A 144,179-nucleotide genomic window follows, 5' to 3' on the forward strand; every position below is an offset into this window, starting at 1 on the left:
GGCGGGTTCAGTCTCAGAGTTCTGCCTTGCTTGGTGAGGAGATGTCTCTAAAGAGAGAGGTGCCCAGTGTCAGAACAAGCAGGCTTGGCATTTGGACCAGTGTCTGAAAAGAAAGACAGAAAGAGGAAAAACAACAGTTATGCTTTCTGAGCGGCTGAGCAGGGAAGAAACTGCACCGACTGAGGGAGGGCGTCCCCGTTCTCTAAACACACAGCCTGCCAAGGAGACAGTTACTCCTCCCATCTTTCAGCCTTTTTAGCATGCCACCTTTCTTTAAGATACAACTTCCCATCCAGGTGACTGACAGGCAGGTTTGGGTGAACTCTAGAGGGAGGGGACAATGCCATTGTCTTTTATAATTTAACCTCTGAGCAGTTTAGAGTGTCATGTCTCTACCCAGGGCCTGAGTTACAACCACCAGAAATTGTGTAATAGGATAGATTCTTTGTTGGCACCCATGGGAGGCTTGTCCCTTTCTGAACAGAGATAGAGGAGGGGTGGATTGAGGTGGGGCAGAAGGGAGGTGGGGGACAGTATGGGAGGAGGGGGAAAGGAAGCTGCAGTCAGGATATAAAATAAATGAAATAAAACTTAGTTAATAAAGAAAAATAAACGCAAAAGTCTCTGACATAGTGACACCTTAGCAGGAGGAAATAATGTTCCTGCCAGTCCTGAGCAGAGCCTGTAACCTCCACCTTCTCCCTTCTTCTGACACTTTGGAGACAAGACCGGCTGTGATGTCCCTCCTTTCCTCCTTGGTATTTAGAATTCTTTCTTTCTTTCTTTTTTTGATTTATTCAACTTATGTGAGATATGTCTGGTGCCTATGGAAGCCAGAAGCGGGAGTTGGATGCCCTGGAATGGAGTTACAGATGGTTGTGACCAGCCTTGTGGGACTCAAACCCAGGTCCTCTGTGGAAGAACTCTGTGGTGCTCTTACCTGCTGAGCCATTCAAAATGCTAAAAGCTCCTGTGATGAATTCCCCTTTCTTAAAGGTACAGAGACATCAATGAAACAGAAAGTGGCCCCAACGCTATATGTGGGGGAGGGGTTCACGTTCAGTGACTCCAAACTTCCCCCTTCTCTGCTTCATGAGATGATCTGGGTGCCACCACTGGTTCCCTGCTATGGGAGATGCTTCAACACAGGCCCCCAGAACACCACTCTACCTGAACATTAACAGAAACCTCACAGATGAAAACCTAAACCGGATCTCTTTATAAGTTGGTGACATCCGGCATTGCCTTAATTGAAAACTGACTATAACTGTAAGCTGAATAATCTTTTTTTTAAATTTTTTTTAGATTTATTTATTATGTATACAACATTCCTTCCATGTATGCCAGCAGGCCAGAAGAGGGCACCAGATCTCATTGTAGATGGCTGTGAGCCACCATGTGGTTGCTGGGAATTGAACTCAGGACCTCTGGAGGAGCAGTCAGTGCTCTTAACCTCTGAGCCATCTCTCCAGCCCGCTGAATAATCTTAAAACAAAAACGTTTTAAAATTTTTGTCATTATCTCTGCATCCAATGGCACTGTCTCCAAGTTTTTAAAAAGAATATTAGTTATTACGGATTTGATTTGCAGTTTCTATTTTGGGCTTTAGAAAGCCCTTGAGAACATTTTACAATGTGATTTTCAATTTCAACTATGTAAAGAACAGGGAAAACCATGTGTTTGGTAGCTGGTTTAGTAGTGTGTTCATGCATATATGTAGAATTCCTTAAGAAAAAGAGTGCACTCAGGAGGCAGAGGAAGGCAGATCTCTCTGAGTTCAAGGTCAGCCTGGTCTACAGAGTGAGTTCCAGGACAGCCAAAGTTACATAGAGAAACCCTGTCTCGAAAAAAAAAAGAAAGAAAGAAAGAAAGAAAGAAAGAAAGAAAGAAAGAAAGAAAAACTGGCAATCAGAAGAAACCATCAAAGCTAAAAGAACTGAATTTGGTCAGTTTTGAAAGTGAAATTCAGTTATGCATAGCCAACTTTGGGCTATATATACCAAGTTTCCTTCTGCAAAGAGGTATTTCCAGGTATATTTCCACACTGCTAAAAATTAAAACAGATGCACCGCACACATACACACACACGCATGCACACACATGCATGCACACATGTGCACGCATGCAGAAACAGACACACATATGCAGTCGTCTCAGTGTATTTGCACCAAGGACAATTAGCAGAGCAGACAAATGAATCTGGCAGGTAATTTACCATTCCTGCTTGATTTCGTCAGCGGAGCCTCGGTGTGTTATGAACCAGGGAAATTAGACTTGTCAAGAGGAAGATAGCATCAGTGTTTAATGACTGTTTTCCTTTACCTGACAGCACAATTACTCTCAACAAAATACACTGTTATCTAAGAGAAAAAGTTTAAGCAGTCCAATAATGAAAACAGTATTGCTAAAGTTTTAAGCAAGCTTGACATCTTGGAGCAGCTGGTATATGTCCTGGTTTTTCTTTCTGTAGATTTGACACGTGCTAGACTAACCTGGAAGAGGGAACCACAACTGAGAAGATGCCTCCAAGAAGACTGACTCATGGGAAGCTTGTGGAGAATTTTCTTAATTAGTGATTAATATGAGACAGTCTCCCACTGTGGGCAGTGCCTCCCTGGGGTATGTGGTCCTGGGTTATAAGGAAGCAGGCTGAGCAAGCTACGAGGAGCAAGCCAGTAAGAAGTGTTCCTCTGTGGTCGCTGATTCAGGTTTCAGTTCCTGCCTCCAGGTCCCTGTCTTGAGTTCCTGCCCCAAGTTCCCTCCATTAATGACAATGAAGCGAAATGGACCCTTTCCTCCCTTTGGCCACTGTGTTTTTTATCACAGCAATGGAAACCCTAAGGCAATAGGTATCCTCTTATGATGGGCACAACACTGCATCACTGCATTTAGGGGAGGCAGAAAAGCCAGCATACTGAGTGTATTCATGGAGAGATGTTTCTCTCCTTTCCTTCTGCATGCTGAACAAAATGTAGACATTTGAACAGAGTTAACACTCTGTGCTGGTTATGCCAACCCAGAACTACACAGGATCACATCACTGAAAATGCTATGTTAGCTGGGCAGAGTGGCTCATGACTTTAACCCCAGGCCTCTCAAGTGAGCTTCTGGCCAGCGTGGTCTACATAGTGAGTTCCAGGACAGCCAGAGCTACATGGTGGAACCACAACTCTGAAAAAAGAGAAGGACATCAAAGGAAAGAGAAAGTCCTGTGTCAGCAGGAGAAGCCTCAAGTCCTCCGGACCCAGGTGTAAGCTTGCCCAAAGATGATGGAAAAGGTTTTAATATGTCCCTTTGCCTTCAGAATTTGAAATTATTTCATGTGGGGGTGGGCAGTGTGGGCATACAGCTGTGTACACACACGAGAGACCACAAAACATAGGCATTATTCTTCAGGAACCATCCACCATGGTTTTGAGAGTGTCTTGCTAGGCTCGCTGGTTCTTCAGCTATTGAATGCCACCACACACAACTGATCTTTTTCAGTGGGTGCTGGGGACCACACTCATCCTTATTCTTATGTAGCCAGCACTTCACCAGCTGAGCCATCTCCCTGGCCCCAATATAGATATTTCCGATATTTATACTGAAAGAATAAATAAATACACCTTTTGGAGGAAAAAACTTTAGATTTCTTAGACATCAAATGTATCTCATTTTAACCAGTCGCCAAGAAAATCACCTTATTCCGAGATGGTGTTTTCCTAGAAATGAAAAAATAATAATTAGAACAGTTCCATGAGGGAACTAGATTCATGGACTGGATAATTATTGCCCAGGCACCCACATACTAACAGACTGGTTCCAGCATGGTACTATAGGGAATAGGACTCTGGGGTATCTTTTGAAAGGGTATTGGGACTCTGTGAATTCTTCCTCCAGCTCTTTCTCTGGGGGGCTGCCATGCGGTGAGCAGTTTTGATCCACTGCAGTGTCTGCCTCATACACCACCAAGCGTGCTCTTCAATATTGCGAGTCAAGGTCACCTTTTCTGTCTGTCAGTGATGGCTAACAGTAAAGCTGCTATCACAGTTGGAATTAGATCACTAAACTTTGATTGTACTTTTTGAAAAGTGTTGATTAAACCATTTTATGAAGAAACTAGAGGACAGGGAGGGGCCCAATAGCGAGGGTCTCTCAGATGTCCTTCTCTGTGAAGTTCAATTACTTCCTAAAGCCTGAGAAGGCTAGTCCTGTCTCATCCTACCTCAGAGAAGAACCTCTAAGAGAGATGACGTGATAATAATGGAAGTAGGGCTGGTAGGACGGCTCATCAGAAAAGGCGCTGGCCACAAATCCTGAGGACCTGAGGTTCGTCCCTGGAACCCTTGTGGTGAAAGGAGAGAAATAACACCAGTGAGTTGTTCTCCAATTTCTACATGCACATTGTGGTGTATACACATCACACACACAACACACACATACACACCACACAGACACACATATCACACACATACACACACACCACACATACATATACACCACACATACACACACCACACATCATGCATATACACCACACACACATATGCACACCACAATACACACATGCACACACACATATAGCACACACATATACACCACCACACATCATGCATACACACCACACACACATATGCACACCACAATACACACATGCGCACACACACACATGCACTCTAAATGTATAAAACAATGGGGACAGTAGCATTAGAAACAATAAGGCTAACAGAAGCAGGGATGCTGGTGCAATGGACTGGGCTGTGAGCCTCCTCATCTGTTCTTTTCACTCCATAGTCAGTGCTCATCGAAAGCAAACTGTTCGGCTGCCCAGTGCTGTACTCAGGCCTCTAAGCTACAGTTAATTTTACAGTTCATCCAAAATGAAAAAAGTAGTTTAGGTGAAATTATGCCTTTGAATCTTGAAATAACTCTGTAATTGCACCTTTCCTGGTTGTCCTCAACTTCGAAAGCTGCCAGTCAACACTCTTCACCTTCTGATGGAGCAACCATCCCTTGCTTCTCCTTTGGGGTAGTCTTCAACCAACTACAGGGGTATTTCAGCAGGTCATGGTCCAACAGACTTCGTGTGCCCAGTGCTTTTGCTCTGCCATAGGCTCATGCATTCTGAGCTCTTTTAAGGCATGCAAGGCTGTGCCACAATGCCTAACAGGTTAGGAGTATTGGGTATTGTCAGGCTACAATGTGTTGATTGGGACATAACACAATATTCTACTGAGTCTCTCTCTCTCTCTCTCTCTCTCTCTCTCTCTCTCTCTCCCTCCCTCCCTCTCTCGTCTCGGAGCTATCAGAACAAAGCCATCTCTCAGTCTAGACAGTAACTTCCTGCTAGGCGGGATAGATACTAGTGAGGTAACAGAACACGGAACCATCTCAAGAAGCAGGCTCCTTGTGAATTTAGGTTGGAATGGAATTTCTCCATTGAATTACATTGAACTCGAGAATAATAATAATAGTAATAAATACTGTATTCTAATTTCGCCCTCTGCCACCATAGTATAAACAAAGCAACTTATACAGAGTGACAGCCAAAGCGGATGACTCAGCTCCTACATCATGAGTCACATTGGCATGAGCCAGAGCATTTCCCTCTGCAAACCACAGCTTCTTGCATCCCTGATCATAACCATCTTAGGTGGTGACAGAGCTGGCAGCAAAGCACAGGCTGAGACACACATTCCCCCGTGCAAGGCATTCACATGAAAATATGAGCAAGTAAACCAAGGGCATTGTTGAAAGGAGAGCTAGCAGGAAAGGGGAAAGCGGGCTAGAAAACTATACCACAGATTTCAATGGGTACACATGAACTGATAGATCGCTGGCTCAAAGAAAATGTCCAAAGGCAAAATATATGCAGAATTCAGTATATGATAAAGATGTCATCTCAAGTCAGTGGCATCATGCTCACTTCAAAACATAGCCTATTTGGGGCTGGAGAGATGGCTCAGCAGTTAAGAGCACTTTCTGCTCTTAACTTGGATTTGGAGGACTTGGGTTTGCAGCTCACAACCATCTGTAACTCCAGTTTCTGGGAATCCAATGCCTTATTTTTGCTTCCATAGGCAACAGGCATGGCACTTCGTACACACAAAATAAAAATAATTTTAAAATCAGTTACATAAAAATTAAGATAAATAGAATAAAATGTGCTAAGAAAATCAATTGACCAAAAATAAAATAAAATTCAGTTATTTTTCATGGGATCTCCGGGGCATCAGCCGCATCAAGATGAAGATGAATGTTTCTTTCCAGCCGCCAGCTGCCAGGAAGTCCTTAAAGGGGACAAGCCCACAAGTGTCATACTGCCCATGAGAATAAGTAGCTGCTGGTGCTCTGGGCGAAGAGTGGAAGGGTTATGTGGTCCAGATACAAGGTTTTCCATGAAGCAAGGTGTCTTGACCCTCTGCAAAGTGCTGGTGAATAAGGGACCAAAGAGAGCGAGAGAGAAGTGTGAGTCTGTTAGGGGATGTATTGTGGATGCCAACCTGAGTGCTCTCAATTTGGTTATTGTGGGAAAAACAAAAGGAGAAAAAGAAAGTCCTGGACTGGCAGGTGCCACTGTGCCTCAGCAGTCGGGGCCCACAAGAGCGAGCAGAATTGGAAAGTTCTCCACTCTCTCTACAGATGATGTCCACCAATATGTGGTCAGAAAACCCTTAAACAAAGAGGGTAAGTAGCCCAGGACCAGAGCAGCTAACATTCAGCATCTTGTTACAACACACAAAGAAAAACAAGGAGGAAGCAGCAGAACATGCTAAACTTTTGGCCAAGTGAATGCAGGAAGCCAAAGAAAATACCAGAGTTGGAGGTTGTCCTCCCTGGGAGCTTCTCCTTCTGAATCCAGTTAAAAAAACAACCACTAGTACTTAGACCATGAAGTTCACACCTATGATTCCAGCTTTTGGGAGGCAAAGGCAGTGATGTTGCAAGCTCAAAGTCACCTGGGTTACAATGAGACTGCTCAGAATGAAAATTGCTTATCTAGATTTTTTTTATCAATTGCTGTTGATCATATTAAAAACAAAAACACAGAGTATTAAATCAATTTCATGTCAACTCTTATGAAAACAAGCATGTTTTCAAAACAACAAAGCTATTATTTTATACATGTATAAATTTACTTTCATAAATTTTATTAATACTTGGACCAACAGGAACTAAGGGTTGTCATGTCTATTTCAGTATTTAATGTGTTGCTCTGATTGTGGGGGGCACTTTAACCTCCCATAGCTAGAGAGAGAGTGTTTAAACCACTTTTCCCAATAATTGTAGGCAGCATTCTTTATATCAAACCAGAACATGGCAAGTAGAAGTTGAAATTTCCATACTTTACTTACAAATTAAAATCTACCTTGCAACTTAAACAGATCTTAAAGCTATCTTCAGTTCCTTTATCGTCATACAGTGGTCTCCACTTGATGGTGTTGACTGAGCTTCAGTATTGGCACATCCTGTGTGTAACACAGCAAAACAGTCAGCTTCATTAATATCAGCACAGCTCCCATGAGGGCATATTTGTGGCAGCTATTACACCAAGAAGTACCAAAGGCTAAGACATTGGGTACAATTTCATGGTGTGAGACAATGGTCTGCATTCTGTCAATTTTATTTTAAATAAACGCTGATTGGCCAGTAGCCAGGCAAGAAGTATAGGTGGGACAACCAGACAGGAAGTAGAGGCAGGTCAATGAGAACAGGAGAATTCTGGGAAGAGGACCCAGTCCTGTCCCAACCACAAAAGAAGATGTGATTACCCCGCTGAAAAAGGTTCTGAGCCATGTGGCTAACACAGATAAGAATAATGGGTTAATATAAGTTATAAGCATTAATAAGAAGCCTGAGCTAATGGACCAATCAGTTTATCATTAATATAGACCTCTGTGTGATTTCTTTGGGGCTAAAAGGCTGTGGGACCTGGTGGGAAGACAGAAACCAGGCAGGACAGAAACCCAGAAAAAATTTCATATAAGGCCTTGTTGATTACAATATTGTTCAAACCCTTTGTTTTTTTCTTTCAGAGTCTCACTCTGCAGCCCGCCTAGCCTCAAATTCACAATCATCCTGCCTCAGTTTCCCTAGCCCTGGAATTCATGTGCCCAACCCCATACTCAAGTGTTTTTCTTCCTGAACTGACGCTCGTGAATGCTCTCTCCACTCTTACACAGCATCACAGACATATTTGGGGTGTTTGTCAGCAGGTTCTTCAAAAGGCAGAAGAGCACCAGCGTCAGTCTGATTCTGGAGATGAGCCCATCTGAGCTGCTGCCTTCTCTCCATGGCTTTCCTTGACTCTGGCATCCATCCATCTCTGCCTTGTTTTATCCAGCACTGCTTGCTGGGGTTCTGCAGCTCTTTCTTCATGACAAATTTCTAATAGCCTCATACAGCCACACCATTGCATGAACATTTTGGTGACGCACTCTATCCGGGCAACTTGAGCTGTTTGTCACCTGTATTTGTCTGAGAGCTTCACAGACAGGCACCTCTTTATTTAGTCACTCTTCTCCCACTCTGCTCACTAAAAGTGTATTTGTAATCTCACCTCCTAAACGCGTTCCCATGGGATGATTTTTGGAACTCTCAGGCCTCTGAGTTTGCTGAAATCAGGCTCTGCGTAGCTGGCTAACCTAGCACCATAGTCTGTTTCCTATGAACTTTAGAAGAAAGGGACCCTGGCTCCCGAGTTTACTCTCATTTCCACACCTAAACTCACATTGCTAAAAGTAACCACACATCTGCTCCCTTCTGAAGGTCAGCAGCAGGATGGGACTTGATTTCAAGCTGCTACTTTTTGTCAGGATGAATGAAAGCCCTTGATTCTGTGAATCACAGCTACTGAACATGTTCTATAGTCCGTACTAAGTAAACAGACACCAGCAGTCCCCTTTGTGACATGCTTCACTGTAGCAAAACTCCATGTTCTGTGCTAACTTGCTACTCTGTAGCTGAAATAATTCTATTACCTTGCTAACAGCAAAGCAAGTAACATTTATTACTAATGTTTACATTTCCAGAAATGTGCTGCTTAATAGCTAGCACAAAACACACACACATAAGATAAAATAATTTAGTGATGCATATTTGATTTATAACCTCTTTATGGCAAATTCCACATGAACAATTTATTCTCGGTGTTTTTATTGACTTTTCCCCAAAATTCTTGTACCTGCAGCCATGCCAAGGTTACAACTGATTAATGAGTGTAATCTGGCATGCATGTTTGCAGATATTTCATTTGCATCAACTAGAAAACAAAAGAGGACAATTAAGGCATGTGTCAGGACTTCAGTTGTGGGTAATCTGTCTTTCTCTACTGAATGAAGCCATCGTTGTTTTGGAGTACTGGGAGAATATTTTGTCAGTTTTTGTGCCGCTCACAGTGTGAATCAGACAGCATCTTTTCAGTCCTCATCAGCACCACACTCCTTCCATCTGCTGCTTTGACAAATCAACCAAACAATACATGACTCCAAGTTGGTCTAAGTACTACCATGATGTCATTACACACTGATCAGAGGAACTATGTGTACACATCATAGAGGAGTTCCATTCCACCACAAAGTGCCCTCAAAGTGCAGAAAAGCTGGACAAGGTGACAAATGTCTTTGAGCCCAGCACTAGAGAGGCAAAGGCAAGTGAATCACTGTGGGTTTAAGTTTATCCTGGTCTACATAGAGTGTTCCAGGTCAGCCAAAACTACTTCTGTCTCAAAAAACAAACAAACAAAAAAAAAACCAAGGAACAATAGAATAGTGCAGATAATAAGAGAACTGACAAAAATGTCAAATACCTAGATTTTGGCCATTGACTTTGTTTCTAACTCATGCCTAATTTTCAACTGAGGAAAAAAAAAGATACACAAACAAATTTATCATGTTCTTCTCCACATGTTCTTTTCCTACAGTTTCTACAGTCTGGGTATTCCTCGCATGGGCTCATGATTTAGTTTTTCAGGAGTTTACCAAGGTCAGGGAATGTGAAGTCAAAGCACGGAGTTGGGTTTTGTTTGTTTCTGGTTTGTTTCATTTCTGTTTTCAACTGGGGGGTGTAATAGAGAGAGAAAATAACTCTGAAAAGAAAAGCATAAGAAAAGTAGAAAAAGAAGTGCAGGTGAAAAAAAAACGAGAGAGAGAGAGAGAGAGAGAGAGAGAGAGAGAGAGAGAGAGAGAGAGAGAGAATGAAAGCTGTCAGTCCCCAGTAATAGAAAGGTTTAGGACAGGGGCAGGGAGCCGCTAGCTGAACCTCGCGCTCTGAGTTTTCTGGGAGCTGAATTCAGACCTTGGCCCAGACTCAAAGTCTACTTCCTGTGTGATAAAATCAAACAGTACAATAGTTATCTCCGAATGATGACAGTAGCAATTCCTTGCACCGAATCAACTCAGTTTATAACTGAATACCTGGTATTTTCTCACTTCCTTGTCCATCATTAGTCGGTGCTTCCCTCACTACCATTGGTCTCTCGTCCACCATGGATAGGACAAACTGGATTTTCCTCCATTACTTACAAGATGACAAGATTCGCTCTCACCACCCCAATGTGACCAATCTAGTTTTAAATGAAGTTGTTTATTTGAGCATAGGAAGAGCTTTCCGTTCATCGCAGTTATTACTGAAGCTGAAACTGTCCTGCTTCTGCTCAGTGGTGTTCCTTGCGCTGTCACAACGCTCTCGACAAAAACCTTGTCACACTCATCAGGTTCTCTGTGGTGATACGACCTTGCAGGATCATCTGTATACTTCTTGCTTCACACCTGGAACCAGCTTTATATCCATAATCTGTGCTAGCATTGAATGAGAGTGGACTTCAGAGTGCAGGTGCTAGGGTCTCCTCCTTAGCTGATCATGTTCTGTAGGTCTCTTTGGTAGGCATAGTTAATAAATTACTGTGTCTTCTTTTCCATACATAAGATGGCTTATGAATCCTACTGTGACTGCCAATTGAAATTCAAGAGCCTAGACTTTTGTTTTAACCAGACTGTTGTAACTCCTTTATTCCATTTTGAGAATCTGGGTAAAACCCAAATATCCCACATGAACACACTTGCTCAATTTCATATTATATGTGCACCAGAAAAAATACACCAATATGATGCTGAAAGCAATTTTAAAAATTGTGTATTCATTGTAAAAAAAAAGTATAAAATTTTCATTTCTGTGACAGCATATAGCACAGTTTCTCCCTCATCAAGTTCTTATTTCTATGAGCAATTAAATATCTCATGTTCAAGGGCTACAATCTGGATGAGTGCCCTCCATAGACAGTGTATAAAGGCTGGTCCCCAGGGTATGAATTGGGGTAGGCGGGACCTAGCAGAGATTTTTGCACGACTAGGGCACGCCCTGATGAGGATTGTGGAGTCTTATCTCTACTGCTTGGCTTTGGGGGTGAAGTTTGCTCTCTTATGTGCTCTGTGCTCTTGGCAAGAAGTGCAGCCCTTGTCAAAGTCCCAAAGGTAATTCCAGGTGGTAGACTAGAACTCCAAGAATGCTGAGCCCAAATAAACTTCTCATAAGCTTGTTGCCTCTGTATTTCATTGTAGTGATGGCAAGTTTATACATCAGAGATAAGAAAGAAAGAAAATGGGAAAATGTTATATTTTCTTTTACTCTAGCCCCATGTTGACACACCAAAATGAAGGGGAGGAGATTTTTTTCTTATTCTCTTTGGCTCTTTGAGGGACCCGCCACCCAGCTCCCAAATAAATCACACATGGAGTTTTATTCTTTCTTATAAACACCTGGCCTTCACTTGGCTTATTTCTAGCCAGCTTTTCTTAACTTAAATGATCCCATCTACCTTTTGTCTCTGGGCTTTTACCTTTCTCTATTTCTTATATAGCTTACTTTCCCTCTTACATTTTAAATTTGATTGTTATAGGTGACTATTGACCTGTGTTTCTTGATTATCATAATTAGTTCACAATAGCTTTCAAAAACTAGAATTTTACCTTACATTTCAAAAAAATTACATAGGTACAATACCTTAAACAAGAATAGAAATATATGTACAATATGGTATAACAAAAATAACCTTAAATTTATAATACACAAAATTCTTTAAACAAGAGTAGAAACATATATACAGTGTGTTGTAACAAAAATTACCTTAAATTTGTAGCAGTACACAAAAGTCCATACCAATACAAAATATTTGATATTAATATTTGTTTTTTAAAGTAGATTCAATAATCTTTTATCTTGTCATTCCTAGGTCAGTAACTGTGTATCAGGGATGTTCCTTTAGATCTGGTTCTTCAGCCAAGGGCAAGATCCATAGAACACGTAGAACTATTACCCAAGAATGTTAGGACTCTTGATCATCGGAAATGATCTAGTTTCCCTCTCAACATGGTGGCTTTTTAGACACCTTCCCCCATGCCTTTGTCACTTGAGTTCATCATGTCCAGGAAAAACTGGACACTCTGAACAGTCCTCAAGAAGTCCTACCACAGGCTCCAGGGGAGCAACACAACAGTCAAAAACAAACAACAGAACAGGGTAGGAAGGGAAAAGGTGACAAGAAGCTTCCCATACCTGTGCTCTCGATGAGAAGCAGGGGTAAAGCCACATTCCTGAGATCTCAGTCTGACCTGAAACACAGTAAGATGGATTGAAGGGAACCTTACTCCCTTCCCAGAACTTAAAGAATCGTATTCATAGAAAGCCTTTAGAACAGGGTTAAAAATACATCCATAGCAGCTTCTTCAACTAGAACATTGTATGCTAACTATACATGAGTGTTACCACTGGTGGTGGTGGTGGTGGTGGTGGGGACATGGCCTACATTCTTAAAATAAACCAAATAATAATTTGATGAAAAACAAAAACACTGTCAGGAAGTGGTGGCACATGCCTTTAATCCCAGCACTCAGGAGTCTGAGGCAGGTGGATCTCTGTGAGCTCAAGGCCCAACTGGTCTACAGAGCTAGTTCCAGAACAGGCTCAAAAGCTACACAGAAAAAAAACAAAATGCTTCAAAAAAAAAAAAATCAAGAGAGAGAGAGAGAGAGGAAAAAAACCAACTAATTCCACCTGTTCTGAGGCTCTTCCTGTGAGGTTGTAATCCACACTTCAGCAAGCAGCAGTCATGTGCAGATCCAGTGACTTAAGAATACTGACAATGTTCTCTTATTCATGCCTGAATTTCAGGCACCCAGAGATCTCCTTGCTATCTCCAGTCCACCACTGCGGTCTGCAGAGGGCAGAGTGAAGCAGCCGGTAGCCCACGGTTTTCACTGCTTCTTCGGAGTTCCTAAAGTAGAATTTAGAAAATCTTTCCCACTGAAGTTGAAATTCCTATAGATGAAAGTTTCTGTCTTTTCCAGTCCCACAGTCCCAAAGAAATATACAGAGGCTTATCTTAAGTATAAACTGGTTGGCCTACTAGCTCTTACCATTTAAATTAACCCATAATTTTTACTTATGTTTAGCCATGTGGCTTGGTACCTTTTCTCAGAGGCATTCTCATCTTGCTTCCTCTCTGTCTTGCAGATGACTGACTCTCTGCCTTTCCTCTTCCCAGAATTCTCCTAGTCTGGTTATCTCACCTATACTTCCTGCCTGGCTACTGACCAATCAGCACTTTATCAAACCAATATGAGTGAGAAATCTCTACCATGTACGAGAGCATTACCCCACAGCAAATTCCTAAGGTTTGGATATAAGTTTGTGACACGGTTCTGAGAAGATTCTCATAGTGCAGGCCACCCCCCACCCACCCAAAGAGAATGAGGTTCCTTTTAAGACAATTTCAAAGTGTCTTTTTAAAACCCAATTTTGATGAAGTTGTAACTGGAGATCACACCACATTCTGCCCACTCTGATCCACAGGCCCATGCTGTGACAGGTTTCTAGGCTGGGAAGCCCTCTATTTAAGCTTTATTCCCTCCCTAATGTTAAAGTCTGGTGTCTTAGGCAACAGCCAAACAATCTGTCCCTTAGCTCTTGTATCCAAGAAGTTGGCAAAATTTTTGTTTTATAAATACTTATTCTTCACAATCAATCTTCTGGAATGTTCTCTTGTTAGGATGAGATAATGCTGGCCACAGGATGTTACTGCTGGGCATCTGAAATGTGGTCACCATGACTAAGGAGTTGTTGAGAAGAACAGGTCTTCTTAAATAACAGTGGTTTTGCATCCTCAACAAGGGACTGCTAATCACTGCAAGCATTCAATTCTCTCCACACCCTTAACCTGTCTTTCCTGTGGACAGTCATCCTGTGTGTGAAGCTGAAATCTCTTTTTAAACTGATTTCTTTGACCAGACACTGGAGCTTCTTTTCACAGGCCAACGGCTATCCATGTATTTCACAGGCCAACGGCTATCCATGTATTTCACAGGCCAACAGCTATCCATGTATTTCCACAGGCCAACAGCTATCCATGTATTTTCACAGGCCAATGGCTATCCATGTGTTTCCACAGGCCAACAGCTATCCATGTATTTTCACAGGCCAACGGCTATCCATGTGTTTCCACAGGCCCAATAGCTATCCATGTATTTTCACAGGCCAACAGCTATCCATGTATTTTCACAGGCCAACAGCTATCCATGTATTTTCACAGGCCAACAGCTATCCATGTGTTTCCACAGGCCAACAGCTATCCATGTATTTTCACAGGCCAACAGCTATCCATGTATTTTCACAGGCCAACAGCTATCCATGTATTTTCACAGGCCAACAGCTATCCATGTGTTTCCACAGGCCAACAGCTATCCATGTATTTCACAGGTCAACAGCTATCCATGTATTTTCACAGGCCAATGGTTATCCACGTGTTTTCACAGGCCCATTGGCTATCCATGTATTTTCACAGGCCCAACGGCTATCCATGTATTTCACAGGCCCATTGGCTATCCATGTACTTTGGAGAAAAACAGTCAAGTCCTTTGCTTATTTTGAATTGTTGAGTTCTAGTTTTATATCTTTGCATTTGTATTTTTCTTTTAAATACAAGATACCATGAAGCTCAATTTTCTTGTCATCTTTGGTGTCAAATTCAACACCACTGCCAAGAGTCCTTTTTGCTGTTGTCGGCCAGGGCCTCACAAGGCTGGTTCTTATTCTGTAGAAAAGTCCTGGCCACTAACTCACAGGGTTCCTCCTGCTTCTGCTTTCACCAAGTGCTGGGATAAGTCTTACAGAGCTAGTTATCCATCCTGTCTTCTAACAGCATTAGCCACAGTGACCAAGATGTGGAGGCCACTTTCCCAACTAATAGGCAATGGGTAAAAAAAAAAAAAGTTATTCAGCCTGTAAAGGATGGTAACCCCATAATATGCTAAAAAATCTTAAAGACATGAGGAAATGAACAAGCCAGTCATAAAAAAGCAAATACCGTTTGATTGCATTTAGATGAATTAGTTATAACTATAGAGACAGAAAACATAAATGTATGGGCCACCAGCTTGAGGGGGAGCAAGGCAAAGCTGTGAAGATGCAGAGGCTCTGGCTGCACACTATGAATGTTCAGCCATGCAGAGTTACCTGCTTAAAAGAGCAAATCTTAACTGCGTTTTACCATGAAGAACTTTCACGGTGGTTGGCACCTACAATCTTCGGACAACTCTGTTATATGGAACTAACTGAAACACACGAAAGAGATAAATACACACAATGGTCTGTTCATGACCAATGGATACAAATACTTCAGGCTTCATTTTTTGCTAGGGAAAAGAGAGAGGGGGAAGGAAGGGAGGGAGAAGAGGGGATGAGGGAGTGAGGGGGAAGATAGATTCTGGTTCATTTTCTATGCAGCCAGAATGAAGAGATAGCAGAAACCAGGCCCTAGCCCATGCCACATACACAATGAGCATAATGTGTAAAAGAATAGAATTTCAATGTCACATAAAATTATCTTAGCCTAACAATAAGACCACAAAATAAAACGAGTTATGCTCTCCCCCCAAATATTGATCTAGAATGTGCCTTACAATAATTCCTCCTTTCTTGCAGTTTTTTTTCCCGAGGCTACAGTCACTGCATAGTTGCTGTATAGTGGTAGTTCTAAACTATTAAATGGGAAATCCAAAACCTAGTTTGTTCACTGTTCTGAGTAGAAAGATGAAATCTCTATCCCGCATGAGACACAAGCCATCTTTTTGTCTGGTGGAGCCACGCTGTGTACACTACTTGTATCACCTGGTAATTATCTGGGGCTATCAGGTGAACGGCAGTGTACCAGTGTTTGCTTTCAAGTTAACTTCAAATTTCAAAATCAGGTTTACTAAACGATGGGCCCAGAGTGCAAGTGCAGTGATGCAAAGCAAACACGAGACAAATGCTGAGTCATAAAAACAAAACATGAAGGAATAGATTGGTGCTGGGTGTGTGTGGCAGTGTTGCAGGCTATACTGGAAAAACCAATGCCTCCATCTCTCAGATCTAAGACTCTTCCCTAGCAGATACTAAAAATCCATAGAAACCCAAGTCCCTTAATGTTGTAATATTTACTGTATTACAGTACTGAGCTATGCAAGTTCCCACATAATTTAAGTCATATTGATCACTTACAACACATAAATATTTGTTATGGTAAATATTTTTAGTTAATGGTTGACTGAACCCACAAATACAGAACCCACACACAAGAAGAAACAAATGCACGTAAATGGACGGATGAATAAATATAGATGGGGATAATAGTTTGGTACTGACCAAGGCTTCAGGCATCCTCCAAGGTGGATCGTTTATGAATAAGGCACAACTTAACTCAACTGATCATGTTACACTAATCAAAGTAGTTCCTCATGACAGTAAGATGTCTCCTAATGACTTGCTGCTATATCCACAGCTCAGTACATTGCTTGACCCTCATCAGAGAAGCTGTTTCTTCCAATAGAAGGGAATCAAGAGATCCACAACTGGACAAGGGAAACAGTGAGAAACCTTGGAGCACTCAGTCCTAAAGGAGATCTCTTCACCAAACCCCTCCCCACAGGGCTCAGAGTCTAGGCAGAAGAGTAGGAAAAGATTTTAAGAGCCAGAGGTGGTAGATGACTTCAAGTCACAACAGGGCTGATACACATTTTAACTCAGAGACTGTAGCAGCCCAAGTAAGACCTACACATGTTCAAGCCAGGGGTCCCAGCACTGAGATGGGGCAGGGCGAGTAGAATAGGCTCCCACCCCTTACTGAGAAGCTACTGATACTGGTAAAGGGAGAATCGGTTTTCTCCAATGGTGTTTCATTTCAAGGCTCGTTCCATATATAGAAGTAGTTGGCCACACAAAATGAACTCCATGTGGTATTTTTGCCTATTTGTTTTGTGGCTTTATTTATTTTGGCTTTGTCATTTTTTTTTGTCTTATTGGTTGTTTTTCAGTTTTTGTTTTGTTCTTTTATGAGAGATAATGAAGTTTGGTGTTTAAGGAAGCAGGGAGAATCTGGGAGGAACAGAAAAACATGATCAAAATATACCATATAAAATGTTAATAGAAGGGGCTGGAGAGATGGCTCAGTGGTTAAGAGCATTGCCTGCTCTTCCAAAGGTCCTGAGTTCAATTCCCAGCAACCACATGGTGGCTCACAACCATCTGTAATGAGGTCTGGCGCCCTCTTCTGGCCTGCAGGCATACAGACAGAACATTGTATAAATAAATATTTTAAAAAAATGTTAATAGAAAAAACTTTGATCAAACAGCCCAGAATTATGAATATATTTAATATAAGTTTATCAAGGGGGGAACTAGCTCCTTTTAGCCTCAGGCTTTAGTTGATAAGTATGCTTATAACCTGGGGCATTTGTAGCAATCCAGGCCTGTTAATTCATCTGTTAAAACAAGCAGACAAATGCCCCTAACTATAAAGATTCCTCCTAGTCTTTCATTTATCAGTTAAAAAGACTGAGTTTCAGCGAATCCGGTTTTATCCCATGCTTTTTCAGACCCAGGCCAGCTGGCCTTGGTGAGTTCCCGATAGAACATCCCCATTGTCTCAGTGTATGGGTGCACCCCTCGCGGTCCTGAGTTCCTTGCTCCTGCTCTCTCTCCTTCCGCTCCTGATTTGGACCTTGAGATTTCAGTCCGGTGCTCCAATGTGGGTCTCTGTCTCTGTCTCCTTTCATAAAACCGGACTTGCTGAACATAGCAGACAATGAGGACTACTGAGAACTCAAGAACAATGGCAATGGGTTTTTGATCCTACTGCACGTACTGGCTTTGGGGGAGCCTAGGCAGTTTGGATGCTCACCTTACTAGACTTCGATGGAGGTGGGGGTTCCTTGGACTTCCCACAAGGCAGGGAACCCTGATTGCTCTTTGGGCTGACGAGGGACGGCGACTTGATTGGGGGAGGGAGAAGGAAATGGGAGGCGGTGGCGGGGAAGAGACAGAAATCTTTAATAAATAAATAAATTTAAAAAAAAAGACTGAGTTTCCCATTGCTTTTGCCTGAATGTGAACTTTCAAAATGTGCCAAAGGGAGAAAAGGCCTTGAAGGTTATGAAGACCTCCAGGTCACTGGGTCATGACTTCACCTGGAGTCATTGTAGCCCTGTTGCTACAGCTGCTCGACAGCACGAGTCCTGCTGATGTCTATGACATTCATCAACAGTGTCCCAGCATTAGCAATTAAACATCTTTACCTAAGCATGCTTATCTGCGGGCACTGGCAGAAGTGCAATAACGGGAGAAGAAATCACACTTTGCTAAGTGTGCACTGTAGTAGTTTGTCCAGTTGTCACCTTGTTCTGCAAGTGCTGTGTGTGAACACTATCAAAGTGCTCTGCTCACATGGTGCCACGGGCAAAGGGCAGCCAAGATCAAGCGCCAGACCCACATAAGACTAATGTGTGAAAAGTACAATCAGGCTGGATATACTTACCACCACCACTGGTCTACAGAACTGCATGAGGAGACTCACCCTGGCATCCCGTTCCTCCCTCCTCCAACAAGCAGTCTGGTTTGGCTCGGCCGGACTTAACAGGATTTCCAGGAGACTTCATCACACCATTGTTATGAGCCTGCTGGTTTTCTGTACCCATCTCTTTACTTTTTTTTCTTTTATTTCAAATTAAAAATCACATTTAAGAGGACTAGAAAATGTTAAAACAAAAACAAAACCTGCGCCCCATTTCCAACACTATTGTTGACAGAAACTGAACAGTGGGCATATTAAACACCTTTTCTAGTCACACACTGGAAATGCATTTCCCAGATGAGGACCATCAGATCAGGGCTGAGGCTAGGGTTAAAACACAAAGTCCTATTTTCTAAGCCCTTTCAAATTTCTGTCCAAGTGCAGTATTAGAACATGTGAATTTTCCTGGACAACGGAGCAGTCCTAGTCTCTGTCTTCTGGACACTGCCATATGCTCCTGTACAGTCTGAGGAGCTGGTGCTGCTAGGAGACTCCATGTCTACTTTCATTAGAAGCTTCTCTCACTAGCTGGAGAGCACAGAGTAACTTTTCCTGCTCCAACACTGTAGCTGTCAAAGCTGCAAGAGCTGGCATTGGAACAGCCACAGATTCCCAGGAGTCAGCCACTACTGTTTTTAGTGAGTTTCACGCCCATGGGAGACAGCAATGCACACACTTACGTGAGGATGTGTTTTATGAACACAACCTATTGGCCATTAAGTCTGAAGTCTGGCTGAACTCATGATTGCATTTGTGGTCTTCACAAAAGAGGAAAACTCCATTACCTCGCTCTAAAACAACACCTTGTCGGAGTTGATCATATTCTTCAGAGTAAAAGGCAGAATGCCTAACACAGCATTTAAGGAAGTATTTTTCTAACTAGATTGCAATAGTGATTCGAATAAACTTTTTCTTTCAATTGTCTCTTTTGTGATATTTTGAAAAAAGGCCTGTTAGTAAGTAAAATTCCACTGATAGTATTTATTTTTAGCTTTTAATATATTTTCTGCTAAAAAATCAAGTTGTCAAGACAGGAAAATATTACTGGTTTTGTTATTACAAAAACAATTGATAACTTTTAATTCACAAAGGATGAAAAAACAAGACACTGACCTCATTGTACATACACCATTACAATACAATATTAGTGGTAGAACAGTACAACACCAAAGACTTTGCAACAAGAAACACAGGACAAGTTTAACCCTTTGACATGTCCATGACCACCAAGAGAAAGAATACCACAGATCACAGACTTGAGTCTAATTGGTTTCCTGGTACACAGTCAAGACACAAGAACCCTAAAGTACACTGTATTATTAACGGCATCTGCAGGTCTACATGTGCTGATTTGGAACTTCTCCCCATCTAAAGTGATATGAGAGGAGATGTATGCTGTGAATATGTTTTATTGTCATTGGTTAATAAAGAATTTGCTTTCGGCCAATGGCTTAACAGAGTAAAGCCAGGCTAAAAGAGATACAGAGAGCAAGCGGAATCAGAGAGAAGCCATGTAACCCGCCAGAGGAGAAAGACACAAGCTGCTAGCTGGAACCTTGCCACTGATAGGCCATGAGCCTCATTGTAAAATATAAAATAATAGGAATGGGTTAATTTAAGATGCAAGAGCTTGCTAGGAATATGCTAGTCATTGGCCAAACAGTGTTTAATTGATACAGTTTTGTGTAATTATTTCAAGTCTGAGAAGCCAGGAATGAACGAGCAGCCTCCCCCAACACCAAAGCAATCTGCATCCACTGGCAAGCAGCTTAGTATGTTATGTATTTAAGAAGATCACAGCACAGAGAGTATCTTAGCTACAAGATTTAGGGGAAAGGTTCTGCACAGATCACACACACACACACACACACACACACAAATTGTTACCAAGGAAGGCAATCTGGAAATTACAAATGCAATCCTAGGAAAAGAATCATGGTCACAAATCATTTCCTTTCAAACCCTGATGAAAAAAAGAAGTGTGTGGTGTTAAGGAGCTGTTGGTACAGAAAGAACAGAAAACACAGGAGTGAGAAAAGTCAATCTGCCACAGGAAATATGGATTTGATTTTCTAAAATGAGGTATAAAAGTATGTCAGTAAATAAAAACAAACAAAACAAAACATCAACAACAAATTAAGAACCAAAATGCTTATCTCCAATGGAAAAAAACCCTCTAAGCTTATTATAGTTCCTTTATTAGATTAGACATTTCATATACAGCAGTTAATCTAGAAAAATACATTTAGAAATCTTCAACAGACCATGCCTCCCTGTAACAAAACCTTCCAAACCCTGTTTTATTATATAAATCAATCTACATTAGTAATGTAAAAAGGAAATATTCAATTTTGCAGTGTCATCTTCTATTCAACATCCGTCTGATTTACACAGGTTTCCACTACTCAGGTGGAGGTTAGCATTCTACTGTGACTCTCCTAATGACTCCTGCTCCTGTACATATTAAATAGTCAAAAAGCTCCTCTTGTAGTGTGTTCACTGTTTAGCAAGTCTACTCAGTATTTCCCAGTACCATTCTCACTGAAGTAATCTGCCAGTAAATGTAATTAAAAACTAAAAGTGCATGGTTTAATTTCCCCAAATAATGGCTTATTTCTGGAGGAAGCCATGGAAACGGTTATCAATGCCATGATTAGAAACACCGGGTGAGATGTGCTCTAAGCCTATACAACACAGGTATATATATATATAACCTAAATTATATGAAGTCCTCAGCTCATATTTACATCACACAATGTCTACTTCCAGAGGGGCATACCGAGAACTCATATGGCACTGAACATAATCAGGACTGTTAGCTATAATTCAGTACAGCACGTACCAAATACCCTGATTTGACTTAGACTAATAGAACTCCAGTATATCACAGTGTTTTAAGTACTGTCAGTGTGCTGTCCTAACCAACAACCAAGGCATCCAGCAAAGATGCTGTGAGACAGTAAAATTAGACAGCAACCTTCACCAGGGATCCTATCTGGGTCATGAGCTTCAGCACTAAAGACTGCCACTCATGCAGATTCCCTGAAAAAAGTAGTACACAGGTCTCAAATGGATCAACTTCATTTGTTTTAAACGCCCAAGAACGTTTTTTAAAATAACTGGCAATGACTATCGTTGTACCAAGTAAAGAGCTCACAGAGCATGAGAAGAAATCTCCATTATCCAGTTTGGTGACAGCAAGGGCCCCACACAGTTTTCCTTGCCAAGTTATCCAGTGTATATGACTGGTTAGAATTCTGAGTTTTGATCTTTTACTGATATTCAAACATGAAATGCAAGCATCTAGGATAAAATGAATCCAAAATTACACACAGTCATAGCTTGCTGTCTGCTTGCAACAAAGCAGCAAATGAGGGCCCCACTAGTATCTTCACTTTCTTCTTCCTCTCTGACCCTCAAAAGAGTGCAAAATTAGAGTCACTGTCACTGCTTGGTCCAAAAATGAAACACACCATTTTTAAGATTTGAAATTTCTGAATCCAGCTTCTTTTCCACAGGCTATTTTTCATGGGAGTCAGCGTCCAAAGACAGTGCTTAATTCCAGAAGAATCAATTCTACAATCTGGTTTTGGTACACAGTATGAACTGCTATATTACCGGTCTCTCTTTCTGGCTTCAGCAGAGTGGGACCAAAAACGATTGCTATACTCTGATAGGTCATTCGGTTTTTTTCTCCATTTTCTATAACCCTAGAGAGAGAAAACAAAGGTTTAAGAGACAGAGGAAAATGTCAAATTGTATTACAAACCTAACAGTTTGCATCTAGAAAGAGATCGCTGACTTTGCTGGGGTGATACAGGCAGGATTTAAGCACGTCACTTCGGTCTGGCTGCTACGTGGAGCTGGTTTCTTAATTAACAGCTGAAAGATCAGCACTATATATACTGTGGCAAACTTTCAATATGTGGTATTTTGGCTTCACTTTCAGACTAGGATACAGACTTAAATAAGCTACCACACAGGTAACAGTGATCCGTCGTCTACACGGGGAGGATATTTCATCAGGGAATAAAGTTACAACTTTCAATTTAATATTATTTTAAAAGATCGTCTAATAGGTACTTTATGTGTGTGTGTGCACCACAGTGCACATCTAGAAGTTAAAAGGACAACTTGTGATAATCAGTTATCTCTTTCAGGTGGGTCCTGGGGACTGAACACAGGTCCTCGGAGTCACTGGCGCATGCCTTTATATGCTGAGCCATCTTGCCAGCCCTACCTTACTACTTCCATGTTTCAAAGATGTAACAAATTCATTTATTAAAGTAGCTATGTAGTAGTAATCGAGAGCCATGAGAGTTGTTTTAAAGTAATGTAACATGTCTCCCTTAAGCCAGCAATCTCATCTTCCTGCTAAGTTCAGTCTTGTCAGAACACCTACTGTGTAGTGAGTATTAAACAAACACTTTGCATAAAATACAAACTTTAACAAAGACTTCACACTAAAGCATTCTACTAAAAGAAATAAATGCTACGAGTTGAGCAAAGACAGCAAGTGACACATCTATGGACAAACTGGGCCTGGACGACCCTGTCCCGTGTGCTTTCCACGGTCCTAAACCACACTTCCTACCCAAAGAGCTTCTTACCTTTTGAGGTGTCTGAACAGAAGCTGCATTGTATCTTGATTTGGCTTTGGCAACTGTCTGATTAGGTCCTTAACGGCAGTGACACGCTGCCTCGGATCTTGTTCTAAAAAAGTAATAAGCAGACACTTTGCAGCAAATTCTTATGGAAGGAAAGGCAATGGAGTTTGGAAGCTGGTGTTTGGTAACACACAGTGACATCTGGTGGTCACACCTAAAATCTCTGGAGTTTTTTCAACCCATTGAAAAAACTTGTTTAAAAAAGACCATCCAATAGCTTAATTTGTAAAAATGATTTTCAGTATCAGGGGTGGGGAGGAACTGAGTAGAACAACAACATACTTACTAATTGCATTAACAAAATCATTAAAATGGCTAAATGTAAAAAGAGGTTCTGGTAATTCTCGAAAAAACATTTTGAGTGCTCCAGTGACTACATGAATGTCTTCCCATTTACTATCATTCAAATCCAATTTCTCATCTGAAAAACAGTAGGAATAAGACATTTTTAAGATTGCTTTGAACCAGTTCTTCAAGCTATGGGCAGTGCTGCTGGAAATAAACAGGAGGGCGTGCCCTCTTACCGTGATTGACAGCAAATCTCAACTTCTGAATCACTGCAAGGTTGCCACTTACTCTGTAGATACCATCAACGTCTAAACCTACAAGGAAATAATACTTTATGTTTGGAAGAAACTCATTGTTGCTTCTAAAGATGCATAAGCGTCTCCATTTGGGGATTTTACCATGCTGACCAGACTGCCTCAAAATCTTGGGCTGCAGTGATCCTTTGCTTTATCTACCCAAGCAGCTGCAGGTACAGACACATTGTACCCAGCTTCAGAATTCTTATTCTTAGCATTAGCTGAAAATCAACTGGACATATACTCTCTTTTTCTACATGGTTATTTTGATTCTTGGCATGGGAACGAGGTGGCAATTTTATTCTGAATATTGTTTAATAAACAAAAGAAATTCTACTGTTTATCGGGTACACTGTAGCTTTGCTCATAAAAAACTCACAAAACTCAAAATATGAACAACTGATATTTAATATTAATGTTATTATTAACATTATTTAATATTAATAATTAATATTTAATATTAAAATATTAATGGATAGTTTTTAAAGCAAAGATAAAATCAACCCATTCATTTTTTTTCACACAACTTTAAAATGTAAATGCATATACTGAAGAAACTGGCACTCTCTTAACAGTGTCTGACACATCAATTGCTTATGGTGGGCTTATCAAAAGCTAGTACCTAGTGGTTCTATAGAGAACATACCACGTGATAATATTTTTTCTGGTATGGTCAGAATCATTTGAAATTCACATAATTAAACCTAAAAATATTAAATATCCATTAAATAACAAAGCTGTACACACCAAACAAAGCACATTTCTAATGTTCTATTAATTATGTAGCCTCAAATAAAGCAAATAAACAGTGTCAAGTCTTGACTGTCATGCTGACAGAGTCAATGGGCAAAAGATCCGAAACTGGCAGACGTTACAAAAGAAGTAACACAAGTTGCTACCTGTGTTGGATGCTTCTGATACACACAGATGCTGGGACGATAGTCAATGCACGGTCAGTCATAAGACATAAGAAACGAGTCTGTTGTACCTCAGGAAATGACCTTTCTGTGGTACCACAAGCACTCTCTTGACCACCACCCTTAGAGCACTCACACCCGCACATCGGTCCTCGCCAGCTTCAGTTACCCGTTTTCATATAAGCACTGGCAACTCCAGATGACTTGGACTGCTACCATAGTGACATATCAAACACTGAATGAAGCCTGAAGACCTTAAGTTGAAACAGGTAAAACTAGGTAATATTTTAGCACACAAAACGCTTCATTTTTTTTTATATACATTTCAGGACCATAAGGAACTTCTGGTTGCCTCACTCAGAAATCATACAATCTTATACGAGTTTTATTACACTTATTTACTTGTGTGAGATGGGCACTGCAGTACTTGTGTGAAGGTGAAAGGACACTGTAGAAAATGGTTCTTTCTCTCTCTCTCGGGTCCTCAGGCCTGGTGGCTAGCACTTGACCAGCTGAGCCATTTTACTGGTCCAGCCCTAGGGATTTTGGTCTGAAACAAGGAGCTGTTTTGCTTAATGTGAAAAACGAAACTTGGCAGCATTCTCTTACCATGTTCCTCCACATGCTCAATGCATAGCTTCACAAATTTTGGCACCGTCCCATTCTCTCTCTGACACAGACTAGCAAGATTAGATCCAAAAACCTGATCTGAAAGAGATTTATTTTTTAAATGAATCACTTTGCTAAACATCAGTTCAGAAAACAGCTAAGTACTTTAGCGTGCACACACGTGCCTCCTCCAACCTCACATTAATCTTCCCAAATAAACTCAAAGACTACACAACTCACTCTTGTCAAAAAGGCTTTGTATTTTATTCCTACTGCAGAGACCACTGTCCCTAAATATGGTTCCCTTTCTTCACCCCTGGCCTCAGGCAAAAATCACCTCCTTACAGAAACTGACTATCCTTTCCTAAGATAACCAATCCCAATCATTTTCTTCTGGATTTCTGGGAAAGGCTCACAGTATTCATCAGGTTTGCCTGTACATCCCAAGGGCTGGAACCTTGTTCTCAACAGCAACAGGTGCTCATGGCTCCTACCTCATGCACAGCACTTAGAAAATACCCAAATAATTTAAAAACTATCAAAACAAGCTATGTACTCTTCTTGTGCTGACACGGGATTCCACAAAATGTTTTAAAAGCTGTTCCATTAATCTTTTAAACAAACAGTTTAGACACTGCATGTATGTGCTAAGTATTCAGGATAATAAAATGTCTAAAGTAATATAACCCCACAAGGCAACAACTCAATATTTCTCAGTGAAAAAGTTAATTTAATGAACAAATTAACAGTTGCTTCTGAGACCTCCTCTGACATTTTTTTTTGAAGGCTCTAAACAAACCAACCTGCATGTTTTATCCATTAGTACTTATCTCTAACCCCTAAGATTGCATGGTGGTGTGACTAGGCATGGTCCCCATAGACTCATGTGTTTAAATGCTCGTCCCATAAAGAACAGCTCTATTAGGAGGTGTGGCCTTGTTGGAGGAAGTGTGTCACTGTCAAGGCAGGCTTTAAGGTCTCATATACTCAAGTCACATCCAGTGTAGCAGTCTCTCCTTCTGCTGCCTATAGATCAAGATGTAGAACTCTCAGCTCCTTCCCTAGCACCATGTCTACCTGTGTGCCGCCATGTCCTACCATGTGCTTGATGGTGCATTATGGTGATCATAAATGAATTAAGAAACATACAATCGGGGGAAATATAAATGTCTTTTGTTAACTTTAAAATTACCTTAAATTAGAGCCAAAAGCACACAATCAGGAATGGAACTATTAGCTGTTGTTTGCTCTCATACTGTTAGTGGTTGTCTGTCTGTCACATTGCTAACTTGATCTTTACAGCGTAGAACCAGAGTTTGTTGTGATATCTAAGAACACCAATGACCGACATCCATCTCATCTGTCCTTCTCTGATATGGGCTTCAAAACAATGTAGTCTGTGATTTTACGCCTGGCTCCACGTTTCAGCTACACTTTACACATGCATTTTTAAAAGATCAGTGTTAATTATCAAATGCCTTTCATCTGCATAGTTGGAGACGAATAACAATGAAAATGCTGGAGCTTCTTACACCGCACTTGATTCAGCTCACATTCATTATGTAAATACCACTTCTTGTACACACACCTTTGATATAACCTTTCTCACGAACAGCTTGCAATGTGGGGCGTCGGGTAAGAAACTTCTTTAAGTTTTTCTTAGTTTTCTTCTGCTCTGAAGAATCCATGCTGGATCCTTTCATGGCTTTAGGCAAACAGATATTAGGTACTTCAGGAAACTTTTCTAGTAAAAGTTTTTTCACAGATGACCCAAAACATACCACCCCATGGTTAAATAAATAAGTAATAAATAAAATAAATATCACAGCAGAAATAGTTATTCTAACTTAAGTAATAAATAAAATAAATATCACAGCAGAAATAGTTATTCTAACTTTAAGCAAAATTATTATTTTTAATCACTAGAAGCGGACTACATCTCTACTTTCTTTGGGATAAGTCAATTCTTAAGAAATGATTTTACTTTTCCATCAGTGTCAGAAGGTAAATACCATTTCCTGTACCACACACACAAAATTCACAACATAACCCAAAATTCCTACTCTAGTGAACTGCTATGAGTCTGAAAAGTCCACATATTTGTATCTGATGCTTTTATGATCTGTACTGACATAAGAACAGAGCACATAGAGCTTGTTTTATATTACCTTCAATCCTGATTTATGAGATACAGTAACATGAAATTCTAAATAACATGTTAAAATATAATTATGTTTGGAGAACATTAAGAGTAAAGAATACACCAATCGAGAATAGAAACTTTAAGGATGGCTGGGTGACATATGCTTGTACTCCCACTATGGAGACTCAGAGGCAGGAGGATTAAGAGCTCAAGGTCAGTCTTGGTTTAACAGGGAGCTTAAGGACAGCCTGAACCACAAAGAACCCCTTAAAAACTGTAAAACTGTGTTAACATTGCTGAGTGATGGTGTTGGTGTGTGTTTGTGTAAAATCTTCATTATATTGTTGGAAAACAAAAGTACAATTAACTTTCTAATCGTTTAATTAGAAGGCCAGAAAATCCTTAGTTAAGCGTGTGGATTTAGATAAACTGGAAAAGGTGTGGAGTCACAGTTAATGGCCAACATCAATAATATACTTCTGCGTTCAAAACTATCCGTCCTTAAATTGCTGGCTTAGCTCTGCTCCTGTGTGTCTGTGTGCTCTGGAGATCTGAGCACATGACAGTGGGCTCCTGGTGCCTCTGAGGTAGTGGTGGAACAATTATTCCTTGACTTTGGACCCCAAATGCCTAAGATTCTATGCAAACAAATATATTTTCAACCTAACAAAGCCCAGCTTCCTAAGACCTCAGAGAAGGATACTGTATTTTCTCTTGAAATATCCCACCTTACTATTACAGTTTCATATGGATATGCACTGTGGTTAAAATAATGAGCTGACAAGATAGTACTTAGCCCTGTCACTCTTCTAGTCTCTGGAGAGACTGCATATTTATGGGCATGTATTCAAAACCTGGGAGAGACCACTACCAAATAAGGGAACAGCTTACAGCGAAGTTTTTTAAGCTCCTTTTGGTCCTTTTCTTTATCCTGCTTTTCTACCCCCGGTGAATCTGGTGCCTCCTCTTCAGCTGTTTCATCCGCCTCTGCTGCCTGTTGGTGAGTTTCCAAACATGTTACTTCTAATATTGCTGCAGCTGAAAAGAACAATCTTCAGAATGAGCCATAATGAACTTTATCAATGATTTTAGGAAATAGTATATAGTATATTTGGTTTAGGTATTTGATCAGTCTTTAAAGGTATGTTTCCTTTAATGACATTAACGTTCACTTCTAAAGGAGAACTACACGTGTTAACTCTCAGAACGCTAGGAATAACTGCTTCATTTGACATAACAGCAGTTAAGAAGTCAGCCGATAAAAGACAAAGCAGCTACTTTCTGTACTAAAGGGTCAGACTTACACTCCTGGACATGACATCCATGTTGCTGTAGCAACAGTTTAAGAGAACGTTACTACATTATGGACACAACACTTAATGTTCACAGATGTTAGTTGCTCAAAAGCACCCAGTACTCTTCTGCAGCCTCACCAAGGTAACTTGGACAGCATGACAAAGTGGACTCAATCCCCAAAGAAGGACTTTGCTCGGTCCTTCTCGCTGAGGTCTACTCCACTGGATGTGGTTCTTTATGACATGAGGAAGGGCTCTCTTTTCTTCTTGAATACTGCCTGCTAAAAAGTATACTCTTCCTGACTGTCCCACAATGCTGTATCTGGCACTTTACTCTGTTCCACCGATCTGTATGTCTACCCCCACTTAAATATGAAGCTTCATGGGTTTGAAGTTCTAATATGCAATACAGCAGGTCTTTACTTCCTTCTTCAAGAAAATTTTATGATTTTTAGCCCTTTTTATCTCTAAAGGAATTTTAGAATAAAGTTCTCAAATACAACCAGAAAAACTACTTGGAATTTTAATGAGAATCAAAATTCTCCAATCTAGAAATCATGTAGTCTTTTAGACTTGGTGTCTCTTCTCAAGATCAGCGTCTCCAAAGCTGGGCGTCTGCTCTCCGCAGTCTCCCTGCCTTACTCCAAGTGCTGGGATTACAGGAACAAGCTGCATTTGGCTCTTCTCTATTTTCTGGTACTGTGAAACAGTAGGTACTTACACGTTTCACATTAAATAATATGCTCTTCCTTCTTCCCTTGCCTCATCCCCTGCTTCTGGAGACCTCAACTACAAAACAAATATACACCCAGCACAGCCCTGCAGTGCTAGGGCTAGCCTTCCCTAGACTAGCCCTTCTTACTGGTTTTGTATGTGTTGCACTTCAACACTAATGCATGTTACATATTACTACATGTACAGCAGAGAAAGGTGTGTTATAGTACTGCTTGCTGCCTAGTACACAAGCACGCATGTACTTATTAAATACAAGAATACAGGTACTGTGATTACAGCTGAAAATCTACGTGTCCACCCAAATAGATGGGAGACAGGACTCAAGTTGCTGGATTTTAATTTTAATAGGAGATTTCTAAGAATGAACCACTGGCTACCAAAAACAATTAGACTGTAGGAGTGAGCTCAGAGGAAGATGCTTGCCCAGCATACACAAGGCCTTACGCTAATCCACACTACCAAAAATAAGTACAGCAAACCCAGAAACAGACAAAAAAAGATCAATATGTTAAATTAGGAAAATTATTTAGAAGGTTATTCTTATTTAAGTATTAAAATAAAAGTCAGTCATGGTATCAGAGATAAACAGAAAGGGATACAAGTAAAAATATTATACATTATACAATATTACATTATATATAATTCATAATTATTTGCTAGAAAAGCTCACATCTCCCTTAGTAAGTGTTATCTTTCATTCTTCGAAGCTAGATGACCCTCAATGTCAAGTAAGAGGTTAAGAATGCAGGGAACACACAGTTCTTGGCAGCCCAAGTGGTGTACTTCAGAAAAGAAGGAGCAGAAATGTAAACAAGGTGTCACTAGAAACACACTGAGACTACTGCATCATACACTTCAAAACTTGACCTCTGGCCTCTTTCCATCAAACAGTATCCCTTCCAGCACATTCTGATGCTGAGTAAGGACTATACACTAAGCTTCCACTGGCCACTAGACACGGACTCCTAAAGTGACCTTTGCCTTTCCCACCTGGGTCAGCACATGCATACACACATGCAGTCTTTACATCTGTAAACTAAAATTTGCATAATTAGAAAACTAGAAAAATAGCCTTGCAATTAAAGGAAATTGAGAAAGAGTCTCACAATGTAGCTCTGGCTATCCTGGAACTCTCTATATATAGATCAGACTAGCCTCAAATTCAGAGATCCATTTGACTTTGTCTCCCAAATGCTAGGATTAAAAGCACATGCTACTATACCTGACTTTGCAATGAAAATTTTACTTAAATCAAATACATACCTGGTTACTGATAGTACTACTAAGAACTTTAAACCAATCATTAATAACAGCATCATTATCAGACTGAATTAGCAGCTCTGTTCCTTGGCGAGTTCTCAGCTTTATAGAAAAAAGGTGAGGAAAGAACATGTCAGTGCTTTCAACACAATAAATGAAAAAAACATGTACTTCAAAGCCTGCACACTCTCCAGTGCACTGGGTTCACACGGATAGCAATAGAGGTACCAAAGCAGCTGGGAATGCCAGGCTAATTATTTTATAGAGGATAAGTTTGATTTTTGCAATAAACTCTGAATAAAACTCTAGTAATTCAGAATCCCAAAGTAGTAAAGTCATTTAAAAATAAATACAAGTACCAAAGCAATACATTTACAATTAAAACTGAAACATTTGTAAAGAAATAAAAGTCTGTGGTATTTCATATAGCTTAAGTAGTTTTTCATAGCCTGAGAATTTTCATGGCCTGGTTATGAATATAAATATAGAAAAAAGACTTAACTGTTAGGTTTTCAGTATTTCCTACTTAACGGATGATGATGACTGAGTAAGAGGGCAAAAGTGACAATATGAGGTCCCTTTAAAACTTTTTATACATCTATCTATTGATTTAATTCATTTATTTATTGTGTGTATATGCTCCCATGTGTACCATGGCCTGAGTTTGGAGGTGAGAGAACACTAGTCAGTCTGTTCCCCCACCACACCAGTCCCAGGGACTGAACTCAAGTTATCAGGCTTGGCAGCAAGTGCCCTTACCTGATGAGCTAGCTCATCAACCTCACATTCCTTCTGACCAGAAATATTACTAATTGTTCAATCGTGAACTGAAGCATGGATCTCCATTATTTTATATGAAACCCAAACCAACTTAAATCTCTCTGGCCTAAGTTTTTTACACTTTAATGAAAGAGTTGTAAACTGTGAAAGCTCCCTTACATTCCCTAGCTAGTAATGAGTTTGTTTTCCTAGAGAAACATTTGGCAAGCTTCCCAAAACAATTCCCAAACAATGTTCTGAGGATAATTTCCCCCATAATTTCTCAAGTAATATTTAATAAAGCTATTTCTCAAAAATTAAATTTAAAATATGATGAAATAGTAAGTTGGGAAGCGCTGGATTTAAGAAGACTAACAAGATGCTCTCCCTCAAGCGTCCCCAGGAGCATGGCAATTTAGAGAACACTGAAACTGTCTATTTTTCTTTTTTCTTTTTCTTTTCTTTCTTTTTTTTTTTTTGGTTTTTCGAGACAGGGTTTCTCTGTGGCTTTGGAGCCTGTCCTGGAACTAGCTCTGTAGACCAGGCTGGTCTCGAACTCACAGAGATCCGCCTGCCTCTGCCTCCTGAGTGCTGGGATTAAAGGTGTGCGCCACCATCGCCCGGCTGAAACTATCTAAAATAGGGAAAAATACACTGTATTTCCAAAATGTATTTGACCATGGATCCTTTTCTCATTCAGAAACCAGCTACTGGAACTGCAAACCGATTCAGAAGTAATGATATCCTTTCATGCATCTCTCCCACCCCTCCACCTCCGTGCACTGAATGTATGCTGCTACAGATAGGGGAGGAGGTTCCTAAATCAAAGTTAAAACAGTTTTTAAAAGCAAAAAAAAGAGCTAATTTAATAATATACAGATTAATCTAATCTAGAAAAATTTATAAGTGATATTAAAAGCAAAGCACAACAAATTAAAAATTCAAGGTTTTACTTTTTTAAAAGTAGCATCACTGTTGTAGCATTTGTCTTTGAGTCTTGGAGATAAACAGCATTTGAGAAGCAGAGATAGGTGTGGGTTGGTACCCATGACTTAACGCATGACAAAGTATCATGTAGGTTCGCCTAGTCTACAATGAAAGGCCTCAGATACGAGGCTATAAGGGACAGGGAATCACAAGACAGCTTCCATGCACATCTCACAAACTCCTCCAGCTGTCTACAGTGGAGCTCCACTGCTCCCTGTCCCACGCAAACTCTTACTACCCAGGGTAGACTTCTGAGTCGTGTTACAACAGTACACTGTAGCTAGGCCAACTTCCAAGTCTAGGCCTCAAGAAGCCTTGCCATCTCACCCTGCTGGAATCCTGACTGCATGTGGAGGAGTCTGTGTTAGCCTTCTTGAAAAAGAGAGGCCTTGGGGAGGAGAAGGAAGCCCCTCCATTAGCTATAGCCAATACAAGTCATGTGGAGAAATGAGATCAGCTCAAACTACCCACTACATCTGAGCCTCATGAGTGCTCCCAGGTGAGAGCAGAACAGCCCAGGCTCATGCCGGACTAACTGCAGCAAGCATGAGGGGTTCTTTTGCAAAGCTGCTGAGCTTTACAGTTGTCTGCTACATGGTGACAAACAACTGTTCAAGACCATGAAGTGCAGTGGGTTAGAGCAACAGGGAAGAGACTTCATTTCTGTAGAATAGTTCTAGGGCCACAGCAATACTAAGACATGAGATCACACACACACAGCCTCTCCAAGAAATACCTCCCTAAAATTATTTTCTAATATTAAAAATCACATCCTTTTGTTACTGCTAGTAAAGACAAAATTTGGGAAACAAGGTCTGTAACCCTTACTTTCTATAACATGCAAATGAAGCTGATCCCCCTCAGCCCTTAAAATATTACAGTACAGATGATGACTCAGTCACAAACTTTGCCCCAATTTGTCACAACGAAAGACTAAAACAAAACATATACATACTAAAGCCAAGAATGAGTTAGTAAACAATGTATTACCTCAAATACATTCTTCTTGCTGGACTTGTCCTTCGATGCCATCTCTATCGTTGCCCCCTTGAGATCCACTGTGAATTCTGGTTTGGACTGATTACTCCCAAACTTTATTTTAGAAAAAAAGAAAAATGACTATGAGTAATACATGTATATTCAAAAAGACTAATGTATATAATCCAGATTATCTTTTTTTTTTACGTCTTATTGAGTTATATTTTTCTCCACTTCCCTCCCTCCTCTCTCCCCTTTTACCCTCTCCCATGATCCCATGCTCCCAAATTACTCAGGAGATCTTGTCTTTTTCTGCTTCCCATGTAGATTAGATCCACGTATGTCTTAGAGTCCTCTTTGCTATCTAGGTTCTCTGGGACTATAGGCTGGGTTTTCTTTATGTCTAAAAACTACTTATGAGTGAATACATATATTTGTCTTTCTGGGTCTGGGTTACCCCACTCAATATGATTTTTTCTAGATTTACCCACAAATTTTAAGATGTCATTATTTTTTCTGCTGTGCAGTACTCCATTGTGTAAATATGCAACATTTTTCTTATTCATTCTTTGGTTGAGGGGCATTTAGGTTGTTTCTAGGCTCTGGATATGACAAACAACGCTGCTATGAACATAGTTGAACACATGTCCTTGTGGTATGATTGAGCATCCTTTGGGTATATACGCAAAAGTGGTATTGCTGGGTCTTGAGGTAGGTTGTTTCCTAATTTTCTGAGAAATCGCCATAATGATATCCAAAGTGGCTGTACCAGTTTGCACTCCCACCAGCAATGGAGGAGTGTTTCTTTTACCCCACAACCTCTTCAGCATAAGCTGTCATCAGTGTTTTTGATCTTGGCCATTCTTACAGGTATAAGATGGAATCGCAAAGTTGTTTTGATTTGCATTTCTCTGATGGCTAAGGATGTTGAGCATTTCCTTAATTGTCTTTCAGTCACTTGAGGTTCATCTGTTGTTGAGTGTTCTCTGTTTAGGTCTGTACCCCAGTTTTTTATTAGATTACTTGTTCTTTTGAAGACCAACTTCTTGAATTCTTTGTATATTTTGCGGATCAGCCCTCTGTCCAGTGTGGGGTTGGTGAAGATCTTTTCCCATTCCATAGCCTGCCATTTTGTCTTGTTGACTATGTCCTCTGCTTTACAGAAGTTTCTCAGTTTCAGGAGGTCTCATTTATTAACTGTTGCTCTCAGTGTCTGTGCTACTGGGGTTATATTTAGGAAGTGGTCTCCTGTGCCAATGCCTTCAAATGTACTTCCCACTTCAAGTGTATTTCCCACTTTCTCTTCTATGAGGTTCAGTGTGGCTGGCTTTATGTTGGGGCCTTTGATCCATGTGGACTTAAGTTTTGTGCATGGGGACATATATGGATTTATTTTCATTCTTCTACATGTTGATATCAAGTTATGTCAGCACCATTTGTTAAATATGCTTTCTTTTTTCTATTTTATATTTTTTGCTTCTTTGTCAAAAATCAGGGGTTTGTAAGTATGTGGATTGATGTCTGGGTCTTCGATTAGATTCTACTGGTCCTCCTGTCTGTTTTCAGCACTGTAGCTCTCTCTGTAGTAGAGTTTGAAGTCAGGGATGGTGATGCCTCCTGAAGTTCCTTTATTGTACAGGATTGTTTTGGCTATCCTGGGTTCTTGCTTTTCCATATAAAGTTGAGTATTACTCTTTGGAGGTCTGTGAAGAATTTTGCTAGGATTTTGATGAGCACTGCATTGAATCTGTAGATTGCTTTAGGTAAGATTGCCATTTTCACTATGTTAGTTCTTCCTACCCAAGAGCATGGGAAACCTCATTTTCTAGTGTCTTCTTCAATTTCTTTCTTCAAAGACTTTAAGTTTTTGTCATACAGGTCTTCCACTTGTTTGGTTAAAGTTACCTGAGATATTTTATGTTATTTGTTGCTATTGTGAAATGTGATGTTTCTCTGATTTCTTTCTGAGCCCATCTGTGTAAAAGAGGGTACTGTTTTTTTTTTTCAAGTTAATCTTGTATCCTGCTACATTACTGAAGGTGAACAGATTATCTTAAATCCTTCTCTTTTCAGATTTTAAAAATGTAAGTATATCTAAATCTGGTGAGCCTTCAAATTAATAGGCACTCAGCTCCAATCTATGATCATGGTAACCCATAGAGAAGGAAATTGGGTAAAGCTATTATTTGCAAACAGGCAGTCACAGGTATACTGCAGCTTCACAGTTCTATTTCTTGAAATTTATGCTAGACCATAGGTAGCCATATAAAAGATTATGTTCTAAAGGCAATGCCAGACTCTCAAACATGTAACTCATAAGCAGATGCCAACTACATTTCTAAGAAACAGCCTCTGATCCTGCTGTGCTTTCATGACTCACTTCTTTATCAACTACTTACATTGCCAATAACTAATGACCTTCAAAAACACAAAAGCATAAGCCAAGCCATTTATTCAGTCTTTGCTAGAAATTGTAAAATCAGATGCTAAAAAGCCTCTAGCAACATGGTGAGAGCTGTGAAATGAACAGGAAAATAGGTAGCATGGGTAGTTAAGGGAACAACTTAGCTACTAATTATGTTTTGTTAACTACACAAGAAAGGGATTAATAAAAAAAAAGATTAACAAAAAGAAAACCGCACTAAGTACATACTTATTCTTTTGGCATGGCTCTGATAACTTAAAATTCCTACTCAGTCTACTATGTAAGAATAGAAAAGGAGTATTCCTATGGTACCACAACGGTTTAGTATGCTAAACCTTTAAGGACTATCATCTACAAGTAATAAAGCTTACAAATATATATAAGAAGCTTCAATTGTTAAAATGTTGCCATGTCAGTTTACACTGGCTTTTGGAGTCACACCCCACACCACCGTGGCAGATAACCCACTGCTGTCACAGCAGTACTTCACTTAGCAGTTTTCCACTTAAAAATGACCAGACTTCAGCTATTACATTTTTCTTCTGCCTTTCAGTAAGTAATATGGACTTGCATAATGTACTTGTTATAACAAGAAATAGGGGTTAAATGGAATCTATTACTGAGATTATGAAAACAAAAATAAGGCTACTTTTATTTTTAACATTTCTACTTTTGTGGTGACCAGCCATAAAACTACAACAGACACAGCAACATTCTACACAGAACTGAGCAACCCCAAATGCTGTAGAGCTTGAATATAGTTAGTCAAACAAAATCAGTTATTAATTAGTTGCTAGTATGCTTTATAGATTTAGGATGATCTAAGATCACATATAAACAACTAGTTAAACATAAAGAGTGATGTGAAAATGATAGAAAAATGGAATCTATATGTTTGGCAACAAATTTTTCCTCATTATTTTTCAAAACAAATTACCTCCCTGTCAATGTATTTAGGGCACCAAAAACAAAATAAACAACAAAACCCCAACATGTATAAGGCATGCAACTAGAACAGAGTGATACATGAAACAAGATCAGAACATATACACTGATGATGGACAGGTCTTTTCCAAGAAGAAAGCAAGAACTTATAGACTGAACCCTGTGAGAGGGCAGGGAAAGAAAATTATTTCATAACAACACACAACAGTGTAATGGCACACACAAGAAAGAGCACAATGGAACCAGGCAGAATCAAGAATATAATTCTTACAAGCAAATGCCATACTAGCATAGCAAACTCCCAAATATAGAACTCCTGGAGTATTTTGTAATTACAGAAATATTTATTTTTAAGAAGAATGGTTTACATATCTTATGATAAGTAGGTATGTCTGAGGGCTAACAGAAAGTACTCACAGCTGGCTCTTGGCCACCTTGCCCAGCCTCTCTGCTCAGAAACTCCTGGCCTTCCTCCTGAGGACTACTTGCCCAAGTCCTGTGGCCCCTGCCAAGTCAGCTCCTACATGTGGTCTTACTAGCGTACCTTCCCCTTTCTCTAGAATACCAGGACAGAAGTGACCTTCGTCCAACGCGGGACATCTGACAATGTCAAGTCCTAAACAGCGAGAGGTGGAGGTGCCAGTCATCTGCTAAACACCTTAGTTCACAGGACAGTCACTCACGACAGAAATGCATGTCCTAAAACGGATCTATTTTAAACAAAAGAATGGTTCATGGACTAGTGATTGCTTGTTGTGTAGGCCTGACAACCAGAACTGACAGGGCTGAAGGAGAACTTCTCAAAGTCCTTGTTGTGTAGGCCTGACAACCAGACTGACAGGGCTGAAGGAGAACTTCTCAAAGTCCTTTGCCCCATGTGCGCCCACACTGACAGTCAGCCTCCCTCCCTCCCCTCTCCTCCCCACCCCACACAGAGATAAAAAATAATTTTTAAAATAATGCTTCAGTAACTACAGATATCTGTGGGGGCCTATTATTTGTGGGTATGTGTGCAGATTTCTCAATTGCAGGTGAAATGCATGTATTTCATTTACTCAACTAACTATTCTTTGAAAAAAATGTAAGAGAATGATGATTTAAAAGGAAGAAATGTAAAGCATGTGGGTGAGCATGGGTCTGGATGCGTGTACGGCTTGAGAGCCTGCTGTTTCGTCCAGTGACCTCTGGGGACTCTAGAGTGTTTCTAACCTTTAAAGACCCTTTCCATACTCCTCGAACCCAACTGTAAACAGCACAGGGAAATGAGGATGGCTCTGACAGAGCTCAGCTCCAGCACAGCACCGGCTCAGAGACACAGAGAAGCTCTTTTTAGCACATCTGTCTCTGTTTTTCTGGCCCTAGTCTCAGAATCTCATCTCAGGTAGAAGGGACTCCTCTGCAGATAGGGACACATTTTACCCATGCTTGTTCTACTTGCTGATTGAGTGGAGGAAACAAAACTAGAATTCTTTCAAATCATGTCCAGTAACCCTAAGAGGTGTCTTCCATATCCTGCCAAACCTTGCTATTTATGAAGTTTCTGCAAAATACATTATACAGACTCATATACTTCTTATTTAAATATGATTATTTGTATTGACTGAACCACTTAACTGTTTTTATTCTCTTAGTATGTGAATTGTACTATCTGACCATACATTAGTAAAACTTCATTTAAGATAAATAAATCACCCCAATGAAAATCTCATTAATTACCCTACAATTTCAAGCCTGGCTAGCCCAGTGAATTCTGAGCTGTATCACAACTGCAGCACAGTAGTCAGTCAGGTGACAAAAAGGCTTCCCACATCTGCATTTGTCAGTATCAACATATTAATAACAAATTCTGAATTGTGCAAGTGTTATGCGGCAAAAACTTCAAACAAAATACAAGTATCTCATGAACGATTTGTGTGCTGTTGTGCTCACCTGACATCTGCCAATTTCTAAAGCTGTTTACATTTTTAAAAAAATCACATACAGGGCTAATAACATGGCTCAGTAGGATTGCAGCACAAGCCTGGTAACCACATGCGCACCTCTCTCTCTCTCTCAAATTAAAAAAAAAAAGACTTTAATCTTAATACAACCACACCTACCTAGATGACCTCCATCACCACACTGGTCTGTCTACTTGTATCATATCTACCACAGCCTTCAATAGGTAAGCCTCATTAGCTATCAAATCAATAAATGCTGGGCAGCTTGTTTCAGGTACTGGGTTTTAGTTGTTAATTTTAACTGCTTCTCCATTTTTGTTCATTCATTTTCTTCAGTCAGTTTCTAATAAGAGTTGAACCCCAAGTACAAACAAAAAGTAATTACACAGTTCTTCAGAAATGCCTCAACACAAAGACCACATACTTTACTTCAGTGGGAAAAGGAGGAAGACATAATTGCCAATCAACTTCAGGAAAGGCAGGTCAGACCAACATTTCCATCTTTGGATATGAATGTGTTTTCTAAGTCATTTCCCACTATACCCGCTGAACAGAGAACAAATTCAAGGATTAGTGAGGTACAAAAAGAAGAAATATTCTAGAATGCTCACATTCATGCAAAGCTGATTTGGATTTTTAGAGCACATTATCAGAGAGCTCAGGCACCTGTAGCTTAGCAGGTTCAGCAGTCTAAATGGCTGCATCACAAAGGTAGAAAACAAAAAGCTGACCCTCTACTAATTTGAAAAAAGAATCAGTATTTGTAAGAAAATGCTGGTTAGTGTCAGATAAAAACAGACCAGATACATTTAGGGTAATTTTATTTTAAAATTTTATTTGAATACTGATACTTTAATTGCAATTACTGAGAGTTCTAGAAATACCCAGAGTATAGCAATTACTGAGAGTTCTAGAAATACCCATAGTATGAACACTGAAGCCAATTTCAATGTTCTAAAACCCAGATTTGTCACTTAGTATTTGTAAAGTCTTAAAGTTACTTGAATGGGGAAAAGAGCACAAGAGAAGTGGCTGTTATGGAATAGTGGGATAAGATGCACATAAGCCTTTGCATTTAGAACAGCTGACACATGCCAGCATTCAACACCAGCAATTTATGCCTTGTATGTAACTTAGTAACAATAGCAATAAAACTCCAAAATAAAGAAAAAACCCCATTTCTTTGTCTCCTAAAAGCTGCCTGACATTACACAGACATGGACATCTGAGTCGACCCTGGTTAGAAAGGGTCAGACAAGCAAAGCTGGGCCCAGCATATGACTACCCATTTTCTAAATAAATACCTGAAATAATAATTTTAAACACATCCTAAAAATGAGTCAATATTTTGCAATGCTGAAGTTGAGAGCTGGTGGTTCAAAGGATAAAGCCAACTGCTGATTTTAATACAGCCAGCTAGACTTTTCTGTTTCCTGTGAGTCAGAAGGCATCTTCAGGAAAATGTTTTTTATTTTTATATGCACATGTGATTTACTTCAAGGACTTTGGAAATTTAGAGCCTTGACATTCAGCCTAAACACTCACATAATTTAAGTGTTTAACATGTCCACAGAGGAGAAATACTTACCCAGCTTGTACTACTTCCTTGAGTTTTGGTAAAAAGTAAAGATGAACCCTGCAACACTGCCCAAGAAGACAACCAGTTCTTTCTGCAATGATACAGATGAAAAGCAACACTGTCAACTAAACATTAGAAACCAAGGCCACAATTTAGTGATCAGCACTTACACTATTTATACTAGATATATGATTCTAATGGTATCCACAGTCATTTTAGTGCCTCAGTCTGACATACAGCCCCCCAAAACAAATGAGGTTAGTCAGAAATGTAAATAATCAAAATAACTATAGCCAGAATACCCAATTGTTTTCACATAGAACTAATCTAGCACAATGTGGTTAACATTATTTTAAAGTCATATGGATAAAACATACTCAAAACAATAGGCAGTATACTAAATATGTTAAAAGTATATAATTACTGATTCCTCACTAATATGAGATTTTTAAAAATTATTAAATTACAAAGTCAACACATATATGTAAAAACTCTGAGTATAAAAGTATATAAAGGACAGCCTAGTGAGAAGGCTCATCAGGTAAATACACCTGCTAAGCTTGAAGACCTGAGTTCAATCCCCTGGACTCACACATATATTTTCTCTATAAAGAGAAAATCCCCACAATTCTCCAACCTCCATGTGCAGTCAAATGTATAAAGCAGTGGTTGTCAACCTATGGGTCACAACCCTTTGGTGTTTCAACCCTCTCACAAAGGTTGCCTATGACCACAGGAAAACACAGATATTTCTATTACAATAATTAACAGTAGCAAAATTTCTGTTAATGAAGTGGCAACAAAAATAATTTTATGGCTGAGGGGGTCACCATAACATAAGGACTTGTATTAAGGGGTTGCAGCATTAGGAAAGTTGAGAAACACTGGTGTAAAGGAAAAAGCTCCCATTTCTCTTCCAATCCACATTCCAAAGGCAACCAGTATTAGGTGCATTGTGTATACAGGTCTTCTTTTTTAAGTGTTATGTATGGTATTGTGTGTGCTTATGCATGTGGAGGTTAGAGGGTATCTCTGGAATTGGTTCTCTGCTTCCATCTTCATGCAGGTCCTAGGAGTCCAACTGAAGTTGACAAGCTTGGTTGGGAAGCAAGCACCTTTACCTGCTGAGTCATCTAGCTAGCCCTGTATATGGGTCTTTTAAACACACTGCCCACTGGAAGCTGAAGAGATGGCTCTATGGTTAAAAGCATTTTTTTGCTCTTGCAGAGGACCTAGGTTCAATTTGCAGCAACAACACGGTGGTTCATGACCATCTGTAAAACCAGTTTCAGAGGACGCAGAATTGTCTTCTGACATCCCTGAAACCAGCATGCACATGGTGCACAAATATACATGCAGACAAAATGCTCCTACATATAAAATAAAAAATTTAAAAGAAACTAACCACTGATTCATGATCCTATCTCCAGATACACATGTTAAGTTCACAATAAACATGAGTAATACTATCAAGATTCCTAAGATTTATTTATTTTTTTTTTTTTGGTTTTTCTAGACAGGGTTTCTCTGCGGCTTTGGAGCCTGTCCTGGAACTAGCTCTTGTAGACCAGGCTGGTCTCGAACTCACAGAGATCCGCCTGCCTCTGCCTCCCAAGTGCTGGGATTAAAGGCATGCGCCACCATTGCCCGGCCCTAATAACCTTAAAGGTGACTGGTGTTTTACTCTGATCAGAATTAAGTCAACTTCCCTGCTTTGTTATCTTAAATTTTCCATTAAAGAGATTTTGCTTTCATGTTTTTCCCATTGGAGTGAGCCTTACATTATTTGAGATTTTTTCTATCTATTTCAAGCCTAGAAAATTTCTTTTTAGCAAACAGATTAGTATTTGCAAATAAAAGATATAAGAAAATTCAGTTCCTGGGGGGTAAAAAGAATGTTGACGCCACGTGCTATAAAGAAGTATGACTTTCCTCTCAGTTACACACAGTCAGTTCTATGTTTGATTCATGTTTGATTCATGTTTGATTACTTTTTCAGAATGTAGAATTCACTACCTATTAATGAGATAGATGTATTTTATTACTTTTTATACATACTTGAACTTCATGATGAAGGAAAGTGAAGTAAAATCACTACTGAGTTTTTACTTTTTCATTTATTTCCTGTAGCTTATGAACAACTCCCCCCCCCCCAATAAAGTGTAATTACGTCCAGGTCATTTGTGTCCCAGGGCTGAACAAACCCTACGCATAGTCAAGGATGACCTTGAACTTCTTTCTGATCCCACTCCCACCTGCATGCTGGGAATCAAACCCAGGTCTCTGTGTGTGTCCAATAAGCACTACAGCAACTAAGCTACATCCCTAGCCCACCAATGGCTATGACTACATCCCTAGCCCACCAATGGCTATGACTACATACCTAGCCCATCAATGGCTATGACTAAGCTACACCCCTAGCCCACCAATGGCTATCACTCATGGAGCTGTTATTTTCTGCACACAGGTATGCATGTGCATATGTAGGTACAGCACATATGCATGTGTGTAAGGGCATGCAGCTGCGCACACCCGTGGACTCTATCATATCATCCATCACACTCAGCTCTATTTCTCTGGGGCAAGGTCTCTTCCTAAACCTGGAGCTCTTGTTTGGAGTTAGGCTGGAAGCCAGCAAATCCTAGTGATCCTCCTTTCTCTGCCCCATCGCATGGAGGTTACAGGTACGATGAGACTATACTTGACTTGTTACAGGGGTGCTAGGATTCAAACTCAGGTCCTCACAGTTGTACAAGAAGCACTCTGGCCCGCTGGGCCATCTTTCTATCTCCTTGCTTTGCCATTTTATAGTACCTATATTTGTAATACATCAAATGCTTTTCCCCTTTTACTAGGTTCCTATTCCTACTTTAACATCCCTGATCATAGTTCTAATTCACTTTAGGCTGTTTTTAAACACAGTCCTCTGTTTCAATCTCAGTACCCACTGTTTCAGCAAATCTAAACAGTCTATGTGTATGTTAGACATAATGCAGATTCTAACACTGTCTATTAAAATTTACTTCTGATTTCATTTTGTGTGGAACCCTTTTTAGTGTGAATTTCACTGATTTGCGAGCCTGTTTCAAAAATGGGCGGCTTCTTCTTTGCAGGTCATCTACAAACCTCCCTCTCTACTATGAAAGATGCTTTTCTGCCTTCCCAGCTTTAGCTGTAAAAGGGAGAATTGTTTTCCTTTCTTTAAAAAAATGGTGATGGCACACACCTTTAATCCCAGCACTCGGGAGGCAGAGGCAGGTGGATCTCTGAGTTCAAGGCAGCCTGATCTATAGAGCAAGTTGTAGGACAGGAAAGAAAGAGTGAAGGAGGGAGGAAAAGAAAGAGACAGAGACAGAGGGAGAGAAAGAGAGAGAACATGCTGTGTGTATGCATGTGTATGGTATTGTGTGCAAGTGTACAAGTGCACAGGCAGAAGCCAGAGCATGATATCAAGTGACTTCTTCCTACTCTCTGCCGTACTGTCCTGAGACAGGCAAACAGGAACACATGATGGTCATGCTGGTTGGCTGAGCAGCGAGACTTTAGACTCTGCCTATTTCCTCCCCCAGTAATGCTGGAGGTGCTAGGCACATACAGCCCCACCTGGGTTTTTTGTTTTCTTTTTTTAAAGACAGGGTTTCTTTGTATTAGTCCCGGCTATACTGAAACTCACTCTGTAGACAAGGCTGGCCTCAAACTCACAGATATCTGCCAGCCTCTGTCTCCTGAGTGCTGGGATTAAAGGCATGTGCCACCACCGTCACCACCACCCAGTCCCACCTAGCCTTTTTATATGGTTGGTGGGTATTTGAACTTGGGCCTCCAGATTTGCAAAGCAAGCACTACTGCCCACAGAACCATTTATATACTTTCAAAATTATCTATAAAAAACACTAAATGTGATATTGTGTGCAGCAGCAAAAATTGTAAGCACCCTAAATACCTGCCAACAGCAGGCCTGGTTACATTCTTGAAAACAAACACTGATTAACTTGCTAGTGATTAAATACGCTGTAGCAGCACATGCCGTGCCAGCTCTGATGCAATGAAGTAGAACGATCTCCAAGATAAATATAAAACGGAGCATGTTTAATAAAGTCATCTATGTGCACACAAACATCCATATGTACATCCTCTCTGGAGGAAAGCTCTACTGCTCAGGAGACCTGAGAGGGAACACAGCTGGTGAAGGTTTTGCCTACAGTAGTCAGCGTATCTTCGTGTTTTATTATGTACCACCACTAATGGCTTGCTGAAAGAAAAATATCTGAAAAGAAAGCCAATGTTTCTTCAGGACATTCTTGTTTCTAAATATTATTTTTTAAAGATGTTAACAAAGAAAATATTTTATGGAAAACAAAGCAGAAAATACATGATTGAAAATTGTTCTAAATCGTTTTATCAGTTCTAATGGAATAAGTTTTCATTTACTTCAATCAGATAAACATGTAAGAATATTAAAGATTTCATACTTACCGAACCTTTTTCCCATTTTCAGTAATTTTTGTCACATTTAACAATCCATATTTCTCCTGACCCTGTGAACAAAATGATACTTTTAATGTAGCATTCATATAGACAATAATGTTCAAATTGTAATAATCAATGGAATACAAATGGTCTTGCAGTTCCAACCTTAAAAGAGCATCATTTTATAACACACCTTTTATTATTGCTTTAATCATCTTCACATTTTTCTCACATTATTTTCAGTAATTTATAATTAAGGACTATTTATTTATTTACTTTGACAAAGGGCTCCTGCGGCCCATGCTGGCCTGGAACTTGCTATAAACTCAAGCCTAGCCTTGAATACCTGCCCTCCTTCCTCTACCATTCATAGACATGCCCAACCATATCTGGCAAAACACATTTTTCTCCTAAGTCACAGCAGCCATCAGACACTTCGTTAGCAATTAAGAGTTTCACAAATAACCAAAAGAAAAAAAGCTTACATCTTCCTGTTCAAAGAATGTGATGTGATGATGATAAATAGTACAAAATTAACATATTAAAAATAACGTACTAATCTTGTTAGAACATAATAGTGACTAGGCAGAACAAATGAAGTGACTGGCAAATTACTCAAAAGAACTTAGTTTGCTACACAGAGTTTAATGTGATACAAAGAAATGACAATATGAGCTTCATTAACCATATTACCATGTGGTCTGGACACTGAAAACACTCATGTTTAAAAAGAAAGAGTGACACAAAGTTTATCACTAACCATCGCTAGTCGATGTTACCTTAAAAGTCTTGCAGATAAAAATGGAAGTAATACTTTCTTACCATATTAGTTTCCTACATGAATGGGATTAATCTAAAGGAGTTGGTGGCTGTTATAATTATCAATATTCCAAATAATATGCACATGAGACGATAAGCAATTATAACTCAACTGAAACACATATACAAAGAAATTATAATTTTTTTTAAAAAAAATAGTTGTTTTATTTCTAATTCTGCATATGCATGTGTATCTGTTTGTGGGTATGTACACACACAAGTGCAGGTGTCAGATCCCTTGGTGCTGGAATCACAGGCACTGTGAGCTGCCTGGTATGAGTGCTGGGAACCAAACTCAGATCCTCTGCAAGAGCAGCAAGCAATCCTAACAACTGAACCATCTCTCCAGACCCAAAATTTATTTCTATTCAACTGATTCCTCGGAAAATTCTCTCTAGGTACTTGAATAAAAAAAATAAATAAATAAAATTTTTTTGTATGGTAAATAAACATAATATTGAGTATCTTCTAATGTTTACAAGATAATGTTTGAAAATTTGCTTGCATCTCTAGCTGAAAATTTGTTAACTCCTATTTTTGGTATATTGCAAACTTGGAAGTAATGTATTTATAATTTTACCGCAATCATTTTTAAAAGAATATTTCTGTTTGATCTCAGATATGCAAATTTGATAAGAATCCTCTTGCCTTTCAACAAAAAATGTCAACGGTACAATTTTAAGTATGTACAAGATAAATTGCATAAATGCAATTTTAAACATGTGTAAGATATTACATAAGAGACTTCTGCGTTTACTGTCCTTTCATCAGATACAGGAAGAAATTTTCCAAAGAAAGAGAGTGACATTAATCCCTCTGAAAGGGCCACTTTAATGTAGACCGACAGGAGTGAGACGCTGCGGTATTTTTTTTTTTTAAAGCCACAGCTGGAACAGCTCAAAAGCAGCGGCAGCAGCAGGACAGGGGCAAAGGTATCAAAACAAAGAGGAAAAGTAGATCAACAGCAGGAGAGACAGGCAGTGTTGTGCAGGAATGATAAAAAACAAAACTCAGGGATTCTTACCAGAGTCAACGGGTGGATGAACCTGACTAGAAACAAACAAACCAACAAAAAGCTGCATTTATTCAGGCTCTGTTCAAAAGGAGTGAGAGCTTTCACCCAATTTCCACAGGGAGCAAGACAAAGTCCTGATGCTCTAAGTAGTGAGCCCTCTCATTTGAATATAAAAGAACAAAACTTGCTACATCCAAATGTTTAGAAAGTACCCCAAACCAATGGCTTCCTAAAGGAGCTGACTCCTGAACTAGATGGAAACAGAAGGTTAAAAAAAAAAAAAAGAGCACATCCCAGAATCCTCTAATTACATAGCAAGGTAGACAAATGGCAAGAAGAGAGGCACTAAGAGTTGATGGTAGGCTGGGAATCAGCGGCACCCACCTACTGATACTCGAAGAAAAGCCAAAGGTCTGAGCTTGACCTAGACAGTGAGAGAGAGGCTAAACTCGAGAAGACACACACAGGACAATGAGGGGACAGGATGACACACAGGGGAAATGGAGGATACTAGGGAAAGTACCAAGTTTAAACAGTTAGGTAGGCACCAGAATCAGTTTCAATGATAGAAAACATTTCCACTAAACTTCTACAACAAGATTTTAACTCACATAGAGGGAGGGGGAAACAGCGTTGTAGTTCCTAGATATGAATGGTGGGGCAGGCAGAGGCCTTGAAAGTAGACACCGGGAAGAGAGGTCAAAGGGATAACGGTCTTAGTGGGAGGCAAAAAAGCAGAAAAGGCACACGGGGAAGGAGCACACCCGCAACACCGTGTTTGTGTGGAAACAGTGGTCCTAGCAGAATCAACACAGCTGTTCTGCCTTAACGGAAAGCATTGAAACAGAAGACACACGGGTGAGACAGTTCCTATGGAAGCCATCAGAGGGCACCCTGCACCCAGGACAGTTTAATGGGTGTCAAATAGACAGGGAAAAAGTTGGTAAACCAGTGCTTTGAAACTGTATGCAGATTTACAAGCTCATGTTTCCACATTACTAAGAAATTCCTTTTTATTAAAGTATCGTCTATGAGGCGGTTTCTGTGAACTGTCTACTGCCTATATGTAAAAACAGGTTTAAAGAGAATGCTGCTTTCCCAGCTCATCATTCTCTTAGCTTACTTAGTACTAATTTTTAAAAGAGAAAGTATATACAACATGATGGGAACCACAAAGATAAGAAAACAACAATTAAAAAACATGCATGTATTTCCACAACATATATATGAGGAAAAGGGAAAACAAAGGTCGGGAAGGACCAGGAAGAAGTGAGGCACATGTGGAAACCCAGGCCTGCACAGAATCTGAACTCTGTAAATATAAGTCTGACAAAATTTCATCAAATAAAAGTTTGTCATTTTAAAATGTCAAACTTGCATTTATTAATTCACCAAGTATTTGCTGAGCAGTAACTGTGTGACTGTGCAGTAAGAATGAGTACCCCTGGCTCTGCCAATAGCGCTCCTAGGTGGGGAAGACAGCCAGTGACAGCTGACCACAGAGGGTGCCAGTACTGCTCTTGGCTTTACGAAATCAGTAAACAGAACTCATGCTATGAAGAGTATCACAGGGAAACCTCACCTAGCCTCGGGGATTGGCCTACATTCTCTGAGGAAGTCAAGTTTGAACTTCATCCCAGTGGATACGCACAGGCTATGAGGCAGAGTGCAGGGCAGTCTCAGTGAGGGAGGAAGGGTTGAGAGAGTAACCAAAGTGTTAAGCAGTGTGGGAGGAGGACACAGGAAGCATGAGCTAGGGACACAGCAGAAGCCCAAGAGTGTAGTCTTGCTATCCTGCCCTTAAAAGTGTCAAATGTCCCCGATAAGGGACAGCAGTGCAGGCCAAGAGCAGATGAGTGCGACAGGAAAGCAGGAGCGTGTGAAGCCTTACATCTCCAGCGTTCCCTGGCCACACCAACAAGGCCTTCCATATTACAGACCAGCAGGGGCAGTCAAGCTGCTGGGAAGGAAGACTCCTGGCCTGGGAAAGAAAGAAGGATAATTGTAATATTCTCTGGAAAATTTCTGTTGTTGCTGTTTGTTTTTTGAGACAGAATTTCTCTGTATAGCCCTGGCTCTCCTGGAATTCACTCTGTAGACCAGGCTGGCCTTGAACTCACAGAGATCCACCTGCCTCTGCCTTCCAAGCACCAGGATTAAATGCATGTGCCACCATTGCCAGGCTTGGAAATTTTTATTTTTAAAAACCAAGTATAAATTTGTCACTTAGAATATAACATATACACTAATACCATATTTTGCTTAAAAGGGACTTTAAAACAACTTAAAATTTGACTCTTAAAACTGTTTTAATTGTATTTTTTCTAAAAGGCCAATAACTTCAACATTATATTTTTAAAAAGTTAATTTACTGAAGTGATTGAAAAGACTAGGCTATTTATTTTATATTTTTCTAATATACTAACTGGATCTTGATGCTTTGATGAGGTAGGAGAAGACTCATTTTCAGGGAAGCAGAGTTTTGTGGTAGTTGGAGACTCCTATAAGAAATAAGTAATGAAAAACGTTACTCTATTGTAAACATATCTGTTTCTCCCCGTGTTCACAGTGGGAGAGCTTAGCAAGGCAAACAAAGGAAACCGTTTGCTTGTTACTCTATTTCAGCTCTAAAAGTAGGATGGCATATTTTTATAGCAACTATGTTGACTAAAATAGTCCATCACTGTTAATTAATCCTATTTAAAATTATACACTAGTCACCATATAACATGTTATTAGTATGATAGACATGATTATTGAGGGCTATGCTAGAAACATTCACAAGAATTACATGTAATTGACAAAATAGAATTTTTAGTCTAAAGTAATGAGAAAATAAATTTAATTGTTAACCGTATTTCAAGGAATTTATAGTTACTATTCAATAATTATATATAAAGATAAAAATAGAAATCTAACATTTAAAGGTAAGTGATGCCCTGGGGGATGCTTTCATGTTTAAGCTTACAAGAATATCCTAAGAGCAAATGAGCAAGGGGTCCTATAAACAGCCTGTCTGGTCAAGACTAAAAGATAGTATTTCTTATGAAGGATTAAAACTAAAAAGGTTTTTTTTGGGGGGAGGGGCAACACTTACTTCTATTTAAAATTTCTCCATTCTTCTAGATGCTTTGAATAATTTGAATAAGTGAGTACCAGGACCTTTTACTAATTTCCAACCCAACTACACAATGCCTTTAAATATTCATCTCCACATCTGTTCATCCTGATGTCTACACTCAGGAAACTAGAAGACTCTGCCAAGAAGCCTAGGAATGCAAATAACAATGCAAACCTGATCTCAACACTAATTCACTTGAAAACATTTTCAGTTTATATTTACAGGAACATAGAAAGGACAATCTTACAACCAAACAATCAAAGCTAATACCACTGATACCACTGATAGATGAAATATTAAAATCATATTCACAAACTCCAGAAAAGCAAACCAGACCATCCAAATTTCAGTTCAACCTCATTTGAGTAATTTTTCTGACTTCAGTAATATGACTTCTTTGTGTATTATAAACAACAGCCTGAAAAAGTAAGAATTTAATGATCTTCAAACTGTAAAGCAATTAAACAAAAACAATATAGGTTCACCAGACATAAAATCCCAAATAAGAGTAGTAATGACCATGTAATTCTAACTATAGTAAAGAAGCAAGTGCACGTTTCTGTACCTCTGTAAGTACATGTGTATACACACATCTTCCACATTTATGAACAGTTTTAGTAAGAACCATACATAATCAGAAACAAGGAAATCCACTCGGATGTAATACCCACATCCCACAACAACTTTCTTCAAGGTTATCTGGCTTCTGAACTAGAATTCATGTTGACACACAACACTGGTTTTATTCAGTTTGTTATATACACCCATTATGTATAAGCTTGTTCCAGTGCAGTCACTTTTTCATAACCTCAAAGACTGCCCTATTTTAAGAAGGCATATTTAGGTGATAAAAAGAAATGGAAATATTTACTTGATGAAGCAATTAGCTGTGAATCTATTTCAAAGGGCAAACTGAAAGAGAGAGATTTCTACTAAAAATAAGTAAACGTCTGTTCTCAGGACAGTCACATTGCTGCTGCCTGAGGGCAATTAGATGAAAAAAGGACGTGAAGTAATACTTGGTGAAGGTGACTGCAAGGATCAGATTAAAACTGAATCTCACAGAAATGGGTGTGCACGTGTGTACACTCACTCTTGAATATAACGGGATATTTGAAGAAAGAGACTCAAAGTATACCTCACCAAAATAGTTTTATTTTCACTTGAAGAGGTAGTGGAGGTAGTCCAACAATGGCTTTGCCAAAGAGTTTTCTATGCCTAAAAACATAATTCAATTTCTGGAGTTGATTGTATTTACCATTAAAGACCTCTAAGAAATATGACTTGCCTAGGCTAATCTCAATACTAATAGATTTTCAAATGTATCTTTAATAACATGATTCTAAAACGTCATTCATTCAGAGTGTCTTCTAGACTTCTAAATTTAGTTATAAAATATTCTTGAAAACAAAACCCAGAATTTGGTCTAATTTCATTATTGTTCTGTAAGTCAATATCATAAACATAGAAAGTGTGTACACCACTTTAAAAATCTACCTTGTTTTATATACAAAGACTAATTTATACTCAATTATACTAACAAAACATCTTATTTTGAACTGAATAAAATCAATTGTTTATAAAAGTATTTAAGACTAAAAGTAGCCAAACATGAGGGAACATACAAACGAAGTTCATTTTAACCAGACACAGTGGTGTGCACACTGGAGACGAAGACAGAAGGGTCGCTATGGTGCCTTGAATGAGAACGGCCCTCGTGTGCTGTGTGCTCGTATATTTGAATGCTTGGTCCCCAGTAGGTGGAAGTGTTTGGGAAAGATTAGGAGGTGTGGCCTCACTGGAGGAAGTATGTTATTACCTGTAGGTCCCTCCTTGCTCCCTCTCCCCAATCCCCACCTTGTGCTTGTGGATCAGTTATAATTCTCAGCAACATGCCTGCCTGCTTATTGTCATGTTCCCCAGCATGATGATCATGAAATAAAGCTCTCTTAATTGTGAGTCCTTAAATTAAATACTTTCTTTTATAAGATTACCTCCATCATGGTGTCTCTTTACAGCAATACAGAAGTTACTAAAATAAGTTCCAAGTTACTAAAGTAAGTTTCTCTACAGAGAAAGATCCTATCTCACAAGAAACAAAAGGAGCAAAAGCAGGAAAAACCTGTTAATTATGCTACAAGAGAAAAGTGATGATGGCTTTAAAGAAAAGGAATGACAATGTTCTTTTAAAGGCAATGTCGTTATCACCACATCATCTTCTAACACGGTATGACTAATGTTCTGCAAAGGCACAGTAAATGTCCACCATGCCCTGAAAGGAAACCATACTGTTTAGAATGTAACTCAAGAAGTTTAAGAACCACCATTTCTGAAATCTGAATCAAAATTCATCCCCTATGCACACACTGAGACAATGGGGACGTTCTATAGGGAACTCACCAAGGCCAGCTGGCCTGGGTCTGAAAAAGCCTGGGATAAAACCGGACTCTCTGAACATAGCGGACAATGAGGACTACTGAGAACTCAAGATCAATGGCAATGGGTTTTTGATCCTACTGCACGTACTGGCTTTGGGGGAGCCTAGGCAGTTTGGATGCTCACCTTACTAGACCTGGATGGAGGTGGGTGGTCCTTGGACTTCCCACAGGGCAGGGAACCCTAATTGCTCTTTGGGCTGGCGAGGGAGGGGGACTTGATTGGGGGAGGGAGACGGAAATGGGAGGCGGTGGCGGGGAAGAGACAGAAATCTTAAATAAATGAATGAATGAATTAGTTAATTAATTAAAAAGAAAATTCATCCCCTATTAGAAACAAAGAACATCACTCCTCAGCTTGATAAAAGCAATTCTGTGTGAGAAAATAAAGTAACAAGGCTGGAATTCCAGCCTTTCCTGGGACAGGGAAAATGAAATCTTTACTATAGAACCTTCTTGGAGATCAAAGACAGCAAAAGTGACTTTAAAATCGAGTAAGAGTGTATATGTACGTATAGTGCAATGTATGATTATGTATATACTATAGTATGAGTATATATACTCATATACACATACATATATATACACTAGCTCAAACATGTCAAGTTAGACACCAATAAGTCCCAAACAAAATCTGAGAAAAGTATAAGACCCAAACTAGTACATAATAAACTGATGCTAAATACAAACGCATGTCATTTAGTTAAGAAGAAAGTATTTTCACAGTGCATGAAGACAAAAACAAGAACTTGCATGCAGGAATTAAATGACTATTGAGTGCTCTTCCCTGAACAGGATATCTATACTACCCCCCAAGGCTCAGGGAACGTCAGGGAGAAAGGACAGAAAGACAGAAGACAGAGAATGGGGAGAAGTGCTATGAAACTTCTGGATATGAAGTGGTTGTTGCAACCATAAACTCAAAACAACAGCGAGTGCCTTCATAAGGCCTTACTTGACAAGACTAGGCTTCTCACCATTCCAACATACATAGTGAGGGACTCATGAGGTTTCACCCCTCACTGAGACTATGGGAAGTTAATGGCTGGAGATAGGGAGGTATTATTGTCCTAAGACAGCCACTTATAAGTAAGTTGCCCTTGCCCAAGTAAGTATCACCCAAGCCATTTTGAAAGCAGGCTATAAAAGCAAAGAAATAGCCGGGCGGTGGTGGCGCACGCCTTTAATCCCAGCACTCGGGAGGCAGAGGCAGGCGGATCTCTGTGAGTTCGAGACCAGCCTGGTCGACAGAGCTAGTTCCAGGACAGGCTCCAAAGCCACAGAGAAACCCTGTCTCGAAAACCAAAAAAAAAAAAAAAAAAAAAAAGCAAAGAAATGAAAATAGGGAGATTTTTTTGAGAAGAGGTTCAGTGGGAACAGTACAAGAAAGGCTAGTGGGGGGGTAATACAGACAAAGTGCATTATATATGTATGTTTAAAATAGTGGAAAAATAAAACATTAACTTATACTCAAAGGAAGTCAATATTTTAGCCAAGAATTTTATTTAACAACAGCAAAATATTGCATAAATAGTAGGACAAATTGCTAAAAAATAAACTATTAACAATATAATTCTCCAAACACTTGCCAAATTTTTTCTAATCTCTTACCTTGTCATTGGTGTCCAACACTATGGTGCTATGTCTCCACTTTGTTAACACTATTGGTTCTTGCAGCCTCCTGTCCAAGCTCCTACTTTTAATTATTTCTCTTTGCTGCTGGGATGAAGCATTATACTAAAGAAAACAAAATACACATCATAAGTTTACAATACAAACATGAACCTACAGTGGCCCCTAATGACACGATTGCTCACTAGGCAACGTTCAACAGAACACCCTAAGAACTGTCTGGTTTTCTTACTGAGCAATCTTGTGACTGAATACTAAATTTTACAGTTGGATATATCCAGTTGTTATCTTTTGTAAAATATCTACTCCCCATAAACTGCTGCAGACCTGTCACCTCACAGAGTTGCTTTAAGAGTAAATGAAGTAAAAACATCAGGTTCTTCCTAGACACTACCAATTATTATAAGGCTTAAGAAAGTTTTGTCTTTGCTTCACTTAAAGTTAGACATACTACTGTTTTTCTGAAGTAATAAGAGTTCTGAACACTACTTCTGAACATACTAATTGTGTAGAAAGAAAAAGACATGCAATCGCTGCCAAAAGAAAACTTCATGTGAAATTTATGTGGTATTAGTGCAGTATATACCATGGAGGAATCTGAAATGTAAAGTAGATCATACAGAAAGATGGAAAACTATAAAGCTTTGAGAGTTGTGCTACCTTATGTAGGCAACTTAAATGATCTAAGTTGTAATAAAATAACAATAGCAATCAATGTCTAAACAGGTGCATTCTTTTCCTGAAGCGGAAGGAAATATTGCATCACTCCCAGCAATCCTTAGCCTTTAATGACTTTGATTATAATGTCAACAATTATACTTGGGCTATGTTTTCTGTGTACAATATGTTATTTTTTTAACTCTTCAAAGTGAATGCAAACAAACCATCTAACAAAGCTGTTACTCTTTCTTCACACTGAAATGGGCAAAGTAGTCAACACATATGGGTGCTTGTTTTCAATTCAGCATTTTCTGACAAACAGCAATCTTCTGATTATCATTTCTAGACTAAACAATGATGATGCTGAAAGACCACCAAAATCCTGTGCCAGCTATTTCAAATGTCTGTAAAGAGACCCAACTGTTACCTGGGGCTTCTCTGAAATGCAATCAGCACTAACAATCACTGTGTAGTTGTGTGTAAGCCTGTATATAAAGTTTCATGGGACTCTGCCTAGCTTCTGAGCTTGTAATTACTACAATTTAGAAAAGCTTTTCTATGTAGCAACAAAAAATAATGTAAATTAATATGGGTAATAATCATAATTTTAAATATGCTTACATTTTACTAGGCGCAGGATAGTCACAGATGCAAACAAAGCACAACAAAATGTTAAACGATGATAAGGAACACATAATCAAAGAAAAACACAACAGAAGCCCCATAACTTAAACATCCTTCGTTTAAAAAGATGGCCAAACTTTAATGTTTTTAATTCCTATAAAAATTTTTAAAAACCTAAACTAAAATCTTATTGTGCTTTATTTTAAACAGACTATACTAAGAACCCAATGGGCTGGAGAGATGGCTCAGCAGTTAAGAGAACCGGATACTCTTCCAGAGGATCCAGGTTCAATTTCCAGCGCCCAAATGGCTGCTCACAACTGTCTGTAACTATAGTTTCTGGGGATCTGATTCCCTCACAAAAACATACATGTAAACAATAATGCATATACATAAAAACACAGCACTGAGTTTACATACATGTAAACAACAATGCATATATATAAAAACACAGCACTGAGTTTTACCACTTTAATATATTTGTTTCTAGTGATTTTTGTAAGGAAACATAGTAAGAGGAACAAATATTTGATGCTTTCTGATTACAACTTCCAGACACCATGTCTTTCCTTCTCGCCTTAGCTATACTCTATGATGAACTCAGTGTTCATCATCCACATGCATATCATATTTTGATAAAATCTTAGTATCAATATATTTAAGTTTTAATATTTTATATAATGTAATTATTTGCTTTTTTAAGTTTATATGTTCCTATTTTAAAAATCTATTTCAAAGTGCTAGAGAGATGGCTCAGAGGTTAAGGGTGCTTGTAGAGGGCCCAGGTTCAGTTCTCAGTACACATATGGAGGAGTTCTCAGTACACATGGCCTGTAATTTCAGGGATCCAGCATCCTCTTCTGGCCTCCACAGGCTATGCTCACTCATACTGTGATGCCCATGCAGATAAGCAGGCATAAACATACTTAAACCTTTTTTGAAAAATTCATCTTAAATGTTTTTACCTATGTTATTCTGTATTACACACATGATAATACTGCATACTCTTGCCCTTTGTGCTACCAAAGACATGTCTGACAATATTAATAATAATTTACAATACTGCAGTGAACTTGTGTGTTCATCAACACCTGTGGCAAGGTCAAACGTGTTGGGGGGGAAGGTCAGTTACTGATTTACTATATACACCTTGACTAATGATGATCTTGAATAACATTACTATCCTCTTTCCTAAAAAAATAAATACAAGGCCAATTCCACGTAAGAACCTCAGCTAACTAAAGAAAGTTTAAAGCTACCCTAGTCTACATAGGGAGCTTCAGACAAGCCGGCCCTACTGCGTAAGACTCTGTCTCTAGGGCTGGAGAGATGGCTCCGAGGTTAAGAGCATTGCCTGCTCTTCCAAAGGTCCTGAGTTCAATTCCCAGCAACCACATGGTGGCTCACAACCATCTGTAATGGGGTCTGGTGCCCTCTTCTGGCCTGCAGGCAGAACACAGACAGAATGTTGTATACATAATAAATAAATATTTTTTAAAAAAGACTCTGTCTCTAAATAAATAAATGAAACAAGTCTAGTGCAACTGTCTTTAGACATTCACTATGAACATAAGGTCAACATTAAGTGTCTTACCTTTGGCAATTCCCACTCTGACCGAGATCCATCTGCACTGTAGTAATACTGCCTACCTTGATCATCAACATGCTTGAGCCACTATAAAAACACAACAGATTTTTTTTTAATTTAAATAAAGACTACTTTAACTGGCTATTCTAAGAGTTATTAGATGTTATTTTTAGAAATTTCGTCCTAATTGCAATGAACTACCAAGTAAACAAATGAACTCAAAAAGCTCATCACATCAACTAACTGCACCTAAGTTCAGTGAGTATAATACTCACTATCAATATCAATTTCTCTTTCCTCAATGGTCAGGTGGTAATTCAAGTATCACTTAACATTATAATAAGAAACATGACATGAAGATACATAGAGACACACATCTGCTAGTACAGGGTACAACCCATCCTGAAAAGAAGTTTGAAACATTAAAAAAACTTTTCAACATAAAATTTCACAACTTAAAGACTTATTTTACACAAATTCTTATTATTTCCTTCAGCCAATGCATTATATTCAATGCATGTTAAGTAAAACAAGAAGAGAACTGCACACAGAATAATATAGGACAGGAAGGGAAAAAGACTACTGCTGACATGAATATATAATCTTTATTTCTACAGAAGAAAAAAAAACCACTCCTCCTATGCATTCTGGAGCTAAATAACTGAAGCAAGGAAGAGGGCTATTTGCCCACCCCTATACCCTTAATAGCAGACCAGTTAGCTACCATTTAAAATGACTTCACAGGTAATGAATAAAAATTTGATATATTCATAAGCTAATTAATCACAAAATACTAGATTCATGGTTTTTGTTTACACAAATTTTGTCCTAGTGGAAAAAGGAATATAAGCAATGTGAGAGTGTGCAGTAACAGCAGGTTGAGAAAAATCATTGGAAAAATAAAGCAAAACAAAACACCCTCAATCTCCCCAAAGAAAAATATAAGGAAATACTTTTATTGAAGAAGCCCAAGCCAATGACAGCAGGCCTACCCACAAAGATCCATCTGAATGGGTTATCAGTACCACAAAAATCACCATCACCGTAGCCCATTTAAACTGGGAAGCAGGGATCACAGTGAAATTTTGTGGTAGACTGTTTGCACAACATGTGTGAAGTCCTATTTCCATCCCCAGCCACAACAAATAAACAAACAAAACCATGAATCAGTAGTATTACTAAGTACTCCATTGTCAAATTACCTTGAGGAATACTTCCCACAAGATTTTTTTTGGAGAAAGAGCCTTGTCAATCAATCCAGTCTAACATCAAACTCAACCCCCACCCTGCCTCTGCCTCCCAAGTGCTAGATTATAAACATGTACCTCCATACCATACCAGCTAAAGAGTTTATTTTATTGCTATTGAAAAGCTCAGTACATAATTATCTCATGAGAGGATTATGCCCAGGTATACTAGATAAGAAAAAGAAGAAAAAGAAAAGTACCTTTTCCTTAGTATAGTCACTGGTATATAAGGTATGCCCACGTTCATCCAACTCTTCTGACCAACCCCTTGGAGGAGAACCACACTGACTATCTGACTGGTTGTAACAACTGCTGTGGTAGTTTTCTTCTGATGAAAAGGGCTACAAACAGTCAGAAACACAAGGGTTTTTCTTCTTTCAATACAAATATGCAGTGCAGTGAGAATCTAAAAAGAACGAATTTACTGACTAAAAATACTAGTATATCTTGAATATATATACTAATATTCAAATATCTAATTTTCAAAATAAATTGTCTTTAGTACATTGTAAGTAGGGAGGTAAAATTAATAATGTTTAATTATTTGCTCATATTAATGCAATCCTGAAAAAAGCCTTGACAGGAAAGAAATAGTTACAAGTTAGACACAGAACAGCCTGAAAGGCTTTTGCGTGTGACAGGCTTGGTTCTCAGCTCTTGGTGCCACTGAAAGAATGACAGTCATGCAGATTAGATAGATACAGCCATTCTAGAGCCAAGGCTGAATGAGCTATTAAAGGGCAGGACTGGCGTGAGCAAACAGGGAACAAGCAGTAAGTATGTGAAGGGTGTAGCTTATCCCTGGCTCCTGGCTCTGTCTCCCATCCCTCGCCTCTCTCTTCCCCAGCAGCAGTCTTGCCTGTCTTCCTACTATGATATTCTCCCCAACAAACAGCCAGAAACAATGAACCCAACCAACCAGACTGAAACTATGAACCTAAGAAAACCCTCTATTCTTTGATTTGGTTTTCTGCAGTGTGATATCAACAAAAGAAAAGTGATTAACAAAGACATCTTCACCACTCACAGCCTAGTGAGGTTATAGAAAAGTAAATCAGATTACAGAAAAGTAAATCATCTGAGAAATTAGCAAGAGAAGACAGATTCCTCTTCCTAGGATAAATTGACAGCTGAGTTTTCAGCATCGACAATGGAAGCCAGAAAACATAATAATGAAATAGCAAACAAAACCAAACAAAAAGAACCAATTTGAAACTATAGAAGTCCTTTAAAATAAAAATACCTCAATAATGTGTCAGTTAAATATATGCCAATAAAAAGTTACAAACACACACTTCCAGACTGCCAAAGTCCTGGAAAGCACATTTGTTCTGCAAAGCACTGTCACCAGTGAAAACCACACGATAAGCTTCTAAGATAGCGGTTCTCAACCTATGGGTTGTGACCCCTTTGGGAGTTCCATATCAGATACCCTGCATATCGTACACTTACATCATGATTCATAACCGTAGCAAATTACAGCAACGAAAATAATCTTACAGTTGGGGGTCACCACAACATGAAGAACTGCATTAAAAGGCCATTATTTGGAAGGTTGAGAGCCACTGCTCTAAGGTAAAACAGAGGCATGATCACTTACTTCCTTTCAAATTCTACACAAATAACTGTAGTGAATTATACCTACAAAGATACAAACCCCTAAGATCAAACACCTCAACTAGCCATGCAGAAGACAGAGGAGCCTAAACTGGAAGGCCGTGGGAGCAGAGAACAATAAACTGACTCAGAAACCAACAGGGGAAGGTGTGTTAAAGGTCAAGGTACTAAAGGTGCCAGAATCCCTTTCTTCACGCCTGTCCTTTAGGCATGCTCCCCAGCAGAACTATGGGAGTTAATCCCCTCAAGAGGGCAATCAATAAGACCTTCAGCTACAAAGCAAAACATAGTCAAGACATGGATATAGAGACTAAGGAAGCATCTGAGGACTGAATGCTGGCACCGACACCCTGAAAGCCCCCAGGATGTAGGCAGAATAGCTGACCGCTTCTGTGGAGACCAGTCAGTCCACATGGAAAGACCCAACAGGGTAGACAAGCACCTGACCCAGATATCTGATTCAAGTGAAGTTCAAAACACCTTGTAATTGTGAGAAAAAAAAATCACTTCCAACCTATAATTCTATACTCGAGCCTTTGACTAACTAAATACAGAACCAGGACAAGACATTTTCAGACACACACAGTCTCATTTCTACCTCCATGTGTACCCTTTCTAGGGAAGTGATAAAAGGTGTGCTCTGGGAACTCTGAAAATACCTACTGTCGTACTACTGTGCTGAGAGTGTAAGTTGAAACCCTAGTAGACAAATCACTTTCATTTACATAATTAGAAGGCTAAGAAACTCATAGAAGTTTCCTGTGTATATCTAAATTTTTCCAATTATTAGCTAATTTAACCTTTCTTTAATAATTATAAAAATTTCATTATTAATATACAAAATGGCTTATTTTCAAATCTTTCTAGAGATGTAATCCACACACGTTTCCTAGCTTTCTCAAATAGATGAACAATTTTGCTATGGTTTTTCTATTTTTATTCTCATTTGTGAACATTATAAGTGCAAGTCACCATCAACGAGAACTATGAATAGACAAGTGAAAAGTAGGACAAGAAAGGGAAGACTAGCTACAAAGCTATCAGAGTCTGCTAAATGCAGGACAGGTGACCCAGCTCCTTCCCTGAGCCGTTAGCTTCTTCCTGTGAGACTTGGTCCCTGAGGGTAGCCCAGGGCAAAATGGCAGGACTTTACTTCATCCCACCAACTCCACCTACCTTTTACCTACACATCTAACCTACAAAAAAACCAAGCACTTTGCTACAATGTAGCTAGTCAAGTCTCTCTAAGAGCCTGCAACCAGGGGAGAGGAAAGCAGGAGAAAAGTCAGCTACCCCTAGGAAAAGAGTTGTGAGGGAATTATCCTTACACTTGACTAACTCCACCACAGCAAGGGCACTATCATCACTTCCCTTAAGGGGAATTAAAAGGTCACTTTGTATCCCTCTGACAGAAAAAAAAACAGGAGTTTGATGGCCACAGAAGACTAACCAAAAAAAAAAAAAGGTAACTGTTCTGATAAGTAACTTGGTTTTTACTTCTCTAGTCATGTACATTCCTTCTTTTCTTATTGATTTATGCTGTAAGCATCCTTTTGGGAATGAGGGTGCTATTGAGATGGGCTAGTCTCAAAACTGCTATGCAGCCAGGGCAGCTGCGACACTGTGATTTTTAGGCTTCATTCCCCAAGTGTTAGGAGCCCCAGTGCCCACATCGGCATGCTGCCTCCTAACGCAGCAAAGAGAAGATCAAGACCCGACAGAAGATGGCTCTAATCCAGCCCAGGAGCCAGTGGGCGTGCTCTTTAAATCCAGCATCTGCACAATAGTTACAGGTTAGAAAGAAGCTTGGGGAAACATTTGATATCTAGAGATGAAAATGCTCCACCATACTGACACCAAGAAACCAAGCCCTTTCTTTCATCTCTGAATAATGAAAGAAAAACTGGGAGCCTTTGGTTGGCTCTGATTTACTCATACCTCTTGTTCCCCTGGGCTCTGGAAATCTCGGCTTGTGCCAGCATCCCGAGCCCATCGGGGTGGTTTCCAGGTTCGCTCCTGGGTTGCACGGTTATAGTAGTAGCAACGGCCTGAACTGTCTTTGTGAGTTTCCCACTCTCCACTAACTTGAATTGCTGGGCTCCCAGGAAGTGGAGGTAAAGCAGACTGTGATATTTTCAGTTCTTGCAGGTTAGCATAAACTGGAGAATCTGGCCTTCCTTGATTAGGGGGTGTGGTTGCCTGTAAAATAAAATTTAAATTTCATTTTTAAAACAGCATAACATTTACAAATTGAAATTGTTAAGTTGGGAGCATAGGTCCCAGTCCCTTGCATCTATCCGAGCCCCCAGGCCTGGTCTGATCTTCAAATCCCAGCAGGCCAGGTCCGGAGGGGTCAGGTCAGGACCACTCCTCAGGGTACTTAAGTGATCCCCCAAAAGAAGAACACGTGGTCTCCCTTTCTTCCTCCTAGGGGTTGCATTCCTGCGGCTTCCTGGTTCCCCCTCGGGGCCACCCGAGAGTGCAGATCTCCCATTAAACCTGGATATTTCTTAATTTGGCTTGTTTTGATTTGGCTTGATGGGGAATTTTTACATCAGCGGGGAGCTATTATTAAGAAATATTCCTAACAGAAATGACATTTAAAAGAATTATACATAATTAAATTGTACTAATGTATTTCAAAATTTGGGTAAAATATCTGAGATACACCCTTCGCCCAGAATGCTCACAATATAATTGTCAGTACTACAAAGTAAATGAGCAAGTAAGTATTTCAAAATAATACATGAAAACAACCAAGAAATTTTAAGGGAAAAAATGAAAACAGATAAAAGCAGGGGCATAAATGCTATAATTTAATAGTCACAACCAGATTGAAAATGTAAGTACCTTCAAACAGAATCCAAAGAGTGTTTGACAGATTCCCTTCCTTTGAAAGCAACAGTCAGTTAACTGGCAGCTGTAGGTTCTATTCAAGATCTGCTGAATAGAAGTGGGTAAGACCACTTCACCTATCCAAAAGTAAAATATTTAACCCATATATAAAAGGATGGGCACAAGTCACTAAGGTTTCTTTTGGCTCTAAAATTCTAAGGTTTTAGGCAATTAAAAAAACCAATCTCTGTTTGTGTACATGTCTACATGAATGCACGCCAGGTGCTGTCGCACTCCTGAAGCCAGTTATGGTGTTGTGTGCTGCTCAGTGTAGGTGGTAGGGAACAAATGAGTCCTCTGGAAGACCAGCAAATGTTTTCAACCTCTCATCCACCTCTCCAGCTCCAAGACAATTTTTAAATTATATTTTTATAGTCTTAGTCAGATATGTGATAATCAGAAAATGTAACTGGAAAAAGAAATGCCCATTCACAGTAGGAAAACAAAGAGTTAACTACTTAGAAATAAATCTTAAAGCCAAATGAGAATACTTAGAAAATGCTCCTCCAAGGGCAGAGTCAGTGGTATACAGAGTATGCTTAGAATCACAAAACCACAAACTTATTCCTCAGTACCACAGAAACGTAAATAGACACAAACTCAGTTCCTAATTTCAAAGCTCAATTACATATAATTCTCTACAAATTAATATACAATCTCAGAGTTTAGTATGGTTAGTACATTAGTAGTCAGCAGATAACAAAATTTACTGAATGAACAATGTCCAAATAAACACAAAACTACGGAACTGGAACTGGTTAGGAGTGACAGAGCGACCATTACTAATTTGAGGAAAAGGATGGTTAGTTGTGCCCCTATTTGAGAATGAACATTTCCAAATGAATTGAGCATCATGTGCAATACAAATAAAAATTCTGTCATCTGGGATCTCAGAACAGTGAAATTAACTAATCATTTTAATGAATAATAGACAATGCTGAGACTACACGGGGGTCAGATACTTATGGAACCAAAAAGAAGCATTCTAATCATGGGTGAGTAGTCCTTTGGGATGCAAAACCAAAAGGGAGCTAGCTGGGAGGCAGCAGAAACACATGTAAAGAAAACAGTATGGCAGGAAGTTGGGTATGGTGGCACTTACATTAATCCCAGCACTCAGGAGGAGGAGGCAGGGGGATCTCTGTGAGTTTAAGGGCAGCCTGGGCTACACAGTAAGTTCCAGGACAACCAAGGGTGCAGAGTGAGACTCTGTCTCAGAAAAGGGGTGAAGGCACCTGTCACAGACTCATACTAACCCACAAAGTGTGTGACAGAAGTGGCAAGGAGAATAAGAACATGTTTAAAAGCACTGATGTTGTTAATGGTGTAACTCAAAAGCACTTTGTTTAGCATGCACAAATCTGTGAGTTTAACTCTCAGCATAGTACCCTTGAGAGAAAGAACTACCATAGATGCCATCCAATATGGCATTGGTTACTAAGGCTTTAAGCCAGAAAGAACATTCCAAACTATTGTAATGTTAAAAGTGACAACTATCAGATGGCTCTCAATGGTAGAATGCTTGCCTAGCATACACAAAGCCCTGGATTTGAGTCCCAGCACAGCACAAAATCAAGAGCAGTGGTGTATGCCTGTAATCCCAGCAGTTCAGGTCCAGTCCCCATCTCTATGTGACAGGTGGCATACATATGGAACCTCATTGCTGGGGTTCAGAGACAGGTGGATCTGGGGTTCACTAGCAGTAAGCCTAACCTAAGCATTGAGCTTCTGGGTTCACTGTGAACCTATCTCTAAATAAGGTGGAGAGATAATTCAGAGATATTCCAGTTCCATCCTCTGGTCTTCACATGGACCTACATAGGCAAGTGCACATGCATATAACACATATGCACACCCCTCACACCAAGTTTCTAGAAGAATTTGTCCTGTTTAATCAGTTTACTCAATATTCATAATCTACTTAAATCTTCAATGTTTTGCTCTTTTTTAAAGAAAGATTATTTATTCATTTATTGTGGAGGTGAGCCTATATGCACATCATGGGTAAAGGAAGGGTACATACATCTGTACTTAGGTGTAAAGGATAAATGAGAGTATTGAGTGTCCTCCACGATTCACTTGTCTTGTCCTTTGAGACAGTCTCTTCCCGAATCAGGCAATCTCTTCCTGAGCCTGGAGTTCACAGAACCGGGGTTACGGATGCACAGAACCGGGGTTACGCATGCACAGAACCGGGGTTACGGAGGAGTTTCAAATGCACAGAACCGGGGCTATGGATGCACAGAACCGGGGTTACGCATGCACAGAACCGGGGTTACGCATGCACAGAACCGGGGTTACGGATGCACAGAACCGGGGTTACGGATGCACAGAACTGGGGTTACGGATGCGGGTTACGGATGCACAGAACTGGGGTTACGGAGGAGTTTCGGATGCACAGAACCGGGGTTATGGATGCACAGAACCGGGGTTACGGATGCACAGAACCGGGGTTACGGATGCACAGAACTGGGGTTATGGATGCACAGAACTGGGGTTTCAGATGCATATTCAGCTTGTGTAGATGTTAAGATCAGAACTTGGGTGCTTGTGATTCCACAGCAAGCACTTTAACTGCTGAGCCTCTTTCTAATCCCCAGTTGGACTATCCACAATAGTCTTGAACTGAACTATGTAGCCCAGGACAGTCTTGAACTCCCAGCAATCCTCCTGTCTCAGTCTCCCAGAGTACTGAGATTAGAGGCATTGCCACCACAATAGGTTTAAGTCTTCAGAGTGTAGGGGAAAAGAACAGAACTCAGAATTTGTGCAATTCTGAGCTTAAACATAAAAGATTATATATATATATACACTTCCTAAATCAATGGGAAAATTGAAAGGTATTGTCATCCTCTAAACCATCCAAACCTTTTTGAAAACTCCTAAAGAAATAAATTCTTGGTATACTCACTATAAAATATCAAATTAATTCTTGTATGAATACAAAACAAGTACTAGTTACAACAATAATTAATAACATACTGTTTTGTCTAGAGAACATACTATTTATTTGTGGGTTTAGGTGTGCTTGTGCTGTGGAGGTGGAGTGTGGAGGTCAGAGGACAAGTTGCAGGGATTGGTTCTCGTCTATTACCATATGGGTATAGAAACACTTTGGAAGCAGTTGGGCAGCAAGCTTCAAGAACTTCCAGAGAGCTGGTGAGATGGCTCAGAGGGTAAAAGTATTTTCTTGTAAACCTAATAAACCTAGGTTTAACTCTTGGAATGCACGTAAAGGTAGAAGGAAAGAACTGATTCCACAAAATTGTGCTCTGCCCTCCATGTGTGCACAGTGGCTCAGGTGCCCACACAGCATGTGAATGATGACACATACAAAATAATAATGGGGGTGGTGGTTAATTCAAAACAGGTTTCTCTACGTGGTACTGGTTGTCCTGAAACTTGCTCTGTAGACCAGGCTGGCCTTGAACTCAGAGATCCATCTGCTTCTGCCTCCCAAGTGCTGGGATTAAAGTTGTGTGCCACCACAGCCAGCTAAAATATTATTTATTTTATATGTATGAGTGATTTGCATGTTTGTATATCTATGTCACATGTGTGCAGTGCCCACGAAGGCCAGAAGAGGGCATCAGATTCTCCAGAACTGGAGCTCCCATGTAAGCTCAGGAATCGAACTGGGTCCTCTAGAAAAGCAGTCAGCACTCTAAACCACTGGGTCATCTCTCTAGTACTTGATTTTTTTTTTTAATTTTTAAAAAATTCCTTTAAGAAGACTTCTAGAAATATTTTTAGAATCATTTACAAAAATAAAAATAAGAATTCTACTTACAGAAAAATCCTTTCCTAACAAAGATGTTGACTGTACTGTTACTTAACAGAATCAAACTGAATGTGTACAAACAAAGGTAGGGTTAGTACTGTCTAGTAATATTACATAAGCTTTGAAAAGGCCATGTGTAATCGATTTAAAGCAGCAAAAACAATTATGAGGATAAGAAAAACAGAATACAAAACTAAATAGTAAGTCCCATCTAAAAGTTGGAAAGCATGAAGAAAAACAAAAACATCAGTTTTCTCAGGGTGAGAACAGGCAGACCTTCTCTATATTTCATCTAACTTTATCAGTATGAGGATGGTTACCCCTAGAGCTTGCTTAGGAACCAGAGTCTGGAAACACAAGCACCTGAATGTTCAGGATTAACCCGGTAACAACTAGAGTTTCAATGCAGTATCTGTATCAGTTACTTATGTTAAAATTCTTAGGCAGGATCACAGAATTAATTATAAATGGTGGGAGGATCAAGAGCCTACATGTATAAATTATCATACATGATGCTGTACAGAAGACTGATAAAATTTGATCAGGACTTAGTCCACTTGATTAAGCACAAATCTTCAGTTTATACTCCGGCTGCCTTTTCCTACACAAGAATCAAAGCAAGAATCAACAGACACTTAGAATATATGATCAAAGTAAGGTTAGTTTTCTAATATAAAAAACCTTGTTTGTATATTGCCATCAACAAACAAAGGTGAATTTTTCATGCAATGAAAAAAAATCAACCTTTAAAAGGAGAACAAAAAAAAAGTTAAAAAAATAATAAAATAAATAAAATAAAACCCCAAAGTTAATTGTACATGCTATATCTGTCATTAATTACCAACCAAATTGGGACTAGTACCTCTGCTCATGACCCAATTTTATACTTTAAAAAAGACTTGGCCTATTCCACTTTATCCTCAAAGGATCTCCAGGAAGAAACTTTGGAAAGTAACATCTAAGGGTAGCTAAACTTAAACCACATCTGAAGTTTTATCTCAATGCAGGAAATACTACTTGTCTTTTACCTTTGACGTCAACTTAAGAACTTAAGAACAATAAACTTTAAAGAATGGCAAAATCCAAGTCGGCTAAGAAGAAACACCTCATTTATTATACTCAGCATAATCCTTAAATCTTTACCTTAGAAATGTAGAAGTATACCACTGAGTAGAATAAATTCCTCTAGCCAATCATCATACTGATTTAGGATGGAGAAAGACTAGGACTAGGTTCCAAAACTGAATTTACATTATTTTTAACTCTTAATGCAACAGGAACGTGTCTGTGTGTTGTGTGTGCACGTGCATCCAAGCAAGGTAGCACAGACCTATAATCCCAGCACAAGGGCAAGAGAAATACCCCAAACTCAAGGCCAGCATAATCCTCATAGCAAGCTTCAGAATTAGCCAGGATTATATAGTGAGACCCTATCGAAACAAAAACAAAGGAAACAAACAAAAGTGTGTATGTATGTTTTTTATAATTTATTTACTTAAACAAGTTTTATATTTTGTCTTTGTTTGTTTTGTTTTTTGTTTTGCTATTACACCTACTGTGATACCTGGCCAGTTAGCAGGACACTAGGGAACAAAACAAGCAAACGTACTAAGCAGTCAACAGTAAAAACACAGCTAAATCTGTTTTAATATTAAAACTAAAAATCACCAATCAACTTTAACTCCAAAGCAAAGTTTTTCACCTCAGGCAACTATTAGAAAAAAACAGCATAGTACCCACTTAACAATTCTGAAATATAAACCAAAATCCAAACACTACCTTAAAGTACAGCCTCTCTGAGGCTCCAGCTCTGCACAGCACACTGCTGTTTTTGATGGTCTACTTATTTAACACTTACACACCACTAACAGGTCTCAAGGAGACATTCTGAAGCCCAACAAATGCTCATTTCTAGAAATCCTACAACACACTAATTCATGTGTTATTAACCATCAGCAACAGGTGCAAGTTAGTAACACTATCAACATGCCATGTTAACATGTCAACAACAGAAACTAAAATCACTGGAGGCTGCTGTGCAAGTCCTAGATGTTAGGGACCAACACATCACTGTCATGTTAGCTTCCAGTTGGGAAGCTCATCCAGTCAGATTAACTGAACTGAAAGGAATGATAGAAAATTCTCCTTCGGGTCAAGAACTCCTACTTATGCTCGCACAAGCACCCTTTCCTGTGGCTTCACTGCTCTGTAGTTTAGTGTACTTTTCCTTCCAGAACTCAGTTACCTCTAAGGCAGAAGCATTTGCCTGGCTTATCCCCTCATCTTCAAAGCCTAGCATCTGTGCAGAGAAGCACTCAGCAAGTTCCTAGGTAAAAGCTACTTTTACACAATTAAGGACCTGTAAACCAGGAAGCCTCAGTGGAAATCAGAGTTTAAAATCAATTCCATCTTCTCATCTTTACAGTCTTCATGGGAAATCTTCTTACCTATTGTCATTTCTTCAGCAAGACTATCTTTCCCTCCAACACATCTCTCTTCCTGAGGCACAGTAAGTAACCTGAAGACATACTGATACTCTACATATACTTCAAACACACTGTTTCCCACAAATACTAGCTTCCTGCACTTCTAGGCCTCTTCCTTTTGCTGGAATGACTACCACTGTGTGCAACTGATGGAGGAAGGTCATTGGCTAATAAAGGAACTGGCTTGGCTCTTTTTTATTGGTTAGGACATAGGTGGGTAGAGTAAACAGAACAGAATGCCGGGAGGAAGAGGAAGTGAGCTCAGACTCGATAGCTCTCCTCTCGGGAGCAGACGCCTCAGAGAGACGCCATGCCCTGCTCCCAGGCAGACACACGCGATGAAGCTCCGACCTAGAATCTTCCCGGTAAGACCGGTGCTATACAGATGATAAGAAATGGGCTAGTCCAGGTGCGAGAGTTAGCCTAGAAGAGGCTAGGTAGAAATGAGCCAAAGCAGTGTTTAAATGAATACAGTTTGTGTGTAATTATTTCGGGGCATAAGCTAGCCGAGCAGGCGGCTGGGGTGTTGGGGACGCAGCCCCGCCGCTGCTCTTATTACTACATGCAATGGCTGACCCCACTTCTTTGTCTTGTCCAATCTCCTTAGTAGTACTAGCTAATCTCTAGAAACACACTCACTACTCACGCGCTTAACTCTAAGTCCGAATCCCACAACAGAAGTTAAAGCTCTGAAGTGCTCCCTTGCTGCCTCCGCTCACTGTTGTGCTCTGTGTTCTTCGCTCTCTGCCCCTTGCTACCCGATCCTACTAGCAAGCCCAAGCTACTTTTCTCCTAGATCTTGAAATCTTGACCTCTGAGGTCTCATTCCTAGCAAACCATGTTTAAAACTACAAAACTAGGGATGTGACCGATGTACAGTGTTTCTCCCATTCCTCTGTTCACCTAACTGGATACAGCTGCAGTATGTCCTGTCACCCGGGGCTTTTCATATTAACTGTCAGGTGCTTTGGTTTCTATAGCAGTGTAAAAATCCCTGGGGTTGGATACGATCATGTAAAAAGATGGCTCCAACTCTCAGAGCCACTCTCTGTTTCCAGAAGCAGAATTCACACAGGTTTCTTGTGCATCTGAAACAGCACAAATAGAAATATACCAAGAGCCAGGTAGTGCAGGAGAATTATCTGTATTCTGTCCATCATGTATTTTAATAAAACGCTAATTAGCCAGGCAGGAAGTATAGGTGGAAAAACCAGACAGGAAGTAGAGGTGGAAAAAAGAGACCATTCCAGCCCAGACCACCAAGAAGCAAGATGTAATCTGCCTGGCTGAAAGGTACCAAGCCATGTGGCTAACATAGATAAGAGTAATGGGTTAATATAAGCTACAAGAGCTAATAAGAAGATGGAGCTAATGGGCCAATCAGTTTTATAACCTATGGAGATCTCTGTGTGGTTTTCTTTGGGGCTTACTGGCTGTGGGGTATTGGGCGGGACAGAAACCACAACAAGCAGGCCCTAATGTTACAGCCAGGTATGAAATTTTTAATTTTTCAGTAGCCATATTGAAAAGGTAAAATGAAATAGATATTAATAATATACTTTATCTAGTATATCCAAAATATTATCATTTCCTTATATATTTAACACAAAATATAACCAGTTTGTTTTAAACTTATGTTTTTAAAACTTAGTGTACATCTTATACCATATTTCAATTAGTTCTTAAAAATTCATTATGACATATTTATGCTTCATAAACTTACAGGTGAAAATACAACATACTCGACTTAATCACAATTCTTAACTTTCCAACAAATAAACTTAAGTAAAATTTAAAATTTAAGTTGGGGGCCAAAAGATAGCTCAGTGGGTAAAAGCGCCCACTGAGAGAGCCTGATCATTTGAGTTCAGATCCATGCTGAATGAGATTATCCTCTGACCTCCACATGTGTGCTGTGATGTGCACACCCCCACACAATCATCTGGACATATACAGAAAATAAGTAACAGACTTCAGTGAATCTTATTTTCTCCTTTACTGTTTTCCAAATCCATGAAGTATTTAAAAACAAAACAAAAACAAAGGAGATGACTATAAGAAGCAAATATACACTGATGATATTTCTTATTGATATGCTAAAAAAAACAAAACAAAAACAAAAAAAAAAACACCAGCCATCCAAACAAGTTTGTCTTTGTTGGCAGCAAAGCACACACAATTCTCCAACAGGATGTTGTGCTGAGGTAGCAGACTTAGCTGCTATGTAATGTTGATGAAGCAGTAGACAATGACCTGGTCCCCTGCCATTCACAATTACAAATCTCCTTTCCAAGGGACTTGAATGTTAACTCTATCATCAGCATTCAGAGAATAACTAAAGACACTTTGTTCTAACATTTCTAGAGATTACAAGCTAATAGTGGGGCTGAGGATGGTCAGTGGTTAGATACTTACTGCTCCTTCTAGAGCACCTAGAGCCTGCTTCCCAGAACCATTTCAGGTGACTCACAACAATCTGTGAACTCTTGCTCCAGGAGATCCAACACCCTCTCTGCCCTCCCTGCCATAATTTGTTTTCTTTTCTGTCCACAGAGTATCTCTTTTGTTTTATGAGACTATTTTGAAACAACAACAACAAAATGTTCATACTGCTTAAGGAAAAGATTTATAAATGGTCACTTCAAACTTTCTAGAATACCACATGTAACAATTCATTAGCAAGTTTGCTTGAGAACTCTAGACCACAGCTGCTTAGATAATCTATTAATTCTACACTGAATGTGTAGTTATTAGTCTTAAAATGAGATTTCCTAGAGCTGTCTTAAAAACTTTCACAAAAAAAAACCCCATAAGGACAGTAATAGAGGCAAAAACCTGGTGTGTTAACTTCTGATTAACACATATGGATGAGCATACCTCCACATACACATCACCCGCTCCAACACACACATAGCAACTTGTTTCTCTCTACTTCTTCACATACCATACTCTAATCAAATTAAAAAGTGTAAGAAACACAGGCACACTTGAAAAATATGCTCTAGTCTATAAGAAGTCATGTCTGGTCAAAACTGCAACTTGTTTTCCAAAGCCTTTAGTAACTTTTTAAGGCGATTGCAAGATTCCAATCAAAAATTGGCTCTCAACTCAGGTTTGTTTTTGTTTTGTGGTTTTTCAAGACAGCTTCTCTGCATAACAGTCCTAGCTGTCCTGGAATCTGCTTTGTAGCCCAGGCTGACCTTGAACTTACAGAGATCAGCTTGTCTCTGCCTCCCATAAGTCAAATTAAAGATTATCCTTTTCCAAGGCCCCCGGAGGTACATGTCCATATGCACACATGGTACTTGAACACACAGACACCATGAATGGCCTGCACAGAGATTTAAATTCAGCTAAGATGTACTTCTTGCCCAGCATTTCCTTTTAGTCTGCCATTGCCCTTTGGAATGAAAAATAATGTAAGGCATAAAAACACATATATTTGTCAAGATAAAGTGCCACCCCAGGAAAGCAAAGTCTGCGTCTCCATTTGCAGTGATGGCACTAACATGAAATGATGTGCACAGCAGAGTACCGCAGGCACCAGGCTCATGTGACTGCCAGTCACCAGGTTGACAACAACATCTACCAATTCCCTTTTGTCTTTAAACTTACAGCAACAGAAAATTCTAACAAGATCACATTCCTTCCTGTTTGATTTTATTCTTAAAATTGCTAGCAAGTCAACACATCTTACTTAAATGGTTTTTCATTAAAAATATATTAACAAAGCTTTACAAAAGAAAAGTTTGCTGACAAGCGAAGCAACAGTCTTCCTTCCCCAACACTCTATGTGTATATATTCTGAGTATATACTCATCAATACTAGCCATAACACTGGCATCTAACAAGGTCTCTGAAAACAAACATACAAAATAAATTACTTTGTTTTTTAAAACAGGGTTTCTCTGTGTAACAGCCCTAGCTGTCCTGGAACTAGCTCTTGTAGGCCAAGCTGGCCTCGAACTCACAGAAAATCTGCTACCTCTGCCTCTGAGTGCTGGGATTAAAGGCATGAGCCACCACTGCCCGGTTCAAACTAAATTATTTTATCTGTGTGTCTGTGTGTGTGCTCATGTGCATGCAAGTGCAGAGGACAAAAGAGGGCACAGCATCCTCTCGAGCTGAAGTTACAAATGGTTGAGAGCTGTCCCATGTGGGTGCTGGGAATCAAAGTCCAGTCTTCTGGAAAAGGAACAGTCATTCTTAACCACTGAGCTGTTTCCACGGCCCCATTAGCATTAAAAATAAATGAAAGAAAATCTGGGGCTGGAGAGATGGCTCAGTGGTTACGAGCATTGCCTGCTCTTCCAAAGGTCCTGAATTCAATTCCCGGCAACCACATGTTGGCTCACAACCATCTGTAATGAGGTCTGGTGCCCTCTTCTGGCCTGCAGACATACAGACAGAATATTGTATACATAATAAATAAATATTAAAAAAAAAAGAAAATCTGGAATACTTAAAGATATCTAAATAAATATAATTAACAAAACTTAAAATCACAATTGCATGACTAGAAAAATGATACATTAGCTACCTAGAACATTCCCCTTTTTAAATTATGAAATACAAATACAATGGGCGGGCTGGAGAGATGGCTCAGTGGTTAAGAGCATTGCATGCTCTTCCAAAGGACCGGAGTTCGATTCCCAGCAACCACATGGTGGCTCACAACCATCCGTAATGAAGTCTGGTGTCCTTCTGGCCTACAGACATATATGCAAACAGAATAGTGTGTCCATAATAAATAAATAAATATTTTAAAAAAACAAATACAATGGGCAAAAATAAACTCAAGACAATATAAAAGATTAAAGGCAAAAAAACGCAGAAATCCATCACTCAAGTGTAACTTCTGCTGCTATCTTAAATGACAAAATAATCACAGTTGATTCAGGTGACCTTTTACACAGAACTTTCAGTTTGCCTTTTAGAATTTCATAGCAAAACTCCTAAAGTTCCTTCCATAATACACCGGCAACAGCAGCAGGACTTCTAGGGCAGACATCAAGGTGCTATCTATCTGTGAGAGAGCAATTTGACAGGTCTGCTCTTGGGGTATTTTATTTTGTTTTACACTTTCTAAGATACAAAAATTAGGGCACCCTAACCAAAAAAAAAAAATCATTACAACACTTCCTCTGTGGGACTTCCTAACAGCTGACTGTGCACCAGTGAGCCACCCGCTGTCTGCTTTACTAAGAACACCATTTACTCACAACATGGTGTCTCTTAAAAAAAATGCTACTCTTGGATCTAGAGATATAGCTCAGTGGTTAGAGTACTTACTAACCTTGAAGAGGACCTGGGTTCGTTTCCTGGCACCCATACAGATCTGTAGACAGGCATGTGTCATACACACATGCAGAAAACACTCATGCACATAAAATAAAATATATCTAAACAAAACATAATACTATTCCTAAGCTTGATGGTCCACAACTAAGCCCAGCAGTAGGAAGTAGGGATAGGAAGATCACAATTAGGAGGAGACCATCTGTAGCTATACAGTGAAAACCTGGTCTCACAAAAGATAAAAATAAAACAAAAACCCACAAAATACATAGCTGGTGTTCAACAAATATTTATGTAATTAATTTATGAATGAATTATTAAATAAATCTGAAACCGGCTTATGCTGATTATTTTCCTCTTCCTTTCCAAATATAAAAATCATTAAAATATTTAACAAATGCATGAAAAAAAACCTAGCAGTTCTTTTAAAGCCTTTGGTTCAGGTAATGTGTTTAAACTTTTGCTTCCTGGTAGGCATGGTGGAGCATACTGATAATCCCAGAACTCAATAGATTGTAAATTCCAAAAACAAACAAAAAAAAACTGTTTCCATGATAGACTCAAACTTTTCTGAAATACTAGGAAGAGAGTTCAGATTCTATTTCAACACTGTCTCATTATATACATCACCAGCAAGATCCTTAAGACAATCTCACAGTTCTTAATGTAAAACCACCAAATCCTCAATGTACAGGCTAGCACCATCAATCCTATAGCTTTTACATTCATAAGCTCACTTTGAAAGAAAGAGGGGGGAGAGGAGGGGAGGGAGCCGGAGAAAGTTTACTGTAGATAAAAGGGAGCGCATAGCCAGAGGCAGGGACATCTGGAAGAATCCCAGAGTGAACATTACCTTGAGGCAGGCCATTTGAGGAAAAGGGGGTAAGGTAAAGGAGAGAGAAGAGGGACAGCCTGGGCCAAGAGACTGGTCAAGCGCCAGGTAACCAAAAGAGCTAGATGATATAGGGAAGGACAGTTGGGGTGAGGGTGGCCCAGCCTCTGGGCTGGAGAAGTTTAGGGTAGGGCAGGTGTGCCAGCTATACTCTGTAGTAGGTAAGGACTAAGGGGTGCAGGGGGAACCTGAGGGCCAGCATGTGTGCTGAGAGTCAATGGCACCTCAGTTAGTCTTTTGACCTGGGTTTGAAGCCTAACATGCTTAAGTTTTACGTTCTCAGTAAATACTAAAACACAGTTTAGCTATTTTTCCTTTTTTTAATAAGAAAAAAAGTCAAAAATAAAACAAAAAATATCACAAAAATATCTTAGTGCTGTCTGCATGACTTGGATTCCATTACAAAAAGTATATATATACATACACATATAAAACAAGAATACAGAAAGACTTTACATAGTATATTTTGTCAATTGCCCATTATTTTAAAAGTTGATATTACTTAGTGTTCATCAAAACTGTATGTGCTAGTTAGTTTTTGTCAACTGAATACAAACTAAAGTCATCAGGGAAGAAGAACCTCAACTGAGAACGGCCCTCTATTAGATTGGCCTGTAAGCAAGTCTATAGGGCATTTTCTGAATTAATAATTGATGTGGGTGGGCCCAGCTCAGTGTGTGTGGTGCCACCCCAGGGCATGAGGTTCAGGGGTGTATAAGAAAGCAGGATAAACCAGGTGTGATGGCTTTAGTCCCAGCACTCGGGCAGCAGGCAAGCCACCTCTGTGATTTCAAGGCCAGCCTGGTCTACAAAGTGAATTCCAGGAAATCCTGTCCAGAAACAAACAAACAGCAAAACAAACAAATGGGAAAAAAAACAAAAAGGAAAAGAAAAGAAGGAAGGAAAAAAAAGAAGGGGGAGAGAGAAAGAGAGAGAGAGAGCGCGTGAGCGAGTGAGCAAGCGGGCCTGCTGTGCCACAGGGAGCAAGCCAAGCCAGTAAGCAGTATTCCTCCATGGCCTTTGTTTAAATTCTCTGCCTCAAGCTCCTGCCCTGACTCCCTCGGTGATGGACTGTTACCTGGAACTGTAAGATGAAATAACCCTTCGCTCCACACATTCCTTTTGGTCGCAGTGTTTATCACAGGAAAGTGTCTAGAACACTGTATGGATATCACTATTTAACCCCATTATACAGATTGGAAAATGTGGCTGAGAAAAGTTCAGCTACTTGCCCAAGGACAGAAAACTGGAAAATGACCCATCCAGACTTGGAACTTGGGCCACATGACTTCAGATTCTGTATCTTCCATCTTCCACACTCTATACTACCTGTAACACCTTACTGAAGGATGAACGGTTTATAAAGCTATGAATTTAATATAAAAATTAACAACCAGTGATTAGAAAAGTTAAGTGTCATAAGTTATAAGAAGTAAACAATATCACATTAAAAATTCTTCAGAAAATCATATAGACCATAAAAAGCAGAAATATTTCAGCTAAGAAATAAAACAACCATCCTTATTGACAGAAGAAAAACAAGCAGCTTTAGTTATTTTATTTACTAGGTTTTTTTTTAATGTTCGTTCATTCATTCACTCTCTCATTTGAAAAATGCCCACTACCTCATTGCTTGAATTTAAGAATGAAGTAACAGACCCAAGGTCTACCCTTGAGAAAACTTGCAAACAGAGATCTTCCCATACTTCACATAGTAAGTTTCCAAGTGTGTTTACCATTCTTATAAAATATAAAGCCTGACAAACACAATGTGACAATAATATGTTAAAAAATAACAAGCAGAGCCTGGCATAGAGGCACATGCCTGTAATCTAAGCTACTCAAAAAGCTGAGACAGGAGGATTATCACAAGTTCTAGGCCAGCCTGGGCAACTTAGCAAAATAAAAAGGAGAGCAAGTGGCGTAGCTTCTGGGAACTACACTTGTCTGACATGTTCTTGGAACTATAAAAATGAATTAATTCTAACTTAGAAACTACACATTTAAAAAAGTTTTTGCTTAATAGTCTCTTTTGAAGATCTCAAAGATAAATGTATAAAGTCTTAAAATTTTCCTTTCAATAAATCAAAACCAATAAATAACAATTAATGTTACCAAACATTTACTCTGAGGCCAATCTGACTTACTTTATTTGTCAACTGGCTCAAAAGTCCAGGCATGTATTCCTCTTTATGAGGAAGTTACAGAAGCATTCCAAAGTCCGGCTGTTAGTCACAACCTGCACTGCCCCACCAAATAGAACTATCACAAGTCACTTCTAACACCGTGCTAAGAATATGTTGTCACGCAGTACTTTTCTCTCCCTGTGGGGAGATACTCCAGAGACCTTAGTACCATATCGTTTCACATTAGCTACGTTTGTCTTTAGTAAAGACTTGAGAAGATTTTAATTTTTCTGTTAAACATGTCTGACACAGTATAGGTGATAATATATTAAGTAATTAACCAACGATCTCTCCCTAAGCATGGCAATGAAACAGGTCAGTTCATATCTCAAATATTTTCTCCTGTGCCCAAAAGCACATTCTCACTTCCCATATTTATCAAAATACACTTTTATTTTAGTCTGGAAAATATGACTGATATGCCTGTGTCAGTGCCATGACTTCCCATTCAACTTGTTTCTAGTCTCTAGCTAGCTTTGGTAAGCAAAACTAAAAGATTATCACTACACAAGTGTGTCCTGCTGGCACCTTTTTTTTTTCAGTTTGATGTATTTCTCTTTTTTATTGTTTTTATTGAGCTATATATTTTTCACCGCTCCCCTCCCCTTCTACCCTTTTCCATGGTCCCCATGCTCCCAATTTACTCAGGAGATCTTGTCCTTTCCCACTTCCCATGTAGTTTAGATCCATGTATATTTTTCTTAGGGTCCTCTTTGACTGCTGGCACCTTAACATGGAGTCATCCAACAAAGTTGAGGCACTAGTTAGTTCTTAGTAAAAGGACAGAAATAATCCTCAAGATTAATTCTCATGGTTCCTCAGTATCACAAAGAACACTTGAAAGAATCACTGAGAAATTATAAAATTAACTACCAAGAGAGATTCACCAATTTCTTTTTAAAATGAGCTTCAAACACATTTCTGACAACATGCAATCTGACCCTCTCTCGCACAGATGGACACAGGAACCCCTCCCAGCACCAGCAGCTCAATCAGTCTGCCAGATGGGGAGGTACCTTGCAGCATGTCTGGCGATTAAGAGTTTCTAAAATGTGCAAAGACTGCAGCCTGGAAATAAGACCAGACTAAGCTCTGCAGTTACACCTACACCCAAAATGTCAGGCAGAGCCCACCTAACCAAAAGCCAGGACTCCATCAGGCAAGTGTTAATTCTTATAGTGTATTGTTTTTCTCCAAAGTAACATTAAATATGTGGTGAACATATTACAAACTAACTAAATATACTAGTGTGTGTGTGTGTGTGTGTGTGTGTGTGTGTGTGTGTGCTCGTGTGTGTGTGCTCGTGTGCACGCGCGCGCGCATCTCTGTGTGGGAGAGGGAGAGAGAGAGATGCTTCAGGTTAAGAGCACTGGCAATTCCCAGCGCCCACATAGCAGTTCACAACTGTTAACTCCAGGCAGGGGGTCTAATGTCCCCTCTGGACTCCAAGGGCACTGTGTGCATACAGGACACAGACATTAATGCAGGCAGACAAAAAATAACATAAATAATTCTTAAAAATAAGTTTCCATGCACATTACTTTTGCTACTGTTGGAAAGAATGGACTAAAACTCATGAAACTCTGAGTTCTTTGGGGCAGAAACTCTAGACAAGACAGAATTTTATCTACCACGTTTAACTCTCCAGATGACTTTGCTATGGAAAGTAACGGCAGGATGATTAGCACTACAGGAGTCTGTTCTGCTAGGAAACAGCCTAACATGCTGTCATTGAGAGCTGAGGGAAGCGGACACACAGCCAAGTCTGATGGAGCACACCTGCAATCCTGACACTGGAGAGCTGGAAGAGGATCAGAAGACCACAGCTAGCCTGGGCTACATGAGACTCTGTCTCAAAAAACAAAAAACTTAAAAAGAAATCAGATATTGAATATCCCTGTTTAATTAAAAGGAAATTCAATTACACAAAAAGCTCTGTCCCTCCCCCCAAACTGACAGACCTGTTATGTTTGCCCCTTTTAAAGCAAGAACTGCCCAGTACTTGAGGACACAGAAAACAGAAAAAGACTCCAATGTGCAGGGCTGGCAGACTAAATCAGTACGTTAGAAAGTCCAAACTATCAAAGTGACCAGATTCTCTTGCAAAATAGTAACATTTTTTTCTCAATACCAAAAGAAAAAAATTCTTAAAATCTATAAAGAATCATATAACAGACCCCAATAACCAAAGGAATTTGGGGAGAGGTGGGCAGGAAGCTTTACACTAAAGGACTCTACAATGTGTCTCAAAGCAGAAGTCAAACAGCATGGCATTAGCCTGAAACAGGACAAGAGAGGACCTGGAAGTAAACTAGCCATCACAGCAAACAGGTCTTTGTGAGAAGTAGTAAGAAAACAGAATGAAATAAAAAGGCCGGGCGATGGTGGCGCACGCCTTTAATCCCAGCACTCGGGAGGCAGAGGCAGGCGGATCTCTGTGAGTTCGAGACCAGCCTGGTCTACAGAGCTAGTTCCCGGACAGGCTCCAAAGCCACAGAGAAACCCTGTCTCGAAAAAACAAAAACAAAAGGAAATCTGGAAGTTGGAGATAAATATGTTCAAGATACATTACATGAAATTCTCAAAGGATAAAAATTAATTTCTTTTAAAAATGAATAGGTTTACCAAAGAATGCTGAATGACACTAATTACAAGACAAATACAAATTAAAGCTACAGTGAAACACATCAAACAGGAATGAACTGCTGTGAGAGGACAGGGAAGAAACAATGCTCACACACTGTCAGGAGGAATGCTGTAGCAATCCTGCATGGAAACTCCTTAATCATATGATTCAGCCATCATACCTCGGTACTTATTAAAAATGAGAAAGTAGAAGAAACATCTTCACTCTCATGTTTAATATCAGTCACAATAATCAATATAATTAACCAGTGTCCAGTAACAGATAAAATGGATAAAGAAAATAAGATAAATATGTGTGATGAAATACAATTCATCCATGAAAAATGTGAATATGCATTAATTTTATTCAGTCATAAAAAGGAAATCCCATCATCTGTATAGCAACATGCATGAGACTGGAAGACATTATATTCAGTGAAATAAGTCATCCAGAAGAATAAACACTACTTGATCTCACTCATATCTAGGTTTTTTGAAGTTTTCTTCAGGCCAGTAAGATGGATCAACATGTAAACAGACATGGTGTTAAGCCTGACAACCCGACTTCAATCCCTGGAACCCCATACATACTGGAAGAAGAAAACTGACACTTTCCTGCAAGTTGTCCTTTAGCCTCTACACACAAGCTATGTCGCTGCACACACAATACACATACATATGTGCTAAGTTCTGGCATGTAAAAGAGTAATAAATAATGCAATACAAAATTTACTTGATAAAAGCTGAGAATGGAATAGTGTTTACCAAAGGCCGGGGCCAGCAGAAATAAGAAGGAAAGTTTACACTGAGTATTAAATCAGAAAGAGAATTTGTGTCCCACTGTGGAGGAACTGTACATAACAACATTGTATACTTCAAACAAGGAAGGAGGAAGGAAGATGTGGGTGCAGTAACCTAGCAGGTAAAAGCACTTGTTGCCAAGCCTGACAACCTGAGTTCAATCTCTGGATCACATGGTGCAAGGAGAGAAATGACTGACTTCCTACTGTTATCCTCTGACCTCCACACAAATGCCACCCATGCATACAAAACTAAATTGGGGGAACGGTGCCAGAGCAAAGGACTGATGATGCTTTCATCACAAAAAAATGATAGATATTTTAGTAGGTGTACCTAATTCAAACATCATAAAATTAACACATGTATCAAACAAAACATCATAGTATATACCCCACAGACATATAATTTCTATATGTGTAAGGGTTTGCTCTGTCCATTTAAGAGACAAGCCACGCCTACTCCCTCCCTGATCCGCTGAGGCAAGTTGATCTTCAGCTTCCAACCTGAGTCTCTTCCCTTTTCCATCTCCCTCTTGAAGAGGTAGCTTCTGTCTCTCCCCCCCTTCTCTCTCTCTGCTCTTTTCCTCTTCTCTCCTTTCCCCTCCATAACCCACTAAATAAATATCCAACCTTACTCTGCATGGCGTGCTTATCCATGTCTCTGTTTCTCGCCCACCTGCCCAGGACCAGCCACCTTAGGGGACCTGCAGCATGGTCCCGTGGTATGCCCATCTGTCTGTTTCTCCTCATGGGACTGGCTGTCCCATAAGGTCTCTCACCTACACACGGCTTCCTGCCTGGAACTCATGGCCCGCTGCAGCCACTGGAGGAACTGCACCATCCCTGCCTAGGACTGGCTGCTCAGAACCTGATGCCTGCCTCCACTTCAGAGACCTGCAACACGGTCTCATGGCCCACTGCTGTGCTATTATGAACATAGCTTTTTTGCACAGGTACCATTCCCATACTCGTTCCTCTGGTTATCTGTTCTCTCCCCAAACAGATACAGTTCTGATGGCACTACTAATGAACTGCCCTGCATACCTCATACTCTCCCAAGTACGCATCTAGTCTACCAGAGTAACAAAACACATAATCAACCAGGATAGGAAGTCTCTGCAAGAGTCTTCATGTGAACTTCAGTCCTTTCTTGAGCACCTAACTGTGGTGGTAAAAAAAAACTTAAGGGCGTGGAGCAGCTATACTGTTTATTAGGTTGAGTTTCCAGAGAAACATACCAAACAGGGAGCGTGTATGTGTATAAATGTTATTCGGGAAGGGAATTTCTTTTAAAGATTTGACTTACATGACCAAAAGCTTAGCAGATCCAAAATCTGCAGGATTGATAGCAGGATGAGATCCAGAAAGTTTAAGAGCAGTCACAGTTCAGAGAATTCTTTCTTGCTCAGATCAGTCCTTGTTCTATCCAACCATTCCACAAGCTGGATGGTGCCCAAACATGGAAGTTAATGTGCTTTGCTCAAAATCTAAACTTACAGGTTACTCTCATACAAGAGACATCTTCACAGAAACATCTAGAATAATAATGAATCAAAATATCTGGGCAGCGTAGACCAGCTGAGTTAGCACATAAAACTATCACAACTTTATTTGCTGTCAACTGTACACAAACCATACCAAGGAGTTTTGTATTTGTTAGGTACATATGTGTACACAGGGAACAATTCAGGTGTCACTACACAGGCACCAATCACCTCTTATTTTTTGTTTTGTTTTCTTGGAAACAGACTTTCATTAGCCAACTGGCCCCAGCAATCTACCTCTCTTCAGTTCCCCAAATAGAAGATTACAAACATAGTACCATACTTGGCTCTCTTTCATGTGTTCTGGGGATCACACTCAAGTGCTTCTGCTTACAACACAAGTTTTCACAACTGGGCCCCTTCCTCAGCCCAGGGTTGTTTGTTGTTGCTGTTATTTTTAATTGAGTATTGTTTTCACTGTATAATAGATATATTCTGTAATAGTGATTATTAAAAGGACAAAATCTTTGGCATCAAGAAATTTATAACATGGAGAGTCAGACGTGAACATATTCATTCAAAGATATTTTATTCTTCTTTCTTTATATCACTTAGAACTCTTTTATCATCAAAATTTTCTATGTGACCCAGAACTTTACTTTCTGCATACACTTCCCTGCCTTTATAGTAGCTGGTGTCAATTGCCATTCTGGCACAAAGTATAATGCGGAAAGACCTAGGATATGTAGGCAGTATACTTTGTCTGCCTGGCAACTCTCCTGTATTCTGCAAACTGCCTGTCTACAGCTTCTTTGGGGGAACTCTTTTTCAAATTCTAGCTATATATTTAGATCAGCTTCAATAATGTCCCTGGACGTAAGTCCAACCCTTGGCCACTAAAAACAGTACAAGCACTGTCTCAAGTCAAGTCAAGTCAAGCTAGACTCCTCCAAGGTTTGCTCCATTAGAACTAAAGGGGGAAAAAAACCAGATTGTTGAACAGAAAAATTAAGAGTAGGCCCGGTGGTGGTGGTGCACGCCTTTAATCCCAGCACTCAGGAGGCAGAGGCTGGCAGATCTCTGTGAGCTCAAGGCCAGCCTGGTCTACAGAGTGAGTTCCAGGAAAGCCAACAAGGCTAAACTTTGTTTACACCAAAAGAAACCCTGTCTCAGAAAAAAAAAAAAAGAAAGGAAGAAAGGAAAGGAAGGAAGGATGGGGAAAAAAAGTTAGGAGTATATCTGGCAGAAGCTGGTAACTTGCCTCTAGTTATGGGGATGAATCAACATCATGGACAGACAACCACGGCTAAGAGAATTCTCACAGGGTCCCTATTCCAAACCTAATGCCGGGTGAAAACACCATTCTGTAGTTCACTTTCAGAAACCAGGAAGCTCTTTTAACTAAACTACTCATGACCAAGTTTCTAGTACTTAGTAAGCATTCTGACTAACACACAAATATGAACGCAGGGTGTGGGGATACAAACAAATATAAAAATAAAACTAAGAAGAAAAAAGAGCAAGTACAATTTAGAAGAAAGATAAAACAGACCAGTTTGTCTCAGCAAAGAGATAATGAACTAGGCATGGTGCAAGCCTGTAATCCCAGCATTTGGGAGATGAAGTCAGAAGGATCACAGGTTCAGGGCCAAGCAATACTATTCTGTGAAATCCTGTCTCCAAAAAAGGTAAAGAAGGAATGGAGGGGAAATGTTGAGGAAAAATACAAGCAGGGACCACTGACACGATGTGAGGAGAACACAGAGGGCTTTCATGTGGCCTGTGAGCTAATAAAACCGTATGTATGAACACACATACAAGCACTCTCTTAGAAGACAATTAACAGCTTTGTGCTAGACCCTAAAAAAGGTCTCTATCAAGTGAGGAAGGAGCCTTAGGAACAGAGCTATCTCCAAATAAAGGAAGTTTTTTGCTCCAGGGGAGCTGACTAAAGTATTTGTGTTCTAGTATCAACAGGTTCTTAGAGAAAGACCCCAGTTGTTATCTCCTGTGGGGTGGGGGTTGCCAAAGTAACAAGATCAGTCCTCCCAACTGAGTCAGTTTCTTCTTCCAGGTTGATGCAAATGTAATTTAAAGCCTGTCTTGCTCCACTCCCAAACTTTCTTCAACCTATTCATCTTTGGTTCAAATTTCTTGAAGTTTTGCTGTTTTTTTACTCTGTAATTACTTGGTCCAGATCACGCTAATTTGGGTCTTTGGACATTATGAAACTACAGTAAAATGTGATATAAATATGAATTTCCTAAAAGGGGGTCACAGTTTCCATGAAGTTTCAAGTCTTCTGGTTTTCTGAGTACACAACGAAATAAAAATCTAAGAATTATTATTCTTTCCTGCTTTTTAAAATAAAAAATTAAGTAACAAGATTTGACATGCAGATGAACGACTACAGTAGGAAGCCAAAATAGAAAACAGCACCTCCAGGATGTTATTTAGAAAGGAAGGCACAGTTTTGTCTAAATGTGGTTTGCTTAATCTCACTTAGGTTGGTTTATAAACCAAAATTGATCAAACTAATAACAACTTTTCCCACATCACTGTTTAGTTTGTCTTCTTCCTATCACAGAATTTGTGGGTTTGTATCATCTGTTAATCTCAGAATTTATAGATGTGTTTAATGGGAAATAGGAAAAAGTACATTTATTCTTCCTGAAATTGAAAATGATTGGTCTATTTAAAATATAAATTTGTTTTTGTTTTTTTAAGACAGGGTTTCTCTATGTAAATGCCCTGGCTGTCCTGGAACTCAGTCTGGCCTTGAATTCACAGAGATCGGCCTGCCTCTGTCTCCTGACCTCTGGAATTAAAGGCGTGTGCCAACACTGTCCAGTCATCAATTCAGAGATTGAGTTAAGAGACATAGATGAATGTTGCTTGCTTCTGCTTGGAAAACAGTACTACTTGTAAGAACACTGTTATTTCCTTTTGTTACTTATTGTATGTATGTGCCACAGTACACATTGTGGAGATCACAGGACAACTTTGTAGAAATTGGTTTTTTACTCCTACAGTGTGGATCCTGAGAATGGAACCCCAGTTATTAGGTCTGGTCCAAGTGCCTTTAGTCACTAAGCCATCTTGTCTACCCGACAGAACACACCCTTTAAAAAAGAAGGTAATTTACCCTTGAAGAAGTTGTAATTGAATATAGAGACTCCACAATTTGAACATGATAGGGAGCATGGTCACATGCAGGCAAATGCTGGATAAATAGTTGCGAGTCCCTGCAGGCAACAGGAAATCGACTGAACAGTCCCACTGAGGGAAGCTTGAGCAAGAGAGACCTCAAAGCCCATCCCCACAGTGACACATTTCCTCCAGCAAGGCCACACCTCCTTATAGAGTCACTCCTTTTGGAGGCCATTTTCTTTCAAACCACCATCCCCGTTCTCTGCTGACTTTGTTCTTAGATCTTCCCCACCAGGCAAGTGGGGTCAGTGGAGGCTCTCAGCTTCCCAAAGCTTAGAGAGATGTGCCTTGACACCTGCCTGGTCTTCTACTTAATGAAGCTTTATTGCTTGGAATGGGTTCAAAGTCAAGAGTCTTCATTTGGGGAGAGGGCTACTACAGTACTACTCTCTAGCACTCCTGGAGCAGATCTCTGCCTCTCTGATGAGTTTCTTAAGACCCAAACCTGGCATAGATAAAGTGATTTTCTGTAGTTCTTGTTGTAATCTTATGGAGTTTAAGTTCTAATTGTCATACTTAGGAAGAAACCTGTTTGTAAACTGCAACTGTCTCTTGAGCACAAGTGTAAATGCTGTTTAATTTTCTTTCTTTTAAATTTAAGAAAGAATGATGTTTGAATTTGAGTTTGGACAAACGTAGGTTTTGACTATCATACTGCTTTGATGTATGACCTCAGACAAGCCATTTAATCTCAGAGCCTCAAGTTTTTCTTTGTTGCTAGGTTTAAATGGGATCTGGTGTGTGTACAAAATTACTTTTGAGTCTGGTACAGGAGGAGCAAAAGTGGCATAATGTTAAGTTGTATTTACTCCTTATCAACGTACATACATTGTGGTGTCAGAAATCACAATGACCAAGCACAGATGAGTGTAAAGTTCCCACTGTAGTGCAGGAGAATTATCTGTATTCTGTCAATCATGTATTTTAATAAAATGCTGATTGGCCAGGCAGGAAGTATAGGCAGGTCAACCAGACAGGAAGTAGAGGAGGGGCAATGAGAACAGAAGAATGCTAGAAAGGAGGAAGCCCATTCCTCTCACTACTGCGCAGACCACCAAAGAAGCAGGATGTAATCTACCCAGCTGAGAAAGGTACCAAGCCATGTGGCTAACATAGATAAGAACAATGGGTTAATATAAGCTACAGAGCTAATAAGTAGCCTGAGCTAATGGGCCAATCAGTTTTATAACAACTTATGGAGATCTCTGTGTGACTTTCTTTGAGACTTGCCGGCTGTGGGGTACCAGGCAGGACAGAAACCCCAACAAGCCAGCCTTCATGTTACACCACTGCACTGTTTTTCTATCATTTTAAGGGACTGCGGGGGGGGGGGGGGGGGAGTAAAACTCTACCGAATTACTCTGAATGTTTTCGGAAGTAGGAGGTAAAACCTGAGTGTCAGAGTGAGCTTCACATTACACCCCTAATTATGATTGATAGATTCGGTTGTATGATGTGCTTTTTGTAGAGAAACTGAGGTAAAATCACTCAAAAAAGGAGATGTTTAGCTGGCAGAGTCCAAGTTAGCTGATGCTGCGCATAATCTTCTGTGGCTTGCTGGGGAGCTATACTGTTGTCCCCTTGCTTAGAATGTATTAAATTATAACTGTACTTAGCTCTTTAAAAGGTAGGAATAATTAATTTGAGACAGTCATGAACGGTTTAGCTTGTCACTTGTATCTTTAGAAAGTAAAACTAGAAAAGCTGGAAACTAAAACTGGCTTTATTTTGTTCTGTTTTTCGAGACAGGGTTTCTCTGTGTAACAGCCCTAGCTGTCCTAGAACTAGCTCTATAGACCAGGCTGGCCTCAAACTCTCAGAGATCCACCTGCTTCTGCCTTCTGAGTGCTGGGATTAAAGACTTGTGCCAACACTGTCCAGTTACTTTTATTTATTAAAAAAATAACATATATTTGTTTGTATATGAGTCTGGGGAGCATACCCATGTGCCATGGCACATACTGAGGGCAGAAGACAACTTGCAGGAATTAGTTCTCTCCTTCTGTTAATGCTGAAATTTGCCAGGAAAAAAAAAAAAAAGCTCCACCATTTTGGCCAAATTAAAGCAAGCATTAAAGTGTTGAATACTGACCAAGATGGAATTTTGTCAGGATCCTCACCTGGAAACTTGCCTGGTAAGTGGCCTCCAAACATAGGTTGGTGGGGCTTATATGGACAAAACTCATAGGTCACTGTACTTTCCCATGAGGCTTTGTTGCTATTTTCCAAGAGCTACCAACTCCCAGCAACCCAAGAAGTTACCTGGTCCTTGAGCAGATGGGGCTTACAGGTTAACTTAGGGTCTGAAACTTCAACCATGTGGGTCCTGGGAAGCAAACTCAGGTCATGAGATTTGGTGGAAGTGCCCTTACCATCTCCCCAATCATAATATTAACTTTAAATAACTAAAAAGATAAAATACTGAGAATAAGAATCAAGAAGAGGGCGTCTCTTGTGCTTGGGACAGGTCAGTTAGAAACTGAAGATATATGTAGTAGTCCTTTAATGATGCCTGCCTATATGAAAGTAAAAGTATTGCCAGGCAGTGATGGAGCGCGCCTTTAATACCAGTGATCCCAGCACTCTGGAGGCAGAGGCTGAGGCAGGCAGATATCTGTGAGTTTGAAGCCAACCTGGTCTACAGAGTGAAATCCAGAACAGTCAGGACTGTTTGGGAGAAACCTGGTCTCGAAAAACAAAACAAGGAAGAGCAGTGCCATCTCTAGGCAGACACAAGCCAGGAAACAAGAGAGCAAACCTCACTCTTCCATGGTTTCTGCCTTAAGCTCCTCTGCCTTGGCTTCCTCTGGTGATGGGCTGTAACTTAGAGGCCAAATAAATCCTTTCCCTCCCAAGTTACTTTTGATCATGGTGTTTTATCATAGAGTAAAAAGCTAACTAGAGCAATATGTGTATGGAGAGAAACAGAAACACACACTTTAGAACTTTAATCATGGGGCAATTAAGAAGATACTATACAGTATGCTCAGCATCAGAATGGAGCAATGAAAAGATGAAGACTACTTGAAGTACTTGATCTTTGACAGAACCTGGCTATGCAGCCCAGGCCAACCTCAAATTCCAGATCATCCTATTAATAGTTAGCCAATCCCATCAACAAAAAGAAAGCAGAAGATAAAAATAAACAGAGCCTTAGGTACCCATGAAACCATAATAAATGATCTAGCATTCATTCAATTGTCAAAGTCCCAAAAAGAGAGAGGGGGGTAGAGAAAAAAAGCGAAGAGAGCACAGGACTGAAAAAGAAAAAAAAATGTAGAATGTCAGAAACTTATCAAACGTGCAGTGGGGAGAGTATAGAGCAAACTACAAAGAGGATAAATGCACAAAGATCCACTCTAAAAATCATCACAGCCAAATTAAAAAACAAGAAAAATATGAAAGCAGTTACAAGAGAAACAGGGCTCACTTGAAAAAGAAAGTTTCAAAAAAAAAAAAAAAGGCTTCTCATCAAAAACCATAGAAGCCAGAAGGTATGAGTGTTTTTGAAGAGTTGGCAAAAAAGAAGAACTGCCCAGAATTGTGTGGTTATCAAAAGCTTCAAGAATAACGAGAAACCAAAATATCCTCAGATGACAGAAAACTAAGAACTTGCCCTAAATGAGTAATCAAGGCTACTGGTTCTCTAGGCAAAGCAGAAATGATGAAAAGAAACCTGGACTGTAAAGGGAGAAGAGAGGATTCTGAATTCACCTCTCTACTCTAGACTGCATTTGGCAGCTGCAATGAAAACAACAGTGTGAGGGCGTCTCTTGTGCTTGGGACAGGTCAGTTAGAAATGGTAGAATAAAGAAGTCCAGGCAGGATGAACTCATGGTTTACTCAAACTGGCACTATGACACTAGCGGAACAACAAGCCATGCCAGTATACACAATGCTTGGAGCAAGCACTAAAAACTACACAAAGGAGCCGGGAGGTGGTGGCACACACCTTTAATTCCAGTACTCGGGAGACAGAGACAGGTGGATCTCTGTGAGTTCTAGGCCAGCCTAATCTACAAGAACTAGTTCCAGGACAGCCAGGGCTGTTACACAGAGAAACCCTGTCTCAAAGACAACAACAACAACAAAAACAAAACAAACAAACAAAAAAAAAACACCTACACAAATGTCAGGAACTCTAAAAATTGCCACAAGAAAGCTAGTGTCTTCTTACACTAGTCTGTTTCTTCTTAAACAGAAAACAAAATGTAAAATGGAAGACTTAAGGTTTAGCAATCGATAATTACTTAAATTCAACATTCTGTGGCCCCTAAAAGACAAAGATTGGCAGAACAGACTGAAGAGGAAGAATTTAAAAGGCCTCCCTATATGTTTTTATAAGAGCAGATTAAGTAGATAGCAAAGAAAGCTGCCAGAAACTGATTATGAATATTTATAAAGGCATCAAATGTAGAGGAAAGCATAACAATCTGGAAAAGTGTATGTGCCAAAGTTGCCACAGGAAATGATACTGAAAATATATGGACCCATGTAGAAAGACTTGAGAAGACAGACCCACTTACCAACCTTTAGCAAGCAGGTATAAAATCAGCAAGACTACAAAAGGCTCAACACCATCAAACTAAAGGGTCTCATCAAAATTATAGACTAACAACATAATACACTATTTCAATATCTATAGAATATATTCCAAGATCCTATCCTGGACATTTAACAACTCTCAATACTTTTTAAAAAAAAAATTAAATCACAGATTGTTACTCAAGTACTAAGGAACCAAACCACAAACCAGTAATACAAAAGTGAAAAAAAAAATCCAAATCTCTAAACAAGATACTTCCCCAGCATCCCAAGAACATAAAAGCACATCTTGAGAATTTTTAAATGCACTGAATTCAACAGTATGAAGACAAAATACAGCACATTTACTGGAGAAAGTTAAAGCAGTGCTGGACTTACAGCAACAAATGCTCATATTAGGAAACGGGTAAGTTTCAAACCAGTTAGCTAAGCTTCCACTTCAAAAAGCTGGAGTGGGGGGCTGGAGAGATGGCTCAGTGGTTAAGAGCATTGCCTGCTCTTCCAAAGGTTCTGAGTTCAATTCCCAGCAACCACATGGTGGCTCACAACCATCTGTAATGAGATCTGGTGCCCTCTTCTGGCCTGCAGGCATACACGCAGACAGAATATTGTATACATAATAAATAAATAAATTTTTAAAAAAAGCTGGGGTGGAATAGGAATATACCAATGAAAAAGAATCAAAGCTAGTGCTTGGGCGTGGTGGCGCACACCTTTAACTGGATTTCTGTCAATTCGAGGCCAGTCTGCTGATCTATAAAGCGAGTTCAAGCTGTTAAACAGAGAAACCCTGTCTCAAAAAGTAAAAAATAAAAAATAAAGAGGGGGAACAACAACAACCATAGCTAGCTAGGCATGGTGAGAAATATCTTAATTTTCCTAGAAAGACTGGGAGTTCAAGGTCATCTTACTGCACAATTCAAAGCTAAGTTGGGCCTCAAGAAACCCTGCCTCAAAAATAAAACAAAACAATGAAGAGAAATCATGAGATTTATCACAGGAAAACAAAGAAAATCAATGAAACAAGTACTGTGCTACTTGAAAAGATGGATAAAACTGACAAACCCTTGCAACACTAACAAAGAAAACTGAGGGGAAAGAAATATAACATGGCGAATGAAATACAAAGTATCAGTGAAGGCACTGTACATAGGGAAATGGCAATAACACTGCCAGGACTAACTTCAATGAAACCAACCAATTCCTTAAAGGGAAGACCCCCAAAATGAAACTAATAATTTTTAATATCCCAATAACTATTATAAGAAACCTTTTTTTTAACTATGAAAAGAAAAGTAACTAATCCAACAAGCGCTCACATTTCTTGAACTTCCCCTTCACACTGATTGAATCAGGTTGTGAAGTCAAGCTCCACCAATGGGGTGAGTTGCAGTCACCATTTAAAATCAGGATAAAAAGATAGAAGTTATCTTTGCAAGTGCACTTGCTAGCTCTAATGGGTTCTGGTACACTCTTTTTACAAAGACTTGTAAATGTATCCTTGTCAAGCTACATTTACTTTTTCCTGTGTTCTTTGTTTCTAACATTATTAAAGTAAGCAAATGAGATGATAACCAAGAGGATTTGTAGAAAAACACTATCAAAACTATGCATCCTCTCACTAAGCACAAAAGAGGAATACTTCCCCACTCATTCATTGATATCCTGACTAATGAGCAACAGGTCAAGCACAAAAAAAGCAAGCCAACATCTTCTAAATACAAATGTAAAAGAAAATTTAATAGATTTCAGCAATACATAGGATCATTGACCAATAAGACCATTCATGTGACCATGACCAAAAATATTATCAGCTAGGAAGGATGTTGAGTGTTCAAAAAGTAATCAATATATTATATATTAATAAGCTAAACAGCAGATAAATACAAGATGGCTCAGTGGATAAGCTTTTGTCACAAGAGACTACCTGAATTTGATCCCTAGAACAATGGTAGGAGAAATCCAGTTGACTTCCATATGTATAGTTCACGCTCAACAAACATTAATTTTAATTTATTTTACTCACAATCTTATCGACTTCCAATTTTAGTTCTAACTTGCAGAAAATGTCAAAATCATCACTCTCTTAACATCAAGACAAAACCAAAAATCAAACAATTCATGATTTCTAGCACCCATTAGACAACCAAGGTTTCATGTCAAACTACTGCCCCAACATTTGGAAGGGTAAATCTAGAGTTGCAGAAGAGTAAACAAAAACTACTAGAGTTACAAACTGGTTGGAACACCTAATAGAATCATGATGAATTAATGGACACACTACAGGGACTACTGTCTGTGAGAGACCTGGACTTTGGTAGGGATTATTTCCAAGTCCACCACCAGGTTCCTTCAGTAAAGGTTCCACAAAAACATGTCTATGGCTGCTAAGAGGAAAAAAGGTAACCCTCTAAGTCCAGCCAGTCCTGCTAATAACGACCAACTGTCTAAGGAAAAAAAAAAAACTTCAGCAGAGTTTATCCAGCCTGGAGAAACTGATCACTACACTCCAAAGCCCTCAGAAGAGGCTCTGGTCTTCCCTGAGGGAAAGGGCAAAACTGAGAGACATGGGAAAGACACAGCCCAATAGCACACAGTGTAAAACTGAGACTCAATCACAGGATTACAGAATACTAGGACACCTTCCCCACTGTGGGCTTTCTTCTGTGGACCACAGAGGAAGAACTTCAAGAAGCAAGTACCTAAGGAGGGGAGCTGTCAGAAGAGGCTTGGCACAGTGCACACACTTGTGACCCTAGCACTTGGAAGAGGGAAGTAGGAGGAAGTTAAATGTCAGTCTTGTAAGTCTCAGGCCAGTGTAGGCTACACTGGGGGGAGGGGGGGGCGGAATACCCTGTCCCCAAAAAACAAAGAAACTGAGCCAAACCCACAGATACTTGAATTTCAAGTGTCTAGTATGTACAACCAGAACAAACATTAAACACAGACCAATTTCTGGCCAAATTAGTCTACCACCTCACACTATAGGCCTATTTAATTCAGTTACTATTACTTGATACATATCTGATACATCTCAACCAAAAATTGCAAGGCATGCTGAAAAGTAACAAAACACAGTAACAAAATCAAGTAACACACTCAAACTTGGATACAGTACAGATGCTAGATTTACCAGACAGGGAACTTAAGATATTATTATTATGGAAAAATGGAAAATACACAAAGACAAATGAGTAATATAAACAAATTTTTAAAAATCTTACCAAAGAATCAAAATGCAAACAAGAAGTTAAAAAAACTTTAACATAAATAGAAGATGACTGATGGTAAGAACAGCAGACTGAACATGGCTGAGTAGAAGCTGCCTGAAGATATGCCAATACAAGTTTTCCAAACTGAAAACAGGATAAGAACCAAAACATCTACGCATATGTGTATCATATTCAAGCTACAAAAGCCAAAAATGAAAGGAAATCTTGAAAGACAGCAGAAAAAAAAATTTATAGAGGAACAAAGACAAGAATCACACTTCTCTCCCAGAAACCATGCTTTAAAAAAGAGAGAAAAATTTGAAAGAAAAACAATAACAAAACAAAAATCCAGATTTCTGTACATACAGCATACTTTAAATTTCACCCTAATTATGTATATATATACCCATGTGAAGGGGTGTGTGTGTGTGTGTGTGTGTGTGTGTGTGTGTGTGTGTGTGTGTGTGTACAGGTACCCATGGAGGCCAAAGTTGCCATATCACCTGGAACTGGAGTTACAAATGATAGTGAGCCACCTAATATCCTGGGAACTGAACTCAGACCCTCTGCAAGAACAATATGCATTTTTACCTATTCAACCATCCTCCAGCTATAACCTTTCCTTGAGCCAATAAGTTTGGCATTTTCAGCCTGAGGGGAGTAAGAGGAGCATAAATGGATACTACCACTCAAATTGTTGCACAGCCTCACAGACATTACCTACCAGGATCCCAGCTAGTTTATTTGTAGGAATTGGCAAGTTAATTCTAATACTGACACAGAAGTTAAAGGAACCAGAAAATATGCAACTCTCAGAAAAAACACAAAGGAAGAAGGCTAACACTTCACAATTTAAAATGCTATAAAACAAGAGCACTCAAGATTATCCCTACTGGTGTAAGGGAGTGTATAAATTACCAGGCAGGTACTAAATGTCCTGAAACAAGGCATTGTGTCTATGGTCAACTGATCTTTCTAGAAGGAGTGCTAAGCCACCTGATGAAGCAAATGTCTTTAAACATACTGCACTGCAAGGACTAGACAGTCACTTTTAAAAGAAAACTGAAGGCCAAACATGGTGGTGCACACCTTTAACCCCAGTTCTCAGGAGGCAGAGGCAGGCAGATTTCTTAGCATGGTCTAAAAAATGAGTTCCAGGACAGCCAGAGGGCTACACAGAGAAACCCTGTTGGGGGCGGAGGTGAGGGGGGTGCTTATTTCACACTTTACTTAAAAAGTTACTGAAAACAATTAAAAATCTAAACTATAAAACTGTCAGGAGAAGGCACACAGTAAATCTTCATGACCTCAGACTTGGATTCTTGGATACAACAAAAGCACCAGCAATAACAGTTTTCCTGGAGTGCCAGCCTGCCAGGAAATCCAGATTCTGAACATGCAAGCCTGTATGCTTGTGCAACCAAGTGCTTAAAATACACCTCTACCTTGTGTATGTGTGTACTTACAAAGACACACACGCACCACACATGGACCCTAGTGATTCTGTTTCTTCAAGTATACCTAAAATTGTTCTGCCAAAGCTCCTAGGCTTGGAACAAAGCATGATTCACACAAAGAACTGATAAACTGGAGTTCATCAAAATGAAACACTGGCTCTGGGAAAGACCCAACCAAAAGGATAAAAAGAAAGCTACACAATGGAATAAAATATTTGCAAGTCATCTATTATTGACAGATGACTAATATTCCAGATTATTAAGAACTCTCAAATTCCCATTTAAATGGGAGGTGGTGAGGGGGCTGGGGCAATAGCTCAGTCAGTAAAGGAAGGAGAAATGATGCAACACAGGAAAAGCAGAGTTACAGACCTTCACTAAACAGGGGAAATTCTACGGAAGATGGCTCAGCAGGTAAAAATGCTGACTATCAGAGTACCTAATGACCGAAGTTGGACTCCTCTGAACACATGTAAAAAGCTGGATGCAACCGCAGTGTTACTCATACTCCTGTTCATTCTCCAACAGAAAAGAGGAATGAGCTACATCATCAACAGGATACAACAGTGGGATTTCCAAGATCAGGAACTGGAGACAGCACAACGTCTACCATGCTCTCACTCCTTGACTACTCATTTTAGGAAAGTCTACTTGCTATATTCAAACAGCTGTGAGGAGGCTTAACTAGCAAAATTGTGATGAAGATACCATCTCAGCTTGGCTTGTCAAGAAGACCACAGCCTCAAGAGACCTGAAGCTTCCACTGATGTACTGACCCACAAAAATAGAGAAAGGATGTGTTCTCTATTTTAAGCTGATAAACTCAGTAGTAATTAAGCAGTAACAGACCCCCTTACTATGTGCCTCAATATCCCTGTAACTATTCCTTAACACAATAAGGGGTTTTCCCCTCAGGGTTGAAGAGGTGACTGAATTATGAGCTCTTGCAGAGGACCCAAGGTTTGGTTCCCAGTCCACACATATGACTCACAATCATTCCTTTCCAGTTCCAGGAAATCTGCCACCTTTTCTTCTGACTCTGCAGGCATCAGGCATGCACACGGTGCAGAACCATGCAGGAAAAACGCTCACACATAAAATAAATGAAATTTCCTTAGATTTGGGGTGTAGCTCAGTGGTAGTGTTTGCATAGCATGCACAAAGGCTCACCAAGAGCATTACAAAATGAGTAAATTTCCCCCAAATATCACACAGCTGGCAAATGCTAAAATCATATGAAAATGAAAGCCAGCATTACTGACTACTGTGCAATATGCTCCCTATTTCTATACCATGGCTTTTTTGTGCGGTGTTTGGGGATTTTTTTGCTGTGAAATATACGGCAAAGTGATCTAATAAGAGCAGAGTAAAGTATAAGTGATTCAGCGAAAAAAAAGGAAATGCAAAAGATTTGAGACCATTGCCATGGAGAGTTAAGAGCCTGCCAAAGAACTCTTCTTAAGACTTTCAAACAGTGCTAAAGCACAGAAGAGATCAGGAGCCATCAACTTCCAGTGCAGGAACTTAAGACTATCATAACCAAAAGAACATAGGATTGTTTGTGAGCATAAATATAAAATACAGTCTTCGCTGTGAAACAGTGATTATATCTTTCCAAAGGCCTCCAGGTTCTATAAAGAACTACACATACAAAAATTTCAGAAATCTCTCTCTGTATATATGTTAATATATACACATATTCTATGGACAGGGTCTTACTATGTAGCTCTGGCTGGTATGGAGCTTGCGGTATAGACTCAGAGATCCGCATACCTCTGCCTGACAAATTAAAGGTGTGTGCCTTCACATTCAGCCTCAGCAAACACACATATTCTATATCAGAGTATCACACTAAAACTCAAGAGTCCATAGAAGACAATGATAGTGCTACTTCCTGCCTTGACCTCAAACACTGCAAGTGTCTCCACAGAATCTTCCCATTTCTTTTATTCAATCAAAAATGCTATAAACAGTTATAACTTACAGAACTAGACCATACCTAAAGCAACCTAACTACTAACCAACTTGAACCTGAGTGATATTATTACAAGGGCTAGGAGAGTAGTTCAACAGCAGAGTACTGACCTATTAAGCCCAAGACCTAGAGTAAAGTTCCCAGCACCAAAAAAAAAAAAAAAGAAAAGAAAAGAGAGAGACGTTCAAACCAAAATATTATGTTTAAATTTATTTTAAACTGGAAATTTTAAAAAATGTACTTAAAAATCAGAATTTCCCAAGTGCGTGAGATTTCAATTTCATACATGAACTTTTAAAATGACTTCATTTGAATAATAAACCAGCATTACACAGTCTGAAAAGTAAACCAGGTAGGGAAAAAAATAAAAATCAAACCAGGAACACATTTTTTTTTCTTTTGGTTTTTCGAGACAGGGTTTCACGGTAGTTTTAGAGCCTGGTGTGGATGGAACTAGCTCTTGTAGACCAGGCTGGCCTTGAACTCACAGAGATCCTCTGCCTCTGCTGTAATCAAGGGGAAACACTTAAGGCACAAGCATGACTGGAAGTAGGGTTATTCATGAAATAATGCTTGGTGTTCCAGGGTATCAAGTTTCAGTAAGCAGGTTAGTCACAAATATGCCAGTGACATCTTTCCTCACACGTGTAGCCATGTATTATACCTGAGCACCTGCTAGGAACAAGTCAAAGTGAATACCACCAGAAAGCAGAACACAAGACACCACTAAAGGAAAGTTTTCTGCCTAGTGCACATCGGCAGGGAGAAAAACAGCCCCCAAAGACAGAAGAACTAAGAACACCACAGAGGATCCTCTGAAGGTCATAAGCCATTTCACATTTTTTTCTCTACTTAAATCAGGACAGAATCCATGTTTTCTGAACATATAAAACAGAATAGCCACTTCATAACACTATGGCTTTAATTAAAACGCCACTTTTATTCTCTCTTACCCTCATCTGTTCAGTGGAGCTGCTGCTAAGCTCATCCCCAGACTCGGAATCCTGATGTGTTCTTTCGGAGCCTTCTCCAGCTGAGTCACAAGACTGCTCCTGAGAGAAGTTAGTCTTCTCAACGTCCAAGAACTCTGGCCCGGGAAAGTGACCAAATAAGCGTGTCCTATTCTGGGTGGGAACTTTGGGAGAATGTGAGTCACTGTTAAATTTTCCATTATTATGGGTCAGGTCCAGGCTTAGGTTGAGAGTTTGGCCTGAATTATAATTGGATCCAAAATTCTGATTGGCATCCCGAAGAAGACCTGTTCCTTGAACAGATGATGATGGCTTTCCAAAACTTGAGAGCTCGGGCATTTTGTTCACATTCTCTGTCGATTTCTGGAGATGCATACTCTGTATCGTCTTCACAGAATTATTGGGCAGTCCAGCTGCCTGCTTCACAGGTGGCATCAGGGCTTTGCGGGTGACCTCTTTGACATACTGCGCGGGCACATAGAAAGCTTTGGAATTCTCATCTGGTCTGACCTGCCACCAGTCATCATTGGTCTTCTTCACTAAGATGTATCGCTCCCCTTGCCGAATGACAATCTTCCTGTCCTTTGCTTCATACTCATAATCATATTCCACTTCAATATATACTTGTCCTGCAGCAATCTTCCCACTTCTTTCAGCCATTTTTACTCAGTAAAACTCACTCTCAAGACAGACGGTATGCCACATTATGCCTTGTCCTTTGCTGTGTTAATATAACACTTTAAATGGAGAAAGAGAAGAAAAAAAATCAATGTAATCTAGATTTGATATTCACAAACATACACACCATTTAAACTTCAAGTCCTATAAAGCAAACATGTCTAATAACACATGTATCATCCTACATTTAAGATATTTTCATTCTAACTCTTCACGTTATTTATGATCCAAGAGGGAAGAGTAAACACTGCTATACTGGTATAAATTGTGTCCCACAGATGGTACAGTCCAGTCCTCACCTCAAGACTTAAAAAGCTGATCTTATCTGGAAATAAAGGTCTTTGCAGGTGTAAAGTTAAGACAAGTCATTGTGGTGGTTTGAATGAAAACGGTCCCTCTATAGGCAACAGGGAGTGGCATCCTCAGGTTGTATAGCAAGCACTTTACCAGATAAGCCCAATCCTCTAGCTATGCCCCCACCCATGTCTTTAAAAAGGAAGAAGACATCCAGAAACAGAGAAGAGAGGGTAGGGAAGAGGTAAGTCAGTTGGTAGTGTGATTGAAGAACATGCATGAAGGCCTGGATTCCACCCAGTATTTGCGGCTCTTCTCAGCACTTCTCATCCTGCCCCTAATCCTAAACCTTTCCAGTCCAGGGACTAGGCTTCATTTTCTTCCCTCCAGCCTCTCATTCCTATATAAATCTGCCATTTTGGCCACTGGATCTCTTGGTTCTTTTCTCTTGGTCTGCTTGTCTTCTCTACTCTTCCTCTCTCACTCTCTTGCCCCTCTCTCTCCTCTCATGGCCCAGTTCAGTTTGGACCCTTCCAGATGTCTCTAGCCGAACTCTCTCCCTCATATCTACATTAAAATCCTTCTCCTCAAAAATACCTAGGAGTAGTCATGTCCTCATTTTCATTCACATCCTAGGCTACATAGCAACTTAATGGTTAGCCAGGAAGGAAGAAAGGAGGAGAGAGAGAGAGAGAGAGAGAGAGAGAGAGAGAGAGAGAGAGAGAAGCAAAGAAAGCCAAGAGGGAAACAAAAACAGAAGCGTCAAACAGAAGACAAAAGCAGAAACGGGCAGAACATCAAGGATTCCCAGCAACAAGAAGCGATGATGAAGTAAGGCAGGATCTTCTCTAAAGCCCACAGAGGACAAACACACTGCCAACACTAACACTTGATACTTTTGGATAAAGGTTCTCATCGTGTAGCCCAGGTTGGCCTCATCAAGATCTACCTGTCTCAGTCTCCCCACTGCAGAGATCAGCATCACTGTTAAAAACCACCCGTTTACAGTATCACTGACCCAAAATTGAAAATGTGTGAAACTTTTTGCACATTAACATGGCACAGGTGGGAAATTTCATGCTTGTTCCCAAGTGATGGGTCACAGTTTTAACACAGATGCAGGTGTTACTGTACACTGTGTGTGGAAACAATCATTCTCCTAAGGACTATCATCTCTAAGATAAAGCCAGTAAGCTGAGGTGGTAAGTAAATTAATTATCAACAAAATTTCAGCAACTGCAATTATTGAGTTAGTAAATACAGTAACACTGTTTCAAAAAGATTAAACTTACCTTAGAAGGCTGTAAACATCTGGTGTTTCATTTAAACCTATAAAATTAAATAAAAAATTTTATTATCTCTAACCAAGATTCCTTAAAGGAGGCTAAGCACGTAATGTTGTGTACAATTCTGAAACTAATTTTCACGATAGCAATAAGGAATACAAGGGGCTCTATGACTTCTCAGCACCCACTCCAACAAAGCCACAAAGGACACTGGGGTCACTGTGGCCACAGCCTTTGCTTACTGCCATCACTGCCTCAACATCCCTCGCCTTTATTCTGACAAACAGCAAATTTTAAATTTTTTTAATTTATGATAAGCAAATTTGGTAAAACTGCTAAGCTAATTGTTTCTCCAAGTTCATGGTATTCAGTGGGCATAGAGAATAAATGTATTTAAAGATAACACATTTTTTCGCCATAGATTACTTAGCTCTTTACAAAAATGGAAACAGACATCATAATGCTTCTTTTCTACCAAGCGTTCTAAACTAAATGACCAAACCTACCAATCAACAGTGGATCCTAAATAAGACACACTAAAGTGCAGACTGTCACCTGTACTGTGTTCTTATCAAAAGTACTTTTCACCTCATGAATTGTTACACACAAATCCAGAAGGCAAGACATTACACAACAGAACTAAACTCTTCAAAGAGTCAATGTCATGAAAACTACAAAAGGGGGAAATATTCCTCAATATTAGACATTTTTATAAGCAAAACTGTTTGGTTAGAAGTCCTGAAATTTACCACATTCAAAACCTACTTCCTGTCTCTCCACACCCCTCTCCTGTCACATCTGCACATAACAGGAAAGAGAACTTCCAACCTTTGAACTGTTCATCTCTGATTTCATGCAGAAGTCACTCTGTGCTTCCACAGTTTTTCACAACTTTGCAGAAGTGCATCATGAGGGCAGCAGAGATGACTCAGTAATTAGGACACCTACTGCTCTTCCTGAGTTCAGATCCTAGCACCCATACTGGTGGCCACATATAGATGGTACTCCAACTCCAAGGGTTCCAATGACCTCTCCTGGCTTCTTCCATGGCCACACACACAGATGTTAACACGCACTGACACAGATACTGATAAAGATACAGACACACACAAATACACACACAATAATCATTTTAAAAAAAACAGCTGAGCAATGGTAGCACACGCCTTTAACACCAATACCTGGGAGGCAGAGGCAGGCAGATCTCTATGAGCATGGTCTACAGAGTGAGTTCCAGGACAGCCAGAGAAACTCTATCTGGAAAAAAAACTAAATAAAAAGCCCAGAAAGCTCATACTGAATCATAGTCATGTGTAATACAAAAACTGGAGGCAGACAACAATTACGATGGTGGTCCCTAAGATGTCAATAAAACTGAAAATTGCTATAATGGCGTCCTAACTAACATCCTAATGTAACACATTAGTCATGTTTTTGGTAATAATGACATACACACACCTACCATGTTGCAACTGTATAAAAGGTATAATATAAACAATTATATGCAGAGCATAGTACTTGATGATAATAAATGACTGTATAGTTGTGTTTTTATACTGCATTTCATTGATATTTTAGAAACTATCACCTAAGACATAAATTTATGTTTTTTAAGAAGTTCCTGGCCAGGCAGTGGTGGTGCACACCTTAAATCCCAGCACTTGGGAGGCAGAGGCAGGTAGATCTCTGTGAGTTCAAGGTCAGCCTCGAACTACTAGAGCTAGTTTCAGGATAGGCTCCAAAGCTACAGAGTAACTCTGTCTTGAAAAACCAAAACAATAAAAGATTTTTTTAAAAAAGGGAGAAGTTCCTGTAACAATATGACCTGTAATGCTGGCGGAACATTAAACATCACGAGCTGACATCATCCACTGCATGCAGAAAGCAGTAACAGTCCAGATCTGGTAAACACACTGATGGTCCAACAATGAGGCAATCAGCCAATGCAGATTCTCACAATTCTACTGTTAAATGGAAACATACTGTGCTTTATCCTGGGGTGACTTGGGTTTTCTTTTTTTCCAGGGAAATAGAAAATAAGAAGTACCTTTGAAGACACAGATATGAATAAGGAAACATGCAGCTACTTTTCACAAGGTTACTGCAGCTTAGAAACATCAAGACTGGTCAGAAGGTATTTGACTTCATGCTAGTAGAGGTTGTGGCTCTGGAGAACAGCAATCCATGTTCTCTCTTTACTGCCAGGCCTTTTGATAGATTGCACCCACCCTGGTGACTACAAAGACAAGTATGCACGAACAGTGAGAAAGAGAAGGATTATACAAGGAGTCAACTTCACTAATTCAACATCAGACATCCAATCTATAGCTTTAGATAAAGGCACTGAGATGTCAGAAGAAAAGGCAAATTATAATCTATGTAGAAAGGTAGTCTCACGAGGGAGGTAAAAGGTAGAGAATAAAACTGGAAAATCCTAATTGTTAACATCATAAACATCTAAAAAGCTACATAGCAGATTATGCACTACACACAACCCTAGGGGGAAAAAAATCAAATAAAATGAAAGGAAAGTCTTATTATAAACAATTGGAAGATTAAGATATTCATGGGGTAGCTACAAAAACAGGCTCATGTGAAAGTCGCATACGATTATGTGAATCATTTATCCATTTTGTTTAAGAGAAAGCTGTATTAAAATAAAAGCTTACTTCTGATTTGGATTTATTTCTTCCTCTTCTACTTAGATTAAGGCAAAAGCTGTTCACTCTGATAACTTTAGATGGGATTTTGCTTTTTAACTAGAGAACTCTCTCAGCAGAACTCTCCTGAAATGAAATCTATTCTGTACTTATCACCACATGCCTCCATCCGTGTTCATCCCAAACACAAATTGCTAAGCACCCAACCACCAGAACATTCAGTTTTTGCATATCTACGGCTTTGAACATCACCCTTGCTTTTCTCAGCAATTTTTCAAACGTCCACGAGACTTTCAGGCCACTTGCCAGTCTTCTTCCTTCCTTGCTGCAATCACGTCTTCCCTTTTGTCTCAGCTAACACACACACACAGGTACCTACTTACATCTTTTGTATGTGTGACAGGAGCGGGGAACTGAGAAGGGGCGTGTGTGCCACGCACCTTGCTACTTTTTATTTTTATTTTTTGTTGAGTTTTGCTTGTTTTGTTTTGAGACAGGAATCTTACTAAGTAGCTCTGACTGTCTTGAAACTCACTATGTAGACCAGGTTGGCCTCGAACTCATGGAGATCTTCCTTCCTCTGTGTAGGATTAAATATGTGAGCCACCACACCAGGCTTTGTTTTGCTCTATTTTCTTGGGGTTCTTTTTTCTTTTTTGAGACAGGGTCTCTTACTGGTATGGAACTCACCACTTAGCCCAGGCTGGCTGATCAGCAAGCCCCAAAGATACACCCCAAGGATACACCGGGTTTCCATCTCCCAAAGGGTGGGATTACAATCACATGCCACTATGCCTGGCTTTTTATGTGAGTTCTATGGACCAAACTCAGGTTTTCCCAACCGAGCCATCTGAGGAGCACTGTCACATCTACTACTGCTCTATTCTCAATTCAGACTCAGAATTTTCTATCATGGTACTTTATCATTTGATCATCTTTTTCCCATCTGTTATTTTTTAAACTGTCTTTCTCATGTATATTACCAAGAAGCCTACCACAAATTATACAGCTCAGCAAATGTTATCTTCCTCCCTCAGGACATCTGTTCTAACCAACCACATCTTACCAGATACATACAAAATAAAATAAACAAGAAAATAATATATTAAAGAAAAACAAAAACTTAAGTAAATACATCCAAACACATATCTGAAGACTAATTCAGATATGCACATCACATGCAGCAATTCTAATACTCTAGTACTTAGAACAATAAAATGAAAATATGACTCAAATTTGTAAATATCAAGCAATCTAAAATATTACAGCTAAACCACTAATTCTTGGCACTATGTTCTCCACATAGTTTTTAAAAAATATTGCTTAAAATTAGTAGTCAAAAACATGTGTGAGGCCTGAAAACAAAAAAAAAGAGTAAAGTAACTAGAGATGGAGAGTTAGCCGAGGAGGGGTAGGGATGAGAAATGGAGGATACGTGTGATAGAATATATATACACGTACAAAGCTGTCAAAGAGTAAATCAAAATTTTTTTAAAAAAAAACAAAAAACTGAAGATACAGCTTAATTGGTAGCATGCTTGCTCGCCTAGTATGTACCCCAGAACCACAAAAGGAAAAACATAAGAACAACAGCTCCTGAACAGGCAGGTAATAAATAAAATAAAATTTAATGAGTAAAACAAAAATCTACAGCGGTACCAACAGAAGTGACCAACTAGTTTTCTAAGTTGTACATTTATAATCATTAGCCAGCAGTAAGTACTACAAGTTTTTCTTAATGAATAATCTCTGCTAAGAATGAACAGATACACAAAATTAAACACTTCTCTGAACTAAAACAGGTAATGTAAAGAAGGAAAGAAAAATATCATCAATCAGTTTGGCTGTAAAGAAACAGCAAAACTAGAGCACAGGAAAGAAGCTAATGCTGTGAAGCAGTGAAGGAGGTGACGGAAGACCAGCGAAGGGAGGCAAAGCAAGGCTCAAGTCTGAAACAGAAATGAGGAGACAACAACAGCAACATGTGCAGAAGCAAGCATAGTTTAATAAGAGGGAAATCTGTACCCAAGCTTTTAATCCCAGCATTCAAAAGGCAGAGGCAGGAGTATCTCTGAGTTTGAAGGACAACTACACAGTAAATTTCCAGGTCAGTCAGAGTATAGTAAGACTCTGTCTCAGAAAAAGAAAAAAAAATGTAATTAAAACTTTTAAAGAGAAAATTTGCACAGGGTATCTGAGAAATGGGCATCTCAATGAATTTTTCTGGGAATGGCTACTAGAATGTAGGAAATATTGTAGCTCACAGGCTGGAGTTAAAATCAGTGGTGCCCAGGATGTGCAAGGTTTAGTGTACACATGGGGGTGCAGGGTGCACACATGGGGGTGCAGGGTGTACACATGGGGGTGCAGGGTGCACACATGGGGTGTAGGGTGCACACATGGGGGTGCAGGGTGCACACATGGGGTGCAGGGTGTAAACATGGGGGTGCAGGATGCACACATGGGGTGCAGGGTGTACACATGGAGGTGCAGGGTGTACACATGGGGGTGCAGGGTGCACACATGGGGTGTAGGGTGCACACGTGGGGGTGCAGGGTGCACACATGGGGGTGCAGGGTGTACACATGGAGGTGCAGGGTGTACACATGGGGGTGCAGGGTGTACACATGGGGGTGTAGGGTGCGTCAATACAAAACAGAAATCAGAAATACAAGTTTGGATTTGGCAATGAATTTTAATATAACAAATTCGTAATCCATGTATAAGAAAAAACTGGACTTTACTAAATTAAAAACTTCAAATCAGCATGCTGAAGAAGCAGCTGCAATTCCACTTTTATCACAGCTCTATTTACAACAGTCAAGAAATGGAATCAACCATTTCCACCAACGAATGACAAAAATGTTGTGTAGACACAATAAAGTAGCTGGCCATAAAAAAAAATGGAACCCTATCATTTGTGAAACATGAAAAGAACTCACAGGACATATGTTAAATAAGTCAGAAATTGAATCCAGTGTGATCTCACAAACATGAGAGCTACCAGAGCTTGGGAAAGCCAGGAGATAGCAGGAGAGGGAAAACTTCTAGACCAGAGGTTCCTAATGCTATGACCCCTTTAATACAGTTCTTCATGTTGTGGTTACCCCCAACCATAAAATTTTGTTGCTACTTTATAACTAATTTTTCTATTGTTATGAATCGTAATGTAAATATCTGATATGCAGGATTATAAGCAACCCTCAAAGGAGTTAAGAACTGCTGTTCTAGAATGCACATGGTGAAAGAAAAACCCACCTGTGATTTCGACATGTACTCCATGCACATGCCCCCACACCTCCACCACACACACAAGACAGACAGACAGACAGAGACAGAGAGAGCAATAAATGTTTTTAATATATAAACAGAGACAGACAGAGAGAGCAATAAATGTTTTTAATATATAAACAGTTGGGTAGTGAAGCAGTATGATAAGCAGTGCTGTACACTGCTGGGCACAATGTGAACTGAACAGTGGGGCATATGGTGTCACAGCTCCTCCAAAAATCCCACTCTGGAAATATGTCCAAAAGAACTGAAAGCAGTGACTCAGGTTATCTGCATGCACATGTTCACAGCAGCATGACTGACAGTAGCCAGAGTGCACATAAACCAAATGCCCACAACCACTGGAGAAAATAAGATGTAGTAAACACTCACAATAAATTCTCATTCTTTTTTTTTAACAATTATTTCTTTATTATGTTCTGCCTGCATGTATGCCTGCACATCAGAAGATGGCACCAGATCTCATTATAGATGGTTGTGAGCCACCATGTGGTTGCTGGGAATTGAACTCAGGACCTCTGGAGAAGCAGCCAGTCCCCCTAACAGCGGAGTCATCTCTCCAGGCCCAAGTACTCAGTCTTATTTAAAAAAAAAAAAAACAGTTTGACAAAATACAATGAGAATGCACTTTGAAAATGCCATTTCTAGTGAAGAGCCAATCTCAAAAGGTGGCATTATTCCACTTACATGAGGTACCTCAATAGTCAAATGCATAGAAACAGAAAGGAGAATGGCGGTCATCAAGAGACAGAAAAACCATAAAGAATTACTTTGAATAGGTATGGAATTTCGATTTGGGATGAGGAACACATTTGGAAATAGATAATAGTAATGAATGCACAGTAATGCAAATTTACTCAATGCCACAGACTGGTATGCTTAAAAATGGTTAAAATGGGTTGGAGGTGTAGTTCAGCAATATAGTGCCTGCCTAGCATGCATGAGACCCACAGTTCAATTCCCAGGAACACATACACGCACACACACATACATTGAAATGGGAAATTTTAAGCACTATTTTAACTTAAGAAAGGTGATTATAAAGTTAAGATATAGCTTGGTGATAGAAAATAAGGGTGGTTACAGAGTACAATTTAAATCACCCACCTACTCAAACAGCATATAAGTACTAATCACATAGTTATTTTCAAAGTAAAATATTTATTTATTTATTTCGAGACAGGGTTTCTCTGTGGTTTTGGAGCCTGTCCTGGAACTAGCTCTTGTAGACCAGGCTGGTCTCGAACTCACAGAGATCCGCCTGCCTCTGCCTCCTGAGTGCTGGGATTAAAGGCGTGCGCCACCACCGCTCATTTAAAAAGCAGGCATACAGCCGGGTGATGGTGGCACACCCTCTAATCCCATCACTCAGGAGGCAGAAGCAGGCAGATCTCTGAGTTCCAGGCCAGTCTGGTCTACAGAGAGAGTTCTAGGACAGCCAGGGCTACACAGAGAAACACTGTCTCTGGGGGAAAAAACATAAATAAAATTTAAAAAGAGAGAGCGAGGAAATACAGGGCTGGAGAGATGGCTCAGCTGGCAAGAGCACTGGCTGCTCTTGCAGAGGACCTGGGTTTGATTCTCAGCACCTACATTGTGACTCACAACCAGCTGCAACTCCAGTTCCAGGGAATCAGACATCACCTGGTACGGGAGAATTGTCTGTATTCTATCAATCATATTTTAAATAAACGCTGATTGGCCAGGCAGGAAGTATAGGCGGGTCAACCAAACAGGAAGTAGAGGCAGGGTGAATTCAGGGAAGGAGAAAGCCCATTCCTCCCTGCCCAAACCACCGAACAAGCAAGATGTGAGCCGACGGGCTGAGAAAAGTACAGAGCCATGTGGCTAACACAGATAAGAATAATGGGTTAATATAAGTTACAAGAGCTAATAAGTAGCCTGAGCTAATGGGCCAATCAATTTTATAACTTATGGAGATCTCTGTGTGATTTTCATTGGGACTTGCCGGCTGTGGGAACCGGGCAGGACAGAAATCCCCACAGCCAGCCCTCATGTTACAATCACCTTTTGGCTTCTGCAGACACATAAACACAGGCAGGCACAACACACATGCAAATAAAATTTTAATTAAAAAAATTTTTTAAAGAAAATCCTGGACTGGAGAGATAGCTCAGCTGGTATTCCATGCTAGCATGTGAACCTGAGTTGGTCCCACAGAAACCATATAAAAAAACCACACACAATGGCACAAACCTGTAGCATTGAGGAAGTAGATGCAGAAGGATCCCTGGGAGTCACAGACAGACTCTCTGTCACAAAAGTAAGGTAAAGAACTATGAAGACATTTGAGTCAACCTCTTGCCTCCACATGTATGGGCAACATACATGTTCACAAAAAAAAACAAAAAGAATTACCCCAAAGATCTTAATTTTTACTCAAACTTAATTTTTAAAAAAGTAAATTAAAACTTAAACAAGATACCACCATTCAGCTAGCCCTGGAGTGTAGAGACAGGAGAGATGGTCCCACTCTTTGCTGGTGGTGCAAGAGAACAGGCCCCATGTACTGATATTTTGCTTCAAACACCTTTAATTCCAGCATTAGGGAGACAGAGGCAATGGAACTCTGAGTTCAAGGCCACCCAGGGCTACATAAGATTGAATCATCTAAAAGAGAAACAGCCGTGTGGCAGTACAAAGTACATAGAAATGGGTCAATTTAAGATGTAAGAGCTAGCTAGAAATACACCTGATCCATCATCCAAACAACGTTGTTATTAATATATATTCTGTGTAATTATTTGGGTCTGGGAAGCCAGGAAAGGAAAGCACAGTCTCTGTCCACAGCATTCACTCTGAGGATTCTTAGAGACAGGATTGCCCCTTCAGTCTGAGCACTGTTGGAGGTAAGAACTCTCTAGTGGCTAGCTGCTCTGCTTCTCTGATCTTTTATATCGGACTCCAGGTTTTATTATTAAGACCAATTAGAATTTGTGTTACAGCCCCACTCCTCACCAGCTGCAGCACTCAGGACAGGGGGCTCTGGCAGAATGAGCATGGGAGAGCTGGCCCTGCCCCTCTCCATAGCAGTGATGAGAGAGCTGGCCCTGACAACATGAGCTCAGGTGAGCCGGTCCTGTCCCCTGACAGCTATCACAGACCAGAGAGATGGCCCCGCCCTTCACCTGGGCAAAGTGGGAGAGTAAGCCCTGTCGCAGGAGCACAGGCAGGCTGACCAATTTAGTTACCACCCAATCCCAGATCCAGGGCTTTGAGTTGGCCCACCCCAACATCTACCTCATTTAAGAACTGCTGGAGCAAGTGAAACCAAAGCTGCAGGATCTCCATGACAGAGGGCAACAGCAGGATATCTGAGAGGAGTCCCCCTGAGTTATTGATGGTGTAGAAGCCTGAGGCCTCAAACCAGACCAATAATTCACTGCAAGGAACACCTGCAAGTAAAACTGGGCAAAAGTTTAGCAGACAGGGTGACACATCACAACTTCCATGGCAAGATACTCTTTTTGTTTTTTTTTTATTATTTTCATTTTTAGTGTTTATTTTTTGTTTTCTTTTCAGGGGAGACTGCAAGAGCAGAGGCTGAATACAGAGGGACAGGGAGATGAGAGGCATTGGGGATGCATTATATAAAATTCACAAAGAATCAATAAAAGTTAAAAGAAAAGTATCACCATTCACCAACTATCATAGATCAAGCTATCAAAACAAAACTAAGCACAGGGGTGGCCAGCAAAATGCTTGTACACACTGGAACCAGGTCAATACCAACCAGCCAGGGTAACATTTGTGAAGCATTCCATACTTTTTAAAGAGATTATTTTTAGTGTTTTTTCTTTTCTTTTCTTTCTTTTGAGACAGGGTTTCTCTGTAGCTTTGGAGGCTGTCCTGGAACTCACTCTGTAGAGCAGGCTTCCAAGTGCTGGGATTAAAGGCCAGTGCCACCACTGTCCAAAATATTATTTTTTAAAAGGAAACAAAAGAAAAACAAACAGCAACAACCAAAACTAAGCACCACATGTTCACAACAAAACACTCTGGCAAAGGAAGAGCAGTAAACACAACTGAAGAGCAGCTTCTGGGAAGGCATGCTTCCTAGAGCCCACACTCTGGGTCATCAGGCAAGTCCCAAATATGAAGGACAGAATCATGCTCAGAATAAAGTTATAAAGTTACAAAACCAAAGAACCCTAAATGAGGGCTGGAATGTAATTTGGAGGCAGAGTACATGAGTAACAGACTCTTGGTTAGATCCTCAACACCACTGAAAAAGTAAAATTGTTGCTATTTAGATAATACACTTTGAAGTAACTCAGATAGGGAAGAAATCAGACAGAAACCTGAACTGAACTCAATGATGCACAAAGGGAAATAGTACCAACATTTGCACTATTTACTATTATTTCAAAGAAAACAATTTTTAAATCTCTACTAAATGGCACTCTGAGAAACTAACAAAAATCTAATAAAATACAAAATTAACAGAGGTATATGATAAAAAGCAGAGCAAAAGTCAGTTAATAGGAAACAGAAAAATGTTAGAAGAAATCAGTAGAACCAGATCTGGTTCTTCTAGACCAATAAACTAGTATCTTGTGATCACACTGTTCAAGAGCAGAAGACACAGTGTCAAAAAAAATCTTTTAGGAATATTTATAGGTCCTAAGACAGAGAGGAAAATTTACCAATTTTATAAATGAATAAAATAAAAATTTTAAAAGACAAAAATTATCAGAATTTGCTCAAAAAGAGATAATACTTAAATAGTTTATGCAACAAATTGAGTAATTATTTAAAAACTAGCCACAGGCTGTCAAGATTCAGTTGGTAAAGTGCCTGCCCCACAAGCATACAATGTGACCTGAGTTAAATTCCCAGAACCCATGTAGAAACCGAGATAGCAGACCAGTCAGCCTATTGATCTATGAGCTCCAGTCCAGAGAATTCAGCCTCAAAACAAACAAAAAAGTGGGATCTCTGGCCTCCACACACATACATACACATGCACACACATAACGTATACAAAGTAAATACTAAAAATTATTCACAAAAAGAACTGCTGGCTGGGCAGTAGTGGTGCACGCCTTTAATCCCAGCACTAGGGTGGCAAAGGTAGGCGGATCTTTGTGAATTTGAGGCCAGCCTGGTCTACAAGAGCTAGTTCCAGGACAGGCTCCAAAAGCAGAGAAACCCGGCCTCAAAAAAACACACAAAAAAACAAAACTCCTGGCTGAAATGGTTCTGCTAGTCAATTTTACTCAAAACATATATACTTTTAGCACATGTTGTAGCAATTGTGCCCCTAGGTTTCTGTTTTGTTGATTATTTTGTTGGTGTTTTCATTTTCAGAGACAGGGTTTCTCTGTGTAGCCTTGGCTATCCTAGAACTTACTTTGTAGACCAGGATGGCCTCAAATTTGGAGATCCACCTGCCTCTGCCTCCCCGAGTGCTGGGATTAAAGGAGTGAGTCACCACTGCCCTGCTAACTCCTAGATTTTTACCTATATATCCATAGTTTGGCATTTTCAACAAACAATAAATTTCAACATTCATATAGCTCTCATATACCATATACTTCATGGAAAACATAATGGATCACAGATTTTTAAAAGCTTATAACTAGGAAGATATAAGTGAATATTGGTTTGGCAAATGTTTATTTTTTTTCACACTGGTTCTCACCACGTAGCCCAGCTGGCCTCAAACTCAATATCCTTGGCCTCTTAATTACTGAATTATAGTCATGCACAATCACAGTCAGCTTGACATCAAAAAAAAAAAGCAAAAATTCAAACTGGATTTCATCAAAATTAAAAATCTTTTTCTAGAGCTCCTCTAAAGTTTTCTCAGCATGTGGCACCAAAGGCAGGCATTGGAGGGATGCTAACTCCCCTCAAAACTAGCCATGTCCATTGTCTCATATGAAGTACTAGGCTTACCGCAACCCTTTACTTCTTGTCATCCCTTGTAGCATCAGGCTGTTAACCTACAGGATACCCCACGGACTGAATATTGCTTTTATAGCCAGACTTCACAAAAACAGAAATAAAGACTCCCCTCTCCTTATTTTACCTTAAAACTCACCTGTGTTTGGCTTCTATTCTACCAATTTAAGAAGTCAGAATTACTAATGGCAAAATGCCTCCACCAAGAAACAGCTGGTTTCACTATAGTGGCTGGAAAGATTTCCAACTGGACATTAAAAAAAAAAAAAAGATACCACTGAAAAATTGAATAGGCAAACTAGAGATGTCTGAAAACATACTTCAACAAAGAACTCTTCCTGTAGAAAATATAGTTTACTAACTTGTAAAAAATGAGAAAACAATTCAACATAATCCCAGCACTCAGGAGGCAGAGGCAGACAGATCTCTGTACATTCAGAGCCAGAATACAACGCCCACATTCCCAAAAGGTGGGGTGGGTAGCTTTTGATCATTCAATGGATTACAGGTATTTGTCATTGTTTGGGACTGGTTACAAGCTGTTATTGGTAATGGTCAGGAAAAAAGCTAAAAAAGGAGATTATATTCAGGGTTCTTGTTTTGAACAGAAAAAGGGGAGATATAGATATAAGATAAAAAGGTATACCACTGATTCTACTTTTATAAAGCAACTACTAGTTTTAAATATTTTATATTGGATTGCACTTTTGCATATTATATACAAATCTTGTATATTAATACAAGTTTGAGATTTTGTTAAAACATACTGTACATATGTTTCAAATCTTATTTAATATACAGTTCATATAACAATGCAATGCAAGTTTCTAGTTCTTGAAAGTTATTATCAATTGCTTAGGATAATTAAGAAATGCAGGTTAGTAATTAGTCATCTATTACAATTAAACTTACAGTCATATTAGGTATGTTTTCAAAATCAAACAGATATACTTTAGATAGACAGGTCAACGTCAAACACTTCAGAGATTGGAAGAATATGGCATTTGAGATGTTTTTGTAACATACGTTCTTTTATTTATTTATTTATTTTGGTTTTTCGAGACAGGGTTTCTCTGTAGCTTTGGAGCCTGTCATGGAACTAGCTCTTGTAGACAGGCTGGCCTCAAACTCACAGAGATCCGCCTGCCTCTGCCTCCCGAGTGCTGGGATTAAAGGCAAATGCCACCACCACCCAGCCATAGGTTCTTTTTTTTTTTTTAATGACACTGAGACATATTTGCTCTTGGCAGCACAAATCTACATCGGAGATGATGATGGGCATTGAAGAAACTCCACATGGAGTTATTTTCTTTGTGGCAAAAGTAAGCCACTGAGCAAGGAAGTGCTCTTGCCTCGACTGCTGATGGTATGCTGTCCAAATTAGACAAGCAGGACACAAAAGAAAGTGACTAACAAACATTGCCAAGACAAGGCGGGCCTGTCCTTCAAAAATCCTGCTTTATAGAAGTTTGTCCAATATTCTAGGCCTGTAAGCCAAAGACAGATGCCCCAACGTTGCAAAGGAACCTTGGGCGACTGCCGAGGCAGCCAGCTGTTGGTCATTTCTCACATTTTTTTGGAAGTTGCTTGTTTGCACTTCCTGATTACTCAGTTAATATTTCCTTCTCAGGTCTCTTGAGGAAGTTGAAGACTAGATAGTTAATAGCTTCCCTTGTTTACTAGACTCAGAAAAGAAACTCACTAAAGAAGTGTAAAGTGTATAAGGTTGAGAGACATCAGAAGATAGTTTTGGATAGTAATGCAAGTTATGATAGAAAGTAAATTAGATACAAGACTTTGGACTCACCAAGATAGAATAATGGAGTATTTTCTCTGAATTTGTCAAATGCAAATAGACGAGGCCTTGTTGATGCATGTATTGCCTATATATAGCTATTGTACTTATTGTATATTTTTCTTATATTAGTTATAGCCTTTTTAATTTTAGATTAAAAAAAAGGGAAATGTAATGACATTTTGTTTGTAATCTAAGAAAGCTTGCCTGAAGATCAGAGTTCAGAGCTAAGCCACTAGTAAACCCAGGACAGGCAATGGTGGCACACACCTTTAATTCAGGCACTTGAGAGACAAGAGGCACACTGATCTCTGTGAGTTCAAGGCCACCCTGAGCTACACAAGATTGAATCTATCTAAAAGAGAAACAGAGCTCACACAAAGGTGATCCCAATCACTCGGCTTTAATCCCAGCACTAAAGAGGGAAACTAAAGAGGTGGAGACAGGAGTGATATGCCTAGGCAGAGAGAGGAGGAATATAAGGTGGGGGGAGACAGGAGCTCAGATGCAGTCTGAAGATTCAGTATGAGCATGCAGTTTGAGGATTTGTAGACAAGATTGTGCCTTCAGTATGTACTGGTGGAGGTAAGAACTCTCCAGTGGTTGGCTGCTCTGCTTGCTTCTCTGATCTTTCAGCTTTGGTCCCTGACAGCTGATTCTAGGTGTTATCAGACCAATCTGAATGTGTGCTACAATTCAGGAACTGGGGGGGGGGGGTAATCTCCAGTTACAAAATGTATTTCTTATTTTAGAAGATTTTAAGATTTATAGAACTCAGTCAGGTGATGGTGGTGTACGCCTTTAATTCCAGCACTCAAGAGGTAGTGGCAAGCAAATCTCCCTGAGTTCGAGGCCAGCCTGGAGCTAGTTCCAGGACAGGCTCCAAAGCTACAGAGAAACCCTGTCTAGAAAGAGGGGGGGGGAAAGCCCACCACCAATAACAACAAATTTATAGTAGCAGCAGCAGCAGCAGGGTAATGGTGGCTGCCGTGACACAAGCCTTTAACCCCAACATTTAGGAAGCAGAAGCAGGCAGATCTCTGTGAGTTTGAGACAAGCCTGGTCTAAATTGAGTTCCAGGACAGCTAGGGTTACATAGAGAAACTCTGTCTCATAAAAAAAAAATAAAAAAAAAAAACAAAAAAACCCAAGATTTATAATATTTAGGGCTAGTATACAGCTTAGGTAGAGTAGCTGCACAGCATACAAGAGACCCTGAGTTCCACTCCCAGCACAGCATTAAACTGTACATGGTGGCAAATACCTATAAACCCAGCAATTGGGAGGTGAGGCAAGAGTATTTTAAATTCAAGGTCACCTTCAATTACATATTAAATTCAAGGTAAGTCTGGGCTACATAAGACCTTATTTCAACAAAAAGAAAAAAAGAATTCTACAAAAATAGTTCAGAAAGGTTCCCATGTGCCTGAGATCCAATTTGTCTCATTAAATGTTACACCTGGCACACTTTTCTTAGTCTATAAATCAAAATCACCTTATGCATAACAATGTCCATACTTCATTCAAATTTTCCCATCTAGGATCCCATCTAAACAGACATTCCATAATCAGATCCTGGAGTTATAAACCAAGGGTTACCAAGTCCCAGTTCTAGAAATTTTAATGACGGAATGAAACTAAGGCCCCAAAATCTACACTTCAAAATCAACATGTTGCCAAGGGCTGCTGTTACAATAATCTGCAAACATACTTAGAACAGCATATCAAGGGTTCAGACTAGGGACTGGAAAGATGGCTCTGAGAACTGGCTGCTCCTCCAGAGGACCTAGGTTCAATTCCCGGCACCCACATGGTGTTCACATCCAGTTCCAGTGGATCCAACAGCTTTGCACAGACATACATGCAGGCAAAACACCAATGTGCGTAAAATAAAAATAAATAAAATTTAAAATAAAAAGAAAAATTTCAGACTAACTAACAATATACAGGATAACACGACAGCCACTATTAATATGTGACTACTGAAAAACTGTGTGCTCTAAGTATAAGCTACACAATCTATCAAAATCTTAATCAAAAAACGAGAATAATTTTCAAATTAATTATATATTTTAATATACTAGGTTAAATAGATTTATGCTATGTAGTTTGCTCACTTAGTTTTTCGTAACATGAGCACTAGAAGTTAAAATCACAGGGTAGCTGGCAGTGCATGTCTATCTACACACAACAGTACACATATGACCTGGGACTTATTAGAAGAATGATTCCCCTGTACTTTAGGGTACAAGAGGCCCTAGGTTGTCAACAGAGGTGAGGAGCTCTAAGATGAAGCATCAGCATTTTGGGGCGCAGGTCAAATCACCTACAAACAGGAACCACAGGACTTTCACTGGGTCTATGAAAGCAACAAGGCAATGGCTCAATCACATGGTTCTGGCACAAGTAGACCAGCTAACAAAAAAGAAGTAAAATTACAAAGATGGTAGCCAGTATTTGGGTCTTCAACTGAAGGTGACTTTAAGTACAATGAATTCCTGTGTTACAAAGATTCATTTCCACATCTGACTTCTTCTACAGAATAGAACATATTTATAACATATTTATTAGGTTATTGGTTTTATAAGAAAACGCTCACCTAACATGCCAAAGCCCTGGGTTTGATTTCCAGCAGCACATACCCCTAAGTAAAATTACAACTGTTAAATTCAAAGTGTGTTAAAAGCTTATTTTCACTTTTCTCTCTCATTATTTATTAAAAACTGCAATGTCCATTTTCTCAAATAATACTGCTACTATCTAGTGACTTTCTAGATCACTATCTCACTTTAGCTAATTTAAAATTATTATTCTTAGATGGGCATGATGGGGGCACACTTTTAATCCCAGTTCTTGGGGAAGGGAGATCCCTGTCAATTCAAGGCCAGCCTTGTCTACAAAATGAGTTTCAAGCCAGCCAGGGCTACAAAGTGAGGCCCTATCTCAAAACAAAACAAACAAATAATAAAATTATTGCCCTTAATCCCAATAATGTCATTTGCACTTTTAGGACTAAATTAGCAAAGCTTATGTTTCATATCAGTCCATTTTTTAAAAGCACTGAAAATTTTCTTATTTAAAAAAGTCAAATGATACAATGAATAAGCTGTTCTGTGATATTTACATATTTCATTTGTGTCTCAAAACTAGAGTAGTATATTCAAAAACTAAAAGACTGATAATTATATAAGCACAACTAATATACACAAGTGGCGTCATACCATGACTCAATGCAATCTCCAACCCCAGGGTTGATAAAGAACAGGAGATTGTCAATAAATACTAAGAACTACACACACACACACTTTGTTTCCTGGACAAAAATCACCTCAGAAAGGTGAAAAGTTATATGCACCCCATTGGCCTAACTCTTCGATGGTATGGCTAAATCATACCTTCACGAACTAGTCTGGTTTTGGGTTCCAAAAACTGTTCTGACAGGCTTACAACGCAATTTTCAAATAGAAAACAGTGCACCTGCAGCCAGACTCAGAGCATTGGAGAAACGGAAAGATGATCCATTCCACCTTACACCCTCTTAGAGATCAGGTAGGCACAACCGGACGTGAGCAAATAAACACCTCCAGGCCACCATTTCTCAGCTTTAAGTACAAAAGAAGCAGGCTACAGGCTAGGCACTCTGAACGATTTCTCACTACAACATTCGGAGTCTTCCAAGGTCTCACCTCTTTAAAGTCGGACAGCAGAATCTGAACCAGAAGCCGGGTGACTCCTTCCTCCAATGTACCTCCCTTTAGGAATGTGTGCCTAAATGGTCAATAAAATCTACTTCCGCGTGTCAACATGAACCATACACGGCCAACCTTGTAACCAGTGTTAAAAACCCTTACCCGTGGCTCTATACTTGGAATGGCATTCCAACGTTTAAAAAATGGTATACTAGAAACATTTAGCTTTTGCCTTTGCAAGGCATTTTAAATTGCTGCTCCAGGCAAAAAGATTTAAAAAAAAAAAAAGAAAGAAAGAAAGAAAGAAAGAAAGAAAACATCACCCGCCTCTGAAACTGAAGGGCGTGCCTTTCTCCCTAATGACCACCTTGTGGCCATTCTGTCTGCAAGGGTCTGCAGTAACTTAAGACACAACGTGTCAAGGGCAGCCTTTCCAGAAAGACAAAACAAGCGCCCGGGACGGAAGGCAGGCAGCGCGCTGGCAGCGGAGTCTGTTGTTTCTCTCTGAATCGAGGGCTCGGGAGAGATTTCTCGGAGCAGAGCCGGGGGCAGCAGACGCGCTCCTCCGGGCCGGGGAGAGCGCGCCGTTCGCGTCCACGGTCCCCGCCGCGGCCCAGGTGGCAGGTGTGCCCGCCGGCAGCAGGCGCGGGGGGCGGGCCGGCTCTCCCGCCCTCCCGAGGGCCCGCTGCCCGCAGGCAGGAAGCCCGGGAGCCCAGGCTGAGACCCGGGTCCTGTAAACCTGCTCGCCCCGTGGGCCAGGCGGCCGCCGCCCTCCCCGGCGCAGCCCTCAGCAGGCATAGCCCGAGCCCCCGAGCGCCTTTGTGCGTTCCGCGGGAACCCGCGCCCGGCCTTCTTACCAAGGGTCGGAGACCTAGCGACCGGCAGCTCCCTCCTCCGCCGGCGCTGTGGCCGAGCGACGGAGAGCCCGCCTGAAGCGCTCACTCGGCGGCCGCCACCGCCTGGCGTCCCCGCAGGCTGGTCTCCGAGGGAGGGTAAGTTCCAGGGCACGTCGGAGCGCGCCGGCGCGGGGGCGGGGCGGGGCGGCGCTAAGGGGCGGGCGGGGCGTCGTGCCACGTGATGAAAGAGGTAGGGGCGGTCTCTGGTGTGGGCGGGGAAAGTGGATCACGTGGTGATGGAGGGCGTGGCGAGTCCCCTGAGGGGCGGGGCGGAGGCTGCACGTGATGGGAGGGGGCGTGGTGGCTGTTGTCGATGGGCGTGGTGGCGCTGGTCACATGACTTGGGGCGGGGCATTGGCGCTGTGAGGCACGGGCGACTCACGTGAGGTCGGAGTGAGCGGGGCGCCAGGCTCGGGGCAGCAAAGGGCGCGCGGGGGAGAGGTGGCCGCGGAGTTCCAGATGGGCGGGGTGCCCAGATGTTGGTTCCGCAGCCTCCGGGGTGCGGAGGAATTAGGGAGGGCGCGACAGCCGGCGGCCGAGTAGGTGTCAACACTTTGTAAACATCTAGTGGGAAGTGTTGGGAAAACGCTAGTGGGAATACGGGGGAATGCAGAACGGAAAGTGCTACGGCGGCAGGGAGTCTGCCGTCTGGGGCTTAATGGCGCGCTAGGTCACGGGTCCACAGGCTGGCAACCCCAGGGAATCAGGGAATGCGCGGCACTTATATTGGCACGAAATGAAACTCTGGTGATCCTTAGCTACTGGATCTACGCGGAGCTAGCGGTGGCCTGAGCCTATCTCAGAGTGCTGGTGAGCAGTACTCAGGTGACTGCTCTTTGAGTCCGTGGGGTCTGCTGGGTGCAATCATTGTGGGCCAGGATGTCATTGTCCAAAGTTTGCAGAGTGGCAGCGTGGACCCGGAAGTGGCCCACAGTGAAGGGTTTGGGTGAAGGATCGGGTAGTGAGAGTTGCTAGAATTCAAATCGTCCGAGGCCTGCACCTCCACTATCCCACGTGAAGACCGTTGACTTAAAACCTTCCGGCTCTGAAAAAGAAAGACATTGGAAAGAAAATAAAGTATTGGGAATTCAAAAATGATCCATTAACCACTTGTTGATTGTGCCTCTTACGATGCCCAGATCAGATTTCAGTAACATCAGAAAAGAGGGGCAAGTTGGCATAGGGTTCAAGAGCCAGGTTCTGGAAATAGCTCTTTTTTGGCTTCATCCATGAAGATGCAGCAGTGTCAGCTTAGCACAAGCTGAACTCTCCAGTTTGTTAAGTGATAATAAATAAATCCAACTGGGATGTTGGCAAGGTTTCTAACAGTTGTCTCTTATAGTCCTTATTAAATCAAACTGGGCTAATGTTCTAAGATGTTCTCCTAGATGCTCAGGATGAGAATTTAAAAATAAGAGACTGTACTATCTTTGCACTTGCTCTTTATTCCCTTTCATTGTCTTTCACCATGTTTCCAGTCTCCTCCAGTCTAACATGTTGCCTGTCCCATGCCCTCGCTCAGCATAGACAGAATAATGCCATTGTTCAGCATACATAGAAGCTGTGTGCTTCTGAAACTACTTTCCGCAGAATCCCCTTTTGATCTCTTTCCAAAACCAAAACAAGGACTGTGCAAAAAGGAAACTGTGCCTTGATAAGAATATGCTGATAGCCCTGTCTGCCTCCTCCCAAACCTGAATTATGCACCCTTAGTTTCAGCAAGAGATAGAAGGGAACAGTTTGCATACACTTGCAAATCTGCTTGTAACTCCACTTCCTATTTCACAACCTAATCTCAGATGATACCACAGTGCCCACAGTATGCTGATCACTACCAACAGCAGATGGAGTTGGTTAAAAAGAGCTCTCTGGTTGGTATGTTGTTGGAAGAGGACCTGATGGACTGATGAAATCATGGGCAACATTGCCCCTAGCTGGTTTTTAAATAACACTTTGTAGCATATGTCTGGCTCCCATGTGGAGAATCTCAGCAGATCCTTTTCAGGATTTTGACATTTAACTGGCTTCTTAAGAAGGAGTAAAGGATCTCAAAATGTAGAACTCAAATGTAAGTTCCATACACAAGCAGAGATATGACTTTGAATTGTTGGGCTGTCTCAAGTGCCTAAAAGCTCTTGGCATGAGATAGATTCAAAAGAAACTCCTGTTAAAAGTATTTTTGAGTGAAATCTAACGCTGCATTGCTGAATGTTCTTGTCCTACTTTTTGGTTCTTTAATGGGAAGCTACTTACTTGGTGTATTTCTAGCATTAATGTCTATCTATGTAGCACCACCTCTGTGACGAGGCTAGAGTGAAACAGGAACTGGCAGAATCAAAATTATAAATGCATATCAGTTTGGAAAGACATATTTCTATACATAAGAAGGAACAGCTTTTTGCATCAACACACATTCCAACTAGGATGTGTTGCCTAATCACAAGTTCAAAGTACCAGCACCAACCAATCATGGATTCAAATCTCCAACACTGGCAACAAAACCCTTTTCTCTTCATAAGTTAATTGTCTCTTGTATTTTGTTATAGCAATGAAAAACTAACATGTACTGTTGTAGGGACTAGAAAAAGATTAGCTGCAACATAAATGTACATCGATACTAAAGTATGATATTGCTTCATATTGTGTAACTAGTAACTGAAAAAGTTCTTTCTGGTTCAATATTAAGAGTGTAAGCTTTTAAGTGAAAATACAGAAATAGTCTAGTCTATGAATTATGTTATTTGGGGTATTCTAACTCAGTAAACAGAAAACAAACTACAATTAGTTTTGAGACTAGGTATGTTCTTTAACAAATAGATGTAAATTTATCTTCCTTCTGATATGGTCTAGAAATTATACAGCCTAGGGGTCTTGATCAGGTCCATTTTCTCTGCTAGTTAAAGAATTAAAAGGCAGAAAAAAATCTGAAGCTTTAACAGATAGCTGCACAGAAATCTCAAGCACAGCACAGAATCAGCAGTTGAAGGAAGTCATTTATTGGGGTGAGGAAACACGTATACAGGAGACACCCAGAAAAGACCCTTGGCAAGCCAGAGAGGGGACTCAGGAAACTGAAACTCTAGTCTCTTCTTGAGGCCTGGGTTTTTACAGTTTCTCCTCCTCCCCTAATTTAGGGTTGGTCAGCCTGAAGACAGGTAGGACAGTTGACTATCCAACTATGTGTGATCTGTCCTGATCTTGTTGAGTGAGTCCATCAGCAGGGAGCTGAGAGGAGGTTGTATAGGCTGGTTTCATGTCAACTTAACAAAAGTAGAGTCATCAGAGAGGAGGTGGCCTCAATTGAGAAAATGCCTCCATGAGATCCAGCTATAGGGCATTTTCTTAATTAGTGATCCATTGGGGAGGGCCCAGCGCATTGCCAGTGAGTGGTGCCATTCCTGGGCTGCTGGCCCTGGTTCTGTAAGAAAGCAGGCTGAGCAAGCCATAAGGAACAAGCCAGTAGGCAGTACTCTTCCATGACCTCCGCATCAGCTTCTGCCTCCAGGTTCCAGCCCCGTCTGAGTTTCTGTCCTGTCTTCCTTCAATAATGGACTAAGGTGTGGAAGTATAAGACAAATAAACCTTTTCCTCCCCAGCTTGCTTTTGGTCTTTTAATGGTCTTTTTATTCTGACTATTAATAGTGATTAGTAACCACAGCAATAGAAACCCTAACTAAGACAGAGTTGAGAAGAAGTGGTCTGTCTTGGGAATTCACCCCCTTTCTTACCTATCCATGGTCCCTCTCCCTAAGTGTCTGCCTGCCAGGGAGATGGTCTAACTCCCTTGGTTTCTTTCCCACTACTGGGATCCAGCATAAGACCCCATGCAAGGAAGGGAGAACTCTGCCATTGGACTACCATCCTAGCCCCTGCAAATTTTCAGAAGTATTTTAAGTAGAACCATGTTTAAACAAGTTTTAATTGCTTGGCTCCTCTAGTGTAAATGTTAAAATTAAAATTTCACAGACCATTTTTGGTCTGCTAATTAAGGTCAAGAAAAAAATACTTTGGGAAAAACTCCAACGCCGTATGTTTCTTTGTGTGTCTGTTCTCTCTCCCACTTTGTAACTTTGTCAACTGCCTTTTGTTTCCATGGGTTACCACAGATGCCCTGTAAGTTGTGTTAGATGAGATGTTTCACATTTGATTGTGCTTATTTCTAAAAACCTCAGAGATAATTATGGGTACAATAGTAATTAAATTAACAAAACCATTTCTTTAAATATTAATATTTTCTTATGAAATATTGTTCTTATTTATATGATTGGCTTTGTAAATTGCTATATGGAGCTTTGTTTCCAAAATTACATAGCCTGGGCTGCTTAATAAGAGAAAATCAATGTAGAATAATGTAACCTTTAATCTAGCATTTGGAGGTTGAAGCAGGAGGATCACAGGTTAGCCTTTCTCAAAACAAAAAAACAAAACGAAAATTAGTATTTGGCTTTCAACTTTAAACAATGCTTAGCTAGTCAATAATTTTGAGATATATTCATTGGTAAATTGTCCTGCTGTGCCCTTTAAAGTAAAAGTGAACTCATTTTAGTTTTGCATATAACTCAGATAAAGACACTAACGAGTCATTGAAATTTTGCTTTGTTAAAGCCAGGCTTAATGGAGCACAACTTTAATCCCAGCACTGGGGATACAGAAGCAGGTGGATCTCTGTGAGAAAACAGCCTGGTGTACATAGTGAGTTCCAGGACAGTCAAACTGACAGTGAGAGCCTGTCTCCAAACAAACAAAAGTTGTTTAAGCCTATTCACATGGAGGTAAAACTGTTACTGTTTTTCACAGTTGGGTCACAGCTCAAAGAGAGATAGCATGGTTTGTTTCCTTGCTACAGGAACAAAGCAAGGACGTGTGCTTTGGGGGATTCCAGTCAGAGAGCTCTGGGAGGACTAAACACCCAGCGATATGTCAGTTTGAAGAGAAAACTTTAGGAAAGTTTTGTCGTTTGGTCCAATAGATGGAACATCCAAACAGCACATTGTTAAATGTCTAATCAGTGTGTCAGGATGTGTGGAGGACCAAACAAAATAACAGATCAGCACATTCTTATCTGGACACAGTTTCCTTTTTCTTGGCTGTCCTTGGTTTGGTTTGAGAAAGACATAAGAGAAATATAGGACAAGAATCTCAGAAGCAGAGACGGAAAATAGTTTCAGAAACAAACATGGGTAAATGGTTGAGGACAGGAAATGTGAAAGAAACTTTTTTTCAATTCTTTTCTTGGTGAAAGGAAATGCTTCCATGAATCAAATCTAGAGCTTCCTGTTCAGCTCAAATATGAACTTGACTTTGTGGGGGTTTCAGCACATAGGGTAGGATACAGCCAGCTATCCTAGTGCAGGGTACAGCTATCTTTACTTTGGGTTGATGAGATTTCCATTGTGTGAGTTTGTACTGCCAATTCACCCCTACCATTGTGCCCAAGATTGGGTTGAGAAATCAATCTCGGGCAATTTTCTTTTTTACAGACTTAGAAAAACTGTTTTTGAGTTGCTAAAAATATTAGAATAGTAAAATGTGTGCTGTCACCTTCGTTGCTACAGACAGCATAGCCTTGTCATTTCCCAGGTTCAGGGATGATCTAGTCTGGGAGTGTTGGCTCTGATGGAGGCCTGTCCTAGGTGCACATGGCCCTGGGTACAACACACAAAAAAAATTGGATAAAAAATGTGTAATAATCAGTCAGGTGTGGTGGAGAATGCTTTTGGTTCCAGCACTCCAGAGGCAGAAGCAGGAGGATCTCTGAGTTCAAGACCAGCCTGGTCTACAAAATGACTTCTAAGACAACCAGGGCTACACAGAGCAATCCTGACTTGAAAACAAACAAACAAGCAAACAAAGAGTAATATGGTTACAAAACTGTAAGTCAGATACATGACAATATCAACTGTCCAAATAGCTGAATAGCAAAATTTTAAGGGAAAAGGTGGGTTGTTATGGTGTATACAATTTAAATTCTAATGTGTTCCATAGTCTGGTTATTCTCTGTTTGCTCCACCAATTTTCAGATTCTTTCTCTAACCCCATGTGTCCTGGAGGCTCATTCCTAGGAACTATCAATAAATAAGGCTTCCTTGCTCTGCCATTCCTGGGAAGTCATTCACAGTTAACAGCAGTGGGAAGACAGAAAAGTCAGATTTGTTTTGTTTTGTTTTTCTTGACAAGATTTCTCTGTGTAACAGCCCTAGCTGTCCTGGAACTAGCTCTGTGTGGCTGGCCTCGAACTCACAGAGATCCGCCTGCCTCAGCCTCCTGAGTGCTGGGATTAAAGGCGTACACCACCACTGCCAATTTTTTCTACTGTTATAAAATATTTTGTATTATAGTGTGTGTATGTGAATTCCATGTGTGCAGGGTACCTGCAGATGTCAAAAGAATATACCTGATTCCTTGAAATTGGGAGTTACAGGTCTGATGTGGGTGCTGGGACTGATTTTGGATCCTCTGGAAGATCCACTGAGCCCCCACAAGTACCCCTTTTGATGGAAGCCTTTTGGCAGATAGCATTGATGAACAAAGCAGTTATGTGCTAGTAATGACAGCATTAGAATGACTCAGCTAGTGCTGTATCAGGACCTTGGAAGCCAAGGGCCAGCAGGTAAAGGCACTTGTCACCAAGCTTGAGTTCAGTCCTCAAGATCAACATGATAAAAAGAAAAAGCCAGCTCCCACAAATTGTCCTTTGACCTCCTCTCAAGAGCTACACAATATGTGGGGCCCCTCGCCCCACAAAATGTTACAAATGTAACAATGTTTTTTAAGTCCAAAGTACTGGAGAGATGGCTCAGTGATTAAAACACTGGCTGCTCTTCCAGAGGACTCAGGTTCAATTCCACAAGGCAACTAATTTGTCTGTAATTCCAGTTCCAGGGAATTTGACATCCTCTTCTGGCCTCCTGAAGCACTGGACTTGCAAGTGGTACACAGACTTACATGCAGACAAAACACGCATACAAATAAAAGTTTAAAAATAAAATTTGAAGAAAGAAATGCCCCTTGAGGATGCTACCATTTGAGAGACTAAAGCCACTTGCCAATCAGGAGCACCATGTACCTGTTCGGTCTGAATCAAAGTCTTGGGTTAAGTTGTCTCTGAGTCCTGGTGAGCTGAGCCCAAACTCTTGAGGCTCAGCTAGTATTAAATTTTGGAGGATGTCTTATATAAACAAATGTTGAAATAGCATAGAATAGTTTTAAAGAGAAGCCAAATGCTTAGCCCCCGAAAGAGAAGGAAACAGCAGGGAAAAGTAATGAGAGAAGGGTGCAGCCTGATGAAAACGGCTGAGAAATTGGGGTTACTCAGCTGAAAAAAACCACTCAAAGTTACCCCCTTTATGGAAATTAACCAGTTTCAAAGTTTGAAAGCTGGAAATATTTATCCAAGCACACCGTGTGGGACTTTGCAACACAGACCCTGCATGGCAGAGGTAAGCTAATGCAGTGAGGTTCCACTGGGCCTTGTGAGCAAGGGACTCTTTCCAGCAACCTGAGCATGGGAAGGTTAATGATGGATGCATTACAGGCTATGCCAGTCTCCGAGCTGGGACCCATCGTTCTTTTAAATATCCAACCACCAGAATTCCTTAATAAGGGAAGGAAGGAAGGAAGGAAGGAAGGAAGGAAGGAAGGAAGGAAGGAAGGAAGGAAAGAAGGTAAATTTAACGCCAGGGGTGACGCAAGTAGAAGAATTCGGTTGTAGGTAAAGGTTGTGGCTAATAGGCATCTCCTGTCCTAGCAAGTCTTTTCTAGGCATTTAAGGGAACAAGGAGCCATAGCCACATATAGTCAAGAAAATAAATGCTAGTGCTCTGTTTACTAATTTTCCCCCAGTTAGGTTAAAAAGTGTGTGTGGGGGGGGGGGATAACATTCTGTAAGTCAATGTTTAGTTATTTATCAAAGAAATACCATTATTAAAGTAATGTTTCAGAATTCAACTTCCAGGGAAGACTTACAAAATCTGTGGATATTATCACAACAGCATTTACATAGCTGTCATGGCAACCTTAATTTAATCCTCTATTAGTGTCTTGGAACACCCAGGCATCCCAGGAAATGAGGAGGGTGACTCAGCGGGTGGCACACTCCTGCCTCTGAGTCAGGATGGCACCAACGTCCTCCCTCAGGATTGCCAGAGGCACCGGTCCGGGGGGTGATCCATGACACTTTGCCCAAGAGCCAAGTGCTGGCCTGGGTCATCCCCTGTGCTAACACAGGGCCTTTGTGTGCAGTCTCAGGTCTCAGTCAGATCACAGCTCGCCACTTCCCTCTTCCGGCAAGGTTGGTGGGGATGCAGAGCAGCTCTCTTACTGCCTTTCCGCTTTCACTTGAAAGCAAGTGAGAAAAGAGATCGAAATGAATGGCTAAAGTGAGATATTGTTGGTGTTCATTTCCTGGCACTACATCCTAGACCAGAATTCCAGGACCAGATTCACACTGGGAGCTGTGGAAGCTCCTGTGGTTTGTGTGCTCCACACGAAGCAATACATCAGCTTGACTGTGAAACCATTAATATCTGCAGTGTGCTGAATTCAAGAGCAGCACATACTCTGGTCCGTGAGCCATCTCTCCAGCCTGCTTTGTATTTGTTCACTGTTAGTTGTTGATTTTGTTTGGGCTTTTGAGACGGTCATGCTGTGTTGCCTTTGCTGCCACTGGCCTGGTCCTCACTGTAGTCCGGGCTGCCCTTGAGCTCACAGCAATGGTTCTGCATTAGTAAACCTCCCAAGCACTGGAATTACAGGTGTGCTCTCCCACACCATACTGAAACAAAAAAATAAAATATGCAAATCATTTGGCCATGTTGAAAAAGTGCCAGCAAGTTTACTGAAGTATAGATGTTGCTCACTGACCTTGTCTGTCGACTCTTTGAGACAGGGTGTCACAGTGGAGGCCACCTTCCTACCCCCACCTCCAGGTTCTCAGATTCCAGGCCTGTAGCCCCACACCGAGCTCTATTTTTCCTGTCCAATACATTTTTACATTTCTTGAATGTGTGTTTGCAATGAAAGAATTTTGTACAGTTGGATATTTCTTAGATATTATTTAGACTGGGTGAACTATATGAAGGAACTCAGAAGTTTGGAACTAAAGGAAGAAGAAACCCTTCACCCTTGGTTTTGCTAAGGTCTCTGTCAGCGCTCCATCTGCCTACAAGTCCCATACAGATGCTTGTATCTGCTAGTGTTCAATTTCCCAGAACTCCAAGCAAATAAAGCATGTTGTTCCCCTGACCATCTTTTGTCAATAATGCCTCCCTCCACTGACTGTGACGCTCCTTCCCAACCCGTATCTCCGGAGTGTCGTACAGGTTCACTGAAATGGCTGGGGAGAAGACTGTGTCCCCACCCGTGGAAGTCTCTGAAGCCACTCCAGAGCCTGCCTTCTTGGTGGTAACCATTTTACTTTTCTCATATTAATCAATCTGTTGAAACAGGATTGCACACTCTCTGTCAAACTGGTTCCACCTCATTTCAGTGACATTGGTTCTGCATGTACGCTGGCTGCGAGAGAATGAGGCTAGCCTGAAACAGGACTCTAGCAAGCTTTGGTTTGATTAACATCTGCTCTTTGATACTTATTTCTCAAAGTTTTAGACACACAACATTTTGTTCACAGAAATTCACATATTATTGTCAAAAAATCTTCTATCTATATTTTTTAGCCTATTTGAAGTAGATTTTTTTCTTTTGAAACAAGTTCTTACCCAGACTGTTCTGGAATTCCTTGTGTAGCCAAGGCTGGTCCTGAGCTCACAATTCTTCAGCTTCATCCTCCCAAATGCCACCATGCACACAACTCTTTATCATCTTTAGTAGAGATTGCTTTTACTAGTTCCCTAGCCTTCCTTACATGTTTCATAGGAGAAAGAGAGGAAGAAAACATGGTTCTGCATGCCTATAATCCCAGACTCAAGGAAGCTGAGGCAGAAGTTTCAGGCTAGTCAGAGCTGTACAGAGAGGAGGGGATGGGAGAGGAGGGAAAATATAGAATCCTGTACCTACTGGTGCTTCAGTTTCATGAGTGTTTGCTGAACCACTTGATATAACTGTTTGGGCTGGAGATGTGGCTCAGTAATAAAGCCCTTGGCCCAGCATGCTCAGCACTGTGTGATGGTTTATATCAACTGTCAACTTTATAGGATCTAAATCCACTTTGGAAATGATCTTCAGGGCATGTCTTTGAGGGTTTCTAGATTACGTTTATTGAAGTAGATAGATCCATCGTGAATGTGGGTGGCACCATTGCACAGGCTGGAACTCCAGATTCATCAATCAGCAAAGCTAGCTGAGCACCCACAATTGTGACACACATACACTGTGAGCAGTGCCCTCTGCTCCTGCTGCCACGCCTCCACCATCTGATGAGGACTCCTTCAGTGAAAACAGAGATAAGCCCTTTCTTCCTTAAATTGCTTTGGTCAGGTAACTTTCATAGCAGTGAGGAAATTAAAACACTGCCAAACAATCAACGGGTGAGAAGAACAATTATTATCATTATCTTTTTCCCTTTAGACACTAAGGAAAGTTACTTGAGAAGTAGAGTGATGGCTGTTCTAGAATCCTGGTTAGCATGTGAGGCCTACTTCCTGCTCTCAAACTGCCAAGCCCACACGCCTAGGTCAGGGCATTCCCCAGCACACAGCGGGAAGCTCAGCTGACTCACATTCGCTTCCAGCCAGGCAGTCTCTATATCCCTTTCTATACTTGTTCCACTGGCTCTATAGCCCAGGCTAGCCTGGAGCCTGAAGTGCTGCCTTCCCATGTGCTGATATTTCAGGCCCATGTCACAGTGCTAGACCACTTCAAACACCTGCTGGAAGAGAAGTGCCAGGTGTCCGCGCAGGCAGAGAGCCCACGCTTCCCTCCACAGCACCCCAGTTTTGCACCCCTCTTTTGTCCCCGAGGACTTCTCTTGGAATTCGCTGCTTATGTTAGGAACATACAATATCTTTTGGGTACTGAATATAATTAGTTCAATTTGAATATCAACCACTCCTCCACTCTTTCACAGCTGTTCTGTAATATGTGCTTCTGGAAACAAAAGTTTAAAAGAGACAAAATGGTACAACACATTTTGCTCTCAACTTATAGATCAAAAATGCAAGGCATGGGGCTGGAGAGGTGGCTCAGAGGTTAAGAGCACTGCCTGCTCTTCCAAAGGTCTTGAGTTCAATTCCCAGCAACCACATGGTGGCTCACAACCATCTGTAATGGGGTCTGGTGCCCTCTTCTGGCCTGCAGGCATACACACAAACAGAATATTGTATACATAATAAATAAATAAATATTAAAAAATGCAAGGCATGTTCCCCTTTTGTGAGACATGTTGCTAGCCCCAAACATGCTGGGTGGTGCTCGGCGTTCCGATAGGACCACCCGTGAGCTCACGCCCTTGCGATGCTCGAAGCCTGAACCGTCATATCCGTTCATCCACCCTGCTTACCTTTATGGATTATTGCCATCTGCTGGAAAAACAAGCTTGGCTACCAGATGGTGGTTCTGAAATTTGTGTAGTGAATTAGTCCTCTTTGAGGGAAAACTGTGTTTATTTCTCCCATGGATGTCCTGGGGTTCTAAAGTGAGGGGTTTTCTGCTGTCTCACTTAGGAAGTATTTCTCAGGTTCAGGAGCTGAGTAGATAACTGATGTATTTTCTTTAAAAACCACAAGAAAGTAATACTTAAGAAAAAGTCGGACCATGTGTTTATGTAACTGTGATCCTAAAATGAAAATGACAGAATAAAGCAGAGCTGAAAGCCTTCTGCTACCTTGCCTTTTGCTGAGAAAAAAAAATCCTGCTGCTAAATTCACTAATAGCACGCTTCGGTCCTTGAGCACTCTTCGGGCATATTGGTTTGTAAACTCGTGTTTATTTGTGTTCAACATTTAACATTCTTCAAAGTGACAAGATAAGCATACGTCTAATGCAAGGAGGAATGTCTCTTTCGTAAGCTGTCACAAAATTTGCTAGCACTGTCACCGATCTTCACAGTCAGTAAAAAGGGAGCAGGTGCGAGTTGCTCGACTGTCACCATTCGCCTGGAAACAGAAGACGGAAGAGACGGCAGAATGAGCATGGCATGGTGCACCTGCCTGTCACCCTAGCACTGGGAGCCTAAGGCTGGCGGATCGGAAGCTGGAAACCAGTCTAGACTAAATATCCAGATGCTATTTCAAAGGATAATAAAATTGTTAGTTACTAAATACAGTGAATGATTCTCGGTTGGACCATTATCTATCAAAAAAGCAAAACAACAAAAGACACCTGGAAAAAATTGACTAAGAACTACATAGTAGCTACTATTTATGTGTATGTGTGTGTCTGGGAGATAGGATATGTACGACTGTAGGTGTGTGTGTGTGCCTGGAGGTAGGGTATGTACGGCTGTAGGTGTGCGTGTGTGTGTGTGTGTGTGTGTGTGTGTGTGTGTGTGTGCCTGGAGGTAGGGTATGTACGGCTGTAGGGGTGTGTGTGTGTGTGTGTGTGTGCCTGGAGGTAGGGTATGTACGGCTGTAGGTGTGCGTGTGTGTGTGTGTGTGTGCCTGGAGGTAGGGTATGTACGGCTGTAGGTGTGCGTGTGTGTGTGTGTGTGTGTGCCTGGAGGTAGGGTATGTACAGCTGTAGGTGTGCGTGTGTGTGTGTGTGTGTGCCTGGAGGTGGGTATGTACGGCTGTAGGGGTGTGTGTGTGTGTGTGTGTGTGTGTGTGTGTGTGCCTGGAGGTAGGGTATGTACAGCTGTAGGTGTGTGTGTGTGCCTGTGCCTGGAGGTAGGGTATGTACGGCTGTAGGGGTGTGTGTGTGTGTGCCTGGAGGTGGGTTAGTACAGCTGTAGGTGTGTGTGTGTGTGTGTGTGTGTGTGTGTGTGTGTGTGCATGCCTGGAGGTAGGGTATGTACGGCTATAGGTGTGCTTGTGTGTGTGTGTGCCTGGAGGTAGGGTATGTACGGCTGTAGGGGTGTGTGTGTGTGTGTGTGTGTGTGTGTGTGTGTGTGCCTGGAGGTAGGGTATGTACGGCTGTAGGGGTGTGTGTGTGTGTGTGTGCCTGTGCCTGGAGGTAGGGTATGTACAGCTGTAGGTGTGTGTGTGTGTGTGTGCCTGGAGGTGGGTTAGTACAGCTGTAGGTGTGTGTGTGTGTGTGTGCCTGGAGGTGGGTTAGTACAGCTGTAGGTGTGTGTGTGTGTGCCTGGAGGTGGGTATGTACGGCTGTAGGTGTGTGTGTGTGTGTGTGTGTGTGTGCCTGGAGGTGGGTTAGTACAGCTGTAGGTGTGTGTGTGTGTGTGTGCCTGGAGGTGGGTTAGTACAGCTGTAGGTGTGTGTGTGTGTGTGTGCCTGGAGGTGGGTTAGTACAGCTGTAGGTGTGTGTGTGTGTGTGTGTGTGCCTGGAGGTGGGTTAGTACAGCTGTAGGTGTGTGTGTGTGTGTGTGCCTGGAGGTGGGTTAGTACAGCTGTAGGTGTGTGTGTGTGTGTGTGTGTGTGTGTGTGCCTGGAGGTGGGTTAGTACAGCTGTAGGTGTGTGTGTGTGTGCCTGGAGGTGGGTTAGTACAGCTGTAGGTGTGTGTGTGTGTGCCTGGAGGTGGGTTAGTACAGCTGTAGGTGTGTGTGTGTGTGTGTGCCTGGAGGTGGGTTAGTACAGCTGTAGGTGTGTGTGTGTGTGTGTGCCTGGAGGTGGGTTAGTACAGCTGTAGGTGTGTGTGTGTGTGTGTGTGCCTGGAGGTGGGTTAGTACAGCTGTAGGTGTGTGTGTGTGTGTGTGTGTGCCTGGAGGTGGGTTAGTACAGCTGTAGGTGTGTGTGTGTGTGTGTGTGTGTGTGTGTGTTTGTGTGTGCCTGGAGGTGGGTTAGTACAGCTGTAGGTGTGTGTGTGTGTGTGTGTCTGGAGGTGGTAGTATGTGTGTGTGGAGACAGCGGCCTCGCTGTTGTTCTCAGCTACTATCCTGGTTTTTTGAGACAGGATCTCTCACGTGGCCTTGAACTCACCAATTAGTCTCTTCTGGCTAAAAGAAAGCCCCTGGGACTGCTTTTCTGCATCCCCAGACTGGGATCACAAGCTTTGCCATCACAACTGGCACTTTTCTATAGACAGGAACTTGGCCCCTCATGCCTGTAAGGCAAGCACTTTCTTGACTGAGCTATCACCCAGCCCTACATTAGTTAGTGTTGTTGTATCTGTATTACATAATACATAATGCTTCCTAGGTAGACTGCTGATGTGGCTTTATAAGAGAATGTTGATGCAGAATAATCTTTTTTTCAACTGATTGAAAATTTTAAAAGGAAATAAAGTATTTGTGGCAAATTATTAAAACAGTAAATCCAGACAAAGACTATATGCATAATCATTGGTCAGTATTTTAATATTTAACATAAGGCCAGGCGTGGTAGCATGCACATTTAATCCCAACACTCAAGAATTTTGAGGCCAACCTAGACTACATAGTCAGTCTCAGGCTAGCCAGAGTTTATATTGTGAGGCCCTGTCTCACACAAACAAAAATAAATAAAATACAATTCCATATAATCTTCACATTTTTGTTCTAAATAAAAGGTTGTGATGACTTAGAAGCATAGGCCTATAATCCCAATGTGTAGGAACTGAGTTGATGCTGGCCTAGACTGCTTAGGAAGACCCTGCCTCAGAAAGAAGAGAAAGGGGCAAAAAAGTTTCAGGAAAGGAAAATCTATGTGAACTTAGTGGTCTTTGGAAAGTTCTCAAGAATGGTGCACACATATTGCGGTTACCGCCAGGCTGGTGGTGCAGTTCAGTGCTAGAGTACATAGCAAAAATGAGGTCTATTTTCAGTCCTTAGAATCCCAAAAAGTATGACTAATGTGGATGACAAATGGACCCAATCATGCTCTAACTGTGGACCCATTACTGTATTGCCAGTTGGCAGATTATGAGGGAGGTCATTTAGTCAGATCAAAGAGCATCAAGTAGTTTCTGATTCCAGCCATGATGAGACAAGACTTGAGTTTACAGTCTGACCTTAACTAAGAAATTGAACATGTATGAAGCCCGAGTTTCCACACAGTGAGTATTTACTCAGGGCAGTGTTCCCCGGAAGAAAAGCAAATGAGATGAGACCTACCCTCATCCCAGCATACTCTCTAAAAAGGAGACTTGGCTCATGGTGAAGAAATCACAAATAGGATCTCCTGGATTCCCTGTGTTGAGAAAGTGGAGTTGAAAATGACCGAGTTGGAGTGAATACAATTAGAATCTGTACACAGCCAGGAACATCCCTGTAATCCCAACACCAAGGAAGCAGAGGCAGATGGATTTCTACAAATTCAAGGCTAATTGGGTCTACATTGTGAGTTCCAGGCCAGCCAGTGAAAGGCTTCTCTCTGTATCTCTTTTTCTGTCTGTCTCTTTGTGTGTGTGTATAATGTATGTATAATATATATTATATTTTGACTGACATACACACACACACACATACACACACACACACACACATACACACACACACACATGTCAAAGTCTCACTGTGTAGCTCTGGCTGTCCCAGAACCCACTGTATAGACCAGGCTGGCCTCAAAAGAGATCCTCTGGCTTCTGCCTCCTGAGTGCTAGGATTAAAGGCATGCGCCACCACACCTGACTATATTCTTTTATTTTAAAAACTCATTTTTGTAAAGATCTATTTATTTTTACTTACGTTTATGAGAATTTTGCCAACATGTATGTGTCTGTGCATGCACTGCCCACAACAATTACTTGTGATCATTGTGTAGTTTTTCAAGGCATCTATAGCATGTTCAGAGTGACTGTTATTGGTCCAAGGGTAGTCTAACTGGATGTTCATCTAAGGGGCCTTTTACTTAAAGCAGTCCAGACAGCAAAGGAGAGTTTGGCAGTTGCCAATTAGGGAGCTAAATTGCTCTCCCAACATCATTTTTAATTTACAGAACATTAGGAGTGCAGAAATCCTTTGTAAGAACACAGTGTTAGGATCCAGCCATGCAGGTCATGGAAGCTGCATCCTATTACCACAGATACCTGACAGGATCTGGACTGAGACACTGTGAGTCCCTGGTGATCCGGCTGCTCAGTGCCAGGATCTCTCATCTGGATGATGAGTTTACACCAAAGCCACACTTCCAGTTCCCAACCCCTTTCCCTGCCTCCAGACTGGGAACCGGGGATCCTGGCTACAGGCTGCCACCGTGAAGCCTGCCAGTGCTGCCACAGCACTCTGATTTCTCTCTTCAGGGATGCAGCACACTGTTGCCTGTCTGTCTGTCCATGGCATTTTAAACCTTTGCGTGGGATGTGTGTATTCTCCAGTGTTCTGTTTGCTTGTTTGTATTTTGAGACAGGCTCTTATACAGCCCAGGCTGGCCCTGAACTCACTATATAGCTGAGGGTGGACTTGAACTCTTGATGCTCCGGCTTCCACCTCTTGAGCACAAGCTTTACAAGTATGTACCACCAACCCAGCTGTTTTCTGGGTCTGTGTGTTCAACTTTCAAGTTAAAGACGTTGGCCCCTCTCTATTGTCCTTCCTTCCCCTGATGTGTCTCCCAGGTGTCTCGTGCTGTAGCACTCACCTTTGTTTTCCTGTGACCCTCAGTGAGCAACCAAACCATGCTGCTGTCCCCATTAGCACCTGGGTTGGATGGGCCATGCCATTTGGGCACCAGAACATTGCACGCACATTTTCTGCTCTCTTCTCTGGTCTTCCCTCTGAGGAAGAAGCCAGAAGTTAGGATTTTCTCGGGATCATTATAGAAGTTAGTGGAGACAAAATTCCACATGCTTTCCTGCCTGCTTTTGTCATTTTGTTTGTATTGTTTGAATAGGGTCTGAAATGGCCTAGACTGACCTCAAACTTCCCGTGCTGACAAGGATGGCTGGGCTCTGGTCCTTGTGCCCTCCTCCTGGATTCTGGTATATAAGCATCTAACAACACACCTGGGCTTCTCCCTGCTTTGATGGAGTTACTTGTGACTTTGTACTCTTACCCGGATGCTCTTGCCTCTTTCTGCAAAGACAGTTGGATCTGACTGCCTGTCTGTCTGAAGACTGTCTCCTTGGGGGAGCAGTTGGATCTGACTGCCTGTCTGTCTGAAGACTGTCTCCTTGGGGGCCCAGTATTCAGGCCTCCCATCCCATTCTTTCACTCAAATCCCACTCGACATTATTTTAAAATTTGGTATAACATGTTCTTTTAGAAAGAGTATATGCTGCTAACTTGAATGTAGCTGGGAATTTAACTACTTCAGTTACCAATAAATCACCGAGTCAGGATATTATATCAAGTTCACAATTATAATGTGAATGGTGGCTTCAGTGTTAAGTAAACGTGAAGGAAGCCCAAGGGAGCAGACCATTAAGTTCCATGCCCATGTCTTTGTCTAGGCTGCTGTCTGTGCTCACAGAGCCTCCGGAGGGCAGACGCTGGGCAGACATCTCGTCTATTGTTTAGCCAATCGAGGCCTGATGGTTAAGGTGTGGATAGCACAATTCTGACCTCATGGGTTATCTGAGGATTTACTAACTTCCTTAAGCTAGTCCCTGGCAGAGTCCATGTACAGGTTGTTGTTAGAATTCACAGAGGAGAAAATACTTATCACTCCGATCATCAATTGTTTTTTTTTTGTTTTGTTTTGTTTTTTCCGATCATCAATTGTAAAGAGAACTTATTTTCTTTTGTTATTTGAAACAGAGTCTAGACAAAGAAACCCTGTCTCGAAAAACCAAAAAAAAAAAAAAAATGAAACAGAGTCTACTGTAATCCAAGCTGACTTCAGACTTTTTGGGTAGCCCAATATGGCCTCAACTCCTGATCCCCCAGCCTCCGTTTCCCAAAGGCATGCACCACCACATTTAGCCTAAAAAATTATTTATGTCTGGGGAAGAAATTTTGAAAATGTATTTTGAGCTCAGCACTCAGGAGGCAGAGGCAGGCAGATGTTTAATGTTGTGGCCAATCTGATGGATACAGTGAGTTCCAGGCTAGCCAGAGCTACACAGGGAGGCCCTGCCTCCAAAGAAATAATGGAGTTTGAGAAATTATTCTTGCCCTTTTTTCACAAATCCTTGACTTTCCATTTGTATTAGCAGAGAATATTAATGGTATAATAGGATATCAGGGGAAATATGTGCAACTGATTATGTACTTAGAAGATAATTCTAACTTACCTTACCTTGCTTAGTATCATTTAACAGACTGGATTATCCACAAACTGTGTGGGTGGAAAGCATAAGAATGGGTCATTTGGTGTTGAAAATGAACTGCACTCTGGCAAGTGTTAATAATAAGTGTTGGCGTGCATGGGGCATTCCCTGAGTGACAGACACTGCTCTGAGCATTCACAAATCCCTTTGAACTCTGACAGCACAGCAGAAGCAGGTGCTATAACCTTTTCCCTCTGGCAGATGAAGAAACTGAGGCCTTGGGTGGATAAACACCTTGCCCAAAATTGTGTAACTCATCACCTGCAGAGTCAGAGTAATTATTTGTAGCTCAGTGAGCAGGAATTCCACATGATTAGGAAGACAAGAATGTCATTTATTTCAAAGAAGCTCACTTTGAAGGAATTTAGATATGATGTATTTTAGTGGCAGAATATTGGTACCAATCTAATTTCAAGTGGCAGTTTTCTTTTTCTTCTTCTACTTCTTTCTTCCCCTCTTTCTTTTGAAGACAGGGCCTCACTACACAGACATATAACTTACAGAGATCCATGTGCCTCCCAAGTGCTGGAATTAAAGGCGTGTGTCATCATGCCAACTAGATGCTACTTGGTGCAGGAGAATTGTCTGTATTCTGTCAATCATGTTATAAGTAAACGCTGATTGGCCAGGCAGGAAATATAGGCGGGAAAACCAGACAGGAAATAGAAATGATGTAATGAGAACAGTAGAATTCTGGGAAGGAGGAAGTTGATTCCTCCCACTCTTGCCCAGACCACTGAAGCAGCAGGATGTGATCTGCCCCACTGAAAAAAGGTACTGAGCCATGTGGCTAACATATATCAGAAAAATGGGTTAATCAAGAGGTGAGAGTTAGCCAGTGAGAGGCTAGAGCTAATGGGCTAATCAGCTTTATAACTTATAGAAATCTATGTGTGATCTTCTCTGGGACTAAACAGCTGGGGTACAGGGCGGGACAGAAACCCCAACAACAAACTAGCCAGGTGCATCCATTTTACAGCTACTTTTCTATTTGTTTATTTTATTTACATTTTATGTGTGTGAGTATTCACCTGTGTGTGCATGGTGCCTTCAGAGACCCAAAAGGGCATCAGATTCCCTGGAACTGGAATTATGGGCAGTTGTGAGCCACCTTGTTGGTGCTGGGAATCAAACCAGAAAGTGTTCTTAACCTGAGAGCCACCTCTCTAGCCCCATAGATGGTATTTTCCTTACAGCTTAAACTGCATGAGGAAAACGAGTGTGGAATTATTTTAAAACATGTGTTTTTATATTACACAATCACCTCCACTATAGTTAATAGCATCAAGATAACAAGACATTTCTCTTCCTTGTTTAAAGATCATCTCCTTTGAGTCTTGGTTTAGTACAAAAATTGATTGAGCTGTCTTTAAAAAAATTCTTTGCCTGTAGTTGCTTGTTATGAATTTTGACTTTCTGTCTATCTGGCTATGTGAGAGGAGTTTTCAGCTAGCATGTTATCCTCCCCTACCTTCTGCCCAGGGTATTGGGCCATGTCTGAAGATGTTTCTTACACACACAATGTGGAGAAGCAAGGTGGCACTCACATTTAACAGACTGAAGCCAGCAATTCCTCTAAACACAGGGCAGTTCACAAAACAGAGAATATCAGTAGCACCAAGTCTGAGAAGCACTGGGGTATGTGGCATTTCCACAACGTAGTGGCAGAAAGGAAATCTTACATGATACCTTGTTTTCATATACAAATACTGATTTTTAAAATATTTATTTTTAGTTTATGTATATAAATGTTTATGTAGCTGCACGTGTATATGGGCACCAAATGTATACCTGGAACCCATGGAGGTCAGAAGAGGACATTGGATCCCCTGCGACTGGAGATATAGGTGTTTGCGAGCTGTCGTGTGGGTGCTGGGAACTGAACCCAGATCCTCTGAAAGAGCAGCAAGTGCTCTTAATTATTGATTAAGTCTCTCTCCAGCCTCTGATTGTTCGTTGTTGTTTTGTTTTTTGAGACAGCTGTCCTGGAACTCAGTCTGAGGACCAGGCTGACCTCAGACTCAGAGATCTGCCTGCCTCTGCCTCCTGAATGCTGGAAATAAAGGTGTGTGCTACCACCACCCAGATGTCTGATTATTATTTCTTTAAGAATAGGACTTCATGTATCTCAGATTGGCCTCAAACTAGTTAGCTGTGTAGCTAAAGGTGACCTTTAACTTCTGATCCTCCTGCCTCTACCTCCCAAGTTCTAGGATTACAGGCTTGTGCCCCCATGCCAGGAATGTGGCATTGGGCATGGAGCCCAGGGCTTTGCGTATGCTAGTCAAGCACTCTACCAATTGAGCGGCATCCCTGGCATCAGATACTGTTTGTTGTTTACGGTGATTGATTACAGACATTATCACTAATAAGTTCCTACTGTGTACTCAGAAGCTCTCTGCCAGATGCCAGCATGGAACTTACTGTAGCTCTCTAAAAAGACCAGGACAGCAGTTTCTAATTACATGTTTGTGTGTGTATGTGTGCACGTGTATCCGTGTGTGTCAGTGTGTGTGTGTGTGCAAGAGAGAGAGACAGAGACAGAGAGAGAGACAGAGAGAGATAGAGAGACAGACATAGAGACAGACAGAGAGAAAGTCTGTGGGAGCCACGGTGCACAGGTGGAGGTCAGGGCCCAGCTTTCAGGAACCGAATCTCTCCACACCGCCTGGATCTTGGGGATCCGTCTCAGGTCATTGTAAGTGGTGGGACTGTGCCTTTGTCTGCTGAGTTACCTCACTGGCCCTTGTTAATATTTTATTAGCCTAAGCTAGGCTGCTTCAAAGCATATTTTCATTTAAAAAGGAGGGCAAGAAGTCAGCTGCCAACTGGCTTATGATACAAGTATAAAATCAAAGGAAAATAAATTAGATAAAATAGGAAAACAGTTGTTGTAGGAGCCCACTTGTTCATTCCCGGCTGCCCAGACTCAAAACTGTATTAATTAAATCACTGCTTAGCCTATTAGCTCTAGCTTCTTAAAGGCTAGCTCTTACATCTTAATTTAACCCATTTCTATTAATCTGTGTATCGTGGCTGTGGCTTACCAGCAAGATTCCATCCTACATCTGGCTCCAGTGGGGCTACATGGCTTCTCCTGACTCTGCCTTCTTTCTCCCAGCATTCAGTTTAGTTTTCCCCACCTAGCTCACAGGTCAAGCCAACTTCTTTATTCGTTGACCAAAAAAAGCAACACATATACAGAAGGACTTCCCACAGCAAGCAGTCATCCACCTAAGGTTGTTGGAAATGTTCAAGAGAGCAAACCACTGAGGTGTTTTGCTGTGTTCCTTAATGGGTAAAGTTCCCAGGAGTTATTGCTCTTCCTTAAAGTATGTGTCTTTAGAATGAGATGGAACATTGCACCTGAAGCTCTTGCCAATCTTACTTGTGCTGCTCAGAGACAGTCCAAACTTACACAACAGACAGGTATAGGGCTGAGGAGAGATTCAGTGCTATTCTTCTGACAAACTGAGTTCTGTTCCCAGCACCCAGCTCAGGTGACTCACAGCCACCAATAAGTTCAGCTCCAACGCCCTCTTCTGACCTCTATGGGCACCTGCACACACACACACACACACACACACACACACACACACACACACACACACAGAGAGAGAGAGGGGGGGGGGGAGAGGGAGAGGGAGAGAGAGAGAGAGAGAGAGAGAGAGAGAGAGAGAGAGAGAGAGAAAGAGAGAAAGAGAGAGAGAGATTGACTTTTGTTCTTTTTAAGACAGGATCTCTCTATGTAGTCCTGGGTGACCTGGAACTCTCTATGTATACTAGGCTGGCTTCAAACTGACAAAGATCAGCCCAACTCCACCTCCTGAGTGTTGATATTAAAAGTGTGTACCACCCTACCTTAAATCTTTTTTAAAAATTAAGAGAAATTCAGTCAGCACCCCAGAAACATTCCAGACTGGGCAGGGCTTCCTTTGGATTAGGAAGTATGTATTCAGAAGTTCCTTATTAAAGTTCAAAAGGGCAGGAGCGAGGGAGAGGAAAGAGTTGTGTCATGCTTGCTTCCCTTGGGAATTACAGTATTGAGGTGGAGAGATAGAAGGAAGGGCCAACAGCTCACACTATATACAACTGGGCCAGGTGACAACAGCTCACACTATATACAACCGGGCCAGGTGACAACAGCTCACACTATATACAACCGGGCCAGGTGTGGTGACTCATCCTGGAATCCCAGCACTCAAGAGACAGAGGCAGGGGGATTGCTGTAAGTTTGAGGCCAGCCTGGTCTACATTGTGAATTCTAGACAAACTAGGGCTACAGAGCAAGACCTTGTCTCAAAAAATAAACAAAACAACAGCAAAAACAGCACACACTTTAACAAACTGAAGAACAGGTTAGATATGGAAAGGTGGACAGGGAAGTCAGGGAGATTCTACCCGAGTGCTGGATTGCAGAAGATGCTCGTTACTTACTGCTAATGCACAGACATGCAAATGTTTTATTTTTAGACTGTTAGCATGTCCTATTTACATGTTTACATGTTTTTAATGTGTGTGTGGGACTTGGATGAAATCTAAGATGTGTGTGGGTATAATTATTTCTTTATTTGCTTATACTTAGCATAAGCATCTTCATATATGACCCAGGGTGACCTTGATTTTTCTGGGTCAAGTGATCTCTTGTCTCAGCCTTCTACATAGCTGAGATATTTGCCCAATTTCAGTTTTCTTGCAGAGGGGAAAAGGTAACAATGATGCCCCGAGTAGATTGACATACGGGCTTCATAAACAAAGTGCTGGAGCTGGAAACCGGCAGACATTGTCCCAGAAGAAAGCTTAGGTTTTAACCATCATGGAGTCTCGGACAGCTGACTCCTTGCCCAGTTAATCTTTCTGTCTGCTTCCTTGAGTAGCTCCCCGTGGTCTAATGCACTACAGGACATTCAGTGTCACCTTACAGGACAGTGTGGCTCTGTTTTGAGTGGTAGGAAGGGTTTCTCTCCATGAACTAAATGGTGAGCTTGTTGGCTTGACAGTTTATTCCTCAGCACTGTTTCAAAAATCTGCAACAAAATCTGCTGGAAAGACTATTTTCAATATAAAGCTAAGTGCAAATGTGTCTAAACAATCTGGGACCTGGCAAAAGGAAAACTACAAACACATACACACGTGTGTGTGCATGCATGCGTGTGTGTGTGCGTGTGTATCAGAGAACAGTTTGCAGGATTTCTCTTCTTCCATTGTGTGAGTCCTAGGGATCAAACTCAGGTTTGGCAGTAAGTCACTGTCTCTGTGACTCCAAACATATACTTTTAAACAAGGTGAACTGTCTCAGTGACTCCAAACACACACTTTTAACAAAACCACTTTGTTGCTGTTTCTCTTGGTCTAGTCTTGAGGATGTTGCTGATGACACACTTGATTTAAGCAAAGCAAAGTCAGAGCTTGAGAATAGAGAAATGTTTAAGTTCTAGACAAGTTTAAGGACAACCCTTAATAAACACTCAGAATCAGCAGAATCATCTTTTTCTTTGTTTGTGTAGAGGGGATGTTGTTGTTGTTTGTTTGTTTGTTTTGCCCTTTTTTTAAGTTTTTTTGAGACAGGGTTTCTCTGTGTAGCTTTGCAGCCTGTCCTGAAACTCACTCTATAGACCAGGCTGGCCTCAAACTCACAGAGATCCACCTGCCTCTGCCTCCCGTGTGCTGAGATTAAAAGCGTGTGCCACCACTCCTGGGTCTTTTTCTATGTTTTATATAGTGTTTCACTGCAAACTTTTCTATTTGGTCATTTTTGGGTAGAACTCTCATTGTATTGATCAGCTGGCCTCAATCTCATGGGTTCAAGCAACGTGTCTCCCCTAGTGTCTCCAGCAGCTGGGAACCCATGTGCAGTGCCCCAGCCCCTTGCTGGCTCTGTGTTTTTGTCCTGATAGTCTAGTGAAATGCAAGGGGCCCTCTGAGTCATAAGCACCCTGAGGACCTGAAGTGTCTCCGCTGCCGTACAGGGACGGAAGGTACAGGATAAACACACTGTGCACTCTGCATCCCCACCCTTGGAGTTGAGTGAGGAGCCGCCGAGCTCTTCACTGTGTGGAGCCAGCAGAGCATATGCAGGAGAGATGCTGATGTAGGAAGCCCTGGGAAGGTCTGGGAGGAGGTAATACTGCCGATCAGACAGGGTGGAGGGGAATGATAGTTCAAATTGACCTGAAAACAGTAACAAGAGCCCAGAGTGTAAATAACTGCCCTTGGTTTCAGAAGACTCCACTTCCAGTCAAGGTTGAGTGACCGGGATCACTTTTAGTCTTCCATCTGAAATGGGAGACTTTCTAAAACCGTGGGAGTAGAGGATAGGGATTGGGGGTACATTAGGGGGTACAAGGGAGTATTGTAGTTTACTACCTGGAAGGGGGTTCCCATGGTACCAGTTAGAGTGGGGGGACATCATGGAGCCTGTGTACCTTGAATTCACATGGCAAGAACAGGCAAGGAGAGAGCTGGGCAGAGCATTTCACAGATGGGAAGAGCTCCTTAATCTTAGCCCCTGATGTGGACATTAGTGGCAGACCCTTCTGGAGGCTGCAGGAGCGCACTGCCAAGTGAGAGAAGGGCCTTGAAATGGCCGGTGAAGCACAGGGCATCGTGGGAAATACTCAAAGAGCATTGCCTCCAGAGCATGGGAAAGTCAGCTCTAGAATAAAGTCTGTGTTTTTCTTGTCTATCAAAGCTTTAAAAAGTGTTTGCAAATGTTGCACTGCTTCTATGTAATAGAAATCCAGGCAGAAGGTTGCAGGACTCGTGCCGAAGGTGTACTAGTTGTCTTCCCGTGACTGTGCTAGACCCTGACAAAAGGAATGGAAGTTTCGTAGGCCAGTCTCGTGGTGGGGAAGTCAAGGTAGCAGCACTGTGAGGCCGGAGACAGCAGGATCCCATTGTGTCCACAGCAAGGAAGCAGAGACAGGTGGATGCTGGGAATCACCTCACATTCTCCTGTTCACTCAGTCCAGGACCCAGAACATGGCCTGCGGCTGCCCACTTCCACAAAGGGTCTTCTCACCTCCATTAACCTACCCTAGAAACTCCCTCCCAGACATCCCCAGAGGCTTGTTTCCATGGAGATTCTGACAAACTTAACCTTCACTTTTCCTGCATGTAGGCATGCAGGAAAATACAATAAAAATTAGAAAAAAAAATCAATCAGTAGAAACAATAGGTGTTAAGTTTGACAAAGGTAGAATTAATAGAAAGAATCATTAGTACAGTTTTTTTATGAAAATAACTCATGCCTGTCAAGAACTGTATGTGTTTGTTATTAACTGGCTTATAGTCTCCAATCTTTAATTTGGTAACTGATAAGATGGGCATCTTTCCACATGGTTTTGACTGTCCATGTAAGTTTCTATCCACACTGTATATGCACTTTTATCTTCCTTTCTCTCTCTCTCATGTGTGTATGTGTGTCACATGTGTGTATGTATGTATGTGTGTTACATATGTGTGTGTGTCTTCCTTGCTTTTCCTCCACTTCCTTCTTTTTCTCTTCTACTTTTTTTTAAGATTTATTTATTTATTATGTATACAACATTCTCCCTCCATGTATGCCCACATGCCAGAGGAGGGCACCAGATCTCATTACCGATGGTTGTGAGCCAACATGTGGTTACTGGGAATTGAACTCAGGACCTCTGGAAGAGCAGCCAGTGCTCTTAACCTCTGAGTCATCTCTCCAGCCCCATACAGTTATTTAACTATGTTTCGTATGCTTAAAATCTAAA

The 144,179-nt window shown here is 40.6% G+C and overlaps 1 protein-coding gene across 9 annotated transcripts; it reads right to left on the reverse strand.

The window, feature by feature from the left end:
• Window positions 1–21,044: 21,044 nt before the first annotated feature.
• Window positions 21,045–118,383, reverse strand: Arhgap12 (Rho GTPase activating protein 12). 9 transcript variants are annotated; one of them, XM_075970749.1, is made up of 19 exons: window positions 118,209–118,383; window positions 99,995–100,031; window positions 97,713–98,467; window positions 61,852–62,112; window positions 58,497–58,637; window positions 57,056–57,136; window positions 54,157–54,282; window positions 49,416–49,490; window positions 45,162–45,223; window positions 40,695–40,776; window positions 33,809–33,910; window positions 31,076–31,174; window positions 28,674–28,776; window positions 27,228–27,344; window positions 25,640–25,738; window positions 24,054–24,131; window positions 23,816–23,950; window positions 23,473–23,575; window positions 21,045–22,572 (listed from the first exon to the last, which is right to left on the reverse strand). In XM_075970749.1, exons 3-19 carry the CDS (start codon window positions 98,388–98,390, stop codon window positions 22,398–22,400), a joined length of 2,517 nt encoding a protein of 838 aa, XP_075826864.1. In that variant the 5' UTR covers window positions 98,391–98,467; window positions 99,995–100,031; window positions 118,209–118,383; the 3' UTR covers window positions 21,045–22,397. The 9 variants fall into 9 exon arrangements, with proteins under 9 accessions (XP_075826864.1, XP_075826865.1, XP_075826866.1 ...); XM_075970750.1 differs by having other exon boundaries at window positions 28,674–28,772; window positions 31,072–31,174; XM_075970751.1 differs by lacking the exon at window positions 49,416–49,490.
• Between the last annotated feature and the right edge of the window lie 25,796 nt (window positions 118,384–144,179).

Source organism: Microtus pennsylvanicus, chromosome 4, assembly GCF_037038515.1.
Source record: "Microtus pennsylvanicus isolate mMicPen1 chromosome 4, mMicPen1.hap1, whole genome shotgun sequence".
Classification (NCBI taxonomy): domain Eukaryota; kingdom Metazoa; phylum Chordata; class Mammalia; order Rodentia; family Cricetidae; genus Microtus; species Microtus pennsylvanicus.

What these genes read in the sequence shown, in the direction of transcription:
- Arhgap12 (XM_075970749.1), bottom strand. Translation starts at nt 98,390, where the DNA reads ATGGCTGAAAGAAGTGGGAAGATTGCTGCAGGACAAGTATATATTGAA. An exon ending in GCTCCACTGAACAGATGAGG is followed by an intron (nt 62,113 to 97,712) that starts GTAAGAGAGAAT and finishes TTTATTTTACAG; the next exon opens with GCAACCACACCCCCTAATCA. An exon ending in GTGACTATACTAAGGAAAAG is followed by an intron (nt 57,137 to 58,496) that starts GTACTTTTCTTT and finishes GTGTTTTTATAG; the next exon opens with TGGCTCAAGCATGTTGATGA.